Source organism: Homo sapiens, chromosome 4, assembly GCF_000001405.40.
Source record: "Homo sapiens chromosome 4, GRCh38.p14 Primary Assembly".
Classification (NCBI taxonomy): domain Eukaryota; kingdom Metazoa; phylum Chordata; class Mammalia; order Primates; family Hominidae; genus Homo; species Homo sapiens.
The window spans coordinates 89,204,533-89,348,711 of record NC_000004.12 but is presented as its reverse complement, the minus strand read 5'-3'; the positions used below and the strand labels follow the sequence as shown (position 1 = coordinate 89,348,711).

Below are 144,179 nucleotides of genomic sequence, written 5' to 3'. Positions count from 1 at the left end.
GACACAGGAAGGGGAACATCACACACTGGGGCCTGTTGTGGGTTGTGGGGAGGGGGGAGGGATAGCATTAGGAGATATACCTAATGTAAATGATGAGTTAATGGGTGCAGCACACAAACATGGCAGATGTATACATATGTAACCAACCTGCACATTGTGCACATGTACCCTAAAACTTAAAGTATAATAATAAAAAAAAGAGAATCAGATTGTTTTATATGCATGAAGTCCCTCCCCTAAATCTTCCCAGCACCAAGTGCATAGAAAATTTCCCTTAACTCATGGTTTCTAAACTGGAAAAAGTGAGGTCAAGGTGGAAAACTACCTTCCACACAATCCTGGATTCTTTGACAGGAGACCTGCCCGTGCCTCAAACCATTGGAGGCATCATGAGTTCCTGAAGGAAGACATATCCCTGAGGACAGCCAGAGACAAAGGTGAGAGGTAGGACTACCATTTCCAGCCTTGGAAACTGCTCTGTGACTCAACTAAAGGAGATGCCAAATTAGAGTGACTGTTCAGCAGTATCATGCTGTAGGAAGTATGTTTCACAGTTCTCCTGGGCACGAACTCCTAGACAGCCTTTTCACACTACTGGGATATCCTCTTTTGGACCTCCGCATTCAGGATGCAGAATAGGACTCCTATCATTTACTAGAGCCAAAGCAAACCTGGACTTAAGGCACCATTAGTACTGAAATGGAGGCCATGACCTAGGAGAGAAAAAAAAGAAATTCAGCAGGTAAATTCTAAATAATTCTTAAGCAAACATATCCAATAAAAACCAAACCAAGCCAGACAGGAAGACTGGAATAAATAAATAATCCTTCAGTGCAAAGACATAGATGTACATCTACAAGAAACGATAGCAAAGAGGAAATCATGACCTCCCCAAATAAACAAAGCAATAAACCAGTGACTAACACTAACAAGATAGTGATATATGAGCTCCCTGACACAAGAATTCAAAACAGCAGTTTTAAGAAGACTCAGTGATTTCCAAGATAACACAGAAGAGAAATTTGGAAATTATCATAAAAATTTAACAGAAAGATTAAAATAATTTTAAAAATCAAACTGAAATCCTGGAACTGAGAAATATATTTGCTAAACAGAAAAATTCATTAGAGGCTCTCAACAGCAGACTAGATCTAGAAGAGGAAAGAATCAGTGAATTCGAAGACAAGCTATTTGAAAATACAAAGAAGAAAAAAAGAATAAAAATAAAAGAAGATTGCCTACACAATACAGAAAATTACCTAAAAAAAAATCTAAAAAATATTGGCATTCAAGAGGGAGCCAAGCAACAGCAAGAGATAGAAAGCTTATTTAAAGAAATAATAACTGACAACTTTCCAAAACTCGAGAAAGATACAAATATCTAGGTACAAGAAAGTCAGAGAACACCAAACAGATTTGACCCCAACAAGACTATCCCAAGGCAGACAATGTTTAAACTTTGAGAGTTTAATCATCAAATTCTCAAAGGTCAAGGACAAAGAGAGGGAGGATCCTAAAGGCAGCAAGAGAAAAGAAGCTAATAACATACAAAAGAACTTCAATTCATCTGGCAACAGAGTGCTCAACAGAAATCACATAGGCCAGGAGGGAGTAGAACAACACTTTCAAAATGTTGAAACAAAAACAAAACGGCCATGCAAGAATATCTTATCCAGACAAGCTATCTTTAAAATATAAAGGAGGTATAAAGTCTTTTCTACATAAACAAAAGTTGACAGAACTCATAGAACCAGCCCCATCTTATAAGAAATGCTAAAGGAAGTTCTTCAATCAGAAAGGAAAAAAATCCCTAATATGTAAAAAGAAAACATTTGAAGGTATAAAACCCACTGGAAAACAACATAGACAACCCCAGAATACTCCCATACTGTAATTATGGTGTGAAATCCACTTACAACTCTAGTAAGAAGCCTGTAAGACAAATCTATCAAAAACATTAACTACTGCAACCTATTAAGAAATAGGCAGTAGGCCGGGCGCGGTGGCTCACGCCTGTAATCCCAGCACTTTGGGAGGCCGAGGCGGGCGGATCACGAGGTCAGGAGATCGAGACCATCCCGGCTAAAACGGTGAAACCCCGTCTCTACTAAAAATACAAAAAAAAAAAATTAGCCGGGCGTAGCGGCGGGCGCCTGTAGTCCCAGCTACTTGGGAGGCTGAGGCAGGAGAATGGCGTGAACCCGGGAGGCGGAGCTTGCAGTGAGCCGAGATCCCGCCACTGCACTCCAGCCTGGGCGACAGAGCGAGACTCTGTCTCAAAAAAAAAAAAAAAAAAAAAGAAATAGGCAGTATAAAAATATATAAATTGAGACTGGACACTGTAGCTCATGCCTGTAATTCCAGGACTTTGGGAGGTCAAAGCAGGGGGATTGCTTGAGGCCAGAAGGCCAAGACCTGCCTGGACAACACAGCAAGACCCCATCTCTACAAAACATTAAAACATTAGCCAGATGTGGTGGAACGCACCCACTATAGTGCTAGTGACTCAGGAGACTGAGGTGGGAGAAACACTTGAGCCTTGGAGTTAGAGGCTTCAGTGAGCCATAATCACACCACTGCACTCCAGCCTGGATGACAGAGTGAGACCCTGTCTCAAAAAAAAATGTAAATTGAGATGACAAAAAGTCAAATGGACTGGAGAAGGACTGGGGTGCAGCTAAAGAATAAACTTTGTTGTTGCTTTTTTTTGTATCTTTTTTGTGATCTAAGATAAGCTGTTGTATTAGGCCATTTTTGTGTTGTTATAAATAAATATCTGAGGCCAGGCAATTTATATAGAGAAGAAGTTTAATTGGCTCACAGTTCCACAGACTGTACAGGAAGCACAGTGCTGGCATTTGCTAAGCTTTTGATGAGGGCCTCAGGAAGCCTATCGTCATGGCAGAAGGTGAAGGGGGAGCAGGCATGTCACATGGTGAGAGTAGGAGCAAGAGAAAGAGGGGAGAGGTGCTACATACTTTTAAACAATCAGATCTCACATGAACTCAGAGTAACTCACTCATCACCAAGGGGATGACACTAAGCCATTCATGAGGGATCTGTCCCCATGATCTAGACATCTCCCACCAGGCCTTACCTTCAACACTGGGGATTATATTTCAACATGAGATTTGGAGAGGACAAATATGCAAAACACATCAATTGTCATCTCTTTAAAATAACTTGTTATATCTATGAGATGGTTTCTGTAAGCCACATAGTATTCGCAATGCAAAATTCTATAATAGATACTAAAAATACAAACTAAATAAATTAAAACATACTTAGAAAGAAAATCACTTAACCACAAAAGATTTCAGTATGAAAGAAATGAAGTAAAAGACTCGAGTTACAAAACAACCAGAAAATGAGGAATAAAATAGCAGTAGTAAGTTTTTCTTATCAAAGATAAGTATTGCTTATCGACAGTAACACTGAATATAAATAGAATGAATTCTCCAATTAAAATACATAAAGTGGATGAATGGATTAAGAAAAAAAACCCCAACTATATGGTGCCTACAAGAAACTCACCTCACCTACAAAGACACATGTAACTAAAAGTGAAAGTATGGAAAAAGACATTCCATGCAAGTGGAAACCAAAAAAGAGCAGAAGTAGCTATATTTATATCTGGTAAAATAGACTACAAGTCAAGGGCTAGAAAAAGAGGCAAAGAAAGTAACTACATAATGATAAAAAGATCAATTTAGCAAGAGGATATAACAATTATAAATATGTACGCATCCAACATCAGAGCTCCTAAGTATATAACGCAAACATTAATAGATCTAAAGGGAGAGAAAGACTGCAATACAATATTAGTAAGGGATTTCAACACCTCACTCTCAGTGAGAGACAGATCATCCATACAGAACATCAACAAAGAAACACTGGAGTTAAACTCCATACCAGACCAAAAAGACCTAACTGACCTTTACAGAACATCTTACCCAACTGCTGCAGAGTACACATTCTTTTCATCAGCACATGGAACATTCTCTAGATTAGACAACATTTTAGGCCACAACGTAACTCTGAAAAAATTCAGAAAAGTAGAAATTATATAAAGTATCTTTTCTGACCACATTGGAATAAAAGTAGAAATCAACAACAAGAGGGACCTTAGAAACTACACAAGTGCATGGAAATTCAACAACATGCTTCTGAATGACGAATGAATCAATGAAGACATTAAGAATGAAATGTAAAAAGCCTTTAAACAAATTAAAATGGAAATAAAACATACCAAAATCTATGGGATACAGCAAAAGTGTTATGGGGAGAGTAGTTTATAGCAATAAACACCTACATGAAGAAAGTTGAAATAACTTAAATAAACAACCTAATGATATACCTCAAGGAAATAGAAAAGCAAGCACAAACCAAACCCGAAATTAGGAGAAGGCAAGAAATGATAAATACCAGAACAGAAATAAAAGAAATTGAGACTAAGTAAACAATACAAATCAACAAAGCAAAAAGTTGGTTTTTTGAAAAGATTAAATTGACAAACCTTTAGCTAGACTAAGAAAAAAGGAAAACACCCAAATAAATAAAATCAGAAATGAAAAAGGAGGCGTAAAATCTGAGACCACAGAAATACATAGAACTAATTTCTATTATGAAGAAATATATGCCAACAAATTGGAAAACCTGGAAGAAATGGATAAATTTCTGGACACATACAACCTACCAAGATCAAACCATGAAGAAATTTAAAAACCTTAACAAATCTATAACAAGTAACAAGACTGAAGCTGTAATAAAAACTCTCTCAGCAAAGAAAAGCCCTGGATGTGATGGCTTCACTATTGAATTCTACCAAACACTTAAGAGTTAATAGAAATTCTATTCAAACTCTTCAAAAAAAATTGAGGAGAGAATACTTCCAAATTCATTATATGTGGCCAGCATTACCCTAATACCAAAATCAGACAAAAACACAACGCAAAAGAAAACTACAGGCCAATATCACTGATGAACATAGATGCAAAAATCCTCAACAAAATACTAGCAAACCGATTCAAGAATACATTAAAAAGATCATTCATTATGATCAAGTGGGATTCATCCCAGAGATGCAAGGATGTTTCAACATATGCAAATCAGTAAATGGGATACATCATGTTAACAGAAACAAGAACAAACCTTTATGGTTGTTTCAATAGATGCTGGAAAAACATTTGATGAAATTCAACAACACTTTATGATAAAAACCCTCAACAAACTGGGCATAGAAAAAACATACTGCAAAATAATTAAAGCCACATATGACAAATCCACAGCCAACATAATACTGACAGGGAAAAATTGAAAGTATTTTCTCTAAGATCTGTACAAGACAAGGATGCCCACTTTCACCACTTTTATTCAACATAATACTGGAAGTCCCAGTCAGAGCAATTAGGCAAGAGAAAGAAATAAAGGACATCCAAGCTGGAAAAGAAGTCAAATTAGTCTTGTACACAGACGACATGATCTTATATTTAGAAATATGTGCAGACTCCACAGGAAAACTGTCAGAACTGAAAAATTCAGCAAAGGTACAGGATATAAAATCAACAAAACAAAAATCAGTAGCATTTATATAAACCAATAGCAAACAATCTAAAAATGAAATCAAGAAAGCAATCCAATTACAATAGCTACAAAGAATATAAAATACTTGAAATCAACTTAACCAAAGATGTGAAAGATCTATACAAGAAATACTATAAAACACTGTTGAAAGAAATTGAAGAAGACACAAACAAATGAAAGATATTCCATGCTCATGGAATTGAAAATTAATATTGTTAAAATGACAATACTACCCAAAGTAATTTACCAATTCAATACAATTTCTATCAAAATACCAATGACATTCTTCACAGCAATAGAAACATTAATCCTAAAATTTATATGTCGCAAAAACTACCCTGCCTAGCCATAGCAATTCTGAGAAAAAAGAACAAAGCTGGAAGCTTTGCACTACCTCACTTCAAAATATACTACAAAGCTATAGTAACCAAATCATCATGATACTCACCTAAAAACAGACACATAGACCGATGGAACAGAATAGAAGATAAAGGAAATAATCAACAAAACGAAGAGACAACCCACAGAATGGGGGAGAAATTGGCAAACTAGCCATCTGAAAAGGGATTCATAAATACTCAGAATCTATAAGGAGCTCAAAAAACTCAATAGTAAAAAAAAAATTCAATTATCACATGTACCCCCAAAAATATGTACATCTAATAAGTGTCAATATAAATAAAGTAAATAGAAATTAAAACAAAGAGAAACAAACACTGTATGATCTCACTTATATATGGAATCTAAAATAGTTGACCTTATAGAAGTGGAGAGTGGAATCGTGGTTACTAGTGGCTGGGAGAAAGCTGGGGAAGATGTTGGTCAAAGGATTCAAAATTTCAGTTAGACAAAAGGAGTAAGTTCAAGAAATCTATTGTACAACATGGTAACTATAGTTAATCAATGTATTGTATTCTTGAAAATTGCTGAGATCAATTTTAAGTGTTCTTACAACAACAACAAAAAAGATAACTGAATGTGGTAATGTGTATGTTAATTAGCTCGATTTAGCTATTACACAATGTATACATATTTCAAAACATCATGTTGTACATGATAAATACATATCATTTTTATTTGTCAATTAAAAATAAAAAAATAAATTAATTCGGCTAGGTATGGCTCATGCCTGTAATCCCAGCCAGCGCTTTGGGATGCCAAGATTGGCAGATCACTTGAGGCCAGGAGTTTGAGACCAGCCTAAACAACATGACGAAACCCCATCTCTACAAAAAATACAAAATTAACCAAGTGTGGTGACATGCACCTGTAATCCCAGCTACTCGGGAGACTGAGGCACAAGAATCACCTGAACTCAGGGGGCAGAGATTTCAGTAAGCCAAGATTGCATCACTGCACTCTAGCCTGGGTGACAGAGGGAGACTCGGTCTCAAACAAAATTAAAACTAAAATTAATTAATTAACATAACAATGTTTGTTCTGTCCTCCCCTCTTCTCAGCTTTTGAGTTGTTTATTAAAAGGGCACAAGTGCAAAATCATCCAGCCACTGGTACCTAGAGAAAAAGCACTGACAGTTCCCATTTTTCTATACCTCATCCCATTCCCATTTGCATATTACTCTCTGTAACAGAATGAAAAATAGATATTTATAAGTGTTCTGTACAACCCTGAGGAAGGCAAGGAGAGTGGTCCTTTCTTCTACCTAGAGGAATAAAAGATGGCTTGATCATGTCTTCCTAGTGTATAAAGGATGTGTGCTTTGGTTTGTTTAAATGATTGGCATTTTAAAAATCTATCCTTCTATATGTTGATAAAAATGTTTAATGAATTTTAATCTTTATTTCAAATTTTGTATTAATTCCTCAGATTTGCAGATGAGATAGAATTAAATTTTCAAAATGTCATTTTATGTATCTTTTATATACATAAATATATATCGTTTTATATACATAAATACCTCTCTATGGAATTGAAGTTCAGTTATGAGTTTTGTTCAAGCAATTTTTTCTAACATTAATGTTAAACTCATAGATATTGTCAACGAATAAAGAAGAACAATGACCTAATAACTGAATGGCATTTTTATCCCCTAATTGCTGTAATCTACTCTTCCTCTGAGTTCATCTACTTTCTTAACTTCTAAAACTATTGCTATGCAGATAATTTTCTGTTGGAAATAATATAGGTATATATATTCCCTTTTTTTTTTTCTTGAGACAGGGTCTTACTCTGTCACCCAGGCTGGATCTCCCAGGCTCCTTCCACCTCAGAATTTTGAGTAGCTGGGACTACAGGCACATGCCATCATGCCCAGCTAATATTTTTAGATTATTTGTAGAGATGGAGTCTTGCTATGTTGCCTAGGTTGGTCTCGAACTCCTGGGCTCAAGTGATCCTCCTGCCTCAGCCTCCCAGTGTGCTGGGATTACAGGTATGAGCCACCGCATCCTGCCTCAATTTATAATGCATGATATTTTGGAGATAATTAGAAATGTGTATTTCAGAGCAACTTATTTGCATATCTAAGAAGAGTTGAGGTTTCTAAGCAAAAACTATTATTTACAAATAAACATTTGAGGAAGATAAATCAGGCTAGAAGACAAGCTCTCCATAACTTGAAGATTCTCATGTTCTAGCTACCAAGAAGGAATATGAGTAAGCTCCATGAGTAGGAGTCATTGTTGTGTTTACTCATGTATTCTAACCGCCTAGGAGAGGGCCTGGCACAGAATTGGTTAGCAATAAATACTTGTTGAACTAATGATTTAATTGATTAATTAATTTAAGGTCCATATCTTTTCTTTATATGTAGGGAATTACATTGACACTATTTGCCATTTAGCTTCCATATTAAAGTGTAAGGTCTCATTTGCCGAATTACACATTATATTATCTAGGTCTTTGTCCTTCTTCCCTCATACGTAATTACGGGCAGATATTACAAGACTGGAGGTAAGATCGTTGGGTAGAAAAGGGAGCAATTATAAAATTAGGAGAACTGAAGGCATTATGGTTTGAGGGTTGATTTGGGTACCATAAGAATCCTTTAATGTCTTGAACTTTTGGTATTTTTAACTCAACATTCACTAAGTAATTATAGAAACTTACTGTGTGCCAAGCACCACTTTAGGCACTAAAAGCATAGCAATGATTAACATATATGAAGATTCTTCTTTCATTCATTTGCAGCTGGGAAGCAGGGAGACAGGTCAGTTTTCTTTAAAAAGGATAGAAAGAAAAAGTGATTAATTGATTGATTAGTTGATTTCAGAAGTGATAAATGCCAGAAAGTAAATTTTAAATAGTCTGATGTACTGGAGAATGACAAGTGGAGCACACACATGTATATGTACACGCACACACAAGAAAGGGAAGTCAGGGGCTTCTTGAGGTAAAGCAGCATCTGAGATCTGAATGATGATGATGCCAGCAGTAGGAAGACATGGAAAATGTTTTCCATGCAGAGAGTGAGTAACCTCAAAGGCTCCCGGACAGAAACAATCCTGGCAGGTTAAAGGATCTGATCCTATGCCAGCATAATCAGAGGATATCAGGCCAGAAAAGATGAAGTAGTAGAGAATGAGATCAGAAATGAAGGGCATGTAGCCATGGAAATATTGTATTCCCAGTTCATTGGGAAGCCACTGAATATTTTAAAATTGGAAAGTAACACAGTCTGACATTTTTAAGAAGATCATATTAGTTATTTGTTTTGTTTTCCTGTTGGTGGTGTATCCTCTGCCTAGAAAATATCTTCAGCTCTAGAGACTTAAAGAGATGAGCCCAAGCCAAGAGAAAAGAAGAGCTGAGAAAAGACACTTGGGAGAGTTCCTTACTAGTTGAGAATTCCTAAGAATCATCAACAGGGCTTGTTTAAAATACAGATTCCTAGAACCTACTTCTAGGAGATTCTGATTCAGGGAGTCTCAAGCAAAACCAGGAATTTGCATTTTAATTAACAATTACCCCAGGTAATTCAGATGTAACTGGCTGACAGATCACTTTGGTTCAGGAATTAATATTAGTTGAAAAGAAAAGATTTAAGAGTCTTTTAGGTCGACCAACCCAGTTCAACGTTAGAAGAAAATAGCAAGAATTTTGGGAAGGTGCTTTGTCTGGAAAACAGCTATACCCCTGACTAGAACTGGATCTCTGATGGAAGTAAGTTTTTACATCTTCCTTCAAGAAAGAGAGAAATAAAGAAAGAAAGAGAGAGAACAGGAGGGATACACACTTGGTGTGAATAAGGTCCAACCTTACCTGATGTTTTAACAGGACATCAAAATAAAACGACATCCAACACATTTTATTAAATGACTTCATTTCCTAATCTGCCCCACATAGCCCATACTTCAATCCTTGACCCAATTCCCTTCAAATTGTGCTTACATTTGCACTGCTCATTAAACTCTTGCTTTTTCTCCCTGAATCACAGCTAGTCTCATCTCTCGTGGTTACAAATCTTTGATTCCGGCTCTTGCATCTCTCTTTCAGCTGCACACAAAAAAAGCTACTGTGGATAATGAGCACCCTGACTCTTTCCAGTTTTCATACTGGCTCTTCTGACTCTTTTATACTTGAGGGGAGATAAAATGATAATAATAAGCCATTTTACACATGTGGTTGGGGATCACTTCCCTTTAAAACTGTACCCATTTCATTCTGCAACCTTGGTGGCAGAAATTGAAACTTGTCTCTTGACTCCCAAGAAAATAGATAGGGCTGGGCATGAGGCTCATTGTAGAATTCCATGTACTCACAATATGTGGTTTAAAAGAATGCTGTCCTGAGCACATTGCTTCAAGAGGGGATTATGAAATATTTTTCTACCCAAGGTATGAAGATGTTATGCTTTAACTTTCACATTTAAATCTATAATTCATCCAAAATTGATTTGGGGTGTGGTGTGAGATAGAGATCAGCTAAATAGCCAATTAGCCCAGCACCACTTATTGAATAAAAAGTATTCTTCTGCCTATTGTACTTCTATCATTATCATATCATATCATAGTCACTATCATCGTTATCATCATCTTCATTATTTGTTTATTAAACCTATCTTCTCCACTAAACCAAGACAGCTTTGAATAAGACCGTGTTTTGTTTACCAGTTTTCCTTTGTACATAACACAACTGCCAGTTAAAAGTCTATGATCAATGAGATGTTTATTTGATAACTATGTCATGTCAGTCTAAAATAGAGGTGGAGATCATGTAAGAAATCACATGATTATTTTCAAAGTGCTGGCATCTTGTCTAGTATATCATTTCAAAGGTATTAACAGAGTGTGGCAGACAGTGAAACACTTTTGAAGATCTGCAGAGAACAGGAAAACTGCTAAAAGACTGGCAATAGCCTTGTTTTGATTTTTTTACCGCATTCTTGTAGTTTGATGTGGATTCTCAGAAATACAATCAAATGAATTTTAAGAACATAAAGAATGGAGTAAAGAATTCTAGGAGCTTAACTGAGAACAAGTCATGACAGACTCAATTTAATTGTTCTTTTATAACACATTTAATTTGGTAAAGTAGGAAAAATATAGTTTATGTATTTTAGAAACGCACTTGATATGCCCTCTCCTGATATCCTAGTGAAATAATAACTGTGACTCCTGGACAATAAGTTTCTTTGAGGACAGAAACCATGACTTTTTACCTATGTACTCTGCCTAGCCTCTAATACACTATAATAACTCACTGTTTATAAGTGATTTATAATACAGTTAAGATTATTCTTTTACAGCACAGTGCCTCTGTTGAGCATAAACTTGGAATCAGAACCTGCCTGTTTGATGAACTAGTAACCTAATTTATTTGCACGATTTGATGAGCATGGGGGTTTTTATTTGGGGCTGAAATAGAATGGAGAAGTTGAAGAAGAAATAAAGAAGAAAGATGGAGGAACAGGACTGCGTAAGACAAGATGACTCAGATCTATCTCTCTCTGGCTTGAGGAGCTAAATTGATGCCCTGATGATGAGGGGAATTAAGGTCAGAAGGGTCAGGAGATGTTTTCATGAAATACACCTGAGGCTGTGGGCATAAATGTTACTGCACTGGGTCCTCCCAACTTTGTCATTGCTCACTGAGGGGGCTTTGGCAGTCTGTGGGCTCAGAGAAGCCACCTTGGGGGATTCCTATAAAGAATACCAGCAGCAGAGGTCGTGGTGATGTGACTCAGTGAAGAACACGAGCCACCAGGTGACACACCCTGACATCCCAGAAATAACTACTGGTGACTTTGCCAGGGGATGGAAGAAGACCTTCAGTATCAAAGGCAGAGGCTAAGTCACTATAACTTGGAAAACAATGTTAGCATGACTTCATTTTAACATGCTACTAAGACTTAACGGAAATTCTATAACGTGTAAGTACTAAATGAACGTATATAAAAGTAGTGATTTATTAAAATCCTAATCAATCTCAAATTCTTGGCATGCAATACTTTATTTAAACTTTTATAACCTTACTAAGTTTTATTAGCAATAAATTTAGTTTATTTTTTATTTTTTATTTGTTTTTTTGTTATTTATTTTTTTGTTTATTTTTTATTTATTTGTTTTTGTCTATCTGTTTTTCTGGATAAACATTGTAAGCATTTGCAAAGTTGATTTTTAATCCCATCTGAATATTTGTTGGAATTATGTTTGTGTATATATTTATTTAGAAGAAAAAAAATTGGCATATACAGAATCCTCATATATAGAGGAAGCCATGTTTCTCCGATTCTCTTCTAGGTATATTGCCTATTCATTTAAAAAAAATTAGTTAGCTTCATATAAACCTTATGGTTCTTGATACGTTTATTTCTATCTTATTTCAAGTATTTTGCCAATACCGTGAATGAGCTCATCTTTCATTATATTTTCTAAATGGGAATTTTTGGAATAACCCACATTTATTGTTACATGATTTTCATACATATAATTTTACTAAACTTTTTTATCATAATACTTTTTGACTTTAGTCACATGTATTTTCTAGGTATATCTTCCTACCTACAAATAAAAAAAATGTTGTCTTCACTTTTACAAAACTTATGCACAACTTACTTCTATTTAAGTCTTACTACCTTAACCAGAACTTGCAGAACATTGATAAATGATTGTGTGACTGTGAGCAGAATCATCTATTTTTAAACCCTTCCATGTGGTAAAATGGAAAGAATTTAGAGGCTTCCTAACTCCCTTATAATTAAATTGAAGACAAGAGGAGAAACAATCCTAAAAGAAGGATGGAAGGTGAGAGGGAAGCAAGCATGTTTATGAATCTACATATGGGAAACTGAGAAAGAAGCTATAAGAGGCAAGCTGGGATCCAACGGCATTAGCATGAGTGAGTCTACCATACTCTTCCCTGCAACCAGGTCTTGGAAGAAAGAAGTAAAGAATGAATGTGAATGTTAGATACAACATCGTTGGTGAGATATAAAGGCAAGGTGGCAGGTGGAGGGAAGGGAGGGAGTGGGCCATAAAAAGCAAATTTTGTCTTCCTCACAATCTCACCTGGGATTAAGATTGAAATCATATGACAGTTTGTATGGTGCTGATTTTCAATGTTAGCCAGAGCAACGAGTTCATATATTTGATGTCTGTATTTCCATTCTGAAGTAAACAAAATTTCTTTGTCACCATCTTATGCATAATCAATTTAACCGTTCTTCTGAGGAATTTGTGATAAGAATAAAGATGAGGTCTTAGAGTCAAAGTAACAAGTATTTGGAGAGAGATGGAATGATGTTTTTCCACAAGAATTGTCTGAATTTTTAAAATAGAACCAATGTATTGGCAGAATTGGCTGGAAGAGGAGAGTTAATTAGAATTGACTACCTACCTAATCACATTGAGATGTCAAACTTGCAGATGGAACCAGTACCCTAGATTCTGATGAGGTTGAGATTTCTCTTCTGACAGAGAAAAGGCTTTGAAGGTTCAGGAAGATGCTCCCCACAATTGATACATTCCCAGCTGATGATGGAAATCTCTTGATAGAAAATGCTGTTTTCCAGTCAGATGCTTTTCTTTCAGAGAATTAAATTTTAGAGAGCAGGGGGTGGGGTACCAGGAACAACGAGTGGAAAGACCGTGTCCTTGGAAGCAAAACGTCAGCTCAAATCATAGCCTACCCCTTATCACACTGTATTGTTTGAGCAGTAACAAAACTCTACAAACCTTCGTTTACTCACCAGTAAAATAAAACTATGCATATAATAGGTGGTTGCAAAGATGAAGTTTATATATATTTCATGGCCTGACACCTGGCACTTTTAAAGGAAATTTTAAATGTTTGTTCTCCTTCATTATTATTTGTGTAGCATTTTGAAATATATTATTACTTTAATTACTGCCCCTTTTTTCATCTTTGCTCATGATCTTTCTCTTTTTAGCCAGCAGTGCCTATTGCCTCAGAGAAGTTTAGTATCTTTATAGCTGGGATGCACGCAGAAGCTAAAAATCTATGTTCATTTCTAGACTTCCAAAATAGGCACTTGAAGTCCATCTCAGGAACAATAGCCCTGAAATCTGGGCTTTTGAATGTAACTACTCAGTCTTTGAGATAGAAAAGAATGTTCTAAATCCCAAAAGCTTCTTTTTAAACATTAGGGAACAAAGCTTGAAGGCCTGACCACATTGTTTTCACTCTAAATCATAGGCCAGAAAAGAGGAAGAATATATGGTACAAGTGCATGTCCTACAGTGAGGGGATTATAACAGTTAAAACATACATATTTTGTATTCCAAGTAGTTTACATATATGAACTCATTCATCCTTACAGCAATCTTTTGTACAGATAAGAAAACTGAAGCTCAGAGAGGTTAAGTAATTTACTCAAGATTACACAGCTTGTAATTCATGGTGTTGGTATTGGACCACTTTGATTTATCTCCATTTTGTGCTCTTAAAAATTACACCACAGTGCTATAAAAGCTGGTCCTGAAGTTGGGAGGAGGTGCTTGGAGAGTGTCAGTAGGAATAAGACTGGTCTGCCTTCCGAGATCCAAACACTTGGAGGGGGTAGATCAACAAATTTCCTGACATGTTTAGAAATTCCAAAGCAAAGGAGGCTGGGTCAAGATGGCCTCACACTTATAGAATGTTCCATGTGGTGCCAGTCTCTTTCTTGGGCATCATGTTGTGATTACTTTGCTGTATTAAGGAAATGTTTCTGATTCTCACTGTGTCTGATTCCAGGGACAGAAACTAAGTGCACAAGCTGACTTCAGAGCAGAGGTCACTTTCTTCATTCGTTCAACTGCCCTCTCTGCTTTGGAATCCTATTTTATATACTTCTCACAAGTCTGACACCTCTGTTCAATGTGTCTTGTCATTCTTGGCTAATAAAATTGGTCTTATGCCAAGTCAAGCATTCTCTCAAAACCTGGTTGTCCCATCTCATCACGTCTTCCTTTCGTCACTGAATGAAGTGCAGCCCTGTTTAATAAAAAAAAAATAGATGACTTCACAAAGGTCCTTAGGCCCACCTCCACCCCCACCAAGCACACATGCACGCACACATCCCAACACTGGTGGGTGCACTGGCGTGGGGTGTTTGTTCTGAAAGGGGCCTTGGAGTCGCGTGCCCTCTGCTCCCCACACTTCACATGCCCGTGATGCCAGTGGGGCATCCTGAATGTCACTGAGGCATCCAGTGCTTCTGAAATTCAGAAATGGACAGAGGTGTTCTGAAATGCTCCTGCTCAGGGAACACTGGCCAGGACATTTCTGGGGTCTGGACACTGAGAATGCAGAATAAGCTGCCTCAGGCTGGGGTCCAGGGCCCCTTGTGTCAGCACTCAATGTTCACTGATCAAGAGGCATAGAGAAGGCCAGGTAAGATCCACAGGGCCTGAAGCATATAGAATTTTAGGAGGCCACTTTAAGAAAAAAGTATACAAAATGATCAATATCATTCTAAGAATGAAAGTGAATATTTATTTATTTATTTTGAGATGGAGTCTCTGTTGCCCAAGCTGGAGTGCAGTGGCACCATCTCGGCTCACTGCAACCTTTGCATCCCAGGATCAAGCAATTCTCCTGCCTCAGCCACCCGAGTAACTGAGATTACAGGCATGTGCCACCATATCCGGCTAGTTTTTGTATTTTTGGTAGAGACAGGGTTTCACCATGTTGGCCAGACTGGCCTCGAACTCCTGGCCTCAAGCACTTCTCCCACCTCAGCCTCCCAGAGTGCTGAGATTACAGGCCTGAGCCACTGTGCCTGGCCAAAAGTGAATTTTTTTTTAATAGAGAAAAAAATATAAGAAAGCTTACAAATACTACAAGTCTCACAAAATCTAGATAACATTTTTATTAATTATTTGTTTATACCTTAGTAAGACATTTTTCCTACATTTTGGACTGCATACTCTTTGATCACCTCTTCATAGGATAATTGTTTTGTAATATTTTCTATAGAGAGGATAAAAAGGTAGATAATTCACATTTTCCTCAAGTATGCTTGATTGACTTTTTATTATTGATAATTGGAAAGCATAAAACCCATGACTTCATGCACAGATGTACCTGTGTCCTACAAACACAGAAATTCTAAGTTCTATTTTGCATAATTTCCATCAGAAAAAATATATGTATGCATGACATTTACAAGTATATATGCTACATTATTCAGTATATTCCTGGCCTGAGGAAACTTCTGTATGTCCAGTTGTCAGTGAGAATTGAATCCTCTGTTTACTATTTCACCCCTCTGATGACTGGAGGAAACTTCTATAGGCTTTTCCCAAGCCTTTTTCTCCTCCACTCCCAACACACTTCTGGTGCCAGGCATTCTAGGCAGTATATCATGATAGCACTCCAGCCCTGCACATTGTAAGTGGGTACAGCAAGTGACAAGAATATTTTTGGAAGCCATTACTACCAAAGGTTGTCCAGCATATAACTTAACCATTTGTGGAAGTGACTCCAAACCATATAAATACATCACACTAAATACAAACTGAGGTTTGTCACCTTCCCCTTAGATGACCAATATTCTTACGGCCACTCCAAAGCCACTTTATATGGCAGACAGCTTTAGTGGAGGGGAAGTCAAGTGGCAGGCAACAGTGTCTCAATCAATTGCTGTTGAAGTGTTTTACTTTCATTAACGTGACAAAAACTATGACCATAGGAATCCATCATTAAGGCCCTTTCTAAGAGCTCAGAGGAAGGCCTGCAAAGGAGAAGCTCTGAAGTTTGAGCTTCATTAACTACATAGCAAATTCAACCCTGGGCATGAGACATCTCAGGGAATAGAAAGGACAAGACAACAGAGGGAGGACTAGGAGCCTTCCCCCTCGCCTCTCCATTCAGGGTCTAGATCTCATCCTGGGGAAGGGAAGGAAGCAGAAACACTGACTCACCCTGGAAAAGAGGAAGATTTAAACCGAAAATGACTGAGAAAACTTGAACGGGCAACTTAAAGTTTTTCCTCATTCTTGACCAGAATCAGAGGTCTTATGGGTAAGGTGAGTTCAGGTACAGAAAATAAAACTATATTTCTGCATTTCTAAGCAATAATTTTAAGTAACCACCCCACTACATATGAAAATTAAATGACTGAAACAGGAAAAGCCAAAGAATATAACCCCCGTTTTAACAGAATTGTGAGTTAATATGAACACTTAAAAAAGGAACAGATAACAGCTTGGATAGCTTTAAATAACTTTCTGTGATAACTTCTAAATCCCCAAGGTTCTGTGTAACTTTGACAAAGACATGGACCCAGAATTAATTGATCTTATCTTGGTTTCACTATGGCACTGGCTGATGATGGCAAGGTCTGGAAATAACACCTGGTGTCTGCAAGGAAGCTAACCCCTATGTCAACCCTTCTCTCTGGGTTTGCGAGGAAGAGAGACAGTTGCAGCAGGAACAAATTACTCCACCAAAAGATAATGTAAGACAGTAAATTTGGTTGATCACTGCTCTGGGCTAGATTGTGTCCCTGCAAAATTCATATGGTAAAGTCCTAACCCCCAGGATCTCAAAATGTGACTATATTTCGAGATAAGTTTTTAAAAGAGGCAAATAGTTTAAAACAAGGTCATATGGGTGGGCCTTAGTCTAACAAGACTGATGTCTTTATAAGAAGAGGAGATTAGGGATGCAGACAGGCACAGAGGGAAGACCAGGTGAAGGCACAAGGAGAGGACAGACCAAGGAGGAAGACCTGGAAAGAAACCAATCCTACTGTCACCTTGATCTCAGATTTCTAGCCTGTAGAAGTGTAAGGAAACACATTTCTGTTGTTTCACTACCCAGTCTGTGGTACTTTGTTAGGGAAGCCTAGTAAACTAATACAACCCCTAACTGAGGTCTGGGTAAAATGGAAGATTCATTTTATGCCCATAAATAACCATGATTTTATAAAAGTTTTAAAAAATAGTCTCTTGTTCATATCTACCATATCTACCAATTTGTTTCTTCATATCAGCCAATCCTCTCTGGGCATTGATAAGACCTTTTTTAAAAAAGGAAAATGTCCTAAAAATTAATATGTCACAATAAGACTCATATCCCTGCTGTTGTGTGTTGTAAGCACACACTGAGGATCCTGGGGACTAGTAACGACTTCTGTGCAAAAAATTATTATTTCTCTGTGATGTTTCTTGGTTTCTCTTGCAAGGGGAATTTAATATTTTTGCCCTTGAATTAAATAGCTGAGCCTATATTTGGGATGGGGTGTGGTTGACTGAATAATGCCCTCCCACCAAAGATGACCAGATTGTAATCCCCAGAACCTGTGGATGTTACCTAACGTGATAAAGAGATTTGCAGATGGGCTTAAATTAAGGATGTTGAGATGGGAGATTATGCTGGACTGTCATTACGATATAATCACAAGGGTCCTTGTAAGTGAAAGAGGCAGGAGAGTCTGAGTAGGAGATGTGATGATGGAAGCAGAGCTCAACAGAGAAAGGGATTTGAAGGTGCAGATAAGGGGATGGAGTGGGCAGGAAGTGCTGTGGATGGAGTGGGCAGGAAGGGGCCACAGCCAATGAATACAGCTGGAAAAGGCAAGGAAGTCAATTTTTCTCTTCGAGCCTCCAGAAGGAGCACAGCCCTGCCAACTCATTTTAGACTTCTGACTCCTGAACTGTGAGATAATAACTCTGTGTTGCTTTGAGCCACCAAATTTGTGAAAACTTATTACAGTCATAGGAACTAACATTCAGTGTGTACTACAGGGTCCCCACAGGCCTGAGCCTTTTCTTGACCCTGAGAACATCAGGATAAGGACAGGAAGTGTGTCAAGACCTCCAGTTCCACTCTCTACCGGAATATGGATTAAATTGTGCCATTATCTGCCCAATAACTAGCCCCCTTGGGGAGAATCCTGAGCGAATCTCGCAGCACTTGAATCCACAGCACTTCCTGCCCACCCCGTCCCCTGATCTGCATGGGCCTAATCTCCACACAGACTCCATCTTGATGCCCACTCCAGCAGCCTGCTACCCAGACCATGCCTCAGGCCCTAGCAATCCTACTTTTAAGTAGGAGAAACCATTCTGTAAGAACTGGAATTGAGAAGAGAGATATATAGTTTCAGAATCATATGCTTCTTGGTTGATAAAATAAAACTGGATTTTGATGAACAGCAGCAGTGACAGAACACCTCAGAAGGACGTGAATTTCATGTCAGCAACATTGCCAGTCCAACCTCACTTTAAGGCCTTTGGTTTATGTGAAAGTAAAATTAACCTCAATCAGCATTGCTCTGTTTAAGACCTTTGGGGTTTTCCTTAGAGCTGAATCAGTAAATAAAGGCCTAATGGCTTCAGAGCAAATTGATAAAAATTTTATTTCAAGTCTGACAATTAGAGCAAGGCCATTATAAGTAGCTTAATTACCCTCAAGGAAACAGATATAGAAGTGTGGTGAGTTCAAACTGTTCTTCAGGAATGAGAAAAGCTGAGATTCATTAAAATAATAACCATGATGATAATGATAGCTGTCATTCGTTGAACACCAACTACAATGCCAGACACAGAAGTGCATTCCTTACAAGCATCATCTCGAGTCCTTGCAAAAACTCCAAAAGGTAATTGATATTATCTTTACTTTACATATGAGAAACTTGAGATTAAATACTTTGCTTGAAGTTGAACAGATAGATAATGGAAGGGTGTGTAATATTTACGTGACAGATAAAATCACTTTGTTTTATTCACATGATAATTTATAATGTGCATTTTTCTAAAGACTACCTACTACTTCTGTTTTCTCTTACTTCTGCAACTTATATTTTTATCTTCAGATATTACATCTCTATGTGATGTTTCCCCAAAATTCCAAGAAGCAATGGTAGACATCTGTTGTTCTTGCCTGTTTAGCATTCACACCCACTTTAGGTAACAAATAGCACCTCTATGCACCCTCAATCCAGATGACTAAAATGGGTCTACCCCATCTTCTGGCTCCAGACCTGGGAATTTTGGTTAGGATTTTGAGTCTGGATTTTGACTGGTTCTAGCCAATCAAAGAACTGTATTACCCTGGCACAAGGTGACTGTTTCCAAGATGATCCTATAACCTTGCAGGGTAAAAGAATTGTTCCCCAAACTTTTGATGGAACGCACAAGAAAAGAACCTTTCTTTCCACTGGAGTTAATTGAATTATGAGGCAAAAGCCTACAGACAAAGAGATAACCTACCTGAATTTGTAACTAGCACAGAGAAAAGGAGCACCAAGTGATGAAAAGAGGCAAATTCCTGAAGATCTGTTTGAGCCCCTGGATCAACCTGTGCCTGAAGCCACCTAGACTTCTTCATTTAATGACCTAATAAATATCTATTTTTTTCTTTATCTCAATATATTAATCAAAAAATTCTAACATGGAGCATACTTTCCCTTTGAAGATGGAGGAAGTGGGCCATGAGTCAAAGAATGTGTGTCCTCTAGAAGCTAAGAATGACTTTCAGCAGGCAGGAAGAAAATGAGAACCTCAGTCCTCCAACCACAAGGAACTGAATTCTGCCAACAACCTGAGAACAATATTCTCCCCTGGAGCCTCCAAAAAGAAACAGACTGCTGGTATCTTGATTTTAGTCTAATGAGACCCACACCAGAATTCTGACCAACAAAATATAAAATAATAAATTTGTGTTGTTCCAAGTCACTACATATGTAGTAATTTGTTACAGAAGAAATAAAAAATTAATATGAATTCTAATCATTATATTTGTCTTGGAGAGTCTGGAGACTCAGACAGTACCTCCCAGAGTTCTTTAGGAAAGATTATCTGGGCTTTGGGGAAGGAAACTTTGAGCCTGAACTTCAGGTTGATGATGTTAGCACACTCACATCAAAAGGGAGGCTAGGAGGAGAGGCTGCAGATGTATAATATAGAGAAGGTAGGGATCTTAGGCTGTCAAAATATGGCAAACATGTGCTCATTTTGTGTTGCTGAGCAATCACCGGCGAGGAATATGTTTGCTGTGTTACTCTTGGGCTTTGGCAATCATGTTCAAAATTCCTAATGTGGTATTAGTAAAGATAAAGCAGAAAATTTGACCCTTGGAGGTCCAGAAAGCATTAATTGGTAATGGAAATACTTCCCTCCAACATTGTTGGTACCAACAGCAGAAGTTCTGACAGCAAGTCAAAGTACTGATAGGGAGAGAGAGCAACAAGACTACTGAATGGAAGTAGCAGCAGCAGCAATAACAGTGACTGGCGGGGGTGATCTAAGTAGCAGCCACTGAGAAAGAACACAGGGTCCCCAGGGCTCTCTCAGTGAGAGAGAAAGAAAGGAGAGTGCTAGGATCTCCATGAGAATTCTGGGGAAAGGACCGGAAAATCAAGGAAATAACTATTGCAATTATTGTAGAAATTGTAAGTGTTCCCAAGTGCCCCACAGTCTAGCAATATAAGGGTTACCAGGCACACTAGTTTATATCCACTGAGACTTCTCAGAATGTTCTAAATGAGCTTATGCCCCTTTCTTCAAAGGTGTTTTTGCCCTCCGGATGATGCCTCAGAGGCCCTATTAAGGTCCCTCAGTCAAGGCTCATGATAATTCTTTTATACTGCAGTAGCCAAACACCAAGGTTTAAAACACATGACTCACTTGGCTGATTTGACACAACGCAGAGAAGACCTAGGTACTTCTGGCAAGATATTCCTTCCACTTCTCCATTTACCTGGCTTCTGATGTCTTCTGAAGCAAATTAATCAGGGATTCTGAAGAGATTTAATCATAAATCTCTGAAGAAAGTACTTGAGAAAAAGAAATGAAGCTTATAAAGTGGAAATCTTCAGAAATATATTCTTTTCTTCATTCAAGGACAGTTACATTTATTACTAAAGCACCCAAGTCAGCTTTCTTTCTTAAGTAAATCACTATTTCTTTTCTTTCTTTTTTTGTAATAAGTTTATACTTTTAAAACAAAAGGTGATGTCTTTAGAAAGTTTATATTTTTGAAACCCTAAGAATAATTGAATTATTGATTTAACTTTTTAAGAATACCAGAACGCTATTTAAAGATACTTCTGGCCCCAGTGTGTGATCACAAGCCTGTCGGGGGGTTGGGGGCAAGGGGAGGGAGAGCATTAGGACAAATACCTAATGCATATGGGGCTTAAAACCTAGATGATGGGTTGATAGGTGAAGCAAACCACCATGGCACATGTATACCTATGTAACAAACCTGCATGTTCTGCATATGTATCCCAGACTTAAAGTAAAATAAATAAATAAAAAGAGCTTACAAATGAAATGCTCCTAGTTTTTCATTGTGCCATCAGCTTCAGCTCTTATTTTATGTAATTAGTCTGTAAGCTCCATGAGGACAGTTTTATTCATTGCTGTTATCTTCTAGAATTGTCAAATATGTGAAGGGGAAGTGGATAAACATTAGCATCAAATATAGCAACTTGAACAGGGATTGGCAAGAGGCTAAATATATTGGATAAACATATTGAAGGAATGGCCCTTGCATTAAGAAAAAATTCCAAGAAAAAATTTTAAAAACCATCTTTCACCAAAGCATTTAATAGGAGAAGCCCTTTCTATATCAACCTTCCTATCATTAATAATGACTACGAAATCTCACTGGGCCCCTGGATGTGTTTTATGTACTTATAAACAGTAAAGCATTATCAAGAAAAAAATAAAGACACTTCTAGCTATTCATACTTTGATATTGCATGTGTCAAGACAGAAACAACAGAGAATTAATAATTGTGTTAGAAACAACAAGAATTCCTTGGGGCCAAACATACTGTGTACTGAGGAATCGTAAGGAATTCATAAGGATAAATACTATGTTTTTAAAAGTCATAGCCTATCAGTTTTATTCACACATTCTTCTTCTTATTCATACACAGCTACAATGCCTCTACCCATTAATGACTCAATTGAGCTGATTGCAGATAATCTATAAAATGGAAGCTAGTGGCCTCTCGATATACACAACTTGGAAGAAAGTATTCTAGTTCATATTTCTTACAGCAGCCTGAGCTTGGGAAATTTTGAAGAAGACAACTGAAAAGAGTTTTTTCTGCAAAGCTATACTTAGTTTTATTTGTTTATCTTCCTTGCTACTTAATTGAAATGTGAACAGAAGATAATTCGATTTCTTCTATACCAATAGATGTCTACTAAACAGAAAACAATGACATGTCCTTCCTAACCCGCAGGGTTCTCTGAGCTGGGAGGGGCAGTTAATTGCATTCATACATATTACGCAGTGGTAAATAGCAATGCACCACCTTTCTTTGATCACTAAGATTAATTGTTCTTGTGATTCTAAGAAGTAGCAATCAATAAGACTAATAATATATAGTAACCCAATATGGGATTTTCTGCTCTCTGTTTTTCTTAACAAATAAAGGCTAGAATTTAAAGTAACATTAAACAATGTTGCTCATTAAGCTCTTGCAGTAGAGACAGATAAGACACAATTCTGCAGTGCAATTCTGTTCTTCTGTGAATTGTTTTGATTCCTGGGTTTATAAGAAGTCCTCTTATATGATATCAGGAGACTGATTTTTAAAATATTTTAGGAGTCATCATCTTCTTACCAGCCAGCCTTTCTTTCTACTTGTGAAGAGCTGCTAACAAAAACAAAAACAAAAACAAAAAATAAAACTAACATAGAACAACAAAAAACAGGAATTTAGATTTCATGAAATCTTCTAATTTCAGCTTTGGTTGACTAATGGTGGACAGAGTGTCTAAGATGACTCAGAGAATTCAAGAAGTGGAAAGGACATTGACATCATCTGCCCTGTGCATTCTCCCCCACATCCCACAGACCTACTCTCTGGGCAAAGAATTTGCCTCGTTTGCTCTTCACTGAACTTCATTACAAAAGAGGAAGTCAAGGCCCAGAGAGTATGAGGTGACTATCATCACTCCACTGACTATTAAGAGAACAGGACTCCTAACTTCCTGTCCAATTTTCATTTCCTGCATTTAGGGTCCCTGGAGGACGTGAAGGGTCAGATCAAGAATACAAATAATGATGTTGATATAATGTTAGGGCTAGAAGGAATGTAGACATCTAGTCCAACTCCCATATTTTTTGGGTGAAAAATATGAGACTCAGATAGACTGTGATTTGTCTGAGATCAGATGCCTTGTCAGAGGAAAAGCAGAACCCAGTGGTACTGTCCCCCGACCACCATCACCGTCAGTGGTCAACAGGCTCTATGCAGTGCGACCTGAAAAAGTGAGGCCAGCTCCAGGGACCTCACTGTCTCTGTCATTTTCTTGTGTTTCATAGACTTCTGTGTAGGTGACTTTCTCCAAATGGAGTAAGGCAAACTATTTCAAAAGTCCAAATAATGAAAATCTGCAAGACATTCCTAAATTCCTTAACTTAATAATGTCATACAATTGGCCTTTGGAAAGAAACACAGTAACCTGCCTGTCATGTCCCCATGCCTATGGTACTTGAAGGAACAAAGCCATCTTCTGCCCTAACTTGGGGTTAACCTCACAGTTACATTGTAGATATCCCAACAGAAAATAGAAGTTATGAGGTGCCATTGGAGTACAGCTCCAGTAGGACACTTTTTAGTTAAAATAGAAAACATGTCTCTGAGGAGAGGCAATTGTTTAGTGGATCAAGAGAGGCAGACTGTTGCTTTTAGTTGTGAATTTTATTTAACCTATATTCTACATTTTCAATAGGAAGAACAGTGAAATACACATCACTAGACTCTCAAAGTTGGCAGGGCATTTGGGAGCCTTGGTGAGAAAAATATTAAGCAGATTTAATGGGGATAGCTTTCTAATTGTGTACTAAAGACTACCCTGTCAGAGCCAAGCTCTTTAGACTCCCCCCAACATTTACTTGACACCCCAGGATAAGTATATGTTTGCCACAATGCCTCTGGAAATTTTAACTATTTCTTAATTCATTTACAAGCCCTGGTCTCTGCAAAGCAAAGAATAATAACAATAACTGCTATTAAATGAGTTCCACCTATATGCTAGGCACTGGGCTATGTGCTATTTCCAGTCTCGCAAGAAACCTACACAATAGGTCTTATGATGCACCCTTTATAGGTGATAAGTCTGAGAAGTCCAGAATTTGCCCAAAGTCACACAGGTAAGGTAACTTCCTGTTACCTTCCACTTGTGTTTCAATTGATTCAGGGGATCTTTACAGATTTCTCCTCTCTTCTAACTCTATTCTGGTTTACAGTCCCCATCTTCTGGCTACATTATACCTAAATTGAAGGTTTGGAAATGATGTCCGCCCTCAGAGAAATTGCTGTTGCTCTGGCCTTGGAGATAGCTTGCTTTCTTTACGTTGTTCAGGTTGAAATAACGAAGAGCTGGGGAAGTTGTGCGTTTCACTTAAGCTGCAGCCTACATTTTCAAGAAGAAATACAGCAAAATCCACATTCCTAGATTCTGCAGCTCAGCAGGGCATATGGGGACCCTGATGAGATAAGCATTTGAGTGGGTTGAAGAAGATGTTTGAGCAAAGGAAAACTTAGAGATTGAAGCTTGACACTTCTTAATCAGAATAATATTCAAATCCAAAAAAAGTGGAGCAAAAATAAGTACTAACTTTGGGATAGAGTGGGAGAAGGAAACAATAAGATTAAAAAGGTTTTAGAAATACTAAGTAAGATAGAAGGAATGTAGGAGGTGATGAGGGTAATAGTGTGGTTGGCAGGGTGGAGTTTTGGTATAATTTTAAGTGTATACCTAATAAGATTTAAACATGAGCTGTCAGAGGAGTAGTTTCTAGGTTAGAATAAGGTGTATACAGAGACTCAGGATCAGAGATTTATTACTGTCTCTTAACTCCTTTTAAAATATTACATAATTATGTTGACTCCCTCTGCAATAGAAATTGACCTAACCTTCACAATAACATAGAAGTTAATCTTGTCCAGGGTTATTCAACAATCTTGTAACATTGATATATTGCCCAAGAGAAATTAGGCCTTATGTTTTTAGTGAGATTAATAATTGAGTTGGTTCATATATTAAATCAGTAAAGAAATATTATTTCTGAATCCAGTGCCTTTTCTCTCTGGTTCTAGTGATGCATTAAACTGTTATCTTTACCCTTACAGGAGTGGGCCTATTGACTCTCAAAGGCAATTATAGATTGGAATGGACTAAAAGGTAAAGAGTACGTGCTTTGTAACCTATGAGTGAAAATGTATAATGTCTGTTTCCTGGGTCTCAACTATTAAGCAACATATTAAAAAATATTGTTACTGTTCACTCTAACCTTTACAGGCTTCATTACTATTGTAACTATAGATTTTTTGTCTGTTTGTTTGTTTTGAGACAGGGTCTCATTTTGTCGCCCAGGCTGGAGTGCAGTGACACCATCACTGCTCACTGCAGCCTTGACCTCCCAGGCTCAAGCAATCCTTTCATCTCAGCCTCCTGGGTAGCTGGGATGACAGGCGTGTGCCACCACATCTGGCTAATTTTATTTTTAACTTTCTTATTTCTTGTAGAGACAAGGTTTCACCATATTACCCAGGCTGGTCTGGAACCCCCAGGCTCAAGCAATCCACTCGCCTCAGCCTCCCAAAGTGCTGGAATTACAGGTGTGAGCCACTGCACCCAGCCTATCATTATAGTTTTTAAACTATGCATAGTTGTCAACAATGCTCTGAAATTGATATTTATTATAGAGTGATAGCTGATTAGATAGATAGATAGATAGATAGATAGATAGATAGATAGATAGATATGGATAGGCAGGCAAATACATGCATGTATTTGTGTAAGTCTCTGTGATATGTGCATATTTTATTCTTTTGATCAAATTTTGATTAACTAAGATATATCTAGATTTTAGAATTTTTAAATACTCATCTCCAGGCTCATATCGGGCTATTTGTCATCTTTAGAAGTTTTTAGTATTAAAATCTCTTGTGAATTACAAAATTAGCCCATATTGCAACAATTAGGAAAAAATATTCAAAAGAGAAAACAAATAAACACTCTTGCCCCTGTATCCCTCCATGCCTACCTACCAACCATCCCTACTCTGAGACAACCTTTCTTGTCTTTTTACTTCTTTGCATAGTAATCAGCTCAGGTTTGGGTTAAGTCCATTTTTCTCAATGCCCTGATAATTTAAATGCTATTTTGTAGCCATTTTGTGACAGAAACATGTTACCTCACATGTCCCAAAGGTTTACATGTATGCCCATAAAGTTCTGAAATTGAACAGCAAAGAGGTCCCTTTACACTCTAGGAAGCCCTATGAAGCTTCAATTTCTGTCACAAGAACAATAGAATATAGGAGGAAACAGGTGCATCGGTTTTAAGTCTTCCTCTGACAACATAGAGGATGAGGAGACCAATCCTTCCCATGGTTAAAATCTGGAGAGGGTTCTGAAAGAGACAAATTTTATAAATCCTTTGATCTCATTGGATCTTAACCTCTGTGGGTTAATAATGTCATTCAACCAGTCCAGAATAAAACATGTATTTCTTAACACTGCAAAGTAAGGTTACTCTGCACTCATTTTTATATTAGCAGGGGTTTTTTTTAGATAAAAGTTGAAAAATACTACTCCATGCCACATAGATTTTCCTTTCCTTCCTGTTATTGATTATTTAGTTGCTAGACAATACACTCACAATCATTAAAAGTGCTACAGAAAATCAGTATTATTTTACTCTTATCCCTTTGCATAATTTTCTCATTGCATTTCCGAGCCATTTCCGAGCTTTTCGCCCACTGTGAAGACTCTCCTTTAATAAGCCCTGAAGCATCTATTTGTGCAGAGGCTTCTAAAGGTGCAGGTAAATATCTTCTAAATAACTTTGTGCTCTACATGAAATACCTACAGGAAAGCCTAGAGATGACTACAGACAGTGAGATATTTGGCCAGATATTTAGAGAACGTACTTCACACAAGCAACAGTTACTGAGTTCAGTTGAGGATGCGAGGTAAATATGACTGGATTCCTGTCCTCAGGGGCTCACATCTATTGTTCTTGGCTTATGGAGAGTTCATCAATGAGGTAGCACTTGATATAAGTGGGGATTAAGGGTGAGTTGAGAAAGAATCAGGAAGACAATTCATATTTAAGAAAGTAATATGGACAGGAGGTAACATGGCTGGGCATTATCACATAAATTAGCAGTTGGCAAATATTTTCCGTACAGAGGGCAAGATAGAAAATATTTTAGTCTTTGCAGTCTCTGTCATAACTACTCAACTCTGGTGTGTTCTAATTAAACTTCACTGACAAAAACAGGTGGCAGCTGGAGTTGGCCTGAGGGCCACAGTCTATTCACCCCAACATAAATTATCACAATTTCAAACTTAGATGTCTGTTTAGAGGGTGATGCCATTAATAAAAAAGAAAACAGAAAGTAAGATAGGCTTCCTGAGGAAAAAAAAAATGGGTTTTAAATTAGTAAATATTTTATTTAATATGAAAAATATTTCCTGAGCACTTCTAGGCATGAAATCCAGTGTCAAGGATAAGGAAGTAGACAAATTCTGAGCTCCACTCTAATGGAATTTGCAATCTATCATACAATGTGGTAAGATTATAAGATTATATCATACTGCCACAGTTTTAAGGACATATTGTGTCCTAGAATAAGCAAGCCATGAACAGGGACTCAACAAATTGCCTACATTCAAATCACTTTAGTCTACAAAGCCACTCATGATTCAGTGAGTTGGGGTGAGTAGGGCAGGTAGAAAAAGATGGCAGTGAGTGCTGGCAAAGTGAGGATAGGAGGACTTGATGAATTTTGAAGCATGTAGTTGGGAATGTGATGAGTAATCCAGGCAGATCAAGGCTAAATTTTTATCAGTGGTGAAAGTCATACTTATCCCCTTCAGTGGAGTAGGGGAAGTTGGAACAGGGCATAAAACTTTAAGTGCAACAATATCGTGGGGATATGGATGTTTTCGGTAAGCAAGTCATCTACTTTAAACAGGGTGTGTTCTGTGTTCCAAAAATTACCATTGTAGAAAGAGAAAAGGATGTACCACTATGGTTTCCAGATATTAGTGTTCAATCAGAAGAGTTTTCCTATGTCAATTTTGTGGTTTTGATGAAGGAAGGGAATATAACTATTCCATTCCTAGAGAAGTTGAGAGAAAACGAGAAATGTTATTATAATTATCTAGCGCAATGATTTTCAGTATTTGAAAAATATATACACTCAGAAAATATAATTAAAAATAGAGATAATATTTCCCCCATGTTCATATATATGAACAAAAATTGCATGTAAATCCAGAGAATCAAAAATTTATTAAAAACTATCTATTAATTCCCTAAAAATTTGTGTATGAGAGTTTGAGAAACTCCACCCACAGTATGTCAACTGGTTTTCATAGTTATCTCAGTTGATCTTCAGACAACAGACAACAGTTGACAGAGGTACCATTATCACTGCTGTGGAAAGATGAAGAAACCAGGGGTCACAGAGACTAAAGAATTTGCTGGAGATCACCAGACAACAATGTAATAGAACTGAATCTCTGAACACCCTGCTCCCACAGCATAATGGAACTCACACATGCCTTCATGCTCTAGTGGTCTACCTGCAATCTGTGAGAAAGAGAATGGAATCATTCTTCTATAAAACAATTTGTCCGAAGCTTTCCCAAAAAGAAAATACTTTCTTTGGTCTTAAATATTGAAAAAGTGTGGTAGCCTAAACACCATGCTCCCTTTCCCCAAAGATATCCATATTCCAATCCCCAGAGCCTGTGAATATGTTATTTTCCATTGCAAAAGACACTTTGCAAATGTGATTAAGTTAGTGATCTTGTGCTGAGGTTATCTGGGATTATTCCAGTGAGCCTGAATAAAATCCCAAGGCTTCTTTATGAGAAGGACACAGGAAGGTCAGACAGAGGAGAGGGTAATCTGATTATAGAAGCAGAGATTGGAGTGATGTAGTCACCAGCCAAGGAATACCAGCAGCCTCTAAAAGCTGGAAGAGACAAAGCGCAGGTGCTTTCCTGGGGCCTCCTGAAGGAACCAGCCTTGCCAAACCCTCGATTTTAGTACCATAGGCCTCATTCCAGAACTGTGAGAGAATAAATTTGTGCTATTTTTAGCCACTAAGCTAGTGGTAATTTCTAACTATGGTAATTGGAAACTAATACAAAAAGTGAAACCAAACCAAGTCATATTATTTAATATAATCAAACGCCTTTTTTTTCTGAGCTCTACAAGAGCAGGGAGTTTTGTATTCCAAGTACCTAGAAGAGTGCCAGAAACAGAGTACATGCGCAATAAAAATAAAATAAAGCACCAAATGCTTGATAGTGCCATGGCACTTCATTTTAAATTTGCCAAAGACTGTTGGGCGTGGTGGCTCATGCCTGTCATCCCAGCAATTTGGAAGGCTGAGGCAGGCGTATCACCTGAGGTCAGGAGTTTGAGACCAGTCTGACCAACATGGAGAAACCCCGTGTCTAGTAAAAATACAAAATTAGCCGAGCATGGTGACGCATGCCTGTAATCCCAGCTACTCAGGAGGCTGAGGCAGGAGAATTTCTTGAACCCGGGAGGCAGAGGTTGCAGTGAGCCAAGATCACACCATTGCACTCCAGTCTGGGCAAAAGAGCAAAACTCCGTCTCAAAAAAAAAAAAAAAAAAAACTGCCAAAGACAGGCAGATTTAAAATGCAGCTAGGGACCATTTCTACAGGGAGAAAAAAGAAATCTTATAAAATATTGTTGGGATCTTAGCCACGTGTCTGCACCCAAAAGATGAAGAGGCAGGGAAAGCATTATGCAAATTTTAAGGTGAATTTATTAATTAATGAGCCAAATTCTTCAATACACAAGTGCTTTCCTCATATCATCTTTTTTTACTTATAAAGGAAGTGATCCAAGTTCAGTTCTGTCTAATAGATAACTATATTTTTCTTTTTCTGATTTGTTCTGATCATTCCTGCTATTCTTGTTGGAACTGGACAGGAAAAGAATCGGGTAGAGGCAGCTGTGGGCGGAGGCTGCATCTGAGGACCCTCGCACCCTGGAAGTTGATGTCTGTACCTCTCTGCATCACTAAAACAAAGTAGGATGACCATCCCTCTTCTCTTTAAAACAAAAACTTTCAAATTGATCTTCTGTGGCCACTTTGCTTCTCTAGGGTTGTCTAATCTGGGGGATATAGGATAAAGAATGAAAAAAACAATAAACTCAAGTGTCAGCTTTATTAAACACTTCTTTTTAAACCGTAATTATTCCAAAGCTTTATTAGTGAGAGCCCCCACATCTTGGTGACTTAGTGTAATTAACTGCATTTTGTGCTTATACAAAGTGCAATGTAAATATTCCTAGTTAAGTGATCAGAGACCCAGGACTCCCCAGGGCCTTTGAGTCTTCTGTGGGATCCTGTGCATCTGGCTAGCAAACAGAAGAAAGAATCACGCACAACATTTATATGAGTAAGTCTGAAAGTGATGCATTCCATTAGGCAGAAATCTTTCATGTGTCTATACACCTAACTGCAAGGCATGCTGAGAAATACAGTATAGCTACCTAATTAGGAAGTAGAAAAAATAGCTTTGGTAAATTCAAAGACTTTACATAAGCTAGCCACTTCTGCCAACTCATTTCCTGTTATTCGTCTACTCATTTAGGTTGCTCCAGACACTTTGGCCTCTTTGCTGATCCTTAAGCATACCAAGCCATGGTCCTGCCTCAGAGCTTTTATACAGGCTGTTCGTAGTATCTGCAATGCTCTTCCTCACTAGACAGTCACATGGTTTGCCCCCTAACTTCATTCAGGTGTCTGCTCAAAACCGCCTCTTCAGAGAGGATTTCCTTAACCTTTCACCCCTCAATTTAAAATAGCACCCTGTCACTTTCCAGGCCCTGACCCTGCTTTTTTTCTTTTATGACATTTATTACTCTCTGACATTGTGGCATACATTTATTTGTATATTCAACTTTTATCTGTTTGCCACACTAGAGTTTAACTTCCAAAAGGTCAGAGATTTTTTACTGTTTCATTAATCATCATGTTTGCAGCACCTAGAACCTATTGCCCAGTACATAATAAAACACTCAGTAGGCATTTTATTTAATGAATTATGTTTCTTAATAAGCACTTCAAATATGTGCACATTACAATGAATGATTCTATTTTCTGATGACCCAATCTTGAGCAGAGCCTGAATTACCCACTCTCGAAATTATCTCCTGTTCATTCCACTTCCTCACCTCACTAACCCATTTTTATCTTACATTTAAATCCTCATTTCAAGGATCCTCTCTTTTCCCAAAACTCTAGCTGCCCTGTGCCCTATAGAGTCTCATGCATAACTCATGCTTGTTTGGAAATCTGCTACAAGACCAGGGCAAAGCTACATATTACTCAACTTTGTGTCTTCAGTGCCTAATATACTGTGTCTGGCATACTGTAGAATCTTAACAAATGTTTGCTAGTTAGAACTTTTCAATAATTTTTAAGGCTTCTTCTTGCTGCAGGAAATCAAGAAAAAAAATTATGCAAACTTCCCTAAGCAGTTTCAGTGCAAAACATTATTTCCTCCATCATCTTCTGAATCACAAGAATGCAAACAAAATTAATCCTTGAATCATGTATAATTAAAACAATGGCTATTAGAGCTGGAATATTTGTTTTAAAGAAGCAATGTGAGTGTGTGTTAAAATTGTTAAGGGTTATATATGTACATTGTAGTACATTGGGATTCTTTGAATAGTTGATGTACACAACTTATTTATATTATTTTTATAGATTTTAGAACATAGCCTTATTTTAAATGACTGCAGAGATTTTAGTATTTGTTTCTATGAAACAGTGTTAGTTTTTAAACTCTGAATTATTTTATTACTGTATTCATGATCAGAGAAGACAGGCCTAATTACAACACTATTGCTATAGGGAAAAACAACCCACTTCATACTGATATGCATTGTGATTCAACTTCTACAAACATGGAGATTTCCTATAGTAAATGGATAATTAGAGAGACAAGCCATTCCTGGAAATAACAAATTGAAATGATTTTCAATTAAATGATTAGAAGAATTAAGTGTTTTTGTTAACTAGACAAGGCTTTTTTGTATTTATCTTTCATGTGTATAAAAGATTTCCATAAAATCTGGCAGCATTTAGACAAATGTAATCTTATCAGAGACACCTTCAGTCTATATAAAATAAAACATATTATTTTTGTATCTAGATTTATGGATCCCTATATACATATATATATTTTCTGTGTAATAAGCAACAGAAAAAATAGGATATAGAGAACCATTTTTTTGAGGTTCCAAATTTCTTTGAGGTACCATTCTAGAAGATTTATTGGGTAAATCAGACTTTCCATCTTCTGCAATCTAGGAGGCACCGCGTTTGCAGAGTATAATTCAAGTCATACTGATTGAGTGGTCCAATTTCATTATAACCAGACAAACTTAACCAATCTGGGGCAAACTGAACACATTCATCAATCCATAAACATTATGCTTATGACATGAGTTCATTCATTAACTCAGTCATTAACTGATATAATGGTGGTGCTGAATGCCAAATCACTGTTTATTCTTGCATTGTTCTAGAACTATATTTTAGTTTTAATTTATTTTGCTTTATTTTTCTCTTGTTATGTGATACCACGTTTCTACCAGAAATATTTATAGTTCTGCATTGGAAAAATAATAACCTATTTAATATATGGCAGATTAGACTTGTCAAGAAGAAAGAACAAGAGGCCAACTGGTTGGCTCATGGGCTATTTTAGGTAGGGTCCCTTGGGGATGTAGTACCTGTGTGAGATTAACACAGGCCAGGTGTTTAGTTGTGTGGTTTGCCAAAGTCAATTCTATCAGTTCACTCCAAGTGTGATCACACTCTGGGAAAATTATTTGGACTGGAAAAACCTATAAGAGAAGGACACGAAAACCAGAGAATCAATTTATTTATATAAGTTGACATTTTGGCAGGATAAGTGTCATTGATCAAGTAATACACCAGGGAAACTGAGTTAGAGATTAAAAGGTTGCTCAGTAAGCTCAGCCTAAGTGTAATGGTAGTTAAGAATTCTTAAAAAGTATTCTTTCAGGCTAAACTAGTTGTTCAAATAATATTTTCAAGCAGCTTTATTGAGATATAACTCACATACTATACAATTCACCCTTCTAATATGTACAATTCATTGTTTTAGTTCATCCACAGGGTTGTGAAACCATTACCGTAGTCTAATTTTAGAACATTTCATCACCCCAAAAAAATCTCATACCCATTAGAAGTCAGCTCCCATTCCCTCTTTTCCCCAGCCTTACTGCCCTAGGCAAACACTAATTTACTTTCTGTCCAATCGATCTGCCTATTCTGGATATTTTATATTAATGGAATTCTGCAGTATGTGGTCTTTTGCGACTGGCTTTTTTTTTAACTTAGTGTAGTGATTTCAAGGTTCATCCATGCTGTAGCATGTATCAATACTTTGTTTCTTTTATTTCTGAACAAAATTCCATTTTATAAATATGCGACATTTTACTTATCCATCCATCCATCAGTTGGTAAATATTTGAGTTGGTTATACTGTGTGGATATCACTTATAATGTTGCCATGAACATTTATATAGAAGTTTTTGTATGGACATATGTTTTCATTTCTCAAGGGTATATACTCAGGATTGAATTCCTTGGTCATATGGTAACTAAAGTAGCTTCACCATTCTTCATGCCCATGAGTAATTTGTGAGTGTTCAGTTTCCCCATATCCTCACTAGCACTTGCTATTTTCTGGTTTTTGATAATAGACATCTTAATGGGTATAAGGTGGTACTTTAATAAACTTTATTATGGTTTTGATTTGCATTTCTCTGATGGCTAATGATGTTGAGCATCACTTTATGTGCTTATTGGCCATTTTTATGTCTTCTTTACAGAAATGTCTGTGGTCCATTTTCAAACTGGAGCATATATTAATATCATTATTATATTAATATAATATCATTATTTCACTTTTTTGCCAAATATTATATATATACATATATATATACCGCATTTTATGTATATGTGTATTTATGTATATATATACATACCGCATTTTATGTTTCCATTCATCAGTTGATGTCCTGAATAGAATAAAAAGTCAGTGGAAAGACAAATGTGCTCTTGTCTTGAGCTGGGGCATCCATCTTCTCCTCGCTTTGGACATCAGTACTCCTGGTTCTTGGACCTTTGGGTTTGGACTGGAACTATACCACCAGCTTTCCTGGGCCTCCAACTTACAGATGGCAGCCTCCATATTCACGTGAGCCATCAACATCATACCTCTCTTTCATTATATCTATATACCTCCTAGTGGTTCTGTTTCTCCGCAGAACCCTGAATAACACAAGTGACTATGAAGAAAGGGAATTTCAGGAGGAGTTAGGGTGGGGCACAAATAACGAATTCATGTTGTTGTGGAACAATATATTAGTGTGTTATAAAAACTATAATTGCAGGAATGGAACATGTAAAATTAGGAGCCGCAAAAGATGAGGCAGTAGGACAAGGAGTGATTCGAGTATCTATTATCCAATCAGTCGAACAAGCCTATGTTAAGAGTATTCCAGATGGAGACAATCTAAACACTCAACAATAGGGCATTGATTAAACATACAATGGAATACTAAGTACGACCAAAAATTGATGCTGGAGAAGCCTTATTTAGTAACAAAGAGAAAGGGGTGGAGAGAGAAGAAGGGGAGGAAGGAAAGAAGAAAGGGAATAAGTGGGGAAGGGAGGCAGAGAGGAAGGAAGGAGTGAGGGAGGGAGCACAGGAGGGAGAAAAGAGGGAAGAAACAGGAGCCTGACTTATATGCTTGCCATGATCTTCCAGAAATCCAGACACACTCAGGTAATATCAAAATGGACCTTAATGTTAGCCTTCAGTGTTTCTCCACTGATTCTCTGGGGGAAGACACTGCTATGGGATGATCCTACAACCTGCCTTCCTTCTCTCTTACCAACACAAGCTCAGTTTTAATTGAGGCAGCAAGATGTCTAGCCTAGGAAAAGCAAGATGAGACCATGGCTGCATGCTAGATGCTTATTTCCACAGCCTCCTTGAGTGATCTAGTGACCACATTCTGGCCAATGGCTCAAGGGAAAGCAATGAGTTCTAGAAAATATATTTTTCCTGCATGAAAAAAAATATAAATATATATGTATAAAAGCTGTTGTCTTCACTGAGGTTCTGTTTTTCCGGCCTTGTGTGCAGTTTGTAAAGATATGATTTTTAGAAAGATGGCAGCCTTCTTGTAGTCATTCAGCAACAAATCTATTTTGAGTCCAGTACTGGGCAGAAGGCAGGGATATAAAGGAATTAAAAGTGATGGTCCCTGTGCCCAGAAAGCCTGTAATACCAAGTGTCAAGATGTGCACACACAAATTAACTTGAAAAAATTACAAAGCAACTTACAGTATTACTCAGTGCCAAATAACAGAACCAATGGCAGCCCTCCAGAATCCACTGTTGGTAACTCTGTCCTGCCAATTCTTCTTGCCAATCCAGTTAAACTGATGAAGTTTTTAGGAAAGATGTGACATTTAGAGAAGATTCTAGTCTCAAATTCTTATATTTTTAAAATTCATTGCTGCTCCTGTTTAAACACCACTAACACTTTCACTTGGAAAGGAAACACACTGTCCAAAAAGCACTGGGCTGGACACTGGATCTTAGTCTTGGTAAAGCCACTAAATAGCTGTAGGACATTGTAAAGGTTCACTTAAATGTCTGGGATTTGGGTTCCCTAATTTGCAAACTGAGAGTAACAATTCAGTAACAAATATTTACTGAGCATTTAATAAGTGTTGGACACTGTTTTAGGCAATAGAAATACAGCAGTGAACAAAAGAGCCAAAGATCTCTATCCCACTGAAGGTAGATGTACAATAAGCAAATGTATACCAATCAAGCTGTAGTACTAAGTTCAACAGAAAACCATAAAGCAGGGTAAGGGGGATGGAAAGTATGCCAGGTAAGTGTTGAGGGGAGCTACTAATTTATATAGAATGGTCAAGAAAGTCTCTTTGATAAGAGGCTTGCATTTCCTTTCCCATATTGGGTGTGTGTGTGTGTGTGTGTGTGTGTGTGTATGCACTCCCACGTGCACTGGCCTGCTTGTCTAGGGGGAGAGAAGAGGAGGTCAAATGACTGAAAATAGTAAAAAGCACTTAGTAAATTACTTGGCACTGTGTGAACATAATGTATTATTACCATTGTTATTACTGTGGATTAAGCCTAAACTCCTTAGCTTGACATTTAAGATCCTTACAACACAACCTTCCAACCTACATTTCTAGTTTTGTCTCCATTCTCCTGGATAAACCTAACTTGCAAATGAAATGTTCACTTCATCTAATTCACTTGGCAATTAATAATATACCAGCTCAAGTTGCTTCTATTGTTTCTTCTGTTTAAATCCTTTGTGATTTCATTTTTTATAAATTCTGTGTTCCCAATGAAATGACAAACTTCCGTATATCAGTCTTTCTACAAATGCTTTGAGTACAAAAGGCATTCAATAGCATTTATTGATTTCGTTTGATGGACTGATTTAATGTGTATCATCACTCTGAAAACCATCACCCTGTTTAGAATTTGGTGTTGTACTCAATTCTGCATGAGTTTTGAATCACCTTATTCATCACGGAACTGTGTACTGTTTGAGTAGCAGAATTTTTAAAACCTTTGTATTGCTAAAGAGGTCCTTTAATTGTATTTAGGATGTCCCTCAAGGATCATCTCAGTGTCAGTCAGACCAAAAGCAGCTGTACATCTTATATGTCTTTTTCATGAGCATAATCCAATGTGTCCTTTTCATGATTTTTTCATGACTTTGAGGTATTTCTTGTCAATACTGATTTGTTATTGTTGTCTCTTGAATAACTTCCCTGTGAATTTTTAAGCTATAAAAACTTCCCAGCAGTCTGAGAAATGAAACAGAGGAGAAGGATGAATAAGGTCTAGTAGAAACTACAGAATAAGTACTAAATGTGGTTTTGATAGGCAGAATAATGACCCTCTCCAATGATATCTACACCCTGGGACCTATGAATATATTACCTTACATGGCAAAGGGACTTCACAGATGTGATTAAGAACATTGAAATGGGGAGATTACTCTGGGTTATCCAGGTGGACCCCATGTCATTACAGGGGTCCTTCCAGGAGGGATGCAGGAGGATCAGAGTTGGAGGAGATGAGGCAAGAGAAGTAGAGGTTAGAGTTCTCCAACCAAGGAATGCAGGCAGCCTCTAGAAGCCAGAAAAGACAAGGAGGGAACAGGTGATTCCCCTCAGTCTCCAGAAAGAGTGCACAGCCCCTGCGGGCCTTTGATTTCAACTCTAAAAGATCCATTTTCAGATGTCTGACTTCCAGAACTGTTAGCTAATAAATTTGTATTTTATTCAGTTGGTGATACTTTGTTGGCAGCAACAGGAAATGAATACAGTAAGATAGTACAAACAGACCTAGACAGAACTAGAGATAGGTCACAACCTAGTCCCTACCACACATATAATATATTAAATGTATAATCTCAGGAAAGTCACCCTATCTCAGTTTCCTTTCCTGTAGAGTGAAATTATATCTGCCTTACTGTGTTGTATAAAGACAAATAAAATTATTCACATGAACACTTTGCAAAGTGTTTCATCCTATACAAATGTTAGGCCTAAAACTTTGGCTTAGTTTGCTTAATGAGAGGGAGAACTGGAATAAAGACATCTGTGCTTAGCATATTTATGATATGAATACTATGATGACATAAATATTATGCCACAACCACTCCTGTCATAAAGATGTCCTTTTAGAAGCGGCCTAGTGTAGGGAAGATGACCCAGCTCCCTTCGTCTTCAACCAAAATGAACATGGCTAGCCGGAGAACCCAGACAGAGCCAGAGAATCCTTCTTAACCCACCTTCAGGAAGCAGCTATCAATTAACTACACCTGGCATAAAAGAAGAAACTTATTTAAAATCCCTGATCTAGGGGCTTAGAAAGTTTGATCTTTTTTTTTTTTTTTTAATACTTTAAGTTCTAGAGTACATGTGCACAACGTGCAGGTTTGTTACATATGTATACATGTGCCATGTTGGTGTGCTGCACTCATTAACTTCTCATTTACATTAGGTATATCTGCTAATACTATCTCTCCCCCCTCCCCCAACCCCACAACAGGCCCCGGTGTGTGATGTTCCCCTTCCTATGTCCATGTGTTCTCATTGTTCAATTCCCATCTATGAGTGAGAACATGCGGTGTTTGTTTTTTTGTTCTTGTGATAGTTTGCTAAGAATGATGGTTTCCAGCTTCATCCATGTCCCTACAAAGGACATGAACTCATCCTTTTTTGTGGCTGCATAGTATTCCATGGTATACATGTGCCACATTTTCCTAATCCAGTCTATCATTGACGGACATTTGGGTTGGTTGCAAGTCTTTGCTATTGTGAATAGTGCCGCAAAGTTTGATCTTTTGGCCAGTAGCATGGGCATTACCTGGGAGCTTGTTAGAAATGCCTATCCTGGGCCAGGCATGGCTCACGCCTGTAATTCCAGCACTTTGGGAGGCCGAGGCGGGCGGATCACCTGAGGTCAGGTGTTCCAGACCAGCCTGGCCAACGTGGAGAAACCCTGTCTCTACTAAAAATACAAAAATTAGCCGGGCGTGGTGGTGGGCGCCTGTAATCCCAGCTACTTGGGAGGCTGAGGCAGGAGAATCGCTTGACCCCGGGAAGCGGAGCTTGCAGTGAGCCGAGAGCGCGCCACTGCACTCCAGCCTAGGAGACGAAGCAAAAAACAAAAAACAACAACAACAAAAAACTAAAAAAGCGTTTCCTCAGTCCCTACCCCAGACCTATTGGATCACAATCAGCATTTTAACAAGACCCCCTAGGTGAGTCCTGTGTACTAGATGAGAGGATATATTTTGGATTGGTTTGAATCCCAGCTGAGCAGGTTACTACTGTGTGACCTCAAGCAAAGTGTTTAGATCATATAAGCCTGTTTCCTCGTCCACATGGTAAGGCACCTCAATGGGTTGTAGTAAGAATTAAAGAGGCTGAGGCTGTATGTAAGGCATTTTTCACAGAGCCTTCCAACAAATACCCAGTTAATAATGAAGCTCTTTTCATCGTATCATTTTGCACCATCTACAGCTGCTAACCATACTACACATCCATTCAGGATTCTGGAGCTGCTCAACAGGGAAGATTTCCAAAGCCCTCAAAGCCCTCCAAGCCCATGGGGTAGCGGGAAGGGGATGGGGACAGGAACACTGTCAGCAGTGCCTCTCCGAATACGCAGGATACTGTACATTTTGCAAAACATATTACTTATCGGATGATCTTGCTTTCAGATCTCCACTGCACGTGGCTTTATTGGAAACCTTCTGCTAGAGTCTAGACTCAGCCATGGAGTCTGGTGACCTGTGGGAGGGAGCAAGGGCCAGAATGCCTGCTAAATCGCTCTGGGTCCCCAGCCCTCTTCCTTAATCCCTTCTTAACTTTCCATCTGTCTCTGGTCTCCAGGGGTGCAGAACCACAACCCACCAGACCCCTCCTAGCTCCCGGCCCGGCGCTCAGCAGCCTGGGCTGCAACACTTTCCCCCAGGACCGGGAAGGCGGGGGAGGGGGTTTGGAGGGGGCGGAGCTCGGCCTCCTGCTGCCGCCGCTGCTGCTGCCGCCGCCGCCGCCTGCAAAGCTGTCGCCCCTCTCTCGGATGCTCAGGCTGGGCAGCGCTGGACAGATGGGTACACCCCGGGCCTGACGGATGAACAGTCGGGCAAGTGAACTCTCACCTCCAAACTGGCTCTGCGCCCGGCGGGGGCGGCGGCGGCGTCTGCAGCCCCGCGGTGGGGGCAGCCCCCTCGGTCTACGCCCGACTGCTGCGCGCCGCCTCTGCTCTTGGCATAGTAATTTCAGTTCCTGAACGCACGGAGCTCGCTCCGGGACCGGGCTGAGAAGGACCTCAGCTCGCGGGCCCGCCGGAGCCATCGGTGTGGCGCCGAGAGACGGTGCTTGGGATATGCGACGGGAAGCCCCCGCCACAGCGCAGGCAGTGGCCCCGCCGCGCCGCGGAGCCGGGCAGAGCAGGTAGGAGACGCCCCCTGCGCACCTCCGCCTGGCGGCCAGCGCGGGGGACCGGAGCCTGGTGGTGTGCTCTGTAGGGATGCGGAAGGGATTCGGTCCCACATTTTGCACAGGGATCCTTTGCCTGTTGCTCTTGTCTCTGTCCCATCCTGCGCTCTAGGAGGGGCAGTCTTTCTCGCAGGTGATGAATTTCTCTGCAAGGTCATTGCTCTCTTTGGCTCTGGCTTTGAAGGTAAATGGGAGAAGACGCCTGCTGATCGTGGGCAGGGAAATTTATAATCAATCGGGTCTGCACACTGCGAATATCCGAATATGAGGGGTGTGTGTGTGTGTGTGTGTGTGTGTGTGACATTTGTCTCATTTTCCTATGCTTATCCCCTTTAAGGTCAAAACATAGAAATATATATTACATATGGATGTATGTATGTGTGTGTATATACACACACATACATAAATGCATATGTAAATAGGTTTTCTTGAGGTAGGCAGAAAGAAGAGGAAGGGCGGGCAGGGGTTGATAAAGGGAAATCGTTGTAGAGACATGTTCACTAATAGAGGCGAACTTTGGAACCACATTAAATCAGGGTAGAGACTAGAGGTGATAAACGGTTCTTTCAAGATGGGCTTTAGAAGAGGTCTGAAGGAGCCTGTCAGCCAACACACACAGAAGATCTTCATGCTCTCCAGGCAGATGGAAACGATGTAGGCATCATTTCAGACGCAATAATGGACAGTGAAAGAGGGAAAAAAGGAGAGGTACTTAATATGCCACTGGGAAGTGAATTTTGGGTGATGGGAAGGCATCGAATCCAGACCAGGTTTCAAGGGCTTTCTGGAGGGCCATTGGGAGAAATCACCGCTTGGGGTGTAGGCAGTTCAAGGTTAAGACGATGTGAATGTCCACAAAGCAGCCGAGGAGGTGGGCAAAAGGCAAGGGCTTGGAGGGGGAGGGGAGAAACAGAGCTCTGAGCAGTCACTCAAGAAGCACCCACCTTTGAGTAAGGTGTCTTCTTCCTCTTGGTTAAAGCGGTACTTGGGTATGCTCCATCTAAATATTTTCACAACACATTTGTTTAAAGATCCATTGGACTATGTTTTTATTTTGTTTTTGCAAGGTATCTGGGTCATGGTGGGACTAGAAGAAACTGAAGTGTTTACAACACCAGCAAGATTTGGGAGAGAGGGTTGATTAAGGCTTTGCTTCATGAAATATTTACACATCTCCTGCGTGGGCTTTTGTTTGCTCTTGTTGGTGCTGCTGCATATTTTACTTTGATAATGCTTTGAGTGTACTTCGCCCGAATGTGCTTATTTTCCAGTTATAACCTATTCTTTCTTTTCCCATTGTGCTCACCATTGGCCTGCCCTGAGTAACAATTGTGGGAATAAAGGTACATGAGTCACAGCCCAAAGCAGAAAATCTCTGCTGCTATCTGCAAAAGACAGGAGTTTGCGTTAGAGAATGTTCTTTTTCGAGTTTTTGTGTGTGTTTAGTTTTTCAAGTTTTGTGTGTCTTTAATCGAGGGAATAGGTTATTGATTCAAAAGAGAAAAAAAAAACAGCAATTGCAATTGCAGGCCTAGATGTTATATGATTGAAATTTATTTTGGAAACAGCAGAGGAACTCATGGAGAGCCATGTACAGTGTGTTGTGGTGTGGTGAGCCTTCACCTAATCACTAACTAGACTTCTACGAAAATGATTAGGACAAAATCACAAGTGCATCAGCTTCACATGGGAAGTAGAGGACTGAGGCGTTGTATGAGTCAGATCAGTGTCAATTGGAGGGCAGGCTGGATTCCAGCAAGCTGTTTTGAAATTTGAGTGTTTTAATTGCCTCAAAAAAATTGCCCAATATGCTTAATTATTTGTTCCTGCAACATTTTCTTAATTATGCCTCAACATACTTAAAAGACTATATTTAGATCCAGCTATCCTTCACTGTTTGAATTTCCAGTTGCAAAATCTGCAGCTTGCAGGAAACACGGAAATATTGGTCTTGGAATCACAAAATTATAAAATGTTGGGCTCAGAGAAGGAGGACACATGATTCTAGCCACAGCTCTTATTTGAGCTCTTTCATTGGCAGCTGCTCCTGCCCTTTATGCACTCATTCATTCACTTTTTCATGAATATATGTTGATATATTCAACATATATTTAATCCTGGACTGGACATGGTCCTAGATTGTGGAATAGAAGAATAAACAAGACATAGTCTCAGCCTGCAAAACTTGGGAGGGACACTGCCAGCAACCGCTGGTGGAGTGCCCTGACAGGGTGCTGTGGAGGCCAGGGTAGAGGTGGAGAGAATAAGGAGAGTTTCCCATGGACCTGAAAGATGAGAGGACCTAGCCCAGTGAAGAAGAGAGGGAAGGACATTCCTGGCACGGGGACCAAAATAAGCAGAGACCAAGGAAAATACATAGCTCCAGGTGGTTGAAAAACAGTGTGAGTACATAAAGATGGTAAGACGAGAATGGAGAGGGCAGCAGGATCCACCTACAAACTGAAGTCCAAAAGGCCTGCCAACTCATCTGGTCAGTAAACCATTTTATCTGGGTGATTTAGGTGAATGCATTCATTTTGAGGATCTATGGTATTCAGATTACCCAAATTTATATTCTTCAAATATCTAGAAATTATATTTACCTTAATTTACAATAGGCTGCTTAAAGGGGGAAAAGTCTTAATTATTTTTGGCTCAAATATTTCATCTACAAATGTCTACCACCTACTTTGCATATTAGAAAAATAAGAGAGAGAATGAGGGAATAGAGGTTTGAATTATGTAGAAATGAGTTATAAAAATTCAAGGATTCTTATTTTTATGAGAATAGGGCTCAGGGGAAAAGAATGACAAAGAGTGTATATTCTAAGTATTTATTTGTCCTAGATGACTCCAAAAGGCAAACATATGATAGTGTAAAAAACAGACTGAACAAACAAGTAACTCAGGAACACAGGCTAAACAGACCCCAAAGGCCACATACATTTTTAAAAATTATTTTTTAAATGAGAGAAATAGTTACAGTAATCCCATAGTAATCATTAAGTGCCCTTCAAGAATGGTGCTTTTCAAACTAGCACACTGTGAAGTCAGTTTAGTGAGTCTGATCAGCATTTTTATTTTTGAAAAATAAAATACTAAAACAGAAGAGTAAGTATTGTTCATGAAATTCCTTAAATATATATATACGTATGTGTGTGTGTGTGCAAGCCTGCATAATGGACTGTGATATAAAATGTATACCTCATTATACATCATTTTCCAAAAAGTCTGAAAGCTACTGCTTTAAGTGATACAAAGAAGAGATGTTCCCAGTTTGCAAGATGCCAAGAGCCGACCAAGAGATCTGACAGATCTGATAGACAAGCATTTTCCGCAATATTCTGAATAGCATAATTGCCTGATTGAGGAAGGCAAGACTTACAATTTAGTGAGTACATGGCAGTAAAGTCAGAGAGCAAGATCCTTGGGGACTGAATTAATCTGGAAAGGCTTCAAGGAGGAGGGGGATCTTGAGTTAGTTTATAAAAGATGGATGGACCTGGATGTGCAGTGAGGAAGGGGTGCTGATTTCATGTCTATAGAAGGAGGAAGCAAAGAATGAGGAAGTAATGGCAGTTATATTTAAGAATCATTTAGAAAAGAAGAAATAAATATCAAGTTGGAAGAGAACTGCAGTAGAATTTCTGCTTGGACTGAAATATTACATGAGTTACTTTTTAAAAAAATAAATTTCATTGTGTATATTTAAAGTATACAACGTGATGTTATAAGATACATACATACATATTTTATATATTTTTTATATATACACATATATACATATTTTATATTTTTTATATATAAATATATATAATGGTATACATGTATATACATAAAATGTAAAATGGTGACGGTGTCTGTAGTGGAACCAAATAACGTATACATCTTTTATATCTACTACTTTGTATCCTTTGACCTGGATGCCCCCTTTTCCTCCCCTGATCATCTTCACCCTGGTAATCACTGTTTTATTCTCTAGCTCTGTATATTTGACCTTTTTTGAGTTGTTAATTATTTTATGACTAAGATCTATTTTCCTAATACTGCTACTTTAAGAAAATCTAGCCAGAGTGGCCATAACATCATAAATCTGCCATTTCCTGCCATCTTTTTATTTATTTTGCAGTAATTTACTGGTTAGGCCTTGTTCAGTTGAATGTTACTGTTGAACTATTGACATTACGAGATACACCACATTGTGGCGTGATTATTTCATTTCTCAGAATGCAACTACAGTCGTTGGCACAGAAGGCCGAGGTGGTCATGTGAGGAACTGACAGGCTGTGAAGATGAACCAGATCGCTTGGTAGCCATGAACTCCTAAAGGAACGGCAGCATCTGCCATATTTTCTTTTCGTCAGTTGCTCTATGACTTGTCCATCTTCTTAGTTAGATATTTAAATATGTTTGTATGCATTTCTAGAAAATTTATTCTTGTGTTTTGCTGTACCCTAACAGTTATTCTGAAGAGACAAAGTTAGAGAAGAAAACCTTTACTTGTGTTCCTGAACATTTTCTTGGTGGGCTTCATTCAGCTCTTGGTGTCTTTTCTCTGGAATAGAACAATTTTGTGATATTTTCACCCTTTTAAATGAAGCTATACCTTAAAACAGAAGACCAGGGCCAGTTAAGTCAGAGATTCATCTGCTTGAATTAGTTGATTTGGAATGCAACCAAATATGGAACTTTGCTTTTTTTAAAAAAATAAAAATGACTTGGACCTCTTTCTTATCCATATCAGAGTGTTCAAATTAGTGATAATCTAACTTTTTGCACGTAAGAGTCAAGTCTGGAATAACAAAAACATTTAGAGTCTGCATTTGGATTGAAATTCTGAAATTACTGAATTTCAGGGAGAAAATGTATACACTCTTACAATTTAAATTACGTACTCTCTTGAATGCCAGTGAGAAAAGTTTTCACAGCTTTTTAACTGGGCATATTGGAGTTGGCAACATAGTAACAGCTTTCTAATTGTTCATGTCGGTAATTAAATTATTGGCTTTATTTTGAAGCTGGCAGCATAATCTGGGGCCCCAATTATTATTACCAGGCAGTTATAAATGACCCTAATCTGAATCTGAATCTGAATCTGGAGGTGGGGCTTAGAAATCTGTATTTTTATAAAGGTCCCAAAAGGATTCCAGTACCCAGATTTGGAAACCATTGCCTTTATTTACAAAGAAATAAATGATTACAGATGAGTCCCAAGGAAGTTAATAACTGTTTCTAGTCACTAATAGAGCTGAAGCTAAAAATCCAGAACTCCTCTTTCTAATTCCCCAGTAATTCTTGGCTAAGGGAAAAAGGACCAGGACCTGAAGACAATGTCCAAGAGTTTTCTCCATGGTGAGGGAGGAGAATCAGTTACTGTGCACCCCTTCCTCCAAAATTGAGAGTCAATTCAGTAAGTCTGTCTAAATGACAATGCCATGATCTCATCTCTGTCCCAAGGGTCTAGCGTAGCAGAAATATCGTGGGGATCAGCTGGGTGATCTAAGACAAGACAATTTCTTGGCCTTACACACCAGATTCCATTTAAAATTTTTAATTCTTGGATCCTAAATAGCGTGGATACCAAGCCACCTCTAGAAGATTGGTTTAGTCAGGATTCACAGCTTTGTGACACTTACAGAAGCAAGAGAACCCTTAAAAAAATTCTGGAGGCTGGAAGAGTAAAAACTCACAATGTCAGGCATCTCTGGGGACCTCAGCATTGTTGCTAATTCAGTAATGGACAGCTGGAGGACGGAGATATATCTCCAAAGCCCCTTTGACAATCACATTTGCATCTGTTAATTTTCTGGAGGAAAAAAGAGTTACAGAGAATTTTTTTAAAACTTGAATTGCAAATAGTCCATCCAAGTGGGAGATCTGGTTTATGAAGAATAATCAGATGCTTTATGTTAATAGATTCTTGATTGTTTTTCAGAAATCAGTTGTTATTGATTTCTAAATAGCATAAAATTAAAATAAGCATATTGTGTCTATGGGAGACTCTTCTCTTTCTTTATAATGTATAACTTTGGTTTAATGAAATGCCTGAGGGAGTGAAGTGTTTGTGTGAACTATATTTTCTGAGTAATCAGAGCATTTTTTGTTTCAATTCTTGTTGACAGTTTTTCTAAAATGTAATTAGCCTGCAAATATTATCAAGATTTGAACTTTTGCATTGCCTCTGTGTCTTTATTCTGAATTATGACTGTACAGGACAGATATGCTGAATATAACATAGAAGTTTTTCTTGTAGTTCTTCCTTTTGACTCTGTGATATGAATGTGCTTTCTCAGTATACATTTTTTTAAAATTGTTGTTCAAAAATGCAAAAGACATTTGACTCACTGTGAGTTCCACTTTCTTGGAGTTTGATCTTTGCCTTTGCCATTACATCGCTTTGAAATGCTCATTCCTTCACTCTAAATTAGTTTCTCAATCCACTCAAAGCATGGTTTCAAGCTCCATGATTGCAGCAAAACTTTTGTAATTCTTAAGACCTGTTTCTAATTTATTTTATACATAGCATGATTCTTAAATTTATACTTAGTCATATTGTTAATTAAGCATGCCTTTCTTTGAATTTTTCTATAAGGTATTTCTCCTTGAAAAATGCAGGTAAAAATGAAGCAGCTAAAATTGTAATTGTTAATTAAAATTAAGAATTTTAAATTCCAGTAAAAATTTTAGTCAGAGCTAAAGTTAGTAAATGCATGTTCATTTTCACCTGCATCCTTGGTTGGGTAAAAATTGCTTATGACAAAGTGGGTATGGGTGATTGTTCTTGTTTTCATGTCGAACATGTTCTGAAAACAGTCAGAGAGCAGAAGTCTATCATTGTCAGGGTAAGGGGCTGAGCTCTGATTAAGTGAGTGAAAATGCACTTACAGTCTCCTTTCATATGAGGGATTGTCTACCCAAGTGGATTCTCAGAGCAGAAGAAAGCTTTGCTGTGAGCATCTGAGAGACCTGGTACTCTTCACTTTACCTGTCTGGGCCTCAGATTTGGAGATATATGTACCAAATCAGAATTGAAAACTGGCAGTCTGTGGGCCTAGCAGGAAAACTGTGGCCTCCAGGTATTTATTTTTTAATTAAGCCAGTGTTTAAACATCAGATCTATTATAAAAAATGAAGCCCTCACCCACATTCTCTAGGCTGGAGCTGAACAGCAATATATATGCTACTTCATTACTTCGCTGTAGTCCCCACTTCTCAATGTCTCACTGACATTGAGCATTTATATAAGTCACTTGTGCCCAACAGCTTCACTTAGTTGTGTTACTACCCCAAACCTGTAGGTATTGAGTCTGTAAAGTCTGGACTACTTAGGTGTTCCCTAAGTACCATTGAGCTCCAAAATGCTATGACTGTACTCATGAAATTGATGTGTCTACAAAGCAGAAAGGTGATGGCGCCAAATATAGTTAACCCCCATTAACCATGGTGAGGGTCTAAAAATTTTGCAGTATCAAAATTTGTAGAGTCTGTGAAAGTTTAATGAATAAAAATTGAGTTAACGTAGTCTGTTAAAGAATAACGGAGTTTTTCATCTGTGTACTTGCTTGCTTTTTACTGTACGACAAGTGGCAAATGAAAAATATTAGCAGTTTTAACAATAATGTAATTTATTTTTTCTTTACCTTAAAGACCAATGACTGAGATCTCACATTGGATTGCTTTATGTATTTTTAAATGCACCATATCTTTATCTTATGTATAACTTTTTACACATAGACCAAACTTGCATAGCTTCCTGAAAGTCCAGAGTGTATCTCAATCTTTCAAGTGATGCTGCATTTTATTTAGCAGGCCTGGCAGTTGAGATAAACTTTCAGGAGTAGTATCAACTCGTATCCCAGCTTGTGTTTCTGTATAGCCTGGAAATGCTCAGTTAATGATTACAGTAGGCTGTGTTTGCAACCCCTCTCTGAGGCTAGGCAGATCACTGCACAGTCTGGCCACTTGATTGTGTAGAACTGCTCCGTTACTATGGCTAAAAAATGAGGTGACTGCATCAGGGTTGATTTATTCATGTTGCAAATAAAGACAAATGCCCTTTTGGGGCAACAAGATGGAAAACTCAGACAGATCTCTTCGGTAGGGAAAGCTGTCTTCATAGCGCTCTGAAATCTCTCATGCCTTGTCAACTTCTCCTGCCACTTTCCTTCCTCATGCACACTTGCTGCATACCACCCCCACTTCGTGCCTCCTACTTTATTTCTAAAAACATCCCCTCATCTAATTATTAATCCTAAAGTGTCGGTGTTTCAACAGCTTCACTCCGAGAAGACAGTGCCGAGAATAGTACCAATCGAAACTAACAGAGGACACAGTGCCACATTGACTCTATGCTTTCTTTGAAGAGAGTGGCATTTCCTTATAGAATGGTGGCTGTGTTTAAGTATCAAGCGTCCTGTCACCTGAAATGGGTTGATAATATATAAAAGACCATAGGTGTTAAAAGTCTTTAGAGATAAAGTTATTTTTCTGAAAGTGCCATTTAAAACACAAATTTAGTTCACTGAAATGTTTATGCTCTTTTACGAAGAAACTGTTCTGCTATTCCCCTGGTGGCTATTTTGATGTTTAGAACTATAATGATAGGTTTTTAAAAAATCCTCCCTCTGGGGTTTGTGGCTTTTGAGTGATGAAATCTGAGCCTCCGAGAGGGAGGGGAAAAGTTAATAACCTGAGCTGGACTGGATTGAGAGCATGTCAGCTCCTTCTACTTTGCAAATTGAATCAAAGCTTTCCTCCAACTGGAAATAGGAATTTATTTAGGAGGTGAGAGATAGAATGTGAAATGGAGTTGGCAGAAGGCCCTGGTTTAAGAAAGGTGAATTCTTTGGATCATTTAATAAATCTGTATCGAGCACTTGAGATATATATATATACATATATATATATGTATGTATGTAAAACCCTGTTTTGTGTGCTAGGGACTCAAAATTGAATAATACATAGTCTGAACTCTCAAATAATTCCCAGACAACGGGAATAAGCTTAGTAATAAATATAGTTCAACAAAATTAGAATGGGCTCTTTTCCTGGTCATGATCTCAGAGAATTCCCCTGGTAGCCTAACAACCTGGGTCCCTCCTCTGTCCTAACCAAGCAGCCCTGTACCTCTTTCTTCCTTCCTGTATGCTGAGCAATTCAGCTTCATTTCCGTTCCTCTTCACAGCTTCACCACCTGCTTGCCACACCTGGGTTCCTTTCCTCCCTGCCAGGCTAACTTGAAAACTGTATGTCTTTCCCATACTCCACTTCCTTAATGTTGTAGAAAATAAAGTCACAGACACATGCATTTTTGACTTAGTTCTCCTAAAAACAACTAAGAAGCAGAGGGTAGCAGAAGTGACAAAAACGGAACAGATATAAGATGTAGAATTCTTACAAGAGTCTGCTGGTATGTGTACTACGAGAAATTTCTTTCTCATGAGGATACCAGAACCTCAGTGTAACTTCATTTCCATTTTTTTCCTATTTAAGAAAATATCCACACATGCCAGTGAAATGAGTGAGAGTGACATTATTATAGAAATAACTTGATTTTTGAGGTTAATATAATTCATTAGAGAAAACAGCTCTAAATTATACTTTAATAAATAATTTGCTGTCATTGGTACTTTATCATTGCTCATAAATTGTTTGTGATACACAAGTGTATTTTAAGACTGCTTAAGGGCCGCTGTTTTAGATAATTGCTTAGACTCTCAGGAAGCTCTTCCACCCTTGGGGAATGATCTTGAGTCAGATCATTATTGGGGAATGTACCCATTCCAATGGGACTGTAAATACCCAGCTATTTATGTAGCTGCTCTGTGAAATATCCCATGCCTTCTGGCTATCTTTTTATTCTGAGGAGGTGCTCACCACTCTCCATTGGTCTCCCTCTCCAGGGCTTCAACCTTGGAAGTTTAAGTGGTAATTCATGCCTCTGAAATGCCTAGTAAGTGATTCCATCTCTGTGTATTTGCCCTGACTGGGAGGAGAACCTCCTTTGCCTTGGAGCGCAGAGACTGGTGGTGTAGGGGAAATAAAAGAAAAGAGATGGAGCCTCAATTATAGAATTAATGATGATGAGTGGAAAAGAATGAAAGACCAACTAAACACATGCGGGAAGAGGGTTTAAAATTCATTAAAGAATGAACAAGAAACAAAACAAAACAAAACAAAACAAAAAAACACTTGAGGCACTTTGCCATCTTGATTCTAGAGCATAAGAGAACCCTAATACATGTCTCCATATATATCCATCTACTTTCCAAAGGAAATGAGTGAAGGCTAGATTACAGATATGTATAAATCCTTAAAAATTTTATTCTTCAGGCTTATCTGCCAGTGACGTCTTGCTAAAACCACTTCTCCTTTAAAGAAATCTCTGAGGTTTGTACTACTAAATAATAACACATTAATAATTCCCCATTCTAGAGATGAGGAAATAGATAGCATAACTTGCCCAAAGTCCCACAGATGGTAATGGAGCTGTGTGAATTCAGTTGTTCAATGTCAAAGGCCATGAGCTTCACCACTATGCTACACTGCAGGACTCTGTTGGTGATGCAAATCACAGTGGGTCAAAATGTAAGGACTCAGTACGATTTTATGGACTTCTGTCTTCTATCTTGGATTTCATCTTGTGTTGCTTAAAAAGCAAATGTGAAAGCTTCTAAATGAGCAATAAGACATTTAAAAAAACACAGGGTGAGTTCAAGGACAGATATTTTAGGTTAAAATTTTATAGATCATTGCATAGGTGATAACATTGGCAAACATAAATTTTATCAAAATACCAGGTAACACATATGTTCAGCAAATAACATTTCTTTGTTTCTCAAAAGAAAAACCAAATGTGTTTCTTATGTCACATGTGTGTGCACACCCACACACATACATATGCACACACACACACACAAACAAGAAAAAACAAACATGTGTCTTTATTTAACTGCCTATGGACTTTGGACCTAGAAACTATTTATAGAACTAGTGTTTCCGTGATTGATGTTTTAATCATAGACATTCATTTACTTATGAAAGTTAAGCAATTCCTTATTACAGCTTACAGCTAAGTGTTCTCATTGCAAATGGAATACTAAGAAAAAAAAAGGTAATCCATGCACAGGAGGCCTATTTCAGACAAATTCCTTCTTAAAACTGTAGTTCTAATGAATTAATGGTACTCGGTAGGAGGATGAATATACCTGTCTGTCCATTTGGAAGGTGAAAATCCAATAACTGAAAAAAGCCGTGATTTCTGCCTTATTTTTTTAGTTCCTTAATTAGCAATTGATTTTTTTTTCTAGTAAAAGAAAATGGACAGAAATCACCTAGAGGCATTAGTCTTATTACTGGACCCTTTTTATCACTCTGGAATGTCTTTACCACCTCATGTCATTTCAGAATTCAAACTCTTTGTTCCCGGAGGTAACACAGTAGAGAGCACTGCTTTTCAGACTGCAGATTTCCAGCAGTGACCTGTGAGAGGATCTTACGTAGTATACAGATTTGCTTTGGATTTTAATACTTATAAATTTATTTAAATGTAGAAATATGTTCAGAACACATTTCAAAGTATATTTTTAAAAATATATGCTACAAAAAATAATATAACAAGTACATCAAACCTGTAATTTCACAGATGTTATTTTTTAGGGCAAGGCTAATGTTTTCAACCAGTGCACCAGTTAAAGTCAATTTAATGAAAAATATTGAGTTAAAAAAAATGGTTTAGATAGGAAGCACATGAGGCTAAAATCATGAAATGGGTACACAAATGTCACAGTCCCTGAAAGTGGAACATGAAGGCATGTCATTGCCCACAGCACCTCAGGTCCTCTCTAGAAATGAGAGGGCTGGTCCAGAAATCCCTAAGAGCAATTCTAGCTCTGATGCCCCACCACTTGTTTTTTTTTAAATCTTGCTTGTTTTCTTCTTCATTCACAGGCTTATTTTCTGAATTTTAGGCCCATTCTGCCTTTGTTGGAACCCAAACGGGCCCTTGTTATCTCCCCCTCTTCATCATCACCAAGCATGTATGCCTTCATTCATTTACGCATGTAGTCATTTAGCCCTACGCCCTATGGAGAGCTTATGGACTAGGTAATGTGGGCATGCAAGAAAGCTACAGAGTTCTAGACCTCTGACTTCTGTGTAAAATGAATATATTTGTCTGTGTTTCACATTGAAGTTAAAGCCCTTGAATGAAAGGCCTGGACTTCTGCCATCATCTTGTCTTTGTAGATCTTGGACAAATAAGAGATATTCAATGGAAGACCCCTTCATTGATAAAATGCATTATCAAGGCTCACGTTACAAATTTAAAATGTGTGTTGCTGTAAATATAAGTGCATAATGTGTGAGAATGGAAAAAAGGGGGGTCTACATTTCCTAGCTAGAAATGTCTAATTCTTGGGTCGTTTTGAATACAAAGGGAAAAAATTAGTACTTTCGTGTTTTGGAGTAGTCGTTAATACATCTTTGGTCTGTTAGAAATCTTTATAAGTCTGAGTCATATGAGGAATTTTAACACTTGTCAGTTTTTTGAGCTTTTTGTAAACATCAGCTACATTGAGAGGTGCACCAAGTTTCAATAGTGCTTATTGCTTTTTCATATAATTAAACTCCAAACACATGGTTAAAGTATATGATTATTTTTCCTTGGGAATTTGTCCTTGAGAAACTTTGTTAAGATGTTTTAAAGCACTTGAGTGTGGTGAGTATAAATTGTCACAAACGTTTATGTGATGTCAATGGAGCTGTTTTATGCTTGCCAGTAATTCATAAGATTTTGCTATAGTGGTGAAAAGGATATAGCAGTGGTTTCCTGCTGGAGTTTCTATATAACAGTGAGAAAAGCATCAGAGGATGTAGTTGGTTGTGGTTGTTTGCTCATACCCTGCTGCTCTTTTCTTTTTTGTAAAAAACAGGAAGCTGAAATGTGTTCTTTACTTAGTTCAATTGATGTTTAATAAGGACTTATCTGTGTGCCAGTATGGGAGGATGTAAAAATGAGAAGATGCATCCCTGCCTTTAAAGACCATAAAATCTTCAGAAATTATGTAAAACATTAGGAATTTAAGTAAAAAGGTCGAAGTGCTTCATGGCAGTATTTATTTATTCTCAATGCACATACAGTATGATAAAAATTGATTAACTGAAATTGGTTTCAATTTTCTTTCTTAGAGGAGTTGGGTCTCATTTTGTCACCCAGGCTGGTCTTAAACTCCTGGGCTCAGCTGATTCTCCCACCTTTGCCTCCCAAAGTGCTGAGATTACAAATGTGAGCCACCATGCCCAGCCTGTTTTCAAAATTTTAATGTTTAGATTTCATCATGAGTGACATAACTTTCCAAGTGTCACATTAAAACAAATTTCGAAGAAGCAGCTAATTCACTCAAGTAGTCTTTAACTCATTATTATGCCGAAGTTCAAATTAATTGTTAGTTTTTCTGTATTCTCTGGTTATGGAGCAGACTCCCAATTCCTCGGCTTACCAGTTTTGAGAGGAATTGTGTAAAAGAGCATATTCCAAGTCCCTATCCCCAAAACAAGGGAGAATAAAATAACATACTTAGGCTCAGTACATTAGTACTATTTCTTTTGACAATATCATAAATTTTAAAAAAGAAAGGCATGCACTAAAGAATATTTGTAACCAAGTACATATTCTGAATAGAAAAGATTTAATGGAATCCCTATCACTTAGAAAAGCAGAACCACTATGGTAATATGGAATAATGGATTTATTTTCAGTTTTAGACCTTGAACAATTGTGGGAGCTTTGCAGTCGCTTTCACGTCACATCTGGTATGGAGCTAAAGTCATCATAGGTTAGCAGAGCTGGCAACTGGGAAGAAAACCTAGATTTGAAGTAGAGCTGAGCAAGGGAGAACCTGCAGGAGAAAATGAAACCCATAAAGATAAACTGGAACTTGTATTTGACTCATACTTCTCCAGCCTCAATGACCCTGACTTGAACAGCCCGAAAGGGACTGGCACTCTTCACTGCAAAGCCATTCGTGCACCTGGCCCAGAAACCAAAAGAGGAGATCTGTGGGGAGCCAAATGTCCGGCAGCCTGGCTGCTGCCTGCCATGGACAAGGTGATCTGGGAGGTCAGTGAGCTGCACTTGTTGACTACACTGACCTTCAGAGCAGAATGCTGCTGTTTCACTTTTACCTTCCAAAGGTCACACAAATTTCCTTTGTAGCCAACTGGAATGAAGAACGATTTAGGAAAGGGAATTCTGGGAATGAGTTTCCATCAGATCTAAGACAGTGGTACAAAACCACCATAGAGGATGCTAGCCCATAAAAGGAGAAATGTTTGCAGTCATTTCTGCAGGAAGTCCCTTGCTTTTAAGTTCTCCAAGAAACCTTCCAGCTGAAGGATAACTAATCCATGCTGCTCATGAACTATGTTTAAGAAGTTTTCTTATATAGACTTCTATAGACTTATGCAAATTTTCTTCTATACACAACTAGAACTTGTTGGTTTAATTCCATTCAAAAACTGAAGTTTCAGAAGAAGTAGATATTAATGTAAAGAAATTCCAAGATTCATGTCATTTACCACTGAACTCATCTCTCCAAGGTATGCATCATCCTACAATATAAAAGTTAATGAGATTAACTCCCATGTGGCTGGTTGATGTAGTGACAAACTTATTTTCTGCCACAATAGATTCTAATCTCTATTTTTAGATTTCTGTAGGTGCTACAGAAGGTTTATATAATATAATGTTACAGAAAAATGAAAGTTCAGTTAAGAAGTTGCCTCCCCCATGTTTCTTTTATTTATTGTTTTGTTTTGAGTCTCTTGCTTGTAAGCATGTGTAATTGGTGCTGTATGAAGTGGTGAGTTTACCAATGGTGGAAGCCAGATGCTATAACCATCAATAAATGGCTATAGCATTTAAATGGAGGTTGGCCTCTGTGTCTTCTGAGAACCTTTCCATTTTCAAGATTCTTTGAGTCTTTATCAGTGACCCTCAACCTCTTTTTTGCCCCAACTCACTTGACAAATAGTATGTACAGATCAGGTCCCCTCTGTAATTCCAATTTCTTCTCTCTGACCTAAAAAACACATTGAAATATATGTGATCTAATTTGTGAAGTTAATTAATTAATAATTCTTAATTTCTTACTTAAGTACCAGTAATAACAATCTTGTCTTTTGTATAAGCACAAGAAATTTATTACACAAATATTTCACAATCCCAAATATATTTTCCAATTTAGCCCTTGGTAAAGCAAGAAAACAGAAATCTGTTTTTTCAGACATATACATGAAAATGGAAAAATTCATGAAAAGGGAAGAAAGTATATAGTTTTATTAAAATTCTTTTGGTGTTCCACAATTGACAAAATTAGCCAATACTAGATTAGCCTTTGGATGTATTAATTATGTCACTGTATGTGTTAATCTAATAATCTAATCTGATCACATAGAAGCATTTATTTAAGTAGCATGTGTTATTTGCAAATCCCTGCACTTGGGATGGGGTGGCAGAGCTTCATGTACACAAAGATGACTAAGAGTTTTTCCTTACCCACAAAGAAACCTTTAGTCTAGTGGGAGAGCTAATACAAAGAACCAAATGAAGGGAAAGGAGGAAAAACTGAATGTGGGCTGAGTATCAAAATAGAAATATTTTGGTTCTAAAAAGATGAAATGTTAAAATTCCATCCCACACTATATACTAAGAACAGTAGAGAAAAAAAAAAAAAAAAAAGCCCTGACAGTACCAAGTGTTGGTAAGGATATGAAGCAACTGGAACGCTACTATGTTACTAGTGAGAATACAAAATATAGTAGAGACACCATGGAAAATATTTTGGCAGTTTCTTATAAAGTTAAATGTTCACTTACCATATGACCACTCCTATTTAGCTAAGTGATGAGAAAACCTATGATAACATAAAAACTTATTTATAGTGGCTTTATTCATAATCTCCAAAAATGGGAAATAACTCAAATGTCCCTCAACTAGTAAAGGAATAAACAAACAGTGGCACATTCATGCAGTGAAACAATGTCCAGAAATAAAAAGGAACAAAGTATTGATATGCACAACAACAGGGATGAACGTCAAGTACATTATGCTAATTAAAGAAGCCAGACTGAAACAGCTAGGTGCTTTTATATTTATGTGACATTCTGGAGAACACAAAACTATGCAGGTGGAGAAAGAGGTCTGCATTAAAGGTGAGGAGAGTTTGACTACAAAGTGTCATGAAGGGAAATTTCTTGGTGGGGAGCAGTGGAAATTATTCTGTCTTGATTGTGGTGGTGGTTACACAGAAGCATTTATCGAAACTCAGACCTGTACACCAAAAAAAAGTAAATATAACTGTATGTGACTTGTGTTAATTCTTAAAGAAAAAATTCAGTCCCAAATCATGGTCAGGAATATAGCGTCCTCCTAGTTCTGAGGTCAGAAAAGCAGGCTATGGAGGAGATGTTAATCCTGCTCTCTGTTTATTGACACAGAAAAATGTGCTCTCTGAACAGATTTGCACTCTGATATCCAGAAATCTTGGGTTGGTTTCTGTCTCAAACGTCTCTTTAAATGGATGGAGGCAAGTATCATGGGACCCTGGATGTCAGCTGACAGTTCTGTTGCCTAAAATAATGTTATGTTCACCATCTGGTGAGCGTGTGTGGGAGTAGTGAGTGCTCACTGTGTCCTCTGCTGTTTGTGTGTGAATGGGGCATGCGGCAGTCTCTCCCCAACCTCATACTCACAGAAGCTGAGAGAAATTATTTATTCCAATATTGTTTATTGAGGTCTTATTAAATGAGAAATCCTGCACTACATGCTGTGAGGACTAAATAGGGAGCTTCTTAGAGTCCCTATCAAAAATGGAGCTTATAGCATGAGAGATAAGACATATGCCTCAATAACTGTAATTAAATCAGATTATGGTAAATCCTATAATCGACGTTTCCTCACTGTACTATGGCTGTTGAGAAGAGAAAGTCCTCACTTCCTGCTGAGGGTATCAGGAACGGGTTATTTTGTGGAGAGTATGGCATTTGTCCTGAAACTTAATGCTTCCAGCGAATCCTAAGCCCTTTGAGAAATGGATCCTTCCTGCCTTATTCACCCACTTTTTTCCATACCTAGCCCAGTCCCTGATACACTATTGCTCCATCAATGCTTTGGTGTTAATTAATGAATAAAAGAAAGAACAGTCAGCATTTTCAAAGGCAGAGAAGACAGTCCAGGGGACATGGCCTGAGCAGAGGAATGCAGGCAAATGCTTCAAGCATATTTGAAACACTAAGAGTAGGGCCAGGTGCAGTGGCTCACTCCTGTAATCCCAGCACTTTGGGAGGCCTACGCAAGAGGATGGGTTGAGCCTCAGGAGTTTGAGGCCAGCCTGCAACATGGCAAAACTCTGTCTCTACAAAAAATACAGAAATTAGCCGGGCATGGTGACACGCACCTGTAGTCCAGGTCTCTCACTCTGTCGCCCAGGCTGGAGTCTAATGTGCACCACTGCCCTCCAGCCTGGGTGACAGAGTGAGTCCCTGTCTCAAAAACAAAACAAAACAAAAACACTGAGAATAGTTCAGCTTGGCTGTAGTATGGGAGGATATGGGAAGCAATGTTTCAAAATGGTGTTGGAAACAAACTGGAGAGTGCCAGGTTAAGTGATTTGAACATTTTTCAGTCTAAGAAGTTACTGACAGACTTTTGAGCTCAGAGTGATGTGATCAGATCTGTGTTTTAAAAAAGATGTCATTTAACAATGATTATTAGACAGTCACTATTAGTGATTACATAAGCTGCATTGGAGGAGTGGAAAAACTGTGTCTGAGGCAGCTGTGCCTCATGCATGAAGGTACAGGCAGTTGTTGGACTATTACACCTGGAAAACAGGAATCAGAAGACCTGGGATCAAGTCCCCACTTTGCTTCTACACTGTGTAACAAAACTCATACGTTTCTGAAACCTCAGTTTTTGTATCTGTGAGGTTAGTATGGAAATTATAAGAAATAGTATCTGTGGGAGCTTGCTTTATTTTAAAGAGCTATATGAGTGTAACAGTTATTGTCATTTGAGTCTCGGCTCTTGGAAAGATAGTTGCAAATGTTTCTGGAGAGATGCCACAGGAGTTGGTGACTCTATGACTCTAGGAGGTAAGGGACAAAAGCTGTCAAAATGACTTCAGGTTTTGACTTGGAGAACATTGGTGCCATTAACAGAATTAGTGATGTCAAGAGGGAAAGTTTGTTTTGGCAGAATTATGTTGAATCTAGTGGTGGATATTATTTGGGACCCTGGCAGAATATGCAGGTCAGATATCTGGCCCGCACTTATTATGTAATAGAAGACGACCAGGCACATGAGGAAAGGGAGATGCCTGGCTTGAAAGCAATTAAGGTCAGTACCATTAGATACCCTAAGATCATACGAGATTATCAAGGACAGGAAAGAAGAGGCCTGAAGGAGAGAATTTTCAGTAAAACCAACATTTCGGGTCAAAGAACGAATTAGTTTGATCTAAGGCTACAAAGGGATGATCTGAAAGTGGAAAGAAAAGTCGACATAGGAAAATGTCAGAGAGGTAACCAGTGGTGAAAACGATGCCGTGAGTGCAAGGTAGATGAAGAATAAAATTCTGTTTCTTGATCTTAAAACTGAAAAACTAATGCCTGCCTGTGGGCTTGTTGTGGAGAGTAAATAAGCGACAGTGCTGAGTGCCATCTCTTATACACAGGAGGAGCTATTATTCGTACTGTTATTGAAATTTATTCTCATTTTTAACGTTACCCAGATCTTGTGAGGGTTATATGTGATGGTTCCTTTTTAAGATAAATCATAGGCTAAATTTGCTGCATAATAATATCTCCTGACCTTTAAAGGGTAAAATGTAGTTCAGCCCCAGTTTTAGAAGAACTGCATACTGTTCTGACAAGAGCATATTGTTTTTCTGAAACTCTCATGAGAGTGCCCTGCATGGAAAAACAAATTCCCCTCATCTGGGCCAAAGTTGAATCCTATCAAGGTACACAGAATAAGAACAACTTGCTCATCAGCTGCCTGCTGCCCTCATGTAGAATATATTAAACCTGAATTTCACTCCAGAAGTTTGCATTTATGCAAACTTAGTTGACCCAGAAAATCATTTGTGAAAAGGAAAAAGTTGAAGAGAATATTGGTTTAATATATACCCTTTCAACAATTTCTTATAAATGAGTGACCAAGACAGCATAGAACAACCATCAAATCTATTTGTGTCATACTGATTATATTTTATTCTTGATCTAGAAAGCCAAGCAAGAGCTAGTTGGCTCTGCAAAGAAAAAAACAAAAAACCTTTCTTTGGGATCACATGTCTTTTCTCAAATCGGCCACCTTAAAAATGCATGCAGTTAAGAAGTCACAGAGAGAAAACAGACACGGCTCAGGGACATCTGCCACTGCTCTGGGAAAAACTATCCAATGCCAGGAGCAAGATTCTGTGATCTGCACGGGCCCTCGAGGCACCGAAATTAGACAGTACATTATTCCATGTGTTCAAATGATCAGTCAAAAATCATGAGCGCTCCCAAGAAAATTGATGAAAAGAATTTTTTTGGTCATTATGTGATACAAGTTTGCTGGCCTGACACTGAAACTAGTGCAAATTTTCTTCCATATTTGCAGGGGTCAGTAAAAATCAAGATTATCATGGCATCAGCCTATCAGTCTTTCTTAACTTTAGGATTTATTATGATTTTCCTAATATTCAATAACACTTCTAAACACTCCCAACATTTCTCTCTTCTCTTTCATTCCACATTTTATTTAGTGGAGTCATTCATGTTTTACTCATTTCAGGGTTAGAACTTTGAAATAGTTTCTGGAATTAAATCCATTTTCTTAACCTGGCATTGAAGTCTATTCATAATAGGCTTGTGTCTAGAACTGAATTTCCCAATGAGTATCCCAAGCCCCAGCCCATTATCTCCCCATCCCAGCTCTTCCTGCATATACTTTCAAGTTCCAGGTAACAGTGTACCACAGGGACCACAGTAAGTCTGTACCTCCCTGCCTTTAAATCTTTCCTTAGCCTCTTCCCTCTGCCCAAAGGCTCAGCTTTTAAAACCCAACTCGAATATTTATCCTGTGCTAGGAAATAGGACACAGTTCAATTTGGTCAGTTTCATTGTATTAACCACAGGTTGTAACATATACAACCCCAAAATTTCAGTAGCTTAAGGAAATAAAATTATATGCATTTTTTAAAATCTCTGCCAAATACCTCCAAAACACCTTTTAAATTTATCCTAATGTTAATTAATCATTTGCTTTCTTGCTCTCTCATGGCATTTTTCTCTACATGTCTAGTACAAGAGTTATTTTTCATGGTGTATCTTCCCTGAAATATTTAGTTTTGGAGGCCAGTTTTGTATGTCTTGTATATATGTTTGTATAGCCCCCACAGAATTTAGCACAATGCCTTATACATAAGAAGCCTCAATAAATAGTTCTTGAATTCATTTGTTTTCCATTGAGTTCACTACTGAATTCCTCAAGATTCTGAGGCCAGAGTAGTTGTTTTGTTTTTAGAGACAGGGTCTTCTTATGTTACCCAGAGTGAAGTGCAGTGGCTATTCACAGGCATGATCATAGCTCACTATAGCCTCAAACTCCTGGGCTCAAGTGATCCTCCTGCCACATCCTCCCAAGTACCTGGGAATACAGGCACATACCACTGGGTCCAGCTGGAGTAGTAGAATTCAAAAATAATTTGCTTTCTAAGTACTTTGGGAGTACTACCTTCTAAATCCTTGTAAGATTAATAGTTATTTCTTTTTGTGTGTTGTTTTAAGTGTCTTGGTGTCTTCAATGTAATGGGAGAAAGAAAATATCTTCCCTATCAGTAATTGGTGACTTTTCTTTTTTGAGAGTCTTGTTTTCTCAAAGGAAAAAGACAAAATTAATGTATAAAAGGATATGTACGTAAGAAACAAAAAAAATTGAATTGGGAGTCACATTCTAAAAAACACAAAGAAAAAAGGCAAGAGAACTATAAAACTTTTAAAAGTAAGCTTTCTGAATATGATGAGGTAGATTCTCTGACAAAAAGAAATACCAGCTGTGATAAAGACACAGTGTAGGAAAGCACCAGCGAAAGACAAACTTGGCTGAAAGGGAAATACCAAAGCTTTTCCCAAGCAGGTCCCAGACAAAGAACAAGCAAAAGATTTTGCAGACCATCATTATACCATAGTTGTAATGAACACCATCCACCTGATACCATCTGTACAACTTTAATAAGACCATCAGCAAAAACCAGAGTTTAGTTGAAACTTTCTCATGTTTTGCAAGTTGGTGCTCCTCCTAACTTTTGCCTCCTTTCACTACCATTGTTAAAACAGTCAGAGAATATCACAACTCCTCAAGCATTATTTTTCTTAATTTTTATTAACAAATTAATGTCATCTTAGTTTACATATATATATATATATATATATACACACACACATACACGTACACATGTAATTGAGCAACCTCTGCAAGAAGGAAAATGTCTAAAAGTTAAAGAAAAGGATATGTTCTGCAAAAGAAAAAGTGAGAGAGCTGACAGTCTTTGCAACTGAGGAAGTCAAGCTAGAAAATGATTAATCCAAATGAAGAACTAGTATACGGCTTCTCTTTCCCCTGAGGATAAATTAAGCAGTTGGAGTAGCAGAGTTAGAGATTTAGGCAAAAGAATGAGCATTCTAACAAGCTACTTATCCATAGTAATTCCCTCCCAAACACCAGTTCATAAGCCAGTTCTTCTTGGATACACTGATTTACTTTGCATGCCTTTTCCCCATCTCTGTCAGTTTCAGTTTGTTTACAGAAGAATATTTGAGGAGTAATTATGGAGAAAGGAGATAGTAAAATTTGGGAAAAGTAAAAAGAAGTGAATTGGGTGACAGAACAGGAAGTTGAGATATTTGTGATGCAGCCTGAGGTGTCCAACACATTTTCAGAATTAAAATGTCATGTTATAAAGCATGATCTTTTGGTTATTCTATGATTGTGGAGTAGATGGGGTTGTAACCACCTGGGGGTTCTTCCTGCCCACTGCACAAATAAAGACCATGGCATTGCAGTAAAGAAAAAGTTTAATTGATGCGAGGCTGGCCATGCCACATGGTAGACAAAGTTATTACTCAAATCAATCTCATAAAGGCTCATATGTTTAGGGATTTTTCTTTTTTTTTAATTATTATACTTTAAGTTCTAGGGTACATGTGCACAACATGCAGGTTTGTTACCTAGGTATACATGTGCCATGTTGGTTTGCTGCACCCATCATTTACATTAGGTATTTCTCCTAATGTTGTCCCTCCCCCGCCCCCTGACCCCCCAACCGACCCCGCCCTGTGTAGGGTAGGGATTTTTCAAAGGCAGTTTGGGGGAAGGGGTGAGAGTGGCTAGGTGCTTGCTGCTGATTGGTTGGGGTGGAGATGAAATCATAGGGAGTCAAAGCTGTCTGTCCCCTTGAGCTGAGTCACTCCTCTGTGGGGCCACAGGAGCAGTTTGGCAGGACCAAGTGGAGCCAGCAGTGTCAGACATGCAAAAGGCCTGAAAAGATATCTCAAAAGGCCAGTCTACATTGGTGATGTTATTGCAGTAGTAATTGGGGAAGTTGCATATCTTGTGACCAGCCTATTAGCAGAATTCAGGCTCCTCTCCTTCCCCTAGCCTGATGGTCTCATTCTCATTTAAACTATAATCTAAATGTCTTCCAAAGTTAGCTAGGCCTAGGCCTAAGTCCAAGAATAATTAAGGCAGCTTGAAAGCTAAAGGCAAGGAATGGGGAGTTGGGTTGGCTAGATCAGATCTCCCCCACTGCCATAATATTCTCACTGATATAATTTTTGCAAAGGCGATTTCAGGGTGAGAAAAGGGAGCTAGGGAAGGAGCAGTGGACTTGGAAGGTAGACCTGGTGGTGAGTTCCTGTTAGTAAGAAAGCCCAAGTAATTCTACTACCATAATCACTAATATTATTGCTGTTACTACTAGCTAACCTGTGTGCAAAACTCTCTTCTAAGAATGCACAACAATCCTAGAGGAAGGTGTTATTTTCATTCCTGGGTGGCAAGTGTTACAAACCTTAGGCACTGGGGAGTCAACTAATTTGCCTGAGGCCACACAGCTTGTAAGTGGCCAACCAGATGTGAACCTGAATAATCTGATCCTAGAGGCATTGTTAACCACTGTGCCTCTCACACAGTGAAATGTTTCCAGAAGGTAAGGGACAGTAATTCTGAATGGCTGGCAGTCCTCCAGCATGTGGTCTTCAGCCTCCTGTCTCTGTTCATGCCGTTCATTTGCTTTAGTGGCCTCTTCCACCCACCCATTCCTTCACCTGGCTGACTCCCCATCCTTCAGGGCATTCTGCCCAGCACACCTTTCCAGAATCCTGCTGAGGCCCTTACCTCACCAGCTTGTGGTGGGTACCCTGTGATACCATCTGTCATAGCGTTTACCTCAACACAGTTGCTTTTCTGCCTTGTCTTAAAACCTTGGATCCTTCCATTCTTTCATCCTTCGCATTCAATCAGAGGGCACAGCTGATTTGACCTCTTCAGTATTTCTAGGTCCATCCTTCCCTCAGTTCCTGCTGCCAGTGCCCTACTTCTCACAGTTTCACTTACAAAGCCCCCCGCAGTTTTACTTTGTCACACCCTTTAGCCCTATATCTTGCATCCGGAGCTGCAGCCATGCCAACTAAATATTGTTCCAGCCCCACCCCACCCTCAACCACTTCCCCAGTAGGCTGCCTGTATATCTATTCATGCTTGTCCATATGCACCTGAAATGCCCTTTCCTCCCCACTGGTGAAGTCCTGCTTAGTTTTCAAGGCAGCATTGCTGTTGCTTACACTCAGAGGCCTTGGGTGGGCCTTCTCTTAGATATGCCAGCATTGTGCACTCATAACACCCTATGCCGAGCTCTACCAAAGGGCTCACCATTATACCGTAGTCCAGTCTCCCTTTATGTTTCTGCCTCCCCCACTAGATATGAACTTCCTGAAGGTGAGGACTGGCAGATTCCACCCACCTTGTGTGTACCATGATCTGTGTGATTACTTACTATGTTCCTGGTATTTTTTTCCTTCCCTGTTTTGCAGCAGATCTCCACTGGTTCCCCGGAAGCTTTCCCTGATTGCAAAAGTTGGAATGAGTCATTCTTTTCTTGTGTTACCATTGAAATCTGTAGCAATGAAATCACCTTTCTGCCCAGTGGATGTGAGCTTCTGAAGGCAGGAATTGAGCCTTTGTGGCTCTCTAGAACCCACCACAGGCCTGGCACATTGTGTATGTTAAACAATTTGGGATAGCCTAAAAAGTAATGTTTAATGTTTGTGCTACATAGGCCTATTGTTCAGCTGCATGAATTGAGTGAATAAGAAAAATAATTACTCTGAAGGCCTGTCTTTACTTCCTCTCATAGCCCTCAATGAAGCAAGGGATTTTACAAACAAAACACTAAAGGCCTTGGCTATCTTTGTTAATATTAATAACAATCGGTCTTTTTAGGCCTGAACGTATGTGCATAGTGTTCTTATCACTTTCAGAAAAACATTCCTCCATTACCATCTGAGGGTAACATAATCGCATGTGTGGCAAGTCATCAAATTAGTGAATTCTTAAAAGTCCAAGTTATTATATCTTTATTAGGCAGATTTCCACAGATTTGTGAGGTCTTCGATGTAGACTCTGAGACTGTGATTCATAGTTCCCATGACAGCAAAGTGGGGATAGCTCTCTGAGCCACCTCGGGCCACGAAGAGGTAGTTTTTAGTGGGTAAAAATCCCATACTTCTGACAAGTGATTTGTCAGATTAATATTCTACACCAGGGTTGTCCAGTCTTTTGGCTTCCCTGGGTCACGCTGGAATAATTGTCTTGGGCAACACATAAAACACACTAACAATAGCTGATCAGCTAAAAAAAAAAAAAAAAAAAAATTGCAAAAAAATCACATATGTTTTAAGAAAGTTTACAGATTTGTGTTGGGCTATGTTCAAAGCTGTCCTGGACTGCATAAGGACAAGCTTGTTCTACACACTTTGGATCCTTCCTTTCCTAATGAGGCTTATAAATCTGTGAGTTTATCCCAATAATAGATGCACACCACTGAAGCAGGTGAGAGATTACAACCCCTTGAGGGTCAAGGTAACAAGGCATGTTGGAAACATTCCTGACTCCCAGTATCTTATTGTTTACAAAGGATATTTCTATTATTTAGATACTCATATGACATTGATTTTTGTTATAAACTACTATTCAAAACAGTAAAATAAATTCAAAGCAAATAATTCATGATTTGAGATAGGATGGACATAATTCTCATCATTGCTAGTGAATATAGTTAACTTCAGTAATAGAAATGGCTATTCTTTTATGTTACAGTAATTTTGTTGGCAATGCATTATACACGAAATAAAAATCACATTTCTTTAGAGGCATGTTAGCATTCACCAAACAATAACTGTACTTCTTTTTCTTCTTGCCAGCACCATGCAGGATACTGAGACTACCAGGCACCCACTCACTCTCTACAGTACTCTTACTAAAGAGACCAAAAAAAAAAAAAAAAGATGACTGCATAGCAATGCATTATAATAAAGACTTTAGAATGCAATGAGACAACAGAGGAAAGACTTGTAATTAAGGGGGAATGGTTTAGGGATGGGAAAGTGCAAGGAAGGCTTCCCATAGAAGAAAATGCTGAGTTGTGTTGAGATTATTAGCAATGCAAGAAAGAGTAGAGAGGGTATTTTAGTTTCCTAGAGTGGCCATAACAAAATACCACAAACTGGGTGGCTTAAAACAACAGAAATGTGTTCTGTCCTTGTTCTGTGGGCTAATCATCTGAGAACAAGGTGTCAGCAGGGTTAGTTCCTTCCAGTGGCTCTAAGGGATAAGTTGTTCCATGTCTGATATAGATTGGATCTGTGTCCCCGCCTAAATCTCATGTTGAAATGTAATCCCCAGTGTTGGAGGTGGGGTCTGGTGGGAGGTGATTGGATCATGGGGCAGATTTCTCATGCATGGTTTAGTACCATCCTCTTAGTGCTGTCTTCACGACAGTGAGTGACTTCTCTGTGAGAAGTGAGATCTGTTTAAAACTATGTGGCAGCTGGGTGCGGTGGCTCACACCTGTAATCCCAGCACTTTGGGGAGCCGAGGTGGGCAGATCACGAGGTCACGAGTTCGAGACCAGCCTGGCCAACATGGCGAAACCCCGTCTCTACTAAAAATACAAAAATTAGCCAGGTGTGGTGGCGGGTGCCTGTAATCCCAGCTACTTGGAAGGCTGAGGCAGGGGAATTGCTTAAACCCAGGAAGTGGAGGTTGCAGTGAGCTGAGTTCACGCTATTGCACTCCAGCCTGGGTGACAAGAGCGAGACTCTATCTAAAAAAAAAAAAACATGAAACTATGTGGGACCTTGCTCTCTGTCTTGCTCCTACTCTGGCTATGTGATGTGCTTATCCCCCCCCTTCACCTTCCAACATGACTGTAAGTTTCCTGAGGCCTCTCCAGAAACATAGCGGATGCCAGCACCACGCTTCCCATAAAGCCTGAAGAACTGTGAGCCAACTCAACCTCTTTTCTTTATAAATTACCCAGTCTCAGCTATTCCTTTATAGCAATGCAGGAATAGCCTAATACAATGCCCCTTTTCTAACTTCTGGTGGTTGCCAGCAATCCTTGGCATTTTTTGGTTAATAGATGCATCACTCCTATCTCTGTTTCAGTTTCCACAGGACTTTCTTCCCTTCTTGCTTGTGTGTCTGTGTCTATGTCCTAATTTCTTTCTTATAAGGACACCCATCATATTGGATTTAGGGCCCACCCTAACCCTGTATGACTTTGTCCTAACTTGATTATATCTGCAAAAACCTATTTTCAAATAAAATTACATTCACCGGTTCTAGGTGGACCTGAATTTTAGGGGACAGTGTCCAACACAGTAGAGAGCATTCAGGAAACAGGAAGCAGCTTGGAAGAAGGCAGAGAGGCCATGACATATTTGAGCAACCATTGATCCTTCCTTATGGTTGTATTGAAAGGCTCTGGAGGACCTAACAAGAGACATGAAGCTTAAGAGGCAACAGAAGCCTCATCTTACTTGTATGCCAAACTCAAGAATTTGAACTTCATCTTGAAATATGTGGGTACCATAAAAGGATTTTAATTCTGGGACTTGCATGATCATATTTGCATTTTAGAAAAATTTCTCCGGCAGCAATTTAGAGAATTGAAGAAGGTACAGATCGGAGGCAGAGAGATCAGTTAAGAAGGCTTATTTCTGGTAAGAAATGATAGAGCCTACATTATATCAGTAGGAAGACTAGAGAGGAGGTGGGTAGACATAGGAGATATTACAAAGGAAGGATCCATAAACACCAAGTTTAGTTGGATGTTTAGTTGGATGTCAGCAATGAGGAGAGAGAGGCGAGAATGACTTTGAAGTTTCTGGCATGGATGAGAAGATGAAGATGGCATTCACTGAGATAATTAAGAAGGAAGAACAAGCTTAGAAGTGAAAACGGATGAGTTTTGGACATATTTAATTTACGATATCAATAGGACTTCTAAATGGAGAGTTGCTATTTTGGAGATGAATAAGGGAGCTCTGGCTGGAGATGAATTTTCAGATTTATGAACATATAAGTAATTAGGTCCTCCAGGTTGAGTGTATAGAGTGAGAAGAACAGGAGGTCTGGAAAATGCCAACATTTAGGAAATGAACTGAGAAAAAAGAACTGAAGAATGGCATTAAGGAGGAAACTTCTGTAGAGAAAAGAGGAAAACCAAGTAAGAGCCTAGCGCAGATAAGAGCTTCCAGAGGACAGTGTCAGAATATGGAGTGCTGCAGAGAAGGCAACAAAGATAAGGAGAGAAACGTGTTCATTTGTTTTGGCCAAGTCCAGTGATTTGTGGCTTGAGCAAGGGCAGTTTCAGCGGAATAGCAGAAATGACAAAGAAACAACATGATAGTAGATTTGGGAGTGACTGTGCAAGAAGTGGGGAGTGTGGGGATTGTAGACTGTCTTTTTAAGAAGTTGAGTTGTAAGGAAAGCAGAGCTATATGTAAGTCAGTAGCTACATGGGCCAGGAAAGACTTTTCCCTGATGATAGAGGCTTGAGCACGCTGTCATCCAAATGAAGTGGGAACACATGGGCTCTATAGAGCAGTTAGGGTATGGCCATGGTGGCAGGGCGCGGGTGGTGAGACAGGAAAAAGTTGGGACATCTCTTCCAAATAAAGGAGTCTACTGAGGACATGTTTTAAAGGCAGTTGAGCAATTTCTCACACAACTGCTATTATGAGCTATTTGTTAATATGAAATAAAAAACTCCTTTTCTTCATGCTTCATGTAATGGGCAGTGTTTTGCTGTCCAACCTCCCCAAATTCACTGTTTTCTTTTTACAACACTCCTGTCTTGTCCAGGGGAATCGGTTCTTCCCTCTGTGCTCAGCCTTGGTGAAACTGCCAGTCAAGCTGCCCTGCCTTCTCCTCGTCAAGGCCCAACTGGGCCTCTCTCCCAGGACTTTGTATCTGGAGGCTTTAAATGGAACCAAGGGTTTGGGAGATGAGGGTGATCAGAGTTTCTTCCAGTGACAGGCCTCTACCATGACTTGGTTTGTACCCTCTTTGAACCTGCTTCCATAGGTTTCCCCTCAATTCTGTGACTACCCCAGATCCTTGGACAGGCTGTAGTGCCTAAGACTCTGGAGCTGCACAGCTTGGGTTCAAATCCATATTTAGACATACCCTAACTGCACAACCTGGAGCAAGTTACTTAACTTCTATGTGCCTTGGCTTCCTCATCTGTAAAGTGGGGCTAATAGCAGTACCTACTATATAGGCATTAATCTAGACATTAATGAGTCCAGTGCTTAGAAAGGTGGCTAATCAAAGTAAGTGCTATAGGTGCTGGTTATTGTTATTCTAATAAATTCTTCTTGTCTGTATGCTAGCCAGGATCATTTGCTTCTGTGTGCCGCCAATGGAATAATGGATGCCTCCTTTATTCCAAATTAGTAACATTTTATTGTACTGAACTTGGAAATATAGACATAATTAATAATTTTATAGAAACTGATTATTTTTGACAATTTGGAAAAAGAAGGAGAATTTAAATATGTCATTATCGCTGTGGCAAATGAACGAAAGCTCTCATTTAAGAATCAGATAAAGGAAGTTAATGAGAGACACTAATGGCATGTTTTTACAGAATTTTGGAGAACGAAAATAAGGGAGAGATTTTTGAAAATTTTTTGAAATATGGTAGCTCATTAGCTGTTCATAGAAATGAGACATAATGATCGATCCTTTCTTTAAGTTCAGAACACAGTAGAAAATACAGTGAACTGGAAATCTGATTTGGAACTCATGTCACTCATGTCCCCGAGAGGTTCATTTTTCTCACTGAGCCTCACTTTCCTCACTCAGAAAATGCCAACTTCTGTCTGACACTGAGTTTCAGGGTAGTCTGTTACACAGCAATATTGCAGCAATAGCTAACTGATACATGGATTTATAAAGCTGTGGGATTGGGAGAGATCACCCAAGGAAAATACGGGGTGGTGAAAAACAACAAGGTATAGATCTGAGCTGAGGAGCAGGAACTACCCAAGATGAACCAGGCAGAAAGACGGAAGAAAACGAACAGGCTGTGTGGATCATGGCTGCCAATAGAACCGCATATTTCAAGGAAGAAACCTGCACATGTTGCTAAGAGGTCAACTAAGATGAGGGCAGAAAGTCCTTTGGATCCCTCCACATCAAGGTCATCAGTGACCACAGCGTGAAACTAGATGGACTCCAGTGACGAAGGCTGAGCTTTCTGAGTCAAACAATGGGCAACTGGTGACAAGACAGTGGGCCCAGAAGGCTCAGACACCCAAAGGCAGAGGATGAAAAAGGAGTTTGGAATTACTAAGATGTCCACATCAGGTGACTCAGCAGTTGGCAGACGGGGAAGACATGGCAGTCTCCTTGTTGCAGACAAGTAGCCTGAAGGTCAGCATTGTCCACTGACCATATAAGGTCCTGTGACAAAAGGGGCAAAGCCAAGCTGTAGACCTGGTGGGCGGAACGAGGGTCAGCAGCCAGGGATAGTGAACAGGAAACATTCAGTCCTGCTTTCCTTGGGGGTCCTGGTCCCTTCCCTGTCATGCCCAGTCTGTGGACTGCAGACCCCTCCTTGGGGACGGACATTCCACTCCTGCACATCACTCATGCCTCGCACCTGGACAAATTCTGTCAGTTTTCTCGCGAATTTAGCCCACAAATGAAGGGAATACTGGCCACTATGGTTACCATTTGGGCCTGGATCTAAACTTTCTAAACTATTTTGAGAAGCCAGCCATGACCCCAAAAGCCACTACAATAGAAAATAGATTGTTCTGAGGCCACAGCACCGTCCAACTTTAATGGTTCTAGGAGAAAAATTCTTTGTTTGGACTGAAGACTCCTCCCAAGATGTGTGTGAGAAGCTCGTGTATCAGAATAAATAGTTGAAAGGAAAAAAAAAGACATTAAAATTATCTTTTTTAATGTAAATTGTTATACATAGGTCCGCCTAAACCAGCATATTTGACACATATCTTTATGAGCTTTCATTTCATTGGACATGTCCTCCTCCCACCCCCATATAGGAATATTAATTATGAGTTCCAACTTGAGCTGCAGGAGCTCATCTCATGCTGCTAGATTCTCAGTAGGTGAAGCACCACCCAGCCAACATTGTCCCCTCCACAGATGAGAGTAGGAGAAACGATGCCATCAACTTTGAACTACCATCATGGGGTAATAGGAAAGTGACTGGGAAACACTGTACTGTGCTAATAGGCCTGACAAGAATAATAGTCTCTAGCTTCTTCCTTCATTTCTTAATGGTTTGCAGTGCACTCACATTATCTTCTTCTTTTACCTTTCAAGGATTTCAGGTGAGGGGAGGCTATATGTCTCATGTGTAACAGATTACCTGTATTTTCTGTAGAGGAACACTAGAGAGATAGCTAGTTTTTCAAAAGAAATTGCTGATGGTGTCTTTTTCAACTAGTCTCTCTGCACATATAAATGATAAGCAAAAGCAAAATTCAAAATCTAGGTGATAATTGAAGTGACTAGTGCAGTATCAACTAATGAAAGGAGTCTGTAATTAAGAAAGATTCCATTAAAAGATGAATTAGAATATCATCAACAAGAACTATAATAATCTTACTAAAATAAATATTTTAAAGACACCTAAAGAGCAATGCATAGACAAGTTGTAAAATAAATAAGAAGAGAAGTAAAAATTATATAAAATAAAATTGTACATGATATCTGGTGCATAGTAGATACTAAATAAATATCTGTTAAAGAATGGTTGGTCTATTCAAAATTCATTGTTATCATAAAAAAATACCCTATATTATTTGCTGTGTGGCAAGGGACAAGATGGGCTCTGGGCTCAGAGAAAAGTACTACTGTTTATCCTTATTCTACTAATTATAGCAAGAATTTCCTGGAATTCAGTTCTCTTGAGGCAGGTAAAACTCGCAGAACTTTTCCTTGAAATTAAATCGGCCTGGCCTAGGTTAATTGTAGGCATTATTCATTATGGAACTGGGAGCTCCACATAAAACTGACCCCCATTAAGGTGAGTTAGGCAGATTGGAGTTTTTTCTTTGTGAAATGTGTTGGCAAATATTAACCCATCTGATCGGTATCCCAGATTGCATTACCGTGACGGCATTGTAGTTCGTCATTGCTGGTGATGTGGACAAGGAGGCAAACAAAGGTCTACTTCATTAAAGGAGGGAAAAAATAACAACCGAGTCAAAGGTTACACAACCATTTCTTGGGCAGCTCTTTGCAGGGCTGGTAGGAAATGGGTGAAAGGAGGAAGGAGAGCTGCATTCTGCTCCTCCAAGAGTGTATGCAATTATTATCTTGTTAGCCAGGGCACCAAACTGCCAGAGCAGATCTTACCCGACTGTCAGGGAATCTGTTCTGAAGAAAGAAGAGGAAAGCTATCCTTTTGTCTTTTATGTATGTTTTGATTCTCTTTTTCTACTGATTCCAAGATACCCACATAACCTAAGGTCAAGGAATGTGCTAACTCAATCCAGCATTGAGTGGCTGCTGGCTCTCGACAGGGTACTATTATTTTAACATTGATTAGAATATCTTGACTAGCAAAATATAGACATTATCGGTAAAAATTTCAAATTAGATACGCAGCTTTTGTTCTATTACCCAAATCACAGGGCCAAACCTGTCTTGCAATTGAGCCTTCTTTGCAAACAAAGTCATTGCTTTACTCTTAGGGTAATTGCTTCCCACCCATCCCCTATGTGTGGGCTCACATACCATACACTGTGCACATGCGCGTGGACACACACACACACACACACACAGAGTTACTTAGTCCATTATTGGAAAATATAGAAGCTACCAGAACACAGTGCTTGCCAAAGAGGCTGAAGCTCTTCTGGGCACATCCACAGCTCCTAAACCCATCCTGCCTCAGTGTTCATATTTGGTGACAAACACCAGCCATCCAAGCCTCCTCATTTACCTGTCAGTAATGGGTCTTTTCCGGAGTAGGACAGCAGCTACCTGTCGTCACTCCTCTACCTCAGTGCCAATCTGATTAGCTCTGAAAGTTTATCAGGAAGGCAGGCAACACTGGAAAGACAAGGGGTTGGGAGACAATTGCTGACAAATGTAGTCCTTTCTACCCTTCCCCACCCACAGCATCATCCCAGAAGGCCCAATCTCTGCCTCATCCTACAAGTTCCTGAGACCTGTAATTTTTTTAAAGCCTTCCAGATCATTCTGCTGCACAACTAAGTTTGGGATCCACAATCCAGGCCAAACTTCTCATTTCCCAGATGAAGATACTGAGGCTCCAAAAAAATCAAGTCTGTGTCTTCTAAATAACAGTGTTTTCCCCATTGCCCTGTGTTGCCTTCCTGCAAGTTTTCTTTTGGACATGCCTTCAGGGACACTGTGAAAATCAACATGATTACTATCAAATAATTACCCTTTTGTCCAGTCCGTGCAAATATCAACATAGTCAAAAAGGCAAGTATCTTTTAGTACAATTATAAGAGAAATTTTGACGTCACGAACCCCCTGGAAAGAGACCCTGGAACCCTAAAAAGCCCAGGAACTATACTTTGAGAACTTCCAAATAAACATTTCAGCTTCCTTGCTGTTATCCCACACCTTAGTAAGGATAGCAACAACAGGCAAAAATAAACATGTTTCATTTCAACAAGCACAGTTAAACACAAACATACTTCACCTCGACAACAACACAGTTAAATAGCACTTCGGGGTTATTTTGTCTTCTATTACCAATCATTTATTTGGCGTGTTGCTGTACGTGCTAGATTCTTTCTCATGAGAGAAATGACACCACTCATCGGGCAAAGTCTTTGTCTGTCTTGGTCAAGCCCTCTTCCCCCATTTGTCTAATCCTCTCATTGTCTGTCTTTCCCACTCTGGAATTATCATTTGTTTAGACATCTGCCTTTCTGACTTCATAATACGCTTCTTGAGGACAGAGTCTATGTTTACTCATGTCGTATCCTCAGTGCCCACTTTAGCACTTAGTACACTATTGCTTAATTAATTGGACTACATTAAACTGGCATTGGATATAACAGTGAGGAAGATCTGCCATTTGGAAGGAGGGACACGTACCATAACATATTAGTCATGGGTGTTGTACACACAGGTCATTTCCAGGAGGTTCGTGAGGTCATATCACAGAGATTTGCTGGCTGGAGTACAGCACCTATGAAAAAAGTGTTTCTGTAATCATGAGGCATGTGTTTGTTTGTTTGTCTGTTTGTTTTTTGAGACGGAGTCTCACTCTGTCACCCAAGCTGGAGTGCAGTGGCCTGATCTTGGCTCACTGCAACCTCTGCCTCCCTGGTTCAAGCAATTCCCTGCCTCAGCCTCCTGAGTAGCTGGGATTACAGGTGCCCATCACCACGCCTAGCTAATTTTTGTATTTTTAGTAGAGACAGGGTTTAACCATTTTGGCCAGGTCTTGAACTGGTCTTGAACTCCTGACCTCGTGATCCACCCACCTTGGCCTCCCAAAGTCCTGGGATTACAGATCTGAGCCACTGCGCCCGACCGAGGCATGTTTTTTAACATTAGTTTATGTTCTAGCAATTACAGAGGTAGGAGTGGTGAGGCTCTGTTGCCATAAATCTGTTTGACTCCAGATTAACTGTTTTTTGCAGCTTGTTGAAATTCTATATCAATTAATGTTACATTCTAAATTGATGTAATATTCTGCTTTGTCATGATATGACCTTCAGGAGATGTGAACCCCAATTTGTAGATTTAAGCTCCAATTTTTAGTGGTGATTGCATTAAAGCTATAACTGGGGTTATCATTTGGGATTGGGAACAAGTTTACTAAATTTTCAGATGGCATAAACTTAGTGAGATTGCCATGTAATGCATTTACTGAGTGTTTCTTAAATTAAGAAAAATAAATGATCTACAAAAAAAAATGTGGTTCATTCCTTCTTTCTCATTTTCAACACTTCTAAAGCTCTATGTGCTAGATTCTGTGATAGATACCAGAGGGCCCAAGCTGATGGTTACCTATTTGGATGGAGCTCTGAATTAAGCTTGCTGTTTTTAATCTGTGGGTCACTATGCATATCAATTTGGTGAGTTTCAGTGAGCATTTTTAAATGGAATAGAATTGAATAGAGAATATCAGAAGATAAGTGTTGTTTTATTAACATTTGATTTTGGTAAAATAGGTAGGTAGTTGAATATGAATGTGTGTACTGGGTTGTTATATCATTTTTTTTTACACTGGATGGTGTCAAAAAAGCATGAAATCCACTGGTGTAGCTGATTCACAGAGAAAGTTTGTGATAGCCTAAATATTCCATTAAAGCAAAAGTTCTACTAACCACACTCATTTTAAAACAATTAGAAACATACCGTCAGAAAAGTACCAAACAAATTCAGAGGAAATGGAAGTTTGAGTTAAATGCTCAAAGAGTAATGGAGAATATCAAAAGAAAATTTCATTTTCATAAGTTCTAAACTGATAAGTGCAGTGATAATCGTGATTGCCACTCTGGTGTGACTGATCATGAATCTTCAAAAGGAAATTGCTTATGGAGTCAGCAGAGATGTATGTGGTATGGTAGGCATGATCCCACTCAGTGCCCAACACCAGCAATTGCCATTTTATGAGTCTGTTGCCTTCCACTTTCCACTCAATTTTCCTGCAGTCTTTTTCTAGAAACCCAACTTTTACAGCCTTCCCGCTAAGATACAGGCCCCATTTCCAGGTTCTTGTTTCCTCCACCACCCTCCATAACCCGTTACTCTGTCTTAGTCCTTTCAGGCTGCTGTAACAGAATACCACAGACTGCATAGCTTACAAACAACAGAAATTTATTTCTGGAGGCTGGAAAGTCCAAGGTCAAGGTTCCGGCAGTCAGTGTCTCGAGAAGGTTCCCTTTCTGGTTCATTGACAGCTGTCTTCTTGCCACAACCTCACATGGGAAGGAGGTTTTTGGAGTACTCCGGGGTCTCTTTTACAAAAGCAATAATCTCATTCATTAGGTCCCTGACCTCATGACCTAATCACTTCCCAAAGGCCCCACCTCCAAATAATCATCACATTGGGTTTGAGGTTTCAACATGAGTTGTGGAGAAACACAAATATTCAGTCTGTAGCAGAGAGCAAGTTCTGATGATTCTGGCTTCAAGACGTGTATTGCACCCTTGTCTTTCTTTCTCTACTGCCCTTCTTATTGCTTGTCCAGACTATTGTTTTAACCATTTGTCCATCTCCTTTACTCCACTACCCCCAATACAGCCAGCCCTCTCTATCCATGAATTTCACATCCATGGATTCCTCCAACCATGGATCAAAAATATTCCTCAAGAAAACAATAAAAAATAGCAATACAATAATAAAAAATACAAGTTTTTAAAATACCATATAACAACTCTTTACATAGCATTTACATTGTATTTGGTATTATAAGTAATCTAGAAAAAATGTAAAATACATGGAAGGATGTGTGTAGGTTATATGCAAATACTACGTTTTGTTTAAGGGGCTTGAGCATCCGTGGATTTTGGTGTCTGAAGTGGGGGTCCTGGATGATGGTATGTCTATACCATGCACTGGGAATGGGTCTTTGATCCTGCCATTCCTATCATGGTACCATGTCAATAAGCTTACAAAGAATGCAGGCTCTAAAGTCAGCAGTATTTCTTACTAGCTATTTGACTTTGGGCAAATTGATTAAATTTTCTGAGCTTCAGTTTCATTGACTATAAAATATGAGTTAAATGAGTTCTACCTCCTAGGATTATTGTGAAGTTTCAATAAGGTAATGCTTATGAAATCTTTAGAACATAAAAGCACCTAGAGCATAGTAACATTCAACAAAATATGTTCCCACATCATAATATATTGCTAACCTCTGGGGTGTATACTCTTCAGGCCACTAATCAACTTCCCATAGTCTGACACATTGTATTCAAAACACTAGTCAGATCCTTCCACTTCACAGCCTGACCACGGTACCTATCCCTGAGCATTGTAGCCTATGAAATGTTTGTCTTCTCTTTCAGTTTCCACTTCCACAATGCATATTTATTCTTCTAGGCTGCACCAAGTTCCAATTTCTGCATAGTACTTTTTGTTTTCTTTCATTCACTTGGCCCTTAGCAATATGTCTAATTAGTTATTGTTTCTCCTATGTGTACCTTGATGCATGAAATTTATAGCAAACCAGCCTGGGCAACCTGGTGAAACCTCCTCTCTTCAAATACGAAAAGAATTAGCCAGGTGCAGTGGTGTGCCCCTGAAGTACCAGCTACTGGGAGGCAGAGGTGGGAGGATCGCTTGAGCCAGAAGGTTGAGGCTGCATATATATCTATATTTTATATATATATATATATATATATATATATATATATAAATTATATACATATATAAATATATATAATATATATGAGAGATGTCGTAGCAAACAAAAAAATTAAAATGCCAAATATGGTAAATACATACAGGAAAAAGAGTACAGTTGAAAGAATAAGAAATAGATGAGTCGTTTGTATTTCCAGACTCAGAGAGGTATACATTTGTCTGGCAACTTTGATAAGTTATTTGATTTCAGTTAACTCACTTTTGGTTGTTTTTTTGTTTGTTTGTTTGTTTGTTTTGCCATAAAAGAGAATTGCAGAGAGACTTACTTAGTCGCCAGGTTTTTTATATCAACCTTACAAGTCATCAATATTAATCTACCATCTTCATTCCTGAGAAGCTGTACCACCACTAGACAAAGGGAAGCCTTTATATTTTTATTTCTCCTGTTCCTTTTGCCCTTTTATGGTGAATAAATTCATCATATCTCTCTTGTCACTTTCTTTATACTTTTTAATGTCACCATGTATTCTGTTTTGGTAACTTTAACATGGTAATGAATGGACAAATCATGCTAAATATTTTCTCCTTAAATGAGAATTAAAGATACTCAAGCTAAGAGAATTAATACTCAAGATTTGCACATTATTGATTGAGTAAATTAATCCAACCATTGAAAACATTATTTTAAGTTAAAAGGACATTTATTCTCTTAGTTCCTCAAGTATTTGATTTAAAGCTTAGTGTGATGGAACCCCGTTGTTACAGGAAAATATTCCAGTCTTTCCACAAACATTTTTGAGCACCGGTTATGTGCTCAAACCACATAGCAAGAGATTGGATTATTTTGTAGCACCTAATCATCTTTCTTGAAGATGAAATGGAAATTCCTACTGCACAATCCTCATGGTTTTTTCAACAGTTGAGTAGGTTTGAAGACCATATTTTGTCTTGTATAGGAGAATAAGGTTCAAAATAATGGGTATCTTAACCTTAATCCAAGCAAAATGTCAGTTAGATATAATCATCTCTTGTATCTTGCCTGCTCTAGTGAACAATTTCTGTAATAAATTTCACAGTTGAAGGATTAAGCCTTAGAAATGATTCATTATGAAAAGAGTGAGTACAAAATACACTAGCCTTTTGGAGGAGGTAGGAGAAAGACTGCGCAGATGGGGCTTGTAGAGGGGGCGGTGTGGACGTTGTAACACAGATCTAGTTCTGAAAAGATGCCCTGAAAGAGAAGTTTAGTAATATACTACCATGGTGATTTGCTATCTCCTTAATAATTGCTTCCCACATTCAGCAGGCTAGCCTGCTGAAGAAATTCATTATTGCTCAATTGAAGTATTCATCTAATTTGTAAAGGAAACCCAGCAGGACCATTCTAACAGGAAGAATGAGAAGCAGGAACGATGGTCATCTATGAAAAACATTATTTGTACCAGAGTATTAAACATTGTTTATAAAATCAGAAGAAAATTTTTCCTCAAGATACCAATGACTAACCTAGAAATATTTGGAGATCCTTTCTGCATGGGAATAAATCTGCCATCCCACCTGTCATGAACCTTCATAGCCATGCATATCAATCATACCTCAAACTCATGAGCTTCTCCTTTTTCTTCTTCCAGCTGTTATTCTTAAAGTTTATCTTAACAGTCATTCAAGGGTTATGTAATACTTCACTATTTTTCTTGCTTTCATAGCCAGTTCCTCAAGAGAGATATAAATATTTAACAACTGGCTTTCTGGGGGAAAAGTGCCGAATTTAGAGAGCTTGCCAAATTCTGGGGTGTGAATATTCCCTCAGTGGCCCGATTTCAAGCTACCTACATGATGTCACTGATCATGGGGTTGGAAAGAGATGAACACAACCAGCTCTGTGAGCCAGCTCCACCACACAATTGATTGTGGGCCTGCTATTCCCATCTTTCTACACTTGTATACTTCAGTAGTGGCTTCAGAATTTTTACATAAAAGGGAATTTCAGGATCAACTCAGTTGGAAGGGGTGGCTTCATAGGAAGTACACTGCTTTTATTGGACTATACATTTATTTGAAGTGAGTTGTGGGGGGATTTGGGAGGGGTAGCAGAGGTGCCCTGCCTGTGCCCTTTGCCTACCCTTGGCATAGCCACTCACAAACATCTTCTAGTCTAGCCTTGTTCCCTGTGCTTGAACCATCTTTGCAATCTCTCCAACATTCTCCTAATCACTCTGGTTTGAAATCTTAGAATCATCCCTGATTCTTTTTCTAGCCTTGCTTCCTACATGCCACCAGTCATTAAATGCTGCCAATGCCACTTCTGTAATAATTTCCATATCTCTTTTCTCTTTGTATTCTTACTAACAACATTGATGGATTCTTTCCTATCTCTTGTATGGAAACAGCCTCATAGTTGATCACTCTACCTGTGGACTTTCCCCTGCTAATCAGAGCAACTTTAAAACTACTTCTTTTTTAAGTTTTCTAATTGTTTCACTGGTCTGTTGGAAAACCTCTAGTAACTTCCTATTGCCCACCACAAAAGCCCAAACTTGTTGAGGCTATTAAGGCTTTCCAGTTTTACTCAATCTGTTTGTTGTCTCCCAGTAATAGCCACTTTTGCGTAACTACATCCCAGTATTATGCTTTTACAAATATCACGCAATCTGATAAGTCAGGCACATCTAGGTGTGTACTAGATGATAAATGTTTCTGATGATACCTCTGCTTATGAATATACTATGCTGAAGCTTTCAGGACAACCCACCCTTTCCCGAATAAGTGGAATATTCCCCCAACATCTGCACCTTTCTTTGTGTAGGTTTCTCTAATGTCCTCCCTCCTGTACAGTTGAAATCTTCCCTATCATTTAAAGTCCAACTCAAATGCATGTAGCACTTATAGACATTAATAACAAAAGAAGAGATAATAGATCCTAAATTCAGAAGTAAAAGAGACTGTGGCATCTATATGGCTTACACCAGAAGCCAGAGATGGACTGGGGCCCAGACAGGAAAGAATGTTAAGGACCAATGAGGACCAGTGATAAGCAACTCCTAGAAAAGGTATTTTAATGCTGTTGAACCAGATGCATCATGTGCCTCCATGTCAGGGTGACAGTGAACCTTCTAAAGCTGGTTAGTACTATCAAGCAGCAACATATAATAAGGGTACCTCACCGAGGCAGGTCTAATCCCAGATTTCTTCTCAGATATCTAGTACAGCCTAATTATATACTTCATACCCATGTGTAGAACTGGTTTAAACAAAGTAAGAACTGGTGTAATATTGGAAAATCCAGAGAGTGCATTGATATAAAACAAGATTCAAAAGTGCAGTTGCAGAGAGGAACACCCTTCTCAATTTTGCACCATGAATATTCTTAGCGGTGGTTAACTCGGAAGTTTTAACAAGGATTATAAAATGGGAAACCTCTTGGCTATGGGGTTCGACTTGGTAGGAATCTTGTTTTCCCAGTGTTACCCTTCTTTTACATTTTGCTACATTTTACACAGTTGAAATAAGACTGTTTCCAGAGTTTTTCAAATACAAAAGAATAGTTTTAAAAATCACCCATAACCCCACCCTATGGTAACCAACTGACACTTAGTCTACTTCCTTCTAATTTTCTTTACATATATATTTTCTCTACATGTTATGTTATATATAAATTTATTGCAGCCTATAGCATCACAATTAATTGATATATCAAAAATTAGTAAAAATTAAGAACTATAAAAATGACACATATATTCCTAAGGTTTTTCTTTCAACTTAAAACACTTGAATTTGTATCATTCACTAAGGATTTAGTGAGTTTATATCATTCACTAATCATTTATAAGGCCAGATGTCTTCTTTGAGAACGGATCCATTGATTGGAGTTTTGGATCATCTTTCTTACAGAAACTCACTATGGAACCTCAATATTTTTCTGCTTCCATTTTGTTACAATAGGGAGATGCAGTTGTAATTAAGAATAAGAATGTTAGGTGTTTACAACGATTTTCCTATCTTTTACAGCTGTCTCACTCACCCTTAATGCAATAGCAACTTGGTTTTAGCAACCCACCTTTGTCAAGTTTTCCTAAACCATTCAACTTCATTTCAAAGGAACAAGAACACTTTCTGAACTCATGCTTCATCCTTTTTATATAATATAATTGTAGTCAAATTATGTGGTGAAAAGAACAAGAGTAAGTGGCATGCATAAGTTTATGAAGAGCCACTTACTCTTGGTCTCATGCAATATCAGTGACAGGTACTGGGCAGGCCTGCCAGAGAGAGGCCCACCAGCTGCCAGGATTCCTTGAGTCATGGCATCCTCAGGAAGTCCCACTTTGGGAACAGAAAATTTGTCTGTCCGTTAGGGGCAGATTATTGAGCAAGTTTCTTCTGTATAACCCTACAATGAACTTCATTGTTCATAAGCCCTAACCAGTTATTTTGTTTACTATCTTAAATTCAATTCCAAGGGGTAGAATCACTGGCTCAAAGGGTATAGATATTTGTGATGTTCTTAATCAGTTGGTTAATTTGTGTTCCTATAAGCAGTACTGAGAATACTGCACCCCACCCTTACAACAACTGAACATTATTCTTAATCTTTGACATTAAATACACAAAAATGTAGCGCTTTGTGTTAATTTACCTGAGTATGGTACTACATAATGTGGTGGAGCTCACCCCTCCATGCATTTCAACTTCTCCTAAGAAGCAGTTTAAAAATTGTCATATCTTATCATTTTAGTTACAAACTATATTACATTGTTACAAAGTAAGTAATGAAAAACAGCATATTGATTCTGTTAGAAAATATTGGCAAATAAATTATATTAGGCCTATGCCAACATAAAAAGGAGGAGCAAGGGAAGAAAGGAGAAAAGGAAGGAAGGAAGGGTGGAAGGAAGGAAGAAAAGTCCAATAATTCCAGTGGTATAGTATAATAAATAAGCATCTGCTGAAATTTTTTGGAAGGGAAACAATATTTTAATGTTTAGCTTTGTTCTAAAGCATAGTAGTCCGCAAGGTCAACATATGTTCCTAGCCACTATTACCCTAATGAACTCATCACAAAGTTTTAAATGTTCCAGAAAACATCCAAGGAGCAAATATAGTTATAAGTATTCCCTAGGTTAGAAAGACAAATTTGAAAGAATATTCTTTAATTTTGGGTATTTTTCTGTAAATGTATTTATTATTACATTTTTTCCAAAGTATTTTAAACAAAAAGGGGTATTGTAATCAGTTGCTTACAAGTCCCCAAGTAAGATGTACCCTATCTACAAACAGAATTAGAAATTTCCTGTCTCCATAGCAGATGACTTTAGAGGAATAGAATTTATTATTTAAATTAGCCCCTCAAAACACTGATATATATCCCTTTATATTAAAACCATATCTTAAGTGAAAATTGAGAATAGTATAATAATAATTATGGTGGCAGTATTGCTTAGCATTTGAACTATAATTATCCCCAAAACACCCAGGATGTATGATTACCTCACCTATATATGTCCTTAGAGAAAAATCTATCTTTGAGTGCAATTAGTAAAAGCTAACTGAAAACCATAAAAACTGTAGCATACTACAAATGCAGGCCAAAACACAAAAGGCAGTATTTATTAATTTAACAAATGTTTGCTGAGAGCTTATTATGGGCTGTTCCCTGATCTAGGCACTTAGGGTATCAATGAGCAAAAAAAGACAAAATCTTGCCCCCTTGAAGCTTGCATTCCAGCAGGGGAAGACATTTCATATATAATACTCACAATAAATGGGTAAATGTTTTGGTATTTTAGGTGATTAATGTTATGGAAAAAAATAGTAATTTCAGCTGGGCTTCAGAAGTGGCAGAGAGTGGAAGTCAATGGACTTGCAGTTTAACAATAGCTTAGTCTGCAGGAACCTCTTTGCAAATGGACATATGAGCAAAGCCCTGCATGATCCCTCCACCTCGTATCTCTAATCTTGCCCCTTATTCTGTCCTCACCTGCTTGGCTCCAGCTGCCATTCTGAACTCCTCACTCTTCCCCATGAGCTCCTACATAAGACCTTTGCACTAGCTGCACCCTCTGCCTAGAACTCTCTTCCCCAAGTATGCAGGGAAGAGAAGGCAGCCAAAAAAGAACCAAGTATAAGGCTTAGTTTGTTTGTGTTGTTATAAAGGAATACCTGAGGCTAGGTAATTTATTAAGAAAAGAGGTTTATTTCACTCACAGTTCTGCAGGTTGTACAAAAAGCCTGGGACCAGTATCTGCTTCTGGGGAAGGCTTCAGGCTGCTTCCACTCATGGTAGAAGGCAAAAGGGAGCCAGGGTGTGCAGAGATCAAACTGGGAGAGAGGAAGCAAGAGAGGGGCAGTAGGTGCCAGGCTCTTTTTATCTATCAGCTCTCATGGGAACTAATAGAGAACTCATTCATCTGCAAGGGAAGACATTATTCACAAGGAATCCACCCCCATGACCTAAACACATCTCACTAGGCCCCACCTCCAACACTGGGGATTAAATTTCAACACGAGTTTTGGAAAGACAAACATTGAAACTATAGAAGAGGCAATATGTGCAAAGTGTCCTGAGGTTGGTAAAACAAACTGATATAGAAGAAGAGAAATGGAACAATTGCTACTGTTTGGTGTTATCAGAAAAGATCTTGGGGCAAAATTACCTTTCAAAAATGCTTTTGAAATGTTTTCTTTTATCCCCATACATTATGAGTTCATGTTTATTTCCCATTCTGTACTCTTGGAGACACTTAAGAACATGAGTTTGGGAGTCAGACTTGGTTTTGAATTTCAACTCTGCTACTTAGTAAATGCACATCTTTGATGAGCTGAAATTCTCTGGGCCTCAGTTTCCTCATCTGTAAAATGAAGACCATAATCCTTTTTTGAAGCTTGTTTTCAGATACGTAAATAACACACAGAATCTGACAAATGACAATAATGCTGCAGGACTTTTCCTTAGTTCAGCTAAAGATGGGGTACTTTGTCCTACAGCCACGAAAATTCAGGCTCACAGGCAATTTGAATGGTTAGTAATACAGGGTTTTATTGAGTGAAAAGGAAGAAGGGGAAACAGGGACACTCCAAAGGCCTGAGTCCCTGCTACAGTGCTTCCTGCCTGGCCATTTGAATCCCAGGTTTCACACAGGAAGAGGAGGGGCCAGGCTCCTCCCTGCAGCAAATGGTGCAGACTTCCTGGGCCTCCACCCCAGTGCACATTCCCGCCAGTGCACAGGCTGGATGGAGATTCTCCGGGGACCCCCTCCCACCTGGCTATCTCAATAAGAGAACATACCAATCAGAAAATGAAATGGATCAGATAGTGAAGGACATTTTTTTAAATTGTGCCCAAATGTATACATCTTATTTTGTAGGTGAATGGGGAACGATTAAAATTTTTTATGCACAGAGAAGTGGCATATTTGTTTGTTTTACAAAGGTAACATTAGCAGCAAGTGGCGGGTAAGTGTTTAGCATTGACTGAATGAGACCAGTTAGTATAATATTGTGCTTTCATGAGATATGATAAATTCAGTTAAGCCCAGTACTGACAGAAGACGTGGATTTGATAACTGGCAATTAAAATATGTTTTCTAAATTTTGTATGTTGACATTTAGTCAATTCCCAAAATATAGACTAGAGAAATAAAAATAAATGCATTTTTTTCTTAATCACTTTTATTGATGTTTTGACTTAATTTCGTAGTTGTTTGTCTTAGGTCATCTTTGGATTTATTGTTTGAGGAATGTATGATTTGAAAACCAACTGCTAGAGCTACCAGGAATAGGAAAGTAGGGGGATGGCGGAGGGTGGGCAGGGCAGAGAAATCAACTAATAAACAGGAGTCAGAAAGTCTGGGAAAAGTAACTTAAGTAAACTTTTATTTTGTGGCCTAACAGACATTACTTTAAAAAGCATTTCTCAGCTGTTGACTTTGAAAACTACTCACATTGCCCAGCTTGGAGCTTTTAGATAACCAAGATGGATAAGAAAATTATGGTTTCCTTAGTTGCATGGCCAGGCTGACCTCCCTGCACAGCAAAGAGCAGATGGAAAGGGTGTTGAAGCGTAGACCAGCACGAATCCATCATCACTGACAGAAACGTCAGCGTGCATGCTTGCTCAGTTTTGCCTAGGTGAGGAGCACCAGGCCTTACATTTTTTTTATTATTTTTGAGTAGGTAATAAGTTCATATAGTTTAAAATTCCAAAAATACAAAAGGATACTAAGCGAAAAATGTTCCATCCATTCTGTCCCCCAAGCACCATCTTCCTTCTCTGATAGCAATTTTTTATTTATCCTTGCAGCAATATTTTATATGTCTACAAGCAAAGATACTCATTTTTCTCTTCTTAATACAAATGGTAGCATACAAAATATGCCAGTATCTTGAAATTTTATTATTATTATTGGATTTTTGTTTTGTTTTAGTTGCTGTTTTACTTAAAAATGTATTTTGGAGATTATTCCATATCAATTCTTTTTTTTTTTTTTTTTTTGAGACTGGGTCTCACTCCGTCATCTAGGCTGGAGTGCAGTGGCAGCATCTCAACTCACTGCAACCTCTGCCTCCCAGGCTCAAGCAGTTCCACCACCTCAGCCTCCTAACCAAGTAGCTGGGACCACAGGCGCGTGCCACCATGCCAGGCTAATTTGTGTGTGTGTGTGTATTTTTAGTAGAGACGGGGTTTCACCATGTTGCCCAGGCTGGTCTTGAACTCCTAAGCTCAGGCTATCCACCCCCCTACAGCCTCCCGAAGTCCTAGAATTACAGCTGGAGCCACCTCACCCAGCCCCATATCAATTCTTAAAGAGCTTCCTCGTTACTGAGTATGGCTGCTTAGTATTCATTTCATCAAAATAGCATAATTTTTATAACTAACTTCTTATTAATGGACATTTAAATTGCTTCTAATCTGTTGTTATTTCATGTAGTGAAAAACCTTGTGCATATATCAATTAGCACATTTATTTAGTTTACTTACAACATTAGTACCTGAGGTGGAATTGCAGAGTCAGTGTATACAAACTGGCATTTTTGATAAACATTGCCAAATTGTTCCTTATAGGAATTATACTAACTTGCATTCTCACAGGTAGAGTATGAGAAGTGCTCTCTTTGACTTGAGAGCCGAAAACTATATCATTAAGTCATATCCAGCTGGAATAAGTTATCTTACATCAACTCACAGGCATTCATTCTAAGGAGATTTCTGTCTATCAAAGGTAAATATGCTCACCTCCTGGATCAGTGGTTCTTTCAATCAGGGACAATTACGTCCTCCCAGAAATGTCTGGAGACATTTTTTATTGTCACAGCTGGAAGTAGGGGCACTACTGGGATCTGGGGAGCGGAGGCCAGCATTGCGCTGCTAAACATCCTACTGTGCATAGGACAATCCTCCTTTCTTCCCTTCCCCACTACAAGCTATCTGGTCCAAAATGTCGATAGTTCCAGGGTGAGAAACTCTACCCTAGATTAACATCTAGCTCCTCTTGATCATATTAAATACGTCTTACAAAGCTTAGGATTCTCCACTCTAATTTAAGATCTGTGCTGAATAAAATGACAAATCCTCTGTACTTCTATAGGACATTGGGGGGCGGGGGTTGTGTTTTGTTTCTTTTACAACACTTTAATTCTGTTTAATGCAGGAAGTGTGAGCTCCTCAGAGACATAAGTGTGTCTTATTTATATTTGTATACTGAATATCTGGCACAAAAAGGCAGTTAGCTTATTAAATAAATGAATGGATGTCAGCAGTATTTTGTAATTGTCTTTGTGTGATTTAAGGGATTATTTTATCTTTAATGAAAGACCATTCTTTTTCATCTTTACTTGATTCACCTTTCTCTTATTTCAAATGTTCACTTTTCTTTAGACTTACTTACATAGGGGCAACTTTTTCTAGCCTATAGAATAGCTATACAGGAAATGTCAATTGAATTAGAAATATTGGCCTTTTCCCTGATTTGAACATCTACAAAGCAGTTTATTACCACTGCATTAAGCCACTTAATTATATACACTCTTGCTCACTTATAGCTTCTTATTGAATTTGTCTTGTCTCCTCAAAAGGATTGATATTTCCTTAAGGGCAAAAAGCAAAACCTTTATGTACTCGCGATGCCTAACTTAATGTTTTACAGACTGTAAAGCAAGAGAGTGACGGGTTCTTTCCTTCTCTTCCTCGCTTTTTTAATCACAACTGTCAGATCAAACCTGAAGATTGTGGCCCCAGCAAAGAAGCTATTCATTCTCAAGAGCAGAGCACCCCACATTCTCTCAGGCAGCCTGGTTCTCCTTGCAAACAGCAAATGGGGAGCACAGAGCAGGTATAGACCATAAGACCCTGAGGAATTTGCCTATTCCTGGGTTTCTCTGTGTTCTCTAAGAGCAGAAGAGCCCCCAAGGCACCATCTCAGTGAACAGCTCCCTTTCCCTGTGGATTCCTCACTGTATAAATATTGCCACCAGACATTTTTCCATCCTCCAATGTGATTAAAGACCCAAGTAGGGCCAGGCGTGGTGGCTCACGCCTGTAATCCCAGCACTTTGGGAGACTGAAGCCGGTGGATCACCTGAGGTCAGGAGTTCGAGACCAGCCTGGCCAACATGGCGAAACCCCTTCTCTGTTAAAAATACAAAAAAATTAGCCAGGTGTGGTGGCACACATCTGTAATCCCAGCTGCTCAGGAGGCTGAGGCAAGAGTACTGCTTGAACTTGGTGGTGTCTGACTTGGTGGTGTCTGATGTGAGCTAAAAGCAGAAATTACCAATAAGCTCTCAGCCTATTATGGCATAGCAGGGATCTCCCACTTAGGTGTCCGCCTCTGCATTTGGAAGATGCCTTTGCCAAAAGGCAAGCAAGTGGAGTGGAAGACTTGTTTTAATGTGAACCTGGAACAGTTGGGGGTGGTAGAGGGGGGCAGTGTGGCAGCCAGAGAAAAAGGCAGCAAGATCAGTAAGGTCAAGAATGCAGCAAGGACAAGAATACTTGTTTGTAAGGCTGAGTGGCACTTTACTGGTGCTAAATATATCCTGTAGAAAATTGGGATGCAGAGCAGCTTTGATCATATCTAACACAGGATTTTAAAATGCAAATGCAAAAACATGCAAATGGAGGCTGCCTAGTTTACTTTTATTAGCGTGTTGTTTAACCCTGAGATTAGCCCTGAGATCCTGTTGCATTCTCTTTGCAATTAAAATAAGCTTGCAATTGAAGTCCTTCAAAGCTGAGTTGCAAAAGAAGAAAATATTCAGATTTGAATATTTGTCAGGCAAACCAAGTAGATGGTAAGATCCAGCTTGATTAGAGAAGGAAAGAATAACAAACCTAAATGTTTTAATCACCTCTTCTGGAGAAGAGTTCAAGTTTTTTAAAAAATATTTTTGTTGAAAACGGACCAAAAAAGTCTATTCCTCCCACCTGAATGAAAAAGAATAAAGCTTATTGTGTGTTAATTTTCAAGTTAGCTAAATGTTACTTCTTCAAGTGGTAGTCTTTAGATTGGGATTTAGGGGAACATATAGTAAACTTATTTAAATGTTGGACCATGTAAGATGGACTCTCTGTAAAATACATTTCATAATTCCTGCCTCCATAGGTAAATTATGCCAAAATACGAATTTTTAAGAATAATAACTCACGATTGTTTATTATATTCTAAGCAGCATGCTAAGTGTTTAACCTATTTCATTTGAGCTCATAACAAGTCTTTGAAGCAGGTCCATTTTATTTTGTGACATTTTCCAATGCCATAGAGAAAAGGATACTAATGTGCAGCCGTGGAAAGGCTGCTAGTGACAGGGCTCAGAAACTACCCCGACGTAGGGCGCCTTGGCATAGTGACTATTTTAAGCTGAAGGAATTTGAGAAATGGCAAGTACAGGAAGGACTCTCACGCCCCTTTCTCTCCAAAGCAGGTCATACGACCCTCATGTGAGGGGTGCCCTCCCCATACCCAGAGGGAATCCAAGTGGAGTCAAAGGAACAGGCCTTGCTAAGTTTCCAGCAGTTTACTACTCTTAGCTCCTGCCCATTTGTCTTATCACATTTTTCCATGATTTTCCACTCTTCATCAACCCTACTATAAAAATGCTCAGGTTTGGCCAGGCACAGTGGCTCATGCCTGTAATCCCAGCACTTTGGGAGGTCGAGGGAGTGGATCACGAGGTCAGGAGATGGAGACCATCCTGGCTAACATGATGAAACCCCATCTCTACTAAAAAGACAAAAACTAGCTGGGTGTTGTGGTGCATGCCTTTAATCCTAGCTACTCGGGAGACTGAGGCACGAGAATTGCTTGAACCCAGGAGGTGGAGGTTGCAGGTTGGCACCACTGTGCTCCACCCTGGTGACAGAGCAAGACTCTGTCTCAAAAAAAAAAAATGCTCAGGCTTAACCATTCTACAAGTCTTCATTTCCTTTTGAAGGCTTCTATGTCACATAAAGCTTATGTTAAATACAGTTATATGCTTTTCTTTTGATACTCTGGCGTTTGTCTGGAAATTCTTTTTCCTACTACCTTCCTAGGTTCTCAGGGCTCCAGCCAGAGAACCTAGGAAGGTAAGAGGAAAAAGAATTTTCCCTCCCCTAAAACACTGAGCGTAAACCTTCTAAAATGATCTGCAAATATGTGTGTGTACACGTACATGCATGTGATTCTAGAGGGTTCATGGTTTTCATCAACTTCTCAGAAGAGTCTATGGCTCTTAAAATGTCCAAACTGGATTAATCATTATGAAGATTTCTGTATCGGATTTCTGTATTGCCCAATTGACCTTTATTAGCTTCGGTTAGTAATAGGGTTTAAAGGAATGTTCCTATACCACTATGCTTTTTGAGTTTTCTGTTACTGTTCTTACTGTCTGATGATGCTGCTTGTCCAAGTCATTGAGTTTGCCTCCACAAAAAATAAAAATTAAAAGAGGTCTCTCTTCCCTGTGTAAAACTGGTTAACAATGTGGACTCAGGAGCCAGATGGTCTGGATTTAAATTCGGTCTGCACAACTCACTAGTGGTGTGACCTTGCCTCAGATTCCAGATCTGCAAAGCAGGGCACATAGTAAGACCATCCTTATAGAGCTGTTCTAAGGAGTAGATGAGTTCACATACAGAACAGTGTCTGCAATAGAGAAAGCAAGAAATAAGTGCTTGCTGTCCCATGATTCTAATCTGTTGTGAATTTAGAAGCCATCTGTTCAAATTGTATTTGACAAAAGGGGGAATATTTAGGGTCATCGTGCTTCTTAAACCCCTTTTTTTTTAACCTCTTGGTTTTTATCCAGTCTTGCTTACAGTGGAATTCAGTAAGATAACAGGCCATGCGCTCGTTTTTCTAGAACAATGTTGAAAAGACAAACTGGATGGGGAGAAGGGATGCAGCTTGTTTCTCATGAGCCTTTTATTAAAGTAACCATTATAATTGAAAGTCCACATGACACTGTTAGTAGCACTAAGCAAAGCAGTCTTCCTTTCTCTTCAGCCATTTTGACTTGCTTTAGCCACAGTCTGAAGGGACAAAACAATTTTTCAGCTAATGTCTTCAAAAAGTGCATTTTAGGCAGCTGTTAGTGCCCCGGTATGATGTTTTTAAAGAAAGAAGAAGGGACTGCTCTTCCCAGCCTGTGGCTGTTTCCTAGGATTGAATCACTTCTCCTTCAAACTCTGCACTGGCAGAATCTGCTGGGTTCAGAATGCAAATGATCCAGGCAAAAGTTCCCAATTAAAGGGAGCAATTAGATCAGATTGAATAGGATGCCAGATGATGTTTTTTCTTTACTCTTTTCTTGAGGATTAGTAATCTCTTACTTTTTGCCTTGCTGTTCTCTGAGGGTCTTTGCAGGAGCTATCTGATTACTAAAAACAGCTGTCAGATGGCTGGAAAGAAAGGTGCTCACTGAGGTCCCTGTAACTCTTATTTAATATCACTAAAGAGGCATGATGACATCCTGGAGCCCTTGTTCTAGCAGTGCAGTGGTTCTGAAGTGGGCTAAGGTAATTGCTGCCCACAGGATTATCACTATGACCTGCACTACATCAGCCTCCTGTCGGTCCAGGGCCACCACACCTCTCCCCATCCGTTCTGCTTAATGCTCTTCCCATCAGCGTGGCTTTGGGGGAAGTCACAAAGGGCTGAGATTCCCTGCTGCCTCTCTTATTAAGTGCAGGTGTCTGTTATGAAAATAGGCAGCATGGCATAGTAGTGGAACTCACTATTTTCAGAATGGTCAGTGACAGTGTCAGCTTTCAACAAGCTGGTTGGACTTTCCCTAAGGTGACCAGTTATGAATGTCACTGTAGTGGATGTTAATGCCATCTAGGCTGCCCCTGGATTGCAAATCACTTGCAAATAGAAGGTTCCCTCTCCTCTAGGGAGATATATATAGATATATAGATATCTATAAAAATTTTAAAATTTTTTCTTTCTTTCCATTTTCTTCTCATGGTTACAGTTAATAAGGAAGCAGCATAGGAAGGGTCCAGGCATTCGCATCCATTAGAATTCAGTTCAACAGGAATTACAGGTATTCCATCTTGAGTGGGTTACTTAGCCTCTGGGCCTCAGTTTCCCTCCCTGTAAAAGGTGGATAATGTTTACCCTGAAGTCTTGCTGTATTACCAGAACAAGGCTTTAAGTCTCTGCTCACGATTTTAAGGATAGGTGCCAAAAGAGTCTGCTGTCAAGGATACGGTTCCCATTAAACTTAAAGATAAACTCAGAGGTACCATTAGCTTCTGTGTGATTTCTGCTCAATTCAGGAAGAATTTATAATGTTACAGAGAGTCTTTTAAGAAAACCTTTATTTGCTGAGCCCTCTTCTCAACCAGGTCTTGACCTTAGGCATCTGTGTTCATCTTTTGCAGAGTCCAGTTTTAGCAAGAACCTTGCTAAGCCAGCTTAGAGAGAATTCACCATCCCTGACATCTGATCGCTTTGGTCAACCATGCTTTCAGCAAGAATTTGTTAAGTGGTTTAGCAAAAATCCCCCTTCGCTTGATGTCTCCTCTTAGTAATTTTACATCCACTGACACACCTGCCCCCCACCACAACCCTCTCCTTGGCTAAATATCTCTACTTGTTCTTGTTGTATTTGAATTTGAGCCCCATCTCTCTACTCTATTGCAATATTCTTGATACCCATCACAAAAGTCCTGAATAAAGTCTTCTTACCATTTTAACAAGTGTCAGAATAACTTTTACTTTAACACAGATAAAAGCTTAAATACCAAGGTTTCTAAAAGAGGCTAACACTTTTATGGTGCTTAATATGTGCCAAGTTGCTGTTTGTTCTAAAGGCCAAATCTATTCCTCATGACAACCCAATGAGGCTGTACTATTATTATCCTCAGTTTATAGATTAAACTGGGGCCCTGAGAGGTTGAGTTACTTGCCCAAGCACACAGAGCTAAAGCTAGGTGGTGGAACTGATATTCTAATCCAAGGAGTCTGCCCCAGAGTCCATGTTCTTAAACACAATGTCAGACTGCCCTCAGAGGCCTGCAAATTAGAGTGGGAAGTCTACTGTCAGTACTCTTAGAGCAAGGTCTTCAAACCCAGCTGCACACACAACCCCAGGTAAGTAATGTTAACAAGTGTAGCAGGACTCCTGGTCACTTGGAGAGTCCACGCCCGTCAAGGGGGACAGTTCTTCTCAGCGCCACCTAGTGGTTGCCATGTGGAAATGCAAACCTTAACAATAAATAGAGGCAAGGGAGAATTCTGGATTTTTATGAAAGATCTCTTCAATTCAAAAGAAAAAGAAGGAAAAGAAAGGGAAGGAAAAAGGGAAAGAGTTCCATCATTGTGGAAAACATTGTGGAGATTCCTCAAAGACCTAAAAACAGAACTACCATTCAACCCAGCAATTCCATTATGGTGTATATTCCAAAGGATTATAAATCGTTCTGTCGTAAAGACACATGCATGTGTATGTTCATTGCAGCACTATTCACGATAGCAAAGACATGGAATCAACCTAAATGCCCAGCAATGATAAACTGGATAAAGAAAATGTGATACGCATACACCATGGAATACTATGCAGCCATAAAAAAAGAATGAGATCATGTCTTTTGCAGAAACATGGATAGAGCTGGAGGCCATTATCCTTAGCAAACTAATGCAGCAACAGAAAATCAAATACTTCACTTTTAAGTGGGAGCTAAATGATGAGAACCCATGGACACATACAGGAGAACAACAGACACTAGGGCCTATCAGAGGGTGGAGAGTGGGAGGAGGGAGAGGATCAGAAAAAAACTAACTAATGGGTACTAGGCTTAATAACTGGGTGATGAAATAATCTGTTCAGCAAACCCCTGTTACATGAGTTTACCCATGTAACAAACCTACACATTTACCTCTGAACTTAAAAAAAAGGTTTAAAAAAAGAGAAAGAAGGAAAAAGAAAGGGAAGGGGAAGAGGAAAGGAAGGAGGAAGAGAAAACCATGCAGGACACACACTCCACACACACACACACACACACACCCAGATGCAACACACCCTTCTGTAGAAGGGACTCATTAAGTCTGGGGGCCACCTGTTTGCACCTCATTTTTAGTGCAAGTTATTAAATCTTACCATAATGGACTCTGGTTGATGATAAAGACACATACTCCCCATTCTAAACCAACAAGTAGTTATACTTTTTAAATGTTCGATTTGCCTGACCCACTGGAGCCCATAGATTTCTGCCAGTCAGTGAGGGAGGGAAGGAGTGTTGGTTCAGAACTTCGGCGAGTCTCTTCTGGGCTCAGGGAGATGCTGTGACAATTCCATTAGCAGACAGATTGGAGAGTAGTATTGATTTGTTATCTATGCATAAATACAGAGATTTCAAGTGCTAGGTCTTAGCCAAGCAATTTGGGCTTTTCTTCTTGAACTTCAATTGATGGACAATTAAACCTCTATTAGCAAAGCAAATGAAATAAAACGCACTTTCAAAGTTAAACTAAAAGTTAGCTATGTGTTGGAAATGGAAGTAAACACAGTGGACTTCTGAGAGTTTTGTGAAGTCATCTTCATCTAAGTCTTTTAACTTTCAGTTGCTGAACTTTGAGCTGTTCATGTTTTATAGTCCTCTTTGGCGAATTAACTTCCTTGGCACCAGCCTTACAACACAGGAGATATTCTGTGTTCCTGGCTTTATGAGACCTTCCAACTTTTCGTAGCAGGTGTTCAGCGTTCTTGGTTTTAGTTATCTAAACCTGGGTTACAGACACATAAAGTTTAATAAGTAAGATAACACCATTTTCTCACTTCCAAAAGCACTCTTTTACATTATGTTTTTCTTAACATTTCATGCCATGGATCAAATTTTCCTGTACGTTTGACATTTGGCAGAGCTGTAATAATGGCCATTTTGGAGGGTAACAGGATCAATTAACAACTTTTTATGCACAAGACCCTGCACTGTGTCCTCTGGAGTCAACAGAAATGAATCAATAGGCTTCTTTCTTTTCCTTCCGGGGCTTGCAGTGTTTTTGGAAAAATGAGGCATTTATATAAGTAACAATGGTGCGAAAACAGTGCATGAAAAGAACAATACAAAGGACACAGACGACCAACCAACCTGTAGGAGTTGTTTTTTTTTTTTTTTTCTTTTTTGAGAAAAGAGAGACTTCATAACTTGAAGGCTTTAGAGGACTTCAGAAAAAAAATGGGATTTAAGTGGGGCCTTGAAGAATAGGTAGGCTTTTTGAGGATGAGGAGGGCAGACAGTGGGAGGAAAAGTATAATAAACACAAATGCAAAACAGAGTGAAAGACTGGCTGGGGCAGAGCAAGTGATTTTGCAACAGAATACTGGGGTAAGGAAGAAATAGAATAGAAACCTACAGAAATGGTTTGAGCAGAAAGCAGTTAAGACCAGGGATGGGAAAATATTCAACCTATTCATATAAAGAATGAAGTTAGAAGGAAGAGCTTGTTTAGAGGAGAAAATGCATTCTATTTATTGTTAGATCTTATGTGATAGTAGATCACCTGGATTACATTGAGCTAAAGGATAAAATTATGTATTTTCAAAATCTAGGTCCAACCGGATTTGATTTTGCCTTATTTTGACACTTTGTAGCCTGAGTGAAGATCATACAGTTTGATGTATTATTCATCATGTGCAAAGAAGTGGAATCCTTGAATTTTGGAGCTGGAAAGATCCTCAGAAATCATTTAATTCATTTTGCCAGTGAGTTAATTTGGGGTTCAGAAAGATTGAGTGATTAGCCTGAAGTAACATGGCTTATTAATGATAAATATTAAAACACAGTCATCCACTAATTTCTGATCCATTGCTTTGTCCACATGACCTAGTGTCTAGTTATTCTTTCTAAAAAAATGCTTATAGGCCAGGTTCATGGGCTTCTACCTATAATCCTAGCACTTTCAGAGGTTGAGGCAGGAGGATCACTTGAGTCCAGGAGTTCAAGACTACCCTGGGCAACATGGAGAGACTCTGTCTCTACAAAAAAATTAAAAATTAGCTGAGCATGGTGGCATTCACCTGTAGTCCCAGCTACTTGGGAGGCCGAGGTGGGAAGATAGCTTGAGCCTGGGAGGTCGAGGCTGCAGTGAGCCATGACTGCATCCCTGAACTCCAGCCTAGGTGACAGAGCAAGACCCTGTCTCAAAAAAAAAAAAAGCTTATATATAAACACACACATATAATTTTACATAATGATATGCCCTAAATCATTTCTGATTTTTAAAATTCAGCATTTTCCACCTTTGGGTACTTTCATCTCCCCTCTCTGTCCCCAACTTATCACTCTCCCTCTATTTAACACCTAATATGTCTCATTCCAAATGTTTTTAGAATTTATGTAATCATACACAGACATATCTGTGTGTGTGCCTGTTTGTATGCATACATATGCAGTGTTTTAGGTCATTGTTTTACAAAAATGAAAATGTATATGCTGTTTTCTGGACCTTGTTTTTCTCATTCAATCATACCTTGAGGAAATCTCTTCCATGTGAAAAGTTATAGCTGAATTATTTACTTTACTGGTTGCATAATACTCTGTAGTAGAATTACATCATGACTTTTCCTATCATTCTGCCTATTTATAAAGACCAGTCTGTTTTTCTTCTACAAATAGTACTTCAGGAAACATCCCCATATTCATATATGTTGGTGTTTCTATTTCTGTTGATAGAGTTGGTATCATTGAGTCAAGGAAATGTGTATTTATAGTTTTAAAAATTAAACTGCCTCCATAAGAAAGCTGTAACAATACATATTTATTTGCACCTACAATTAATAAAAACACTTCCTTTTGCTAGGTCTCCCTAGACCTTACTATTAAAAGTCTATTTTTTTTAAGATTTTGCAGATGCAACTGGTGTGAAGTCAAATTGCATTGTTACTTTATTTGCATTATTTGACTACAAATGAATTTGATCATCTTTTCATAAGCTTGATGGTTACTTAAATTTCGTATCTTGTAAACTATGTTTTTATATTTGTTATCCATTTTTTCAATGGATTATTTGATCTCCTCATAAATGTTAAAGAGCTCCTGCTATATTATAGGTATTTTTGCCTGCCCTCTAGGGTTATACACTTTTTATTTCCCCCAAAATCTTGTATTTTTTATAGCATCTTTTGTCATGCCATAAAATTCAGGTTTTGAATTTTATTTAGTCACCTATGTTTGTTTTCTCTTACAGTGTTTCTACCATCTCAGAAAAAGCCTAGCTCACCTGTCTCTAGATTACATTTATGATTCGTAGGTTTTCTTATATGATTTTATTTATTTATTTTATATTTTAACCTTTAATCCACTGCATCCATCTAGGATTTATTTTTGGAATTGGTATAATATAAACATCTACTTTTCTTTTCTTCCAGATGCATGAACAGTTTGCCAACTCCTTCTATGAAATAACTCAGCCTTTCACCACCAAATTGTAATACTTCTTTTGTCATAGATTAAGTCCCCATTTATATTTGGATCTATCCCTAGATTTCTTATTTCACATATCTGTTTATGCCTACTTCAATACTTACTTATTGATTTAATTAGAGTGGCTTTACAGGATTTTCTGACATCTGCTAAGTCAGATTACACCAATAACTTTTGAGGTAGTTAGCAAACTTAGGTAGATACATGAAAAACCTATTTGCTAGACATTAGTGGGATGCAAGCAGAAACTAATATATCAAAATAATATTTTCGTAATTATAATTTTTTTCAAAATCTTTTTCTCAAGTCTATTTTTATTTATTTATTTTTCTTCTCCCTCCCCACAAGGTCTATTTTTATATCAACAGGTATGGGAAGAAAAGTTTTTAATGTGCTCTTATAAAAACGACAGTTTGGTTTATTTTTCAATCCTTAAGCGACGTACTGTATTAATGATGCTGTTTCCTTGATTCACAGGCTGGTTCTTCAGAGGAATCATCCCTGACTGTGTCATCACTCTGAGCTCTGACTGCGCTCCCCTCCCCCACCAGTGGGACCAGTACTCAAGAGAGCTCTGGAGTGCTCCTGAAGAGAAATTCCATGGGGACTGTACCTGACCCTCTGAGATCAGCTAAAACTTCCCTGATTGCAGCTTCCGGAAAAGAAGACGATCTAGGAGAGCCACAGGCTGCCTCACCTCGGCATCGACCAGCTCTCCTGTGTAAGAATGCCAATGGCTTTTCAGGTGCCCCTGCAGAACCAGACCTCAGCCCCAGGGCAGCTGCCGAAGCCCTGATGCAGGTTTGTGAGCATGAGACCACCCAACCAGATATGTCTTCTCCTGGTGTGTTCAATGAAGTGCAGAAAGCACCTGCCACATTCAACTCTCCCGGCAATCCCCAGCTGCCAGGGAGCAGCCAGCCCGCAGCATCAGCCCCGAGTTCTGCAGCAGGAAGGGATCTTATACACACACCATTGACAATGCCCGCCAATCAGCACACCTGCCAGTCCATCCCAGGTGATCAGCCCAATGCCATCACCTCATCCATGCCTGAAGATTCCCTGATGAGATCACAGAGAACCTCAAATAGAGAGCAACCTGAGAAACCAAGTTGTCCTGTGGGAGGCGTCCTCAGTAGCAGCAAAGATCAGGTGTCCTGTGAGTTTCCTTCTCCAGAAACAATCCAGGGAACAGTGCAGACTCCAGTGACAGCAGCCAGGGTGGTCAGTCACTCATCCTCTCCTGTAGGTGGACCTGAAGGGGAAAGGCAGGGAGCCATCTGTGACTCTGAAATGAGGTCCTGTAAACCTCTAACTAGAGAATCTGGATGTTCAGAGAACAAGCAGCCCTCTGTCACTGCCTCGGGCCCCCAAGGCACAACTTCTGTGACACCTCAACCAACCCCCCTCACTAGCGAACCTTCGGCATGTCCCCCAGGTCCAGAGAAGGTGCCGCTGCCAGCACAGCGTCAGATGTCAAGGTTCAAAGAAGCCAGTACGATGACCAACCAAGCTGAAAGTGAAATCAAGGAAGTTCCCAGCAGGGCTTGGCAAGATGCGGAGGTGCAGGCAGTGGCGAGTGTCGAGAGCAGATCCGTCTCCACCAGCCCCAGTATCCTCACTGCATTTCTGAAGGAAAGCCGTGCTCCTGAGCATTTTGAACAAGAGCAGCTGCGTGTCATTTGCCACAGCAGTGGGAGCCACACACTGGAGCTCTCTGACAGCACGCTAGCCCCCCAGGAGTCCAGCCAGTGCCCTGGCATCATGCCACAGGTGCACATTCAGGCAGCTGCAGCTGAGTCTACAGCTTTCCAACGGGAAAATAAACTTGCGAGCCTACCAGGTGGGGTCCTTAAAACCTCATCAATCAATTTGGTCTCCAGTAATGCCCAGCATACGTGTAAAGAAGATGGGAGGTTAGCAGGAATGACTCCAGTGAGGGAAGAGTCAACTGCTAAAAAGCTCGCAGGTACTAATTCTAGCTCCCTGAAAGCTACCGCCATTGACCAGATTTCTATCAGTGCATGCAGTCAAGCTGAAACAAGTTATGGATTGGGGAAATTTGAAACCAGGCCATCTGAGTTTGCAGAGAAAACGACAAACGGCCACAAAACAGACCCAGATTGCAAACTATCTGACTCTTGTGGCTCTATCAGCAAAGCTGATCATTCTGGGAGCTTGGATCCCACTAATAAAGGAGATGCAAGGGAAAAGAAGCCTGCATCTCCTCAGGTAGTAAAAGAAAAAGAGTCTACTGGCACTGATACCTCGGATGCCAAAACCCTACTGCTCAATCCTAAATCCCAAGAAAGTGGAGGCACAGAATCAGCTGCTAATCCTACACCCTCCCCAATTAGGAAGAACCAGGAGAGCACCTTAGAAGAAAACAGACAGACCAAGACAGCCACCAGCCTGAGCCTGCCATCTGATCCCATGGGTGACTCCAGCCCAGGTTCTGGCAAGAAGACCCCATCTCGCTCCGTCAAAGCCAGCCCACGCAGGCCCAGCCGCGTCAGCGAGTTCCTCAAGGAGCAAAAGTTAAATGTGACAGCAGCTGCTGCTCAGGTAGGACTCACTCCAGGAGATAAGAAAAAGCAGCTTGGCGCAGACTCCAAGCTCCAGCTGAAACAGTCCAAGCGTGTCAGGGACGTCGTGTGGGATGAGCAGGGAATGACCTGGGAAGTGTATGGTGCATCCTTGGACGCAGAGTCCCTGGGAATCGCGATCCAGAACCATTTGCAAAGACAAATCAGGGAACATGAGAAATTAATCAAAACTCAAAATAGCCAGACCCGGAGATCCATTTCCTCAGATACTTCTTCAAATAAGAAGCTCAGAGGAAGGCAGCACAGTGTTTTCCAGTCCATGCTGCAGAACTTCCGACGCCCCAACTGCTGCGTCCGTCCTGCCCCGTCTTCTGTGTTAGATTGAAAGGGAGTATTTATGGGAGTTTGTGTATAAATTTACGGTATTCACATGCGTCCCTCTATGTCAAAGCTTGCTTAGTTTTTTGCTGCAAGACTAGGAAGAAAAAGCAAGTATTCACTATAGGAAATTGCTATTAAAAATTGTTAGATCCTTTGACCTGGAGCTCTATAAACAAAAATGTCATTTCAATTTGAAAGAAGGAACAAGAAAAGAGAAACAAGCTTCACTGAAGGTTTGCAACCTTAACAAATTGAAAATAATACTCACTGGGTTTTTAAAAATATGATGTTGTTCATAGAAATAGCATTATTGTATCATTATACATGTATTATTTTGTATAACTGCCTCAATTTATCACACAGTAGTAGTTCCATTAAAATCCCTGCTTCATATTGAAAGTAGCAAAAACACTATTGGCGAAAACATTGTTATAATTTCTAGTCTTATTGCAGTAAGAATGCTGTAACCACACAAATTATAAATAGGTGATAAGAACCATAATGAAAAAAATGAGAACATATTTGATTCATTCCTAGGCCAGATAACATTAAATAAAAACAGTTAAATGTGTAAAATATGAAATATGAATTAATGTTTATAAACATCTGCAGACAACTCTTTTTATAAACCTTCTTATTGCTGTTAATAAATATAAGAAAGTTATATTAGGAACATTAGCTAAGCTTTTGACTATGAAAACTGCCTACATTAAACATGGATTTATATAGACCCATTTTCCTGCACTGAAGGCAAGGCGCATCTCTGTGATTCTGACCAGACATATTCATATTTTCTTACCCTAGAGGAAGTACATGGGACTGAATTCTTGAAAAGAGCCATCAAATTAGGGATAATACTAAATTGATACTGTGCAGGTGTTCTCCAGTGATATTCTACTGAGAATGCTAAGGTTCTGGTCAGGAACTATAAATAGCAGATTACCAAACACTGCTTTTTCTGTGATGATAAAAGCCTCATAAGTAACAAAAACAATGTTTAATTTAGACTCCTGTAAACAGGATGCAATTAGTGATTTTTTTTAATTGGGTTCAGTAACTTCCAGTAACAAATGTAGTCAACACCAAATTAGAATGTGAGCTTCCTTACAATTTTTGTACATAGACTACTATCATCTAATTGCTTAAATATATATGCTGGAGTAAAAAGGTAACTTCTGCAAACTTATTGATTTTAAGAGAAATACCCATAATATCCTTCAAACCCAATGAAAGAAGAGGCCTTTACGAAAACATGGCTTGTGATTTGGGTGGATTATACTTCCTGGGACCTTGGCCCTCCCGTGTCTCCAGAAGAGACGTGTGTCCCGAGACACATGAGTATCCTCCAAGGCACTGGCCTGGATGAGCAGCATCGCCTTGAGAATTGGGGTAGTGTGGAAAGGAAGAATGAACAACGGCCCTGGGAAGCCTTCCCTTCCTGCAGATATTGTTGGGGGAGTGCTGGTCTCCATTTTGCGTTTAGAAAACCAGACTTAGATGCTGGAGGGGCACCGGTTGTCTTCTTTGAACTCATTCCCCGTAATGAGCTAGAAAAGAGTACCTAACCATAGGTATTCTCTCTAGAGACTCATGTGTCCCGTGGGTACAGTCAATTCACAGTATCTGTTCTGGCTTTTTTCACTTTAATTCTGTTCTGCACATTCTGAACATATGCAGGAAAAAAAATCATTCCTGAACTTAGCACAAGCTACACTCGACACAACCTAAATTAGTAAAAAGCCTTTGATTTATTTTGAAGCAATTTAACTGTAGACAAAGCTTGCATATATGGAACAGTATTCTCAGAGCCTGAGAGTTGTTACAGTTGTTCTATTTGGAAATTAGAAGGAATTTTTTAATAAGGCACATTTTTCAGTTTCTTACCCATTGGTGTCTATTAAGAATACTATGTAATGTTGAAATTTCCATCAAATTACCAAGCAAATTACTATTAATGATTAGAGATTTAGCCTAACACTCTCTCTTTGGGCCTTAAATACCCATTTGTAGTTGTGTTCGTGTCACTTCTGTCTCAGATGCCTCTGCCAGGACATAATCTCTCTAACTCTTGCTAGCTGGCTTCTCCCTCCCACATGGGCATACATGCTGTGTATACACAGAGTACAGCCTGTGTACACAGTAGCAGCTGTCAACAGGGCCTACTCCAGATGGGTGGCCCCAGGTAATCCTCTGCTGTAAAGTGGCTAGAACAGGCTGTCCCTGCATTAAAATAGGTGAGAATAAGGAATTTCGCCTCTGATAATAATATTTATTTTCATGACTTTAGAGTAACCACATGATTTGTAAACAGTTAAATGAAGCAGAGGCCTGAGAGAGTTGTTGGCATTTGTCTCACATTAAATACATTAAAATTGCTAGATTTGCTATTGTGGTTATGTCTATCAAAACTTTAAGAAAATTTGTTTAATGTACTGAGTTTAACTGATTTTCTTTGGTGCTGGGACCAAATTCTTCACTTCTACAACACTCAAGAGATTGTCACAAAATATTACAAAAATATTGTTTGTTTTGTGGCTCATTAAACCCTATATAACTAACAGCTTTTAAGGACATTAACAGAAATATATCTTCAGATGGATAAATAAGATAGGGACCTATTCAAGACAGCAGCATTTTTGTATTGTGATACCTCCCCTAAGTTACTCTCACAATAAAACCTTATTTGAGAATTTTCCTTCACTTCAATCTGTGACATAGCATTAGGCATTTAGTATACCTTATTTGTGAAACCTAAGGTTCATTCAACAGATGAAGCTGCAAAACAGTTTTCTTGGTAGACTCTTGGAACTTGCTCAGTTTTTTCCTTACTTTACCTGCATGACACACATTGGGTTGAAAGTTGTTTGGTTTTACCCTTCATTTCTCTTAGATATGATTTGGTTCTTTTTCATGCATTATATTTTTGAAATATATGGAGGAAATATTTTATTGAATCAAGAAATAGAAAATATTCCTTAAACCAGTAGTAAAAAGGTGAGTTAGAACTCCATGTCTGGAAGACAATTCAACATTTAAAATATTAAGATGCTATACCACTTAACAAGTGAATACTAAAATTTTTAATTTAAAGATTGATTGTTCTGTTTTTATGACCATGAGAAAAATGTGACAGCTTCAGCTGTCATATGTTTATCTTGAATGCTTTTCTAATTATGTATTTCTGGATTATTGACTTTGAATGCCACAGACCAACTACTTTACATAGAGTAAAATATTGATTAACCTTTGTGCTTTGGGTCACTGGCAAAAGTTGAACATCCTGATAAGTCAATGTTAACCAGAAACCTTTTTGTTCACGTCTGAAATTGAATATTTATAAAATGTGTTAGTATGTTTCCTGCCTTGATAAGTTCACCTATATTGAATGTAATTTGATCTTTGATAATTTTTTTTAATCTTGAGAATTCTCTGATACTGTTTTGAATACCAGTGTTCACCATGTTATAAAGTTAAACATAAAAATTGAAATAAATTGAACTAAATATGCATGTGTAACATATACCTTAGAGGTTGGATTTCAGAACCAAATTCATAATAGGAGCTTGCTGTCTTAAAGTAGAAAGCAGAAGAGGAAAATAGCATTTGTTTGTATTCTAGCATATTGAGGTTTCACTGTTCCTAGCTTATACTAATGTTTTTCCTCTCATTTCTGGGAATGCCTGTCATTCTGAGAATCCCTATATATAGCATACCAAGAACAGAGTATGATGTTACTTTAAAATGTGTTTACAGAGGATATATGCAAGTGTGCTGTTAATATAAATTGTTTGTCCTTTTCTGCATCCACTTTGTTACTGTTTTGCTGCCAAAATGTGTGAAATGTGTGTCTTCTCTTCCTCCTACATATTGTGCCAAGTGTTTAAAATTTTGTCTACTCCTAGTAACACATAATTAACCACATCCCTTGTCTACTTTTATGAATCAGTATAAAGAAAAACAATACATTAGGATAAGGTTTGCATATATGTATATGTGTTTTTATTGAAAACTGGGCACTTGTAGCCTTGTGTAGACCTCTACCTGCCTGATTTACTAATTATCTGTAATGCTGCCATGGAGATGATGCTGTTTACTCTCTCCTGCTTTGTTCTAAGTGGTGTTTGAGAAGTGAGGCCTGTGAATTTCCCTTTGTGGTAGAACAGTGAACTCAGCAGTATCTTGCATAAGTGAGCCGACTACCTTATTCCCACTCTGTTTTTGTGTACATGGTGAAATCAGAAGTCAAACATCCCCTTTAGTGTTTGTTATTTTACATATGTATCTGAGCATTTTGTTTTCTGTTAGCAATGCTTCCTGATGTTGTGCGTGGCCCTTTTTGGTTGATTCTCTCCAAATTCGGGTCAGCTGCTGCCACCTGGCAAATAACAGAGGATATGCTGAATCTCCTGTCCATCCTTGTAACGATATCCTTCTTAATGAAATTCTTCAACTGGCTGAGCAATTACAAATGTCATCTGTCCAGACACATGGGCTTAAGGATGTCTACAAAATTTTAGACATTTTTGCAAATGGGAAAAAAAATAGTCTTGTAAATACTGAAACAGATTTCCATGAACTTTATCCTACTCTTGGAAAGAAAACAATTCTCCTTGGCTGCAGAAATCAAATAAGCTGGGTTTGCAATGACCAAGGACATAAATGAAGATGGATTGAAGTGGAAAAATTCTGTCTCCCAAGTGATCAGTGACATCTGCCAGAGGTCATTACAGCTACTTTTAACTGTGAACAGTCACCAGCTAAACTACTCACTTGCCACAACAAAATAACCTCTCTCAAAATAAATCCAGTGCATCTGTATATATGTGTAGATAGCAGCAACAAACAATCCTGAAACATTATTTTTGGCTGTTAGGTAAGTAAACGTGATGATAATTATAAACAACATTCAAATAACCTTGGACCTTGGTGAAATGACTTGTGGTGGCCAGAATGGTGCAACAAGATGTTATTTGCAAGTTTTTTTAAGACACAAATATCTCAGATACTAATAATGAGAATAAAGACTGTTGAATATGAAATTAAAGCCAAGCAATAATGTGCCAAAAAGAGGCAGTTATACCAGCAAATGCATCTATTATGGGCACACCATTATATAATGATGGTTTGCTTTATGAAGACTGACTGTAACCCACAGGATAAAATAAGCAAAGGCATAGTTTCTGCTTTCTTCCTGGAAAAACTTGTTTAGAAGCTTCATAAAGAGGTACAGCACTAATGAGCATTAGTCAGGATACAGTTGGCATCTATGTTTTTATGTGAGCCCAGAGGGAAGAGGAGCCACTCAAAGTCTTGCTGGCTTAAAACTCAAGACAGCTGCAACCAGAAGTTTTGTTGAAATGGAGACTTTAAACTTATGGTAATTACTCTTTCTGGACACTAGCATGTAGAAAGCAATTCAGTTAACTCTGCCCAGAGGATTACCAGCTTTAGCTGTGAAAAAATGGGCTCCCGGATGTAAAATCACTAAAACATGAGATCTTGTATCCAAAGAGGCTTCAAATGATGCCTTACAGAAAACGATGCTCCAGATGGGCACTTCTAAATGCTAACTCTTCATCAAGTATCTTTCTGGATTCAAGCTCAAAATTAATTGGCTGCAAAATAGTAGGAATAAAAATCACATATTTTACACTTTAGAAAAGGATATTGATGATCAACCTGCATGGTGATAATTATGATGAGATACCCCAGTGATTTAATGATGTTAGAAAGAATTAAATGGGAGAGAATTGCTAACAGCTTTCTTGATCTCTTAACTATGGAGATGTCATTCATTTATTTCTGGGGTGAAAATTATAGCTTGCTTTTTGACATTGCTGCTAGTATTGTTCTTTGTTGCTTTAAAAATTGTCTCTCTTTAGAAAAACTCTTGAGCAGTTAAACAGTTTTTTTTCTGATTCATATCATTGCTTTTAATAACATGTAAAGGCTGTGTGTAGAGCAAACTATATAAAATGAGTAGAAAGGGCTTACTCATGTTAATTGGCATCCTTGATGATTTTAGTTGAGATTCCTTAACATTTATTTTAGATCACATCTTTACGTAACTTATTTTTCCTAATGTTTTCCATCGTGTCTTAAAATGATGCTGGTATATCAGGAGATTGCAGTATTATAGTCATACTCCCCAATCCCTAGAGGAGAGGAAAGACTAATTCTTGTTTTAAGGGCCCCTGGAGATACCTTTTATTAAGGTTGAAAAAGGTCAACACAGCCTGAAAATAAGAAAAATATATACTAGCAATTACTAATTTTCTAAATGTGTGTATCTCTGCTGTACTAATGTGTGAACAATATGTCGTGCATAATACTGTAGCTGGTCGTGGTATGTCAATACATTCTGTGAGTGTGTACAGTCTGAGTGATCAGTTTTCTATTTTTATGTGTAAAAAAAATAACTTGTCGTATCCCATTTAAAGGCCAATTTCTGTATTCAGGCAGGCATATGTACATACATGAATAAAGCCAACAAAAGTGTGCACATGTATTCAGTAACAGAATTTGTCCTTTTATTTTTGAAGGTCAGAAAGGGCTGTTTGATTTGTGTTTTTTTTTTATCATCTCCTTGAGTAGGTAACATAATTATCACAAAGGCTGAATATAGTAATCAGTACATTGGCATATTATTAAATATGCCAGGGCTAAGTAACCATGCCATTAGTCACAGGTAAGGTCAGTTCTTTGACCACTGGGATAATTTACATTCCTCACACATCCTCTCCGTGTTAAGTGTGTGACTAGGATGTACATACTATGGGTGTGATTGTGTACATACCTTGTATGAATTATCTAAATCCTCAAAGCAGTTGCAGGAAAGAAGGAAGATGAAACAGTTGTTCAAAAGCCTCAAAAGGGCTAATCAATATATATTTTTCATTTTCTACACATAAAAATGTAAATAGCTTATCCACATATATAGGCACACATAATACATTTTATTTATACTAGTATATTCAGATAAATCACAAATTAAAACCACTAATTGAAAGTTGCATATTTCCATGACTGCTCTGTTTTACAAATATTATTATTGAATGAGATGCCCCCCCAATTAATGGTGTTACTCCCTGGTAGCAGATTTTGTGCTTAGAAAACTCCAGCAACTGAAGCACAGACTGGTAACTGAGTAGCTACAGGGAATTAATGCTTCTCTTTAAGCACCTAATTTCATATCTGGAAATGGCAAACAGGGATGAAAATCGATTATGTTTTGGAGACTCCTTTTGGACATGTATCAGTGTGTTGATTTGCACAAACCAATAAAAGCCCTACATTTTTTGGAAATGGATCCCTAGATTTCAAGCATGTATAATCACTCAAAGTGGATATGATCACAGGCATTCTTCTCTTGAGCTCAGCAAAACTATGCCTACCAACACCGAAGAGAAGTCAAAGATTTAAATGAAAAAAAATTGCAGATGATGTTGGTGAGATAATAGGATATGAGCAATGAACCCTTGGGTGGGGTTCCAGGGCACTTAAATTGCCTCGTGTCTTGAGTTCCTTAAGATGGACTCAAACAAAAAATTAGTATTATCAATAACAGGTAATACTGTGTGGATTCTAACAACATTAGAATCATTAGCTGGCAAGTGTCAACTCTGAACAAGATTTGTCAGCTTATCATAATTCCAACCAGTTAATTGATATTGTTCGAATTTATCTCATTTTTTCTCAAAGGAAGTGCTCTATTAGGGATCAAAAAGTCTCACCTGGTTCTTAAAACCTAACACAATTTGACCTTGAATCCTCGACACTAAAAATTACGTTGGTTGGGTATCAGATTGAAAATATGCATGGAGGCTGGGCGTGGTGGCTCACACCTGCAATCCCAGCACTTTGGGAGGCCAAGGCAGGCAGATCACCTGAGGTCAGGAGTTCAAGACCAGCCTGGCCAACATGGCAAAACCCCGTCTCTACTAAAAATACAAAAACTAGCCGGGCATGGTGGTGTGTGCCTGTAATCCCAGCTACTCGGGAGGCTGAGGTGGGAGAATCACTTGAACCTGGGAAGCAGAGGTTGCAGTGAGCCAAGTTCGCGCCATTGCACTCCAGCCTGGGAGACAGGGCAAGGCTCTGTCTCAAAAAAAAGAAAATATAAATGGAAATACCAGAATCACCCCTTGATAGAGAATTCCATTTGGCAAAGTACAAACAACCACTTCTCAGTAGAAAGTTAAGAATAACATTTAAAAACATATTCATGTTTTAGAGAACGAATGTGCCATCGTTGTATATTAAATAAAAATAAAAGATTAACCAGCTATAAGAACACTACAATTACAACTAGAGTGGCAGTGTTTTTTAACTAATAAAAGTATACATGTTTATAAGTGCAGCATACCTGAAATCTTGATGTTTGTCAATACTTATGGTTGCTTCAAAGATAAATTTATGTGATTATTTTTGAAAGATGTGTATTAATTTGAATAATACCCAGAAAAATTATAACTTAAAAATTGCAGTTTTCAATATGAGAATCATTTATGTGTGTAAATACTCAACTAAGAAAGATCAAAAGTGTGGTATAATATTACAAGAAAAAATATTCAAAATGGAAAGTCCATTTATGAATGTATTAATATTAAAATCCAAAGTTATGTTTTTTTATAATGTCTACATTATAATGTTTACAAAGGCCATAAAATCATTTCAGAAAGTTCTCATCCTCCAGATATTGACCAATAAAACTTCATTTCCTAGAAAAAAGAAGAAATGTTATAATTTATACAAAGATGAAGTAAGATTTTGGAATTACGTATACTTACACCTTCATTTTGGATTTGATTTTTGAATGGATGCTTAAAATTCTGATATTCAACTAATGACTTAGTTTTACCATCAAAAAATTTAGATTATGATTTTTTTGCATCTCACTTTTCATAATAAATGTAATATAGATACAATTTATTCTGTTTTTTGTTGATGTTATTATTGTTTCCACTGCTATTGAAATCGTTCTTTTAACCATGAATGTGCAGAATCAGTTGATTTTCCATGTGACAGCTTCTGCTAGGAATCTGCAGTGGAACTGGAAGTATTTGCAATGAAAGAACTTTTTTCTTTAATTAAAATAGAATTCCCATAGAATCAACAATTCCTCCTGGTCATCAAACGCGAGGTTTTTCCTGTACTTGGTAGAGCAGAGTGTGTGTGTGTTTGTGCGTTGTGTGTGTGTTGTTTGGTGAGAATGATGAGAGCTGAGCATTGTGAAAATACAGGCGGGGGTGGGGTAACAGAGCTGGGTAGGGGTCCAGGGCGCTTAGATTGCCTTATTGTCCAGGCTTAGATGCCTCTTACCCAGAGCCATCAGGTGTACCCTATATAGCTCCAGCCTTTCTGCCTACTCCTGAGAAGATAAACTGGGATCCTGCAGTCTGGATTCCTAGAAGGAGATGGAAAGCCCAGCCATATCCCCAGTTTGACTTGACCAGTAGTAAAACTAGCACTACAGTTTGATCCCTTTTTACCTCCTTGAATATCTTCAATTCATCAAGGATCTGTAAAGAAGGAGAGGTACAAGATATATGAAACCCAAATCTCAAAACAATGATTTAGTGAATTTCCCATGAACTTTAAACAGTGATTGCTTCAAAATTTCCAAGAGCCATACTCTCCCTCCAGCTGCTGTGTGTGTGTGTGTGTATAAATGCACACTATTTTAACCTAAAATGGTGCCCTGTGGCTGCCATTCTCTAACTCTTGCATACTTAAACATTTATTCTTGGTCAAATTAAAACCTCATGCATTTCCAAAGATATAAATGCCTTGCCTGGAGAAGTTAGATCTTGCAAGTCTCAGGAGGGCCGAGATGGTTTGTCTTATGCCTATAGCTGTTTATGTCCCACCAGTGGGTGTTTGTTTCATTAGGTGCCGTTTCCAGCCAAATGTTCTCATTCTTCACATCTTCAATGTTGAGTAGCAAACAGAAGAACATCCTTCTTAGCATAATATTGCTTCACTGGACTGATTGTGAACTCAAAATACCTCTTGTTTCTTGTGAAGGGTTTGCCTTTTGTAAACAATATAAGATCACTTTTGGTCAACCACCCTGTCTGAATTTATCTGGGCTGCTATAATAAAGTATCATAAACTGGGAGGCTTGTAAATAAATTTATTTCTTACAGTTTTGGAAGCTGGGAACCCCAAAATCAAGGCCAATTTGGTGTCTGGTGAGGGCCTACTTGCCGGCTCACGTGTGGTGCCTGTTTGCTGTGTCCTCACACAGTAAAAGGGATGAAGTGTCCCCTCCCGGGCCACTTTCAAAAGGGCACTAATCTCACTCATGAGGGCTCTGTGACCACCATCTAATCACCACCCAAAGCCCCCACTTTCTAACACCATCGCCTTAGGAGTTCAGACTTCAACATGAGTTTTGGAGGGATACAGACATTTAGACCATGGCATACACATTCTTAATGAACTTCTGAATGCCACCATTATTAAATTTTCTTCAACACCATTCTACACAACCACTGAGCTAATTGACAGAGTTCTAAAATGTTTAGACCCTTGTAACTACCTTAGCAATGTTCTGAAGCTGGTTTTTCTAAATATATCACAGAGGTCTAACATAGTTGAAATTCAAATTGTCTGGATGGAAGCTGAAAGTGCTTGCAGAGATTTCTGGTGGGAGTACTGGCATCTCAAGAATGGTATTTCCCTACACCTTTTTTAGTCCCGCTTGACGTCTCTCAATCAAACTGCAAAAGAGCCTTGACCTGCCATTAAAAATAATAATAAGCAGAATGTCATTGCCAAAGATTATTATAGGTGTTTAAAAGCAAGATAAGACTTCTTAAAGGGCTCCAAAGCATTTGCTTGTTATCTATGTTTTTTTAGCCCAAAGCCAAAACAAAAAATAATGCCTTTGTGCCAGACGTTTTGCTGGGCACTTCCATCTATGTCTCAACCTTAGGAGGTATAATGTATACATGCACAGTTTTACAATTTGTCAATGGCACAGATACTTGAGACATATAAATTGGATGATCACAGAGATATTGTGGTAAATATCTGGGCTTGGAATCAAAGGACCCTGGGTTCAAATCTCAGCTTCGAATCAAAGAAGCTAAATTCTTTGGCTGAGTAAACCAAAACACCTCCCACCAGACCCCACCTCCAAATTTCAACATGAAATTTGGAGAGGATAAATATCCAAATTATTTCAGTGCATTCATCTGGAAACTGAGAATAACAATGCTCACTTTGCAAATTTGTGGGAATTAAATGGCATAGGCAAAATATTGTTCTTTTCTTCTCTTACTCCTCTGAGTTTTGCTTTCTTCCACTTGAACTTTACCACTCAATTGTTAAAAGCCTTGAATTTTGCCATTGTATTCTATTTAATAAACTTTTGATAAATCTGGATAAATAATAAGAATTTTGTTTTGTTTTGTTTTGTTTTGTTTTCCCTCAGTGTCTCGCTCTGTCGCCCACGCTGGAGTGTGCAGTGGTGCGATCTCAGCTCACTGCAAGCTCCTTCTCCCGGATTCACGCCATTCTCCTGCCTCAGCCTCCTGAGTAGCTGGGACTACAGGCACCCACCACCACGTCCGGCTAATTTTTTGTATTTTTGGTAGAGATGGTGTTTCACTGTGTTAGGCAGGATGGTCTTGATCTCGTGACCTCATGATCCACCCACCTCAGCCTCCCAAAGTGCTGAGATTACAGGCATGAGCCACCACGCCTGGCCTAAGAATGGTTTTAATGTATGACTGTGAGATACATAAAATGTGACTTTAAAAGTATTTTTATTTTTTGTTTAAAGCATGAGGGAAACACATTCCAACATGTAAAATTGTCAGACCTTTAAGAATTAAGAAAAGATTTTAATTAAGTTTAACTGGGTCACATTAAATGCGATTTCTAAAATATAAAGTTAAGTACTAATAAAATATTACTAATTCAAAAAGGGAGGAAAGGGGAAACAAAATTGGTAAATTTACCTACATTAACACTTAAAACTTTGATAAAAAGTCTTCATAGACTAATTGAAAGAGAAGTCATGTACTGGAATCTAGCAAATAGAACACCTACAAATTAGTTTTAAAAGATGAGCAATAAAATAGATTACTCAAACTATATAAGCAAGCATCATAAACATATGAAAATATGCTAAACTTCACTAACAAATCTCTAATCCCCACAGTTTAATGTTGCTGGGGGAAACCTTCCAGATTCATGGGAGTTGAATTAAGAGCTTTATGTACAAGAGTTAGAAGAGGGTCCTTCGCCTGTATTAAGAGATCTTCCAGTTGGAGATACCTGGTGATGGGGGAGTGCGTGTATTAAGTCTGTTTTCATACTGCTATAAAGAACTACCCGAGACTGAGTAACTTGTAAAGAAAAAGGCTTAATTGATTAACAGTTCAGCATGGCTGGGGAGGGCTCAGGAAACTTACAATCATGGCAGAAGCCAAAGGGGAAGCAAGGCACCTTCTTCACAAGGCAGCAGGAAGGAGAATTGCTGAGCGAAGGGGGAAGAGCCCCTCATAAAACCATTAGATCTTGTGACAACTCACTCATTATCACAAGAACAGCATGGGGAAACCAACCCCATGATTCGATTACCTCCACCTGCTCTCTCCCTTGACATGGGGTTATGGAGATTACAATTCAAGATGAGATTTGGGTGGGGACACAAAGCTTAACCATCAGTGTCTGAGTGAGGCTGTAGAGGGAAGATTCTCCAAAGAGAACCTGGAAGCCCATGAGAGGAGTTCAATGTAAACACCTGCCACAGGCAGAGTGCAGCACTCAGGAAAGTGTGACCTTTCCAGACCCTCTTTCTTCCTCTTCCTCCCTGGTCTTCAACCAGATTATTTGGCAGAAATGGAATCTCTAGGGATGGAAAGAGAAAAGAATCAAAATCACAACCCTCTTCCCAATGTAGCTCTATAGGGCTTGTAAGGAGGGAACCCTGAGTTATAAACAAGAATTACAGTATTACTTACATGATTATTACATGAGACTTGGCATTTTAAATTTGAATTGAGACTATATTTGCAATTTTGAATGACCTGTGGCTGAATCAAGAAGTGTACCCAAAACTGAAATAGATGTTGTCACTAATGATGACCTTACCGTGATTATGAGATCTACTTAGCCCCTAAAGGCATCTACATTTGTGGCTCCTGATCGTCTAGAGGCCCCAAAATTACTGTAGGTTTTAGAGGTCAACAACAATATCAGACCCTCCACAGGGAGTGGAAAGAAAGAGTGCTGCAATTTTTTAAAGGCCCACTGTGGTAGGCAAAACCTGAAGATGCTCCCCAAGATTCCCAGCCTTGGTATGCACACACCTTTTCCCCATTATTCAATCACTGCTGGATGTAATACAGGTTGTAATTAGGGAGATTATCTGGGTGGGCCTGACATAATCACATGAGCCCTTTAAAAGACAGAGTATTCTCCTGCTGATTCCAGAAGAGGAAGTCAGAGAGATGCTCCAGCTGGCCTAGGAGAAAGCAAACGTCCTTGTGAACTGCCTATGGAGGCCACATTTGCAGGAATTGCAGACAACCTTTAGGAGCTGAGAGTGATCCCGGCTGATAGCTAGAAGGGAAACAGGAACGCAGTTATACAATTGCAAGAAAATCAATTCTGCCAACAACCATCTTGGAAAAGGACATCCAAGCTCAGATGAAGACTGCAGCCCTGATGGTCTCCTTGATTTCAGCCAGAGAAAACCCTAACCAGAGAATCAAGCTAGCCTGCCTGGACTACAGAAATTGAGAGATAATGAATTTATATTATATTAAGTTGTTAAGTTTGCAGTAGTTCATTGTGTGGCCACAAAACTAATACAACGCCATTCAGCTCAATTAGGGATTCAAAATTGCCAAAGATCAATTTTGTAGTAAAGGACTTGCTTATGTCCATGCTACCCAAACCAGGACACACAAACCCTTCTATCCTGAAGCATCGATTTTACTGAAAAATGTGATGGTAGTTTTAATGAGTAAATGCTGAAGTCATTTTAATATTGTAGCAAACATAAATTTATTGTACTAGATATCTTTCATTTTCTCTTCTCTATTCATTCTTCACCCTTATTCATCTTGTCCTATGCACTTGGAGGCTGACTTGCATTGGCAGATTCAACAGGCTCCCTTGCCATCCTGCTATCCATTGCATTCAGCCATTCAGAAGTGCTGGCTAGAGGCGGTGGCAGGGAAGAGAGTAAGGTTGGAGCATTTGTTTCCTGAATACTCCCACCCCTAATAGGATGCCTCATGTTGGCCATGTCAAGCTCAACAAATTCAGAACCCCTACCAGGCAGATCTCTCCATTAGGCTGGGTCCTGTCAACTCCTCCTTCCCTTTGACTTGTCAGGCCTAAGAGGGATGTGCCTGACCCCAGTTTGTCGCTAGACAGTACTGTGCTATTACTTTGTGATTGCCCTAAAACCTACCTATACCTTTATAAATAATCTGTTTATAACACTCTCCTCAGTTACCCAGTTTGAAAATGACAGCTGTCTCCTGCCAGAAGCTGACTGATAGAGGCATCAAAGGACAAATTCACAGTCTTCAAATGATAAAACAGGAGATTTTAGACCGATTTTTCTTTGGCTGGCTTCATCAATTCCCCTTTACCCTGCAGTTTTATAAGTTTACTATTCTCACCCACCTTTAGGGATAGTACTGCATAAAATTTGAAAAGCATTTCTTTGTGTAAATAGTGTAGATCATATGTATAGATGATTTTCTTTACTATATGATAAAGTGTCATTTTCAGTAAAAGAGAAGCTACTGATGTAAAATAGGTACTAACTTGTCACAGATGTCTTCATGAATAAATATTTCATGAAATTATATGCCTCAATTTCCCCATTCACAAAATAAGACAGTTAGTATTATTTGTCTCTGGTCACAACTAAATTTATATATAAATTGTATCAGTCTGTTTTCACACTGCTAATAAAGAAAGACACACCTGAAACTGGGTAATTTATAAAGGAAAGAGGATTAATGGACTCACAGTTCCACATGGCTAGGGAGGCCTCACAATCATGGCAGAAGGCAAATGAGGAGCAAAGTCATGTCTTACAAGGCAGCAGGCAAGGGAGAGAGCATGTGCGGAGGAACTTTCCTTTATAAAACCATCATAAATCATGAGACTTATTCACTATCATGAGAAAAGCACCAGAAAGACCCACCCTCATGATTCAATTACCTCTTACCGGGTCCCTCCCATGACACATGGGAATTATGGGAGCTACAATTCAAGATTTGGGTGGGGACACCGTCAAACCATATCATAGGTGATTATGCTTTGATATTTTCTCCAGACTGTTTCAATAATTAATAATAATGGCTGAGGTATATTAAGTGTTTACTACATACTAGACATTATTCTATGTTTCTTATACATAGAATGCTGGGAGGGGCTGCCGTGAAGGTCACTGACATGCCCTATGCCCTGGAGACATTTTCCCCATTGCCTTGGTGATTAACATTTGGCTCCTCGTTACTTATGCAATTTCTGCAGCCAGCTTGAATTTCTCCCGAGAAATGGGTTTTTCTTTTCTATCAGATTGTCAGCCTGCAAATTTTCCAAACTTTTATGCTCTGTCACCTCTTGAGTGCTTTGTTGCTTAAAAATTTCTTCCACCAGATACCCTAAACCATCTCTCTCAAATTCAAAGTTACACAGATCTCTAGGGCAAGTGCAAAATGCCACCAGTCTCTTTGCTAAAGCATGCAAAAGTGACCTTTACTCCAGTCCTAGTAAGTTCCTCATCTCCATTTGAGACCACCTCGGCCTGGATTTTGTTGTCCACATCACTATCAGCATTTTGGTCAAAGCCATTTAACAAGTCTCTAACAAGTTCCAGACTTTCTCACATTGTTCTATCTTCTTCTGACCCCTCCAAACTCTTCTACCCTCTACTACCCGGCACTGGGTAGTTTATAAAGGAAAGGACTCACAGTTCCACATGGCTGGGGAGGCCTCAGGAAACTTACAATTATGGCTTAAGTGAAGGGGAAGCAAGAACCTTCTTCACATGGCAGCAGGGAAGAGAAGTGCAAGCAGGGGAAATGCCAGATGCTTATAAGACCATCAGATCTCGTGAGAACTCACTATCACAAGAACAGCATGGGGAAACTGCCCCCATGATCCAATCACCTCCCTCCCTCAACAGGGGGATTATAGGTCGCTCCCTTGACATATGGGGATTACAATTTGAGATGAGATTTGGGTGGGGACACATAGTCAAATCATATCAATTATCTTATTATGCTTCACAATAACCTACAATGTAAACATTATTATTATTGTCGTGCCTGTTTTATGGATGTCGAGCCAAAATGCAGATTGGAGCATATAGTGAGTAAATGGTGGCACCAAGACTCAAACCACTCAAGCCTGGTGTCATCATCCAGGCACCTAACTAGGCACTGCATTGTTGCACACTAACATGCTGATAAAAACAAAAGTGATTATCAGGATGTTAAATACTACTTGAATAAAACCTAATGGTTTTCTCCTTGTGACCTACCTGATACATTCTCCTATTGACCGTTACAATGTTTTAGTAACTCAATGTTTCGGTAACTCAGAGAATTATTTGATGTCACTAATATAGTAACAACTTTCCCTAAATCAAAGTCAGAATATAAAAAGGGGAACAATTACTTTTAGAGAGTAAATAAGGATCACTCAAATATATTTCCTCTAAATAATATATAAAGTGGCAGAAAAGGAAAAAAAACAGACTAAGCCATCAAAATATCCACTCATTCTCTATGCAAACCTCATATTCACATTAACAAAAATTTTGTCATGACTGCATAAAACATAGGAAAACACTAAGAAATGATGTAACGATATAAAGAGAAAAGCTATAAAATTATTTGCCCTTTTCTTGGGAAAAGAAAACAACATATGGGTGTATGAAGGCATTTTATGTTCAATCTGAAGTACAGTTGTACAAATTAAAGGCTATGTATTGTCTCGTGTAGCAAATGAGATTGCAGCAAATGACATTGCTTTCTACCCTCACTAGTGTTTTAATAATTAAGTTAAATTTTTATAAACGTTATACATGCAATTCATAAAATATATGAACAAGCCTTGAGCATATTTGAAAATAATTCATAAAATTATTGGAAAGTATAAATAAATGTTTAATTTTACCACCAGGCTCCTTGATGAAAGAACTGAGACCTAATACAATTTCCTTTTTCCCTCGAAGGTGAACCGCTCATTTAAAGATACTAATCTTAGTAACATTGGCCCAAGGTAGGGCTTTAAAGTAATTATGAATTTAAAGATGATGCAATCATTTCATTTTGTGACAATTTTTTATCTATTTTCAAAGGAGGCACATTGCAACAAAACAGGAGCCAGCAACACATCTGACACAGGTGAAGAAGGAAGGCTTGATTGCGGTCATCACTTCACAATGTATATGTATATCAAAACATGTTGTGCACCCTTAAGCCATACAATTTTTATTTGTTAATTATATCTCAATAAAGCTAGGGAGAAATTTTTAAAAATAAATGTTTTTATAAAGGAAGGAAAGGAAGTCACAAACACAACGCATTAGTACTCTTTGGGAAAAGTATCAGAAACACTAAAGAAATAAGCACTGACACAGATGATTTGCTAGATAACTGGTCAATTTAGGAAAAACAAGAACAGATCATATCTCCTTCTGAAAACTTTCCAGGGCATAATAACCAGCTCTGCCTATATTTGGGAGAATTTTTCTACATTAGGTCAAATGTCAACCTGAATCTGAATCCTAGAACCCAAAATGGATTCAAACAAAATGAAATCAGAAGAACCACTCTTTTACTCAACAGACATATATTACGCACCTGCACCCAACATGTATTAGAAATTTGAGTGACCCTCAGCCTTACCCTGCAGAGGCTCCCAGATACATAAACCACTAAACACAGCAATATGAGAAGGGCCATGTTAGAGCCATTATCAGTTACTTTAGGAGCCCAGAAGTTGAGCACTGGCCCTGCCTATAAAGTTCAATCATGAAGATAAAGAATGGAAATAAAAGAACACCGTACACACTGTCTGTGTGTATATTTGCACTCCTGTATATTTATAGTTTCTTGTATTATAATGTCATAAGTTATTTGTCACTGGACACATAATACCCACCACATAGGTAAATTTTTACTAATGTAATTTTTTTAGGTCACATAATTGATTAGATGTGATACTTTTAAGCGGACTGTAACATGAAAAATCACTGTGTGAATGAACACTGAAAAGAAAAACTTTTATGTATTATATTATATATATATATACAATATGAGGAGATGATACAGTATGATATATGACATGGAGAGATGAACCTTCATTATTCAGAACCCCTAAATCATGTCTGGAACCAGTAGTTGAGGAAGATACATCTGATTCAAAATAATTTTTAAGAGTGCTTTTTTGTTCCTACAAAACATATAAGGCCCACTGTTTCCTTTTGTTTTTACCTGTTGTGTTTGTGATCTATGGAACATATATATAACAAAGAATGCCAAATATCAGTTCAGAAAAAAAAATGGCCTACCAGTGTTCAATGTTTCCTAATACAAAAACAATAAATCACATTATATTCTTCAGTGAAAAAGTCATGTGAATCAACACAAAATTGGTCTAAAACAGGAATCTACTTCTCACGTGCTCACCTTGGGTGCCCTCTAACTTGGTTTGCCTTGAAGTGCTCAGTATCCTCACACCCCCATACTAGGAACTACAGTGTAGAAGGAGTGTTCTCACATAGCCATCAGGAATTTGGTATGTCAGTATTTGAGGCAGATGCAATTTAGTGATTGCACTCTTGTGACAGCAGATACCAATTCATTAGCAGCCCTGTTCAGACAACAGGGCTCCTCACTGTCCACGTCTTGCCTGGTTATTGATGAACATTAAAGAAGCAACAGGAATGAATAAGAAATTATGCCATTGGTCTAAATCTATCTAATGCATCCTTTCAAGTTCTTGAGAGACAACACATTTATTTTTCCAACCTTGTCCTACATGGTCAAAAGTTGTACAGTTCTGTTCATAATGCTTATCTGTGTTTAGTGCATGTCTTAGTCATGGAAACAGGCAAGGTTATGGTGGCCTGGGTTTTCTTTTTTAGTCTCTACTATACTCTTGGGATATTGAAGAGTCTTCAAAACCAAAATTATCCCAGTTTAATTTAAAAGAGCCAGAGAGAAATCCTCTTTTCACAATTTGACTATTCAACCTATAGATTTCAGAGGGTTTCTATCCCCCTAACATGAATAGGAGTAATATTAAAATCTTCTAAGCCCACACGCTGCCTATAATATAAGCTGACACCTTTAAAGTGTTAGCGTTTGTAGCCATCAACACCACTCCTTGATGTCGCCTGCACCTGGCACACCATTCCTATACGTCCCTCCAGTAGAGACAGGCAGAAACTACATCCCATTTATGAACTAGCACTAGAAATTGTATAGCATCCTTTCTGAGATACTCCATTAGTCAAGGCAGTTACAAGCCCTGCCTAGATTCAAGGGGAGAAAACAAACCCCACTGAGAAGTGTGTCAATCGCCTTGTAAGGAAATCATGTGAGTTTGATAACCATATTGGTGCCGCCATCTTTAGAACATAAAATCTGTGCTCTGTCGTACCCTTCCTCCAAAGGTAAGGCGGGCCCAGTTCTTAGACATATAATGACCTTTCTCTCCTGGTTCAGTTGGAACCAAAGACTTACTTTACTCAGCTGTAGTATCAGTAATTAATAACTTTACATCATTCGTGAAAGTTCAGCTAGAAATGAATAATATTTAAATTAAGAATGCACTACGTAAGACTTTGTAATAAACTGTCTAATTGGAAGTTTATTGCGAGGTTAAGTCTCTTAAACTAACTTCCCTAATGAAACGGAAAAATTTTTTTAATAATTTGGCAAAAATAAATATTGAATCCTAAATTTAAATAAGAGAAGGAAACAGTAATTAATTGAAATCATTTATACCACATCGTTATCTAAAACCTGGCTGTTGGTAAGAATGGCATAACATTCCATTTTAATTTTTAAATATAAAGTTAATTAACAGATTTCTGGACTATGGACTTTAATAAATTATCAGTAATCACTAACAAAATAATTATTTGAATAATAAATGCCTTCTAGGTGTTTGAAGTTCCTCAAGCTGGTGGAGGGGAAAAGGAGTTTCCTCATATATTTCTTAAATCTCTTAGTTTTCCACCTTCAAACGTCTGTATTTTTTCTCTTTTGCAAGAAACTTTCAATTAAGCAACCATAACTTCAAGCCTTTGTCTAAATCATATTAAATTCTGAACAGACACGTTCCAACATGATCGTTGATCAAACTTGAGAGCAGGGAAGCAAAAAGAAAATCTACGTAGATACATCTTCATTTCTGTACCCTGTATGAAAAAAAAATGTAGTTACAATATCGCCAAGGTCTTCTCTGGAATTTGAGACCTCAGTAAAAGCCTTTTCCGTATCCATGGATTAAAGAAAAAGAGAGTGAACTGCCCTACCCTAAGCGTTGGAACCTGGAGTTAGCCTTGCCAGGGCAGTGAAACCCAAGGAATGAAGCCACGGGTTGCATGAGAAAAACCAAGCTGTGACTGCCCTCTGCTGGAAAGGTCTGGATGACCTGTCTCTGAAACTCTTGGTAGGCCCTAGAGGTAGTTCCCCTCCACTCTCCCTCCTGCCAACTGTGAACAAAAGTTCTCTGAAAAGGAATTTGAAGGAAAGAGACTTTATTCCAGTGAACAGTTTGCTAACTGGTGAGACACAGCCTTAGGTGTAAAACAAAGGTGGTTCCAGAGAACAAAGAAAGAGTGTGGGTTTTATAGCAAAAGCTTCAGCCCAGCTTCCCGAGCAGGTCCTTTTATGTAAACAAAGGATTCAAACTTCCTTATTGCTGATTGGCTGACACAGCTGAGTTCTGATTGATTGATAGAGCCAAGCTGTGACTGGTTGGTTCAGGTGAGCTCTGAAAGTCCCAAAGTTAAAAAAGTGTGGCTTTTTGTGCATCTCAGAGTATGTGTGTGAACTTTAGTCAGCACATAGCTCCTTGGTCTATTTTAAATAGCCACTTGGGATCCATTCTGAAGGACTGACTCTTTCAAGTTCACATTTGTTCACACAACTAAGCCCATAAATGCCCCATCAGCTAGTTGCTACAACCTCCACCCTGTCTGCTCCAGCCTGCCACCATGCTAGATCTTTCTTCTCCTTAGGTCTGTACTGTGACTTCTTAATTAGTAGTAAGTAAGCCGTGGGTCTTTGCTTTCCCCATTAATTGCCAAGGTGACATTCTGCCACAAGCCTGAGACATCTGTCTCTTCACCAATTCCACCCAAAAAAACTGAAGTATTTTATCTTTAGAGATGAGATGGGCAAAATAGGCTACAAGCATAGCTGACTGCTGTACAATCCACTCATGCCTCTGAGTTATCTTCTTTAACACACAGCTATTCTAGAATGGAATAGAAAGGTCTATGCCCTACAAGAGACCCATGCGTGAATCGTAATGTGTATGCTAACTAAAATAACATATTTCTAAAGAACTTAATTATAATTGCATAATTGTAATTACTTTTGTCCTAGATTAACATATTTGAAAAAATAAATTATTTACATAATTCAAAAACCTTGAGCTCTTACCCGTCTGTGGATTTGAATGACCATACATCATGATTTAAGCCAAAATTTATCTGATTTATCACGCTTATCTGTACAATTATCAGCTACCTCCTTAATTATATTTCACATAGCCACCTCTGACAATCCCTGGGGAGTTACACAAATGCCCACAAAACAGTAAAATTGTATTCTTCCCCTCCTCGCTTTTAGATGGTTTCTGCTGTTTGCAAATCCATCATAAATACCATTACCACAGCTCCAGGTACTTTCTGGGGATTGCCTGCCAATCCCATGAAGTTGTCTCCCTGACTTTCCAATGCCTAAAGACCCTTGAGCTAGTGAACCCTATAGTTTTACTGCACTTAAGCTAAACTCAATTCAGCACATAAGGAAAAATAATGGTGTCTCTAGGTAAGGATCAGAGAAAGCCCATAAACCTTGGTGAAACTGAGAGCTAAACCTCCTCTTAACCTCTCTATCTTATAGTCTCTGCTGCCCCAAACTCATCCTGCCTTTATTATCTGGAGAGCAAAAGGAGAAAAAATCTTTCCCCCTCCAAATTCTGTTCTCCCATGCACATTACCTATTAATTCACTGATAGATCAGCTCTCTTGGTAAACCAGTTTATTCAACGGAGTAGATGGAGGGAAAGGTAATAAAAGAAAGTCTTGGTGGTGATCAAATTTGAGAACCCTGAGCTATGTTGTGTTTAAGCCCCTCTACAGGACTTTTTTTTCTTGATGATAAAACTTCTGACATCAATTTGCTCGCCAGGAATGTGAAAGTTTTTCTTATCTAACTTTCCTGGAGTACTTTCTCCCTATCACCATTCCTACCACTACCACTTCCAACCAATCCAATACTTATTCTCAATTTTTCCTCCCTTGCTCTGTCTAATAAGCATTATATATCTTATCTATGAAGTACAGTCTGTCTCTAGGTAGCTCTATACTGCAGGGATTTTTTTTTTCAGCTCGCGAGACTAATTTTTGTGTTTTATTGTCTAAACTCTTTTTATTTTTCCTACTCTCAGATGTCACCAAACAGCAATTTAAGAGTTTGATGTTGATAAGCCTCTTTATATATTAAAAAGATAATAATATTTATAACTTATTGAGTGCTTTAAAGATATCATCTTATATTATGTCATACTGTGATCAATACATTCCTATCCTCATTTAGAGAATTTTTTTAACAGTGATTTATTCTTTAAAAAAAAATCAATAAGATGACAGAGCAAGGACTCAAAACCAAATCTGTTTGTTTTCAAGTCCATACCCCTACATTTCTGCTCAGTAAAAGTTGAGAATAAGGAAGGAAACAAAAAGAGGCCTCTGCAACCAAAATAAATGTCACAAAGTCCATGTGCTAAAGCTCATTAACTTATCCCAGAGGGAATCCCTCAGACTCATAATCAGAGCCTATTCAGTCTAATCCTTGTCACAATTCTAGATTACCTGTTTTCTACATCTGTGTCAGATAGGAAACAGCATGTTGAAAGCACTGAAAATAACAAGAGATGTAATTAACATATTTGGCGTAAGGAAGAGACATGAAAGCTACAAAAATTAGTCTCACAAAGTGAAAAAAAAATCTGCAGGATAGACCTACCTAGAGGCAAATACCTCTACACTCTAGTATCAAATGAGTGCAAGAGTTGATTTTCATAAATCCTAAGAACATCTTTTTGTTGTTCTTATACCCCACTTACGATAACTCCATTAAATCTTCCAAAAGACAAGAATCAGCAGCCCTGTGTTCCCATTTGTAATCTTTTCTTTCTTAAAGATAACTTTCTGCTTTAAATATCATAGTACCATTGTTGGAAAACAATTGTTTTTGCCCAACATGAAAACTTAATTTAGGAAGACACTCAGGATTTTATGTTAAAGACTCCATACAGTATAAATCCATTTTTTATAAAGCTCAAAAAGAAGCAAAACAAAACAATGTGTTATTTAGGAATACATGGTGGAAACAATTTTTTAAATGCAAAGGAATAATGACCTTAAAATTTGACCTAGTGCTGGCTGGGCGTGGTGGCTCATGCCTGTAATCCCAGCACTTTGGGAGGTCAAGGCTGGCGGATCACCTGAGGTCAGGAGTTTGAGACCAGCTTGACCAACATGGAGAAATCTCTACTAAAAATACAAAATCAGCCAGGCGTGGTGGCGCATGCCTGTAGTCCCAGCTACTTGGGAGGCTGAGACAGGAGAATTGCTTGAACGCAGGAGGCAGAGGTTGCGGTGAGCTGAGATCGTGCCATTGCACTCCAGCAATGGCAATAAGAGCAAAATTCCATCTCCAAAAAAAAAAAAAAATTGAAATAGCACTTCCATCCTGGAGGTAAAAAGGAGATAAATAAGCAAATAACCCAATTTACAAATGGGTAAAGGAGTTGAACAGACATTTAGCCAAATGACCTGTGCCAATAAATTATACCAATAAGCCAATTGTCACATGAAAATATACTCCACATCATTATTCATTAGGGAAGTACAAAATCAAAACCACAATGAGATACCTTTTTTTTAACCCATTAAGATAAGCATAATAAAAAGCCATGCAATAACAGGTCTTGCCATAGATGTGGAGAAACTGGAAACTCATACGTTGCTGGTGAGAATATAAAATAGCACAGCCATTTCAGTAAACAGCTTGTCAATTTCTTTAAAAAGTTAAACATTGACTTACCATATGACCTAGCAATTTCACTCTTTTTTTTTTTTTTTTTTTTTTTTTTTTGAGACCGAGTCTCAATCTGTTGCCCAGGCTAGAGTGCAGTGGCGTGATCTCAGCTCACTGCAATCTCCACCTCCCAGGTTCAAACGATTCTCGTGTCTCAGCCAAGTAGCTGGGACTACAGGCATGAGCCACCATGCCCAGCTAACTTTTGTTTTTTTGGTAGAGATGGGGTTTCACCATGTTGGCCAGGCTGGTCTCGAACTCCTGAACTCAGGTGATCCACCTGCCTCAGCCTCCCAAAGTGCTGGGATTACAGGCGTGAGCCACCATGCCCAGCCAGAAATTTCACTCTTCAGTGTCATAAAAACTTGCACACAAATATTCATGGGAGTATTATTCACATTGGTCAAAACCTGGAAATAACCGCAATATCCATTAATGAGTGAACAGATAAAATATGATCTAGCCACAGAATAGAGAATTATTCAGCAATGAAAAGGAATGAAGTGCTGATATACAGCATGGATGGACCTCAAAACATTCTTGATGAAAGAAGCCAGACACAAGAGAACACCCACTGTATGATTTTATTTAAATGAAATGTCCCGGAAAGATAAAAACCGTATATAGAGACAGAAAGTAGATTAGTGGCTGCCTAGGACTGGAGGTGGAAATCGGGAGTAACTGTAAATGGACACAAATGACTTTTTTTTGAATAATGGAAATGTTCTAAAACTAGATTGTGATGATTGTACAACTCTGTAAATATACTAAAATTCACTGAATTGTATGCTTAAAATGGGTGAACTTTATGGTATGTAAATAACACCTCAATAAAACTTTTTTAAAAACATAACAGTTTCTAACTTTTTCCACTTTAACATTTTAATCACCTACCCACATTACTCAAAATTCTTATGAAATGTTTCTTAGTTGAAGAAACACATAACTATGCTGTTCATCTCCTTCTAGTTTGCATAACTGTCAGGTGGAAAGGAGAGACTTAATTACCCACAAATTACTCTCATTATCATCCCTACCAATTTAAACAACCACAGTGTGCTTATGAGTAATGTCACTAAAAATGTGCTAGTTTGCAGTCCCACCGATGACAGGAAATAGTGATGACTAGTGACCTGTGCACCATTGTCCTTGATCACATGGGCACCTCTAGCTTGCAGCCCTGCCTATGCCTTAGGTCATACCACAATATATCCACCGTTTTTAATCTTTACATCAAAGAATGGAAGTTGGCCCTAGCTCTTTCATTTAAAAAAAATCAGAAAAACAAACACTATATGGTATCACTTATATAGGGAACCTAAAAAAGGTAAACACATAGAAATAGAAAGTAGCATGGTGTTTGCCAGGGGTAAGGGAGTGGGGGAAATAAGGAGATATTGGTCAAAGTGTATAAACTTTCAGTTATAAGATGAGTACATTCTGGGGATCTAAATCTAATATACGAGTAAGTTCTAGGGATCTAAATTTAATATACAATATGGTGACTGGAGTTAACAATACTGTGTTTTTACTTGAAATTTTCTAAGAGAGATCTTAAATGTTCTTACCACAAATAAAGGTTAAGAAAACCTTTCTTAATCAATCAATTTTTCCTGGCTGTCTTTTAAAAATATATAAATAGATAGTCCACCTGTAGAACAAGATGGAAAAGTAGATGAACATGGTTGAATGTCATCAAATCCTACAAGAACAAAGAAGATCAACTTGGAGAACTTGGCCAGGTTTAAGATTTTTCTATCATGTATATTTCCCCAGAAACTCAGGTGCCTGTTTCTGACATAGCTGTTTTTAATGGAGACATGCTCTTTAAATGTATGTCTAGTGTACTATTGTTCTATGGGTTTATGGGTGTTTGTTCATTTTTTAAAATAGGCTATTTGGAAAGCCTTTTAGAAAGAAGGCCCTTGATGAAAATGCCTTTGTTTATCCCTTTTTTATAGAGCCCATTATCATCAGTTCTTTCTACCCTGCAAAATAAAAAAGTTGTTTGGGGAAACACAGCACAGACTGGCATATTTTTCTCCAATCAGTAGTGTGATGCAATGAGGAGAAAGCTAGAAGGCCAAGGCAGAAAAGCCACTGGAGTGCATTAGCACTGAAATGCTCACAGCCTAGTTTTCTATTACTGGTGGTGCAGCAGGAAAAAGCAACAGTGCAGCAAGGGCACAAAATGAATTCTTTTCCTCTTTATTTATCGCTTTCTATTCAACCTGACAGAGCTGACTGGCAGGAAAGAAAACAGCACTCCCGAGAGAGAATTCTCCACTTGCTGATAGGGTAATTTAGATTGAATAAGTGTTATTGATCATCTTCTATGTATCCTGGACTGTATTAGTTTTCAGTATTAGGTAGTTCCCCTTCTCTCAAATATCCTCCTCTTCCATCTTTTAATAAAATTCCATTTCTTGGAGCCTGGAACAGAGAAAAAGAATATTAGTGGAAAAATGGAGAAATTTGAATAAAACCTATAATTTAGTGATAGTGTTGTAACAATATTAATTTTCTAGTTGTGCCAAGGATATATAAGATGAGGGGGAAATTGGGTGAAGGATGGACATAAGTTCTATGTGTATTGTTTGCAAATTTAGGGGGAAAATCATAACCCTCTACATTTGTGGCTGGAACACAGACTTCTGTTACAAAAGACCGATTAACAAGAGAAAAACAAACAGAAGTTTATTAACATGTATATTTCATATAAACATGGAAGACACCCAGAGAATTAGTAGTGCTCGAAGAGTTGGCTTTGAATTCTGGCTTATATGGCATTTTCAATTCTAAGAGAAGTAACAACACAAAAGAAAATAACTCTGAGTTTCTATGGACAGCCAAGTGGGGAAAGGTAAATATATGGCAGATAAAGACTAGTGAGTAAAGCTTGCTAACATAAATTCCTCTGGTATCATCTCCAAGCAGATGAGGGTCTAAAGCTTTCTTCAGGGGTTAACCTTTGTTCTTGCTCTAGGGGAGAACAAAGGGTAGGGGCAGAATACCTTTTGTGTTTATAAATCTATGTCCTGCTTTCAGGCAAATAGAGGGAGGGCAGAGAGCTCTGCTGTATCTGTTTCTTCTTAAATGCCTTCAGCTCAACAGTCCTTAATGCTATGGTAAGGCATATTCTGGTCTCCCACACAAGTCTTCTGTAAATCCAAATATACAGCCATGTGTCATTTAATGCTGGGATACATTCTGAGAAATGCATCCTTAGGCAATTTTATCATTGTGCAAACATCATAGAGCTCACTTACATAAATCCAGAAGGTATCGCCTCCTGCACACCTAGGCTATATGGTATAGCCCAGCAGTCCCCAAACTTTTTGACACCAGGGACCAGTTTCATGGAAGACAATTTTTCCATGGATGGGAGTAGGGGGTGGGAATGGTCTTGGGATGAAACTGTTTGACCTCAGAACATCTGGCATTGTTAGATTCTCATAAGAAGCGTGTGACCTACCTAGGTCCCTCGCATACACAATTCACAATAGGGTTAGCGCTCCTATGAGAATTTAATGCTGCCGTTGACCTGAAACAGGAGGTGGAGCTCAGGTGGTAATGCTGCTTGCCCACTGCTCACCGACTGCTGTGCGGCCCAGTACTTGTACTGGTCTATGGTCCAGGAGTTGAGGACCCCTGGTATAGCCTATTACTCCTAGGCTACAAACCCGCATGGCATGTTACTGTACTGAAAACTGTAGGCAATTGAAATACAATGGTAAGTATTTGTGCATTTAAACATAGAAAAGGTATAGTAAAAATATGGTATTATAATCTTATGGGTATAGCATTTATGTGGTCCATTATTGACCAAAATGTCTTTATGCAGAATATGACTGTAATAAATACTTTCTAAAGAAAAAATTTCAGGAGAGTTAATAAACTCAGAACAACGGGAAAAATTACTCCTCATGTTAGACTTATTAACTGACATTACCTTCCCCATGCTGTCTGCTTCTACACCCTTGGTTAGAACTAAAATTTTATAGTACATTCTCTGATGGACTTTTTAAATTTTGTGTAGCACATTCTAAATCTTATCACTATAAGTTTAATCTCACCTATTAGGTGGCATTTGTATATGTTTAATCTCACCTATTAGGAAGGCAGAATGGGTTAGAACCAGAAAAATATGAGTTTAAATCCTAGTTCTACCAACCTAGGTCAAATGACTTACTTTCCCTAAGCCTTGGACACTAAAAACAGTGAGGATAGTAAGTTAACCATAAGTTATTGGGAAGATTAGATGACACACACACATAAAGATCTTTGGACAATATCTGGCACAGAGTTGATGCTCAAAATATGTATTCTATTGCGGTTCCCATTACCATTATCATTAGCTAAGTTTCTTGGCACAGGGACATTCTTGCTGAAGTTCACAGAAACTTGAAATGTGAATGCTCAAAAATGGGTTAGTGAAGTGAAGTGGTTTCAGAGTATGGCTTTGCAGGTTTATATGTTTGTCAAACATTCTCATTTTACCAGTATTCTGCTCTAAATTAGTGTTGTCCTTGTTATATAATTTTCAACTCTCAAAAGTACATATTTATATTCTATCTAGCCCATCCCTTTGAAGTTTCTTGTCAACCTACAGCAAATAAATGACGTTTTTTTCTACAAAGATACTGAGTAAATATTAAATGTTTCCCTTTTCTATTTCTCTCTGTGAGGCAGGACCTTACCTCCCATTGCCAGCTCACTAGCTTGGGTCCCATTCCTGGACTTGTCAGTACCTTTTCAAGGTGACCCTGCTGAAAACCCACAGTGCTTGCACAACTTTGTTAATATCTTCTGTATTAGTCTGTTCTCACATTGCTATAAAGAAATACCTGAGACTGGGTAATTTATAAAGAAAAGAGGTTTAATTGGCTCACAGTTCCACAGGTTGTACAAGAAGCATAATGCTGACATCTGCTCAGCTTCCAGGAAGGCCTCAGGAAACTTAGAATTATGGGGGAAGGCAAAGGGGAAACACGACTCTTACATGGCAAGCTCAAGAGCAGGTGCGGGGAGGTACTACACACTTGTAAATGACCAGATCGCATGAGAACTCACCATCGCAAGGATGACAACACCAAAAGGATGGTGCTAAACCATTCATGACAAATATACCCAATGATCCAATCACCTCCCACCCGGCCCCACCTCCAACACTGGGAATTACAATTTGACATAAGATTTGGTGGGGACGCAGATCTGAACCATATCATCTTCATTCCAAAATTAATAAAACACACTTTATTTATTCCAACCTTATTTTTTATGTCTAAGTGCTTTGGAGCTAAAAAAAAAAAAAAAAAAAAAAAAAAAAAAAAAAAAAACGGAACAGCACTGGAGTGAAACAGGAGGACAGTTTCACTTACTTATATATGAATATTCTGAAAATGTTTATTAGCCTAAGCTTAGTTGTTCTCTCATTCATTTGTTCTTTCATAAAGCCTGGTTGAACATTTGGTACCTACCAGTCACTAAGCTAAATACTGAAAATACAAACTACAGTGAAACCACAGCTCCTACCCTAAAGGAGCTCACATCCTTTAGGGAGACAAACTTGTAAACAGCTCATTATAAAGCCTTCTGGAATGTGCAATAATAGAGATGTTATAGAACATTATGGGATCATAAAAGAGCATTTCAATCTGAGGAGAAAAGGAGTGTCAGATCAGATAAGGCATCCTTGGAGAGAGGATGACTAAACTGACTCTAAAGTAGTGTTCTCAGCCATAGCTTCCACGGAAGTCACCTGGGAAACTGATTATTAAAACTCAGATTCCTGTATTTTTTAATTCACTCACATAAATTCTGTAGTAATTGACTTGGGGTGTTGCCTATGCATAAGGACTTTTTAAAGCTCTAATATTCCAAGGAATGAGTGGAAACTACCCAACATGAAAACAGAGAAGGTGGGAAAGGGCACGGAGAGAAGCTATGCCAAGCAGAGAAGAGCGTGAGCAAAGGCGCTAAGGCAAGAAGGAGCTTGGTGAGCAGGAAAGGCATTCTAAAAAAAAGGTTAAAAAGAAAAAAAACCCAGCGTGAAAGTTCAGACCACAGGGGTGGTGAGAAATGAGGCATGGGAGATGGGCAAGGATGCCAGCGTGCTGCCTTTAGGACAATGGATTTAAGGCTAGGAAATGACCTGGTCAGATTTACAGCTTACCATGCTAGCTGAGAGGAGGCAGGGAGGTGAATCAGAAGATCCAGGCAAAGCACTATCAAGAACAGGCTCTTGATACAGCATTTGGGAGGGATTCCTAAAAACTGTTTAGGAAGTCTTATTAGATGGCCTCAAGTATTGTTTGGAAGTGCCAAGTGAGGTAGAAAGAGCAATCTGGTGAACAGGTGGAAGATTAACACCTACTGAGATAGAGAAGATAATAATAGCAGTATGTTTAGGAGGGAATATGATATGCCTGTTTGGAACACAATGCATTTGAGATGCCTGTGGAGTGTTCAGGTGGATGTATTGCATTAGGCCACCTGGTCCAGATTCAAGAATGGGTAAGAATATTGACTTGGAGTCATGCAAGGTTGCTTCACTTGGCTCGCTTCTGAAGCAGCAAATAAGCAATGCAAAGATAAGGATGCAAATGGCTAACATATTTCCTCCTTGTGTCCTTTTTATCTTAAGGAGATGCATTAAAAAAGCACTGTCTTAACAATGCATATGGAAATTTTGCCCACTAGGACAAAAGAATTATGAATCTATGGGCTTGCTGGCTTTTGTACTCTAAGTCAGTACCAGTAACTTATGGTAATATTTGAAGCCACAGTTCTGCTATTCCACAGACCACATCACACAGGCCTAAGATTTGAGCTATGGACCTTGAAATTCTTGCTCTGTTAGCACTGGGGAAAATACCTTTTCTACCCAAGTCAACTTGGTCATGTACAACTCTAAGGTTCTTTTTATTATATCTCTATGACCAAGAATGTTTAGAGGTAGGGGATAAGGACTAAACCTCCCTAAAACTTCAATGCCAGGTTATAAACAAAGCAGGTTTCACATCAAACTCTGCAGCACAGACAGACATTTATTAGTGTTCTGGCTATCCATTCTCGTAACAAACCACCCTAAGACCTTATGGGTTGAAAACAATTTGATTATTACCCCTTACAATTCTGACATATGACCAATCTCAGCTGGCTTGTTTGTTCTTGAGGACTTTCAGGGGTCATTCCAGTTGGGGTTCTGGAGGATGGATTGAACTAAATATCCAAGATGGCTACTCACATGGCTGGGTTTTGATGATGACTTTGGCTGGGAGCTCAGCTGGGGCCAGGACACCTATACACATTCTCTCCATAGAGCTTGGGCCCCCGCAAAGCATGGCAACTGGAAGCAGAAACTGCCAGGCCAGTTAAGGGCTATGCCCAGAAATGGCACAGTCATTTCTGACATATTCTATCACCAGAGCATCCGCAGGCCTTCTCCAGATTCAACAGGGTAAAAAAAGAGGCTCCTGTATCTTACTGGGAGAATGACAAGGTCACATCTTTCCGGGGGAAATACAATCTGTGCTGGCTGGCTCTGGCAAATACAATCTGCCACCATTAGCAAACAGGCACAGCACAGTCATGTAACCTGTTCTTTAACAATGATAAGAAAAAAAAATGATGAAGTCTCAGCTCTTTATCCTTTAGCTCCAAAAATACTTTTCATGAAAAGCTTCACCTGAGACAAGTGTAAAGTCATTCCAGAGATAGGCTTTGGCTAGCATTTGTTTCAATCATATGGTATCAAAGAATCTGGACTGCCTGAGGCCCATGGGACAATTCAGGCCCATGGCATCCAGCTTAGAACACCATTACAAAGGTTACAGCCTATAGAACTCATTAAACTCTTATATTCTGTTCAAGCAAGGTTGGGGAATGTCTAAAAAATATTCATATATATACTTTTGTACTATCTATGAGACAATATTTTAAATCAATATGCAAATGTCATAACAAGGCAGTAGGACTTTGCCATATATGTCTACTTGCGGGTTTCTGAGAGTAAATTTGTTTCTTGCCCAGAACAAATGCCCAGTAAACCACTGGATATGAAGATCTGAGCCTTTGCAGAGAGCTTAGTGTTGGAGTTTTTGATTTAGTAGACCTCTGGATATAAATTTTTGACCCAATTTTTACCTATTTAAAAAAAGAAACATGGGAGTGGATGAAATAACTCAGGAAGGTTGAGCACAATGAGGAAAGCAGTGATTCTCGGTCAATCCCTTGGAATTACCAATATGTAAAAGGCCCCCAGAGGAAGAGGAGCCCTCCAAGGGGTCAGAGAAAGACTGGAGTTAAGCAGAAACCATATAGACAGCCTCCAGAAAGAGGGCCCATCAGTAACTTTAAATGCATTAAGATAGTCTAGTGAAATCAGAATTAATTTTTTTTTTCTAACTGGTATTGGCAACTGGAAGTCACAAGTCATCTTAGCAGATGTACTTTCAATGAATCGTGGTCAGAAGGCAGAAAAATAAATGTGTCTTGAGAAATGAATGCAAGACAAGGAAGTGAAGACTGACTGAGAATGTCTGGGTATAAAAGAGAAGAGAGAAGTGGAAAGCCTCAAGAGGGACATGGGGTCGAGGGACAATTTTTTGACAGGAAGAGCATGTTTCCAAAGTGACGGAAGAAGAGAGAGAAACATTGAAGATGCTGTAAAAAGAAAAGACATTTCTTATTAATGTTTCAGAGGAGAAAAAAGGGAAGAGATACAGGTAAAGTTTAAGCAATTGTCTTAAGCCTAAAGAAAGGGAGGAAGGAGATAGATGCAATTAAGTGTGGCAAAATAAGTGACAAATTTATGAAGTTGGAATCTGATCTTATTAAATTTTTCTCCCCAGTGAGGTGGCCAAGCATTTGTGTTCTCTTCCTTAGGGGCATTTGCATAGTGGAAGCAGAAAGCAGAAGTTTCTTGAAGACAGAGAGCCCCAGGTTTTTGTGTTTTAAAGCTGAAATGCACTGAGAGAGTCAATACTAGGTCATTTCTTTGGAGGCCAAGTAGGGAGACAGGCTGCATAACTTTAAGAGGAGAGGCTGAAACAGAGAAGAATGATGATGAAATTTTCCTAAACATGGAAGGCATGGAGGTGTTGGCTCATCTGGAGAGAAACCTAGATGACGCTCCCCACCACCACTGCCACCCACTCCCAGTACCCAGTCTTTGAAAGCATCTCAGGAGATGGTGGAAACTCAGAGGGGAATGAGATGTGGCCAATCTAGGGATGCTGGACATCAGGCAGAGAAATACTCCACCTCTCAGAGTACAAGCAGAGGGTAGAAACAAAATAATGGGGCTGCCAGGCTTCAGGTTTGGACCCTGAAGTATCAACAGCAATAATAACAGATGAAGTCTCAATGGGCCAGGCCCCACGCAAGTTCCTAGGATCTTTGATCAATCTCAGGACAAAAATGTGATTGAATTTTTCACAACCCTGGTGAATGGGAACTCAAAGGCAAGTTTAATTTGTAATTTAATTTCAAAACACAAAGGAGAAAAATTTAAAGGGGCAAAATCACGCCTTCTGCTCCATGTCTGTCTTGAGTATGGTTCAAAAGTTTATAGTTAAAGGAAGTTAGAGGAAGATTCTTCATAGAGCATCTTTTTTTATTCTGAAAAGAAAGCAAGATTCTAAGATTAAGTGGGATAGGGACTGAGTAGAGAACATATGAAAGGAGTAAACTGGGAAAAGGTTTTTGAGGTAATTGAGGAGGATTCTGACCCAGGACTTCCAGGCAGTGCTAAAGACTCCACTGAGAATGGAAATCATGACGTTTTAGTGATGTTAGTCAGATAAATTGTGTGATTGTCTCCAGCAATCCTCAGCCATTCTGGCATTGGAGTCGAAAAAAATGGGTTGCTGAATTGCTCTTCAGCTGGGTTTTGCTGAGGGAACACAGCAGGAGAAAAACGTGCAAAGCAAATAAAGGTGTAGATGAAAGATTGCTTTTCATCAACTATTATTTGCAGACTGGCTTGGGAAGGCAGATGGCCAAGAGGAACCGACAGCTTTGGGGAAATACAAGCAGAAATTAAAAGTCTGAAGTTTCCTGGAGGGTATTATGGAGTTGTTTTGATTTGGTTTGATTTAAAGAAGAGCAGTGCTTCAGTCACTTTCATCACAGTCCAATATGGTAAACGCAGTTCTCCCTCAAGGCTTTCCTCCAAAGGTGACTCAGTCCTGAGCTGCTTCTATCTTGTAACTCTGCCCAGTCTTGGAGATCTTTACAGCCAACCAATGGAGAAAAAATAAAAAAGTAGGAAGCACCCATATCCACACTTAACTGTCTCAGATGGGAAGTGGCACATTATATCCATTTACATTTCTGTTGACAAGGGCTCAGTTTCAACCTAAATACAAGGAAAATGTAGTCTGCCTTTGTCCCCAGAAAAGGGAGTTATATGGTGAACATACATCAGCTCAGCCACAGCAGTTGTGGGAGGACATGGACAGGAAGATTTCTAATATAAAGCAGGTCCCTGCATTGACAAAGTGCCAAGGAATGTTTTGAGGTTATTGGATGAATGGCATTTGAAAAAGACCTAAAGGCTAAATTGTTGAATGGATAGTTGAAGTGGATGTTGTGCTGCACTGCCGACATTCCCCCCGGCTGCTGAGATAGCCTTCGGCTGTAAGCTGCCTTTGGAATTTCCTTGGCTGAAAAGAGATTCAGCTCTCCCAAGGCCATGTTCCTTTCTTGGGAAGTCCCACATCCAATGACTGGGTAACATAGTTGTATAATTTCCTGGCTCTCTTACCTCAATTTGGAACAATTCTGAAAGGCCGTCCTAGCATCAGAGTTTTTTATGGGGTTGTTGAGGTCTCCATCAAGACCATATCAGAACTCAGCTCCTCCCTTTGCTTATATCAGAAAATCAGCTCCTCCCTTTGCTCAATGCTCTTCCTTCCTTTCACTTCCACAAGTGGGAATACCAAGAGCAATCCCCAATAAACCTCTGCTAATCTCCATCTCAGAATCTCCTTCCTGGGAAACTCAACTTGTAACAAATGTCAAGACTGCCTATATAATTTGTGGGGCCCAGAGCAGAATAAAACTGCAGGCACTTTGTTAAAAAATTAAGAACTTCAAGATGGCAATAGCAGAGCATTCTACCATGTAACGGGTCCTTCTAAGCACAGCTCTGTATGACTGCACAGGTTGCATACTCATGAAGCTGGCCCTATAATAATCTACCTAGCTGGCTATCTGTATTAGTCCATTCTCACACTGCCATAAAGACACTACCTGAGACTGGGTACTTAATTAACAAAAGAGGTTTAATTGACTTACAGTTCTGCATGGCTGGGGAGGCCTTAGGAAACTTACAATCATGGTGGAAGGTGAAGAGGAAGCAGGCACCTCTTCAAAAGGCAGCAGGAAAAAGAGAGAGAGCAAAGGGGGAAAAGCCCTTATAAGATCATCTCATGAGAACTCACTCACTATCACAAGAACAGTATGGGGGAAACTGTCCCCATAATCTAATCACCTCCCACCAGGGCATTACAATTTGAGATGAGATTTGGATGGGGACAGAAAGCCAAACCATACCTCTATGTATCTATGTATCTATGTATCTATGTATCTATGTATCTATCTATCTATCTATCTATCTATCTATCTATCTATCTATCTGTCTATCTTTCAGTCTATCTTTCTAACTATATACTTTGAAATTTCCAACTGCATGAATTGGGGCAGATGGGTCAGTTAGATCCCAAGATGTTGAATAAACATGGACACAAGGTTAGAACATCAGATTATTGGCAGAAATGGGATACTGGAGGCTCTAGCTAGATGACTAAGCTTCACAAAGGTAAAACAGCCAAGGTCTGGAAGCAAGGGACAACCAAAAGAATGCCCTTTATGTCTTTTTGGTACATGAGATCTGGGAGAACAAGTTGCTGCATGGAGCACTGTCCTTTGTCAAGAACTAACCCCAAAAAAGGCAATGAGGAAGAAAGAGCACCTTGACTAGCAGTTATGTGCATTTTTTACAGTTACGTAGACCTTATCTAAAATAATTGGCTAAAATATAATTAATCTTGTTCAGCTACACAGTGTCTGTTTTCTACACAGATACTAGTGTAATAATTGCAATGCCATCATCCCGACACCTTCACATCTGGAATCATGACAATATCCAGTCTAATAGGCTTTGATCCATTAAACTGATACACCACCTTCGTACAAAAGGCCAATTACTTTTTCATAATAAATGATACTTAATTATAATTACAGGATTGCATTCAAGAGTGTAGATTCTTAACTACCGGAAAGATTTTGGAGATAAGGGTATTATTTGCTCTTGAGGATATGCTCATCCCAGCCTCATCTGTTGTTTATTTTTTAGTAAATGTGCAATATATTGAAATTGCAGCTTCCAAAAAACGCTATTAAGCTAATTATGAAAACAGTCTGTATAATACTAGAGTGTTGTCGCTACATGTCTTTTATCTACATTACAAAATTAGCACCCCTTTGAATGCCTTTGTTTGGCCCAGACGACCAGTACCTTTGTGAGAGAGATTAGGTAAGCAGCAGGCATGATTTCCCATCATTTCGAAGATAAAACAAGGCAACCAACAACTAAATAACTTGTCCAAGGATAATGACAGGAACTGCTGCAGTACTCAGAATCTCAAATTTATAATTCTCTTAGCTAATGTCCACAGTGTCTACTTGGCAAACTTTTCAGTTTCTCCTTCACTGGAGGGGAGGGGAAAACAGTTGACCTTTCTTCCTCCAAAAGAAAATACTTATTTGCTAAACATGCTGTCTAAAATTCATACAAGTTTTTTAAATTGATAATATGGAAGTACACAGCAGTATATGAGTGCCTATAAACTGCACTTTTGCTAAACCTGAGATTAAATTTAACTTTTTAAAAATTTGGGACAAACTGATATTATATGCTCCTAATATGAGGCACTGAGAATGCAATACCAATTTTGTAATATTCCTGCAAAAATGATTAACCTGAATATAACGGTAAAGAAGCAATCAAACAAATCCTAACTGAGAGACATTGTGCAAAGCAACTGGCAAGGACTTTAAAAAAATGCCAATGTCATGAAAGAGGAAAAAGTGCCTGGAAAACTGTTTTAGATTAAAGGAGACTTAGAGGAACATTACAAGTAAATGCAAAGAATGACCCTTGAGTAGATCTTGGATTTTTTTAAAGATACTAATAAAGAACATGGTTGGTACAAGTAGGAAAATCTGAATAGGGGCTACGATACGGTTTGGCTGTGTCCGCAGCGAAATCTCATCTTGAATTGTAGCTCTTATAATTCCCATGGGTTGTGGAATGGAGCCAGTGGGAGATAATTGAATCACAGGGACAGTTTTCCCAGTTTCCCCCATACTGTTCTCATAGTAGTGAATAAATCTCATGAGATCTGATTGTTTCATAAGAGGAAACCCCTTTCACTTGGTTCTCATTCTCTCTTGTCTGCCTCCATGTAAGATGTGCCTTTTTTCTTCCATCATGATTGGAAGGCCTCCCCAACCACGTGGAAATTTGAGTCCATTAAACCTCTTTTTCTTTATAAATTACCCAGTCTTGGGTATGTCTTTATCAGCAGCATGAAAATGAGCTAATACAGGCTACAATTATATAGTAGTATTATATTAATGATAATTTATGTGAGGGTAGTTTTAAATAATGATTATGTATAAGAATTTCCTTTTTCTTACAAGGTACAGGCCAAAGTATTTAAAGATGAAGGGTCATTCATGATATCTGCAGCAAATTCAAATGGTACAGCAAAATAAATGAATAAACACAGAGAGAGAGAGAGATTAAGAGAGGGAGAGAGAGACAGAAGCAAATTTGACAAAAATTCTAACAAAGGCAATTGCTGCTGAAATTCAGCTCATTGTACTATTCTCATGACTTCCCTTTTAAGTTTAAAGTTTAAAACACATGCTTGAAAAAGTATTAATTTGATAGGGCAAAATGGTCTCATGTAAATTTGTATTTTTATCTCTAGATAGAATAATTTTTTTTGTTTTTCAGATTTTTCTGTGCAACTTATATTTGCTCCTCTGTTACCTGTCTGCTCATGTAAGAACATTAATTTTTTTCATTTAAAAATATGTATAATATTTTTGAGAGCTATATGGTTTGGATATTTGTTCCCTTTAATCCTCATGTTGAAATATGATCCCCAATGTTGGAGATGGAACCTAATGGGAGGTGTTTGGATCATGGGAGTGGATCCCTTATTAATAGATTAGTGCCCTTCCTTAGGGGTAAGAGAAGTTCCCACAAAAGCTGGTTGTTAAAACAAAGGGGCCAACATTCCCCCATCTCTTTTCCTCCCTCACCATGTGATCTCTGCACACACTGGCTCCACTTCACCTTCCACCATGAGTGGAGGCAACCTGAGGCCCTCATGAGACATGCCAATACCATGCTTCTTGTATACATGTATACAGTCTACAGAACCATAAGCCAAATAAACCACTTTTCTTTATAAATTACCCAGCCTCAGGTACTCCTTCATAACAACACAAAACAGACTAGGACAAGAGCCTACCACAAACCAAGAGCTGTTCTTGGTACCAAGGCCACTGCAGTAAACAAAACAGAAAGTAATGCTGCCCTCAGAGAGCTTGCACCCTAGTAGAAAGGCAGAAAGTTTTCAAATAAAGAGATAATATTCACCTGTTTGTTCAACATGCATGTTTTGCATGTTCCTGTATAGGCAGGTAGTATTGAATAAAAGAACTTCCCTCCCTTTTGGGGCTTACATTCTGGGGATGGGGGAATAGATAATTAAAAAGAGATAAATCTCCCTTCTGGGTACATATCCAAAAGAATTCAAAGCAAGCTATCTAAAGATATTCTCACACCTATGTTTATTGCAGCATTATTCATAATTGCCAAGAAGCGGAAGCAACCCAAGTGTCCATCAACAAATGATGGGTAAAGAAAATGTGATATATACCCACAATGGAATATTACATAGCCCAAAAAAAGAGGAAAATCCTATTACATGTTACAAGATTGATGAACCTTGAAGACATTACGCTAAGCAAAATAATCCAGCCATAAAAGATAAATACTATGTGATTACACTTATATTAAGCATCTAACGTGGTCAAAATCATAGAAACAGAAAATAGAAAGGTGGTTACCCAGGGCCAGAAGGAGGAAGAATTAGTGTTTAATAGGTTTAGAGTTTCAATTTTGCAAAATTAAAGTTCTAGAGATCTGTTGCACAACAATGTGAATATACTTAATCCTACTAAACTGTACACTTAAAAATGGTTAAGATGATTTTTAAAAGAGACACAAAAAAACATGATTGAATATCCAGAATCAACAAGGAATTTAAACAAATTTACAAGGAAAAGAAAACCCATCAAAAAGTGGGCAAAGGATATGAACAGACATTTCTCAAAAGAAGACATTTATGTGGACAACAAACATATGAACAAAAGCTTATCATCATTACTGGTTGTTAGAGAAATGCAAATCAAAACCGCAATGAGATACCATCTCATGCCAGTTAGAATCATGAGTATTAAAAAGTCTGGAAACAGTAGATGCTGGTGAGGATGTGGAGAAATAGGAACTTTTTACACTGTTGTTGTGAGTGTTAATTAGTTCTACCATTGTGGAAGACAGTGTGGTGATTCCTCAAGGATATGGAACCAGAAATATCATTTGACCCAGCAATCCCATTACTGGGTGTATACCCAAAGGATTATAAATCATTTTACTATAAAGACACATCCACACTTATGTTTATTGCAGCACTGTTCACAATAGCAAAGACTTGGAACCAACCCAAATGCCCATCAGTGATAGACTGGATAAAGAAAATGTGGCACATGCACACCATGGAATACTATGCAGCCATAAAAAAGAATGAGTTCGTGTCCTTTGCAGGGACATGGATGAAGCTGGAAACCATCATTCTCAGCAACCTAACACAGGAACAGGAAACCAAACACTGCATGGTCTCACTCAGAGGTGGGAGCTGAACAATGAGAACACATGGACACAGGGAACATCACACACCGGGGCTTGGTGGGGAGTCGGGTGCAAGGGGAGGGAGAGCACTAGGGCAAATACCTGATGCATGCGGAGCTTAAAACCTAGATGATGGGTTGATACGTGCAGCAAACCACCGTGGCACATGCATACCTATGTAATAAACCTGCACGTTCAGCACACGTATCCCAGAACTTAAAGTAAAATAAAAAAATTTTAAAAACATAAAAATATCAAGTGATAATATGCAGTACAGGGGAAAATATAATGAGTAGAGAGCATTAGGAGCAGCCACTGGGAGGGTGAGTGGAAGAATGTGCTCCAGAGGACAGGGTACTAGGAAAGGGTTTGCTATATTTAGGGTGGTCAGAGAAGGTCTCACTGATGAAGTGACATCGGAGTGACATTCAATCCACAGAGGGAAGAGTGTTCCAAGTAGAGAAAGCAGCAAATTCCATGCCCTGAGGTCATTCATGGGTGATATATTCTAGAAAGAGCAAGGAAGTCAGCGTGGCTGGAGCAAAGTGAGTGCAGGGATGAGGGACTGTTGATGAGGTGAGAAACGAATGTGGGGAGGAGAAGGACACAGATGGTGTAAAACCTGGAAGCCATTTTACGGGTTGACTTTTACTCTGAGTGACACAGGAAGCCATGAGCAAAGGCAGCAGCAGGCAGAACAGTCCAGAAGCTATTAAATAATCCAGGTGAGAGATGGTGGCAGTGTGGCAGGGATGGCCAAAAAGTGTTTGGATTGAGTCATGACCGCACATGTTGGAAAGGCTGTCATCTACCATCCCACAGTTATTTGTTTTCAGTCTCAGGGGGCCTATGTTCCTCTCAGTATCTAAATGGTGTGAACTGCTCAGATTCATCCCACCAAATTTATTACATCTCAAATATTTTTCATTTCATTATCCTACTTGAAAAGTAAAAATTCTTCAATGTAAAGAATATCTTTAAAACGCCAACTCTTCATGACAACCATAATCCAAGATTAAAACTGGTAAAATCTAAGGAGTCCTAGCAATCAGAAATGTGTTTTGCTGAGCTACCATGGCTAGAAAAAGCAAGCCCGATCCTTGCATTTTCCTGGGAATTATTCACCCTTAATATGTCAAAGGAAATAGTCCATACTAACATCTAACCTTGAGGCATATGTAGTCAAGTTCAAAAATCTAGTTTCATCTCCAGCTTTCATGTTATTTGTTCATACAGCATCTTGTATTTTTGGCATTGTTCCTTCTCTATAGTGACAACGGCAGGAGGAAAACAGAATGCGTCATTTCAAAGCTGTTTATTTTAAATGTGTAACTAATAGTTATATTATTCTAAAATAAGTGGTAGCTGTCTTGGCACATTTATAGGACCTCCTAGGACATTCAAGACAACATATCTTACCATAAGAAATTACTGGAAAATTTCTAGTACAACCCCAAAATCTTAGTGGTTTAGCACTACAAAGGCTTTTTCGCATATACATATAGTCCCCGTGTAGGTATTCCTGGTTGTCTTGCTGTCCTGGGTGGCTCCACTACAGGTGATGACTAAGCAATCCAGATTCCTTCCATGAGGTTGTTCCACCATCTCATAGTCGTCCATTGCCAGACATATGAACAGGGAAAGATACAGAAGAAGATGGCACAAGGTATTTTATGGCCAAGTCTAGGATTAGCAAAAATCACCTTACCCAGAACTCAGTCACATATTCACAAGCAGTAACAAGTATGGCTGCCAACATAGTCTCCCTGTGTACATTATAGGAGAATGAAATGATTTGGTAAACATATAGTATTGTCTGCAATAATTTCCTCTTTTGGTCTTTAATATATTTCTATTTGACTTCTCACCTAAATCCAAAGTGCGTTGCTTAACAATTCTGGCCTTGTTATTAAGAATCATGAAGATATGCAACCCAACATAAAATCCATAACTTTTTATTTCTGAAATTTCTCAGAAGAAAATGGAACAAACATGTAGTCTGGTTTTGGGAACCTCCTTCCATGTCCAGCACCTACACCTTCTGCTCTAAGTCCTTCAGCTCCTCACAAAATGCCTGAAACCTAAAATGTCAGTGCCTAGGAGGAATGTTGGTGAAGATATTTGGTAGCTTAATGCATGGAAACTGGAATCTCAGAAAGTCTTTCACATAAGATAGCGATAAAAGGCCAAATGACAAGTGGTTTACACAGGCTGAGACAACATCCCTTCAAATCAATATTCTTTTATTTCAAATTCATTTGTGTTTAAATATTTCACAGACAAACCAAAAATTATAGAAAATACTATAATGAACTTCATATCCTAGTATCACCAGGCTTTTAATTTTTGACTATGTAATTAGTATGAAACAATATCTCTGGTTTTAGTTAGCATTTCTCTCATAACCAGTGTGGTTGAGCATCTTTTTATGTATATATTTGCTTCTTTGGTTTCTGTTACATGATCTTCCAATTTATATCTTTTCCCTGTGTTTCTGTTGGGCCATGTATGTTATTTTTATAGATAGTCACACTGCTATTTTGAAACATTTGTCTAATATTTATTTTGAGGTGATGCCAAAAGCTTCATGGAAAACAGGTGATGATGCATCACTGCTGCAGTTTGCCCTTTCTCCTATTATCTCTAGCAATTCCACTCTGGCCTCAAACTCACATACCCTACTTAGCAAAATAAAACCCTGCATGCAACCAAGAACACATTCGTTGCATTGCTACTAGAGAGTGCAATATCAAAGTACTCCTTCCAATTGTACAGAGAACATCTCCATGAGAAGAACTCTAATGAGTATAATTTTCTCCATTTCATTATATTTCCAGGGGAATTTTAATGCATCAATATTTCAGCACCCATTATAGGCTGACATTTAGTCAGATCCTTTAATCCCTATATGGA

The 144,179-nt window shown here is 38.6% G+C and overlaps 1 protein-coding gene across 10 annotated transcripts, besides 2 other annotated features; it reads left to right on the top strand.

Annotated features, from left to right (window-relative positions):
• Positions 40,833-40,902: a silencer, noted in NCBI's record as "silent region_15569". NCBI's record gives its function as "represses an Ori minimal core promoter by ATAC-STARR-seq in GM12878 lymphoblastoid cells {active_cell/tissue: GM12878}" and the evidence as "EXISTENCE:reporter gene assay evidence [ECO:0000049][PMID:35858748]".
• On the top strand, positions 40,912-112,329 carry GPRIN3 (GPRIN family member 3). 10 transcript variants are annotated; one of them, XM_047450091.1, is made up of 3 exons: positions 41,154-41,326; positions 54,901-55,740; positions 98,479-112,329. In XM_047450091.1, exon 3 carries the CDS (start codon positions 98,602-98,604, stop codon positions 100,930-100,932), a length of 2,331 nt encoding a protein of 776 aa, XP_047306047.1. In that variant the 5' UTR covers positions 41,154-41,326; positions 54,901-55,740; positions 98,479-98,601; the 3' UTR covers positions 100,933-112,329. The 10 variants fall into 10 exon arrangements, with proteins under 10 accessions (NP_938022.2, XP_016863533.1, XP_047306047.1 ...); XM_047450090.1 differs by lacking the exon at positions 41,154-41,326 and adding an exon at positions 41,642-41,796; XM_047450089.1 differs by lacking the exon at positions 41,154-41,326 and adding an exon at positions 41,642-41,850.
• Positions 40,913-40,962: a silencer, noted in NCBI's record as "silent region_15568". NCBI's record gives its function as "represses an Ori minimal core promoter by ATAC-STARR-seq in GM12878 lymphoblastoid cells {active_cell/tissue: GM12878}" and the evidence as "EXISTENCE:reporter gene assay evidence [ECO:0000049][PMID:35858748]".
• Positions 112,330-144,179: the final 31,850 nt, after the last annotated feature.

What these genes read in the sequence shown, in the direction of transcription:
- GPRIN3 (NM_198281.3), top strand. Translation starts at nt 98,602, where the DNA reads ATGGGGACTGTACCTGACCCTCTGAGATCAGCTAAAACTTCCCTGATT.